Source organism: Punica granatum, chromosome 1 (genome assembly GCF_007655135.1).
Source record: "Punica granatum isolate Tunisia-2019 chromosome 1, ASM765513v2, whole genome shotgun sequence".
Taxonomy (NCBI): Eukaryota; Viridiplantae; Streptophyta; class Magnoliopsida; order Myrtales; family Lythraceae; genus Punica; species Punica granatum.
In genome coordinates this window covers 751,971-873,866 of record NC_045127.1, presented here as the reverse complement: position 1 = coordinate 873,866, position 121,896 = coordinate 751,971, and the positions used below count along the sequence as shown (strand labels likewise).

The 121,896-nt window shown below is 39.5% G+C and overlaps 24 protein-coding genes and 1 pseudogene across 42 annotated transcripts; 15 read left to right on the top strand and 10 right to left on the bottom strand.

Moving 5' to 3' along the window:
- Window positions 1–2,120: 2,120 nt before the first annotated feature.
- Window positions 2,121–6,418, top strand: LOC116193862 (boron transporter 4-like). Its single transcript, XM_031522609.1, has 14 exons — window positions 2,121–2,281; window positions 2,623–2,728; window positions 2,824–2,906; window positions 3,236–3,428; window positions 3,729–3,867; window positions 3,957–4,122; window positions 4,217–4,383; window positions 4,464–4,637; window positions 4,700–4,795; window positions 4,902–5,018; window positions 5,126–5,445; window positions 5,610–5,889; window positions 5,999–6,136; window positions 6,243–6,418. The coding sequence occupies exons 1-14, from the start codon at window positions 2,185–2,187 to the stop codon at window positions 6,276–6,278; spliced, it is 2,112 nt and encodes a 703-aa protein (XP_031378469.1). The 5' UTR covers window positions 2,121–2,184; the 3' UTR covers window positions 6,279–6,418.
- Window positions 6,419–18,060: 11,642 nt separating this feature from the next.
- Window positions 18,061–22,564, top strand: LOC116211129 (boron transporter 4-like). 2 transcript variants are annotated; one of them, XM_031545366.1, is made up of 14 exons: window positions 18,061–18,221; window positions 18,563–18,668; window positions 18,764–18,846; window positions 19,185–19,377; window positions 19,671–19,809; window positions 19,920–20,085; window positions 20,180–20,346; window positions 20,427–20,600; window positions 20,663–20,758; window positions 20,864–20,980; window positions 21,099–21,418; window positions 21,584–21,863; window positions 21,974–22,114; window positions 22,249–22,564. In XM_031545366.1, exons 1-14 carry the CDS (start codon window positions 18,125–18,127, stop codon window positions 22,282–22,284), a joined length of 2,115 nt encoding a protein of 704 aa, XP_031401226.1. In that variant the 5' UTR covers window positions 18,061–18,124; the 3' UTR covers window positions 22,285–22,564. The 2 variants fall into 2 exon arrangements, with proteins under 2 accessions (XP_031401226.1, XP_031401232.1); XM_031545372.1 differs by lacking the exons at window positions 18,061–18,221; window positions 18,563–18,668; window positions 18,764–18,846; window positions 19,185–19,377 and adding an exon at window positions 19,447–19,546.
- A 1,318-nt stretch (window positions 22,565–23,882) lies between these two features.
- LOC116211145 ((6-4)DNA photolyase) lies at window positions 23,883–27,714 on the top strand. Of its 3 annotated transcripts, none has more exons than XM_031545393.1 (15): window positions 23,883–24,265; window positions 24,524–24,595; window positions 24,712–24,792; window positions 24,884–25,063; window positions 25,144–25,215; window positions 25,309–25,395; window positions 25,493–25,591; window positions 25,683–25,766; window positions 25,917–26,003; window positions 26,109–26,180; window positions 26,271–26,384; window positions 26,551–26,638; window positions 26,734–26,829; window positions 26,931–27,073; window positions 27,578–27,714. In XM_031545393.1, exons 1-15 carry the CDS (start codon window positions 23,963–23,965, stop codon window positions 27,593–27,595), a joined length of 1,596 nt encoding a protein of 531 aa, XP_031401253.1. In that variant the 5' UTR covers window positions 23,883–23,962; the 3' UTR covers window positions 27,596–27,714. The 3 variants fall into 3 exon arrangements, with proteins under 3 accessions (XP_031401253.1, XP_031401245.1, XP_031401261.1); XM_031545385.1 differs by lacking the exon at window positions 27,578–27,714 and adding an exon at window positions 27,262–27,481; XM_031545401.1 differs by lacking the exon at window positions 27,578–27,714 and adding an exon at window positions 27,253–27,481.
- Window positions 27,706–30,320, top strand: LOC116211162 (cytochrome c oxidase subunit 5b-1, mitochondrial-like). The gene is made up of 6 exons (XM_031545413.1): window positions 27,706–28,044; window positions 28,500–28,582; window positions 28,733–28,783; window positions 29,011–29,077; window positions 29,223–29,302; window positions 29,949–30,320. Exons 1-6 carry the CDS (start codon window positions 27,870–27,872, stop codon window positions 30,009–30,011), a joined length of 519 nt encoding a protein of 172 aa, XP_031401273.1. The 5' UTR covers window positions 27,706–27,869; the 3' UTR covers window positions 30,012–30,320.
- A 3,475-nt stretch (window positions 30,321–33,795) lies between these two features.
- LOC116210168 (acyl-protein thioesterase 1-like) lies at window positions 33,796–38,074 on the top strand. 4 transcript variants are annotated; one of them, XM_031544172.1, is made up of 10 exons: window positions 33,796–33,993; window positions 34,561–34,678; window positions 35,043–35,157; window positions 36,198–36,234; window positions 36,358–36,427; window positions 36,525–36,629; window positions 36,730–36,880; window positions 36,984–37,066; window positions 37,462–37,555; window positions 37,651–38,074. In XM_031544172.1, the coding sequence occupies exons 2-10, from the start codon at window positions 34,642–34,644 to the stop codon at window positions 37,736–37,738; spliced, it is 780 nt and encodes a 259-aa protein (XP_031400032.1). In that variant the 5' UTR covers window positions 33,796–33,993; window positions 34,561–34,641; the 3' UTR covers window positions 37,739–38,074. The 4 variants fall into 4 exon arrangements, with proteins under 4 accessions (XP_031400032.1, XP_031399965.1, XP_031399888.1 ...); XM_031544105.1 differs by having other exon boundaries at window positions 33,800–33,993; window positions 34,577–34,666; XM_031544028.1 differs by having other exon boundaries at window positions 33,801–33,993; window positions 34,577–34,678.
- Window positions 38,075–38,648: 574 nt separating this feature from the next.
- LOC116209936 (periodic tryptophan protein 2) lies at window positions 38,649–42,314 on the top strand. The gene is made up of 6 exons (XM_031543731.1): window positions 38,649–39,869; window positions 40,243–40,587; window positions 40,725–41,096; window positions 41,215–41,559; window positions 41,657–41,884; window positions 41,968–42,314. The coding sequence occupies exons 1-6, from the start codon at window positions 38,673–38,675 to the stop codon at window positions 42,133–42,135; spliced, it is 2,655 nt and encodes an 884-aa protein (XP_031399591.1). The 5' UTR covers window positions 38,649–38,672; the 3' UTR covers window positions 42,136–42,314.
- A 3,507-nt stretch (window positions 42,315–45,821) lies between these two features.
- LOC116210019 lies at window positions 45,822–47,728 on the bottom strand. 2 transcript variants are annotated; one of them, XM_031543845.1, is made up of 2 exons: window positions 47,185–47,728; window positions 45,822–47,069 (listed from the first exon to the last, which is right to left on the bottom strand). In XM_031543845.1, exon 2 carries the CDS (start codon window positions 47,050–47,052, stop codon window positions 46,096–46,098), a length of 957 nt encoding a protein of 318 aa, XP_031399705.1. In that variant the 5' UTR covers window positions 47,053–47,069; window positions 47,185–47,728; the 3' UTR covers window positions 45,822–46,095. The 2 variants fall into 2 exon arrangements, with proteins under 2 accessions (XP_031399705.1, XP_031399777.1); XM_031543917.1 differs by having other exon boundaries at window positions 47,478–47,728.
- Window positions 47,729–48,851: 1,123 nt separating this feature from the next.
- Window positions 48,852–52,982, top strand: LOC116192947 (WD repeat-containing protein 43). Of its 3 annotated transcripts, none has more exons than XM_031521658.1 (11): window positions 48,852–49,066; window positions 49,257–49,361; window positions 49,454–49,566; window positions 49,741–49,895; window positions 49,982–50,070; window positions 50,166–50,541; window positions 51,044–51,118; window positions 51,446–51,687; window positions 51,777–51,859; window positions 52,084–52,195; window positions 52,451–52,982. In XM_031521658.1, exons 1-11 carry the CDS (start codon window positions 48,974–48,976, stop codon window positions 52,712–52,714), a joined length of 1,707 nt encoding a protein of 568 aa, XP_031377518.1. In that variant the 5' UTR covers window positions 48,852–48,973; the 3' UTR covers window positions 52,715–52,982. The 3 variants fall into 3 exon arrangements, with proteins under 3 accessions (XP_031377518.1, XP_031377519.1, XP_031377520.1); XM_031521659.1 differs by having other exon boundaries at window positions 48,886–49,066; window positions 49,238–49,361; XM_031521660.1 differs by lacking the exon at window positions 48,852–49,066 and having other exon boundaries at window positions 49,244–49,361; window positions 49,459–49,566; window positions 52,451–52,974.
- Window positions 52,983–54,147: 1,165 nt separating this feature from the next.
- Window positions 54,148–55,025, bottom strand: LOC116192096 (annotated as a pseudogene).
- A 329-nt stretch (window positions 55,026–55,354) lies between these two features.
- LOC116192095 lies at window positions 55,355–59,472 on the top strand. 2 transcript variants are annotated; one of them, XM_031520530.1, is made up of 10 exons: window positions 55,355–55,652; window positions 56,392–56,517; window positions 56,840–56,927; window positions 57,153–57,238; window positions 57,327–57,536; window positions 57,694–57,881; window positions 58,007–58,189; window positions 58,526–58,606; window positions 58,700–58,754; window positions 59,044–59,472. In XM_031520530.1, exons 1-10 carry the CDS (start codon window positions 55,542–55,544, stop codon window positions 59,242–59,244), a joined length of 1,329 nt encoding a protein of 442 aa, XP_031376390.1. In that variant the 5' UTR covers window positions 55,355–55,541; the 3' UTR covers window positions 59,245–59,472. The 2 variants fall into 2 exon arrangements, with proteins under 2 accessions (XP_031376390.1, XP_031376391.1); XM_031520531.1 differs by having other exon boundaries at window positions 55,361–55,652; window positions 58,031–58,189.
- Window positions 59,473–62,134: 2,662 nt separating this feature from the next.
- On the top strand, window positions 62,135–63,608 carry LOC116195033 (transcription initiation factor TFIID subunit 15). Its single transcript, XM_031523991.1, has 4 exons — window positions 62,135–62,288; window positions 62,432–62,813; window positions 63,004–63,139; window positions 63,254–63,608. Exons 2-3 carry the CDS (start codon window positions 62,437–62,439, stop codon window positions 63,089–63,091), a joined length of 465 nt encoding a protein of 154 aa, XP_031379851.1. The 5' UTR covers window positions 62,135–62,288; window positions 62,432–62,436; the 3' UTR covers window positions 63,092–63,139; window positions 63,254–63,608.
- A 1,532-nt stretch (window positions 63,609–65,140) lies between these two features.
- LOC116192739 (putative tRNA pseudouridine synthase) lies at window positions 65,141–68,235 on the top strand. 5 transcript variants are annotated; one of them, XM_031521371.1, is made up of 6 exons: window positions 65,141–65,437; window positions 65,672–65,784; window positions 65,867–66,015; window positions 66,372–66,612; window positions 66,827–67,282; window positions 67,401–68,235. In XM_031521371.1, the coding sequence occupies exons 1-6, from the start codon at window positions 65,368–65,370 to the stop codon at window positions 67,824–67,826; spliced, it is 1,455 nt and encodes a 484-aa protein (XP_031377231.1). In that variant the 5' UTR covers window positions 65,141–65,367; the 3' UTR covers window positions 67,827–68,235. The 5 variants fall into 5 exon arrangements, with proteins under 5 accessions (XP_031377231.1, XP_031377228.1, XP_031377230.1 ...); XM_031521368.1 differs by having other exon boundaries at window positions 65,141–65,496; XM_031521370.1 differs by having other exon boundaries at window positions 65,141–65,533.
- A 423-nt stretch (window positions 68,236–68,658) lies between these two features.
- Window positions 68,659–71,490, top strand: LOC116215649 (biotin carboxyl carrier protein of acetyl-CoA carboxylase-like). Its single transcript, XM_031551448.1, has 9 exons — window positions 68,659–68,881; window positions 69,594–69,788; window positions 69,940–70,025; window positions 70,209–70,268; window positions 70,413–70,643; window positions 70,761–70,823; window positions 70,931–70,999; window positions 71,075–71,120; window positions 71,209–71,490. The coding sequence occupies exons 1-9, from the start codon at window positions 68,863–68,865 to the stop codon at window positions 71,277–71,279; spliced, it is 840 nt and encodes a 279-aa protein (XP_031407308.1). The 5' UTR covers window positions 68,659–68,862; the 3' UTR covers window positions 71,280–71,490.
- Window positions 71,491–71,847: 357 nt separating this feature from the next.
- Window positions 71,848–74,211, bottom strand: LOC116215643. The gene is made up of 2 exons (XM_031551436.1): window positions 72,833–74,211; window positions 71,848–72,369 (listed from the first exon to the last, which is right to left on the bottom strand). Exons 1-2 carry the CDS (start codon window positions 73,562–73,564, stop codon window positions 72,088–72,090), a joined length of 1,014 nt encoding a protein of 337 aa, XP_031407296.1. The 5' UTR covers window positions 73,565–74,211; the 3' UTR covers window positions 71,848–72,087.
- A 2,553-nt stretch (window positions 74,212–76,764) lies between these two features.
- On the top strand, window positions 76,765–77,602 carry LOC116206237 (uncharacterized protein At1g15400-like). The gene has a single exon (XM_031539091.1). It carries the CDS (start codon window positions 76,886–76,888, stop codon window positions 77,189–77,191), a length of 306 nt encoding a protein of 101 aa, XP_031394951.1. The 5' UTR covers window positions 76,765–76,885; the 3' UTR covers window positions 77,192–77,602.
- A 4,525-nt stretch (window positions 77,603–82,127) lies between these two features.
- LOC116188489 (probable polygalacturonase At1g80170) lies at window positions 82,128–85,272 on the top strand. Of its 2 annotated transcripts, none has more exons than XM_031517891.1 (9): window positions 82,128–82,610; window positions 82,997–83,128; window positions 83,209–83,379; window positions 83,625–83,645; window positions 83,785–83,992; window positions 84,139–84,220; window positions 84,301–84,433; window positions 84,539–84,655; window positions 84,819–85,272. In XM_031517891.1, the coding sequence occupies exons 1-9, from the start codon at window positions 82,347–82,349 to the stop codon at window positions 85,110–85,112; spliced, it is 1,422 nt and encodes a 473-aa protein (XP_031373751.1). In that variant the 5' UTR covers window positions 82,128–82,346; the 3' UTR covers window positions 85,113–85,272. The 2 variants fall into 2 exon arrangements, with proteins under 2 accessions (XP_031373751.1, XP_031373759.1); XM_031517899.1 differs by having other exon boundaries at window positions 82,131–82,610; window positions 84,325–84,433.
- On the bottom strand, window positions 84,987–86,662 carry LOC116188503 (metallothiol transferase FosB-like). 3 transcript variants are annotated; one of them, XM_031517928.1, is made up of 5 exons: window positions 86,337–86,662; window positions 86,101–86,206; window positions 85,668–85,931; window positions 85,270–85,290; window positions 84,987–85,114 (listed from the first exon to the last, which is right to left on the bottom strand). In XM_031517928.1, the coding sequence occupies exons 1-3, from the start codon at window positions 86,489–86,491 to the stop codon at window positions 85,683–85,685; spliced, it is 510 nt and encodes a 169-aa protein (XP_031373788.1). In that variant the 5' UTR covers window positions 86,492–86,662; the 3' UTR covers window positions 84,987–85,114; window positions 85,270–85,290; window positions 85,668–85,682. The 3 variants fall into 3 exon arrangements, with proteins under 3 accessions (XP_031373788.1, XP_031373780.1, XP_031373772.1); XM_031517920.1 differs by lacking the exon at window positions 84,987–85,114 and having other exon boundaries at window positions 85,127–85,290; XM_031517912.1 differs by lacking the exons at window positions 84,987–85,114; window positions 85,270–85,290 and having other exon boundaries at window positions 85,412–85,931.
- A 4,733-nt stretch (window positions 86,663–91,395) lies between these two features.
- Window positions 91,396–93,297, top strand: LOC116188949 (pentatricopeptide repeat-containing protein At1g52640, mitochondrial). Its single transcript, XM_031518406.1, has one exon. It carries the CDS (start codon window positions 91,411–91,413, stop codon window positions 93,016–93,018), a length of 1,608 nt encoding a protein of 535 aa, XP_031374266.1. The 5' UTR covers window positions 91,396–91,410; the 3' UTR covers window positions 93,019–93,297.
- On the bottom strand, window positions 93,277–96,382 carry LOC116188939 (pentatricopeptide repeat-containing protein At1g52620). The gene has a single exon (XM_031518394.1). The coding sequence runs from the start codon at window positions 96,076–96,078 to the stop codon at window positions 93,634–93,636; it is 2,445 nt and encodes an 814-aa protein (XP_031374254.1). The 5' UTR covers window positions 96,079–96,382; the 3' UTR covers window positions 93,277–93,633.
- Window positions 96,383–100,896: 4,514 nt separating this feature from the next.
- Window positions 100,897–103,568, bottom strand: LOC116193302 (signal peptidase complex catalytic subunit SEC11C-like). 2 transcript variants are annotated; one of them, XM_031522121.1, is made up of 9 exons: window positions 103,192–103,568; window positions 102,665–102,785; window positions 102,367–102,438; window positions 102,099–102,134; window positions 101,847–101,892; window positions 101,652–101,745; window positions 101,485–101,542; window positions 101,310–101,380; window positions 100,897–101,231 (listed from the first exon to the last, which is right to left on the bottom strand). In XM_031522121.1, exons 2-9 carry the CDS (start codon window positions 102,773–102,775, stop codon window positions 101,219–101,221), a joined length of 501 nt encoding a protein of 166 aa, XP_031377981.1. In that variant the 5' UTR covers window positions 102,776–102,785; window positions 103,192–103,568; the 3' UTR covers window positions 100,897–101,218. The 2 variants fall into 2 exon arrangements, with proteins under 2 accessions (XP_031377981.1, XP_031377980.1); XM_031522120.1 differs by having other exon boundaries at window positions 102,665–102,777; window positions 103,192–103,565.
- Window positions 103,569–104,223: 655 nt separating this feature from the next.
- LOC116193301 (RHOMBOID-like protein 5) lies at window positions 104,224–106,059 on the bottom strand. The gene is made up of 5 exons (XM_031522119.1): window positions 105,590–106,059; window positions 105,335–105,498; window positions 105,054–105,223; window positions 104,672–104,934; window positions 104,224–104,564 (listed from the first exon to the last, which is right to left on the bottom strand). The coding sequence occupies exons 1-5, from the start codon at window positions 105,925–105,927 to the stop codon at window positions 104,504–104,506; spliced, it is 996 nt and encodes a 331-aa protein (XP_031377979.1). The 5' UTR covers window positions 105,928–106,059; the 3' UTR covers window positions 104,224–104,503.
- Window positions 106,060–106,442: 383 nt separating this feature from the next.
- On the bottom strand, window positions 106,443–108,560 carry LOC116204951 (embryo-specific protein ATS3B-like). The gene is made up of 3 exons (XM_031537706.1): window positions 108,260–108,560; window positions 107,871–107,978; window positions 106,443–107,005 (listed from the first exon to the last, which is right to left on the bottom strand). The coding sequence occupies exons 1-3, from the start codon at window positions 108,383–108,385 to the stop codon at window positions 106,703–106,705; spliced, it is 537 nt and encodes a 178-aa protein (XP_031393566.1). The 5' UTR covers window positions 108,386–108,560; the 3' UTR covers window positions 106,443–106,702.
- Window positions 108,561–109,505: 945 nt separating this feature from the next.
- Window positions 109,506–109,949, top strand: LOC116193018 (glycine, alanine and asparagine-rich protein-like). Its single transcript, XM_031521742.1, has one exon. The coding sequence runs from the start codon at window positions 109,506–109,508 to the stop codon at window positions 109,947–109,949; it is 444 nt and encodes a 147-aa protein (XP_031377602.1).
- Window positions 109,950–110,436: 487 nt separating this feature from the next.
- LOC116193248 (TSET complex member tstD) lies at window positions 110,437–113,071 on the bottom strand. The gene is made up of 5 exons (XM_031522059.1): window positions 112,825–113,071; window positions 112,220–112,333; window positions 111,581–111,660; window positions 111,331–111,455; window positions 110,437–110,866 (listed from the first exon to the last, which is right to left on the bottom strand). Exons 1-5 carry the CDS (start codon window positions 112,875–112,877, stop codon window positions 110,795–110,797), a joined length of 444 nt encoding a protein of 147 aa, XP_031377919.1. The 5' UTR covers window positions 112,878–113,071; the 3' UTR covers window positions 110,437–110,794.
- A 6,802-nt stretch (window positions 113,072–119,873) lies between these two features.
- LOC116198057 (ethylene-responsive transcription factor WIN1) lies at window positions 119,874–121,299 on the bottom strand. The gene is made up of 2 exons (XM_031528376.1): window positions 120,941–121,299; window positions 119,874–120,810 (listed from the first exon to the last, which is right to left on the bottom strand). Exons 1-2 carry the CDS (start codon window positions 121,018–121,020, stop codon window positions 120,273–120,275), a joined length of 618 nt encoding a protein of 205 aa, XP_031384236.1. The 5' UTR covers window positions 121,021–121,299; the 3' UTR covers window positions 119,874–120,272.
- Between the last annotated feature and the right edge of the window lie 597 nt (window positions 121,300–121,896).

Here is a 121,896-nt window from a genome sequence, read left to right as displayed (position 1 = left end):
AAGCTCATAAAAACTTAATTAAGCAAATTTTTCATTCAAATGATTGGGTCATTTTATCTAAAAGTATTCAAATTTAAGAAAATTAATTCGTGAAACATCAGTTATAATAAATAACATAATTATGAAGTTTTAAAATGTTTTGATAAGCTCTAAGAGTATCATTTTTTCATCAATTAAGACGAACGATTTGACCCAAAAATATTCAAATTTAAAATCAAATTCTTTCAAATTAATTGATAATTGCAATAATATGCATATATTTTACATGAATTCCATCCTTAAAGAACTTTTAATTTATATTTTTCGATCATGAATATGAATTTATCACATTAAAGTTTATACACTATAACATTTACATATTAACATGGACTATAAATCTATACCAATTATTATTTTTATATTTAAATTTTATAATATAATTTTTTTATAAAATTCATACAACTCATTGGGTATAATAAGCTTTTATATATATATATATATATATATGCGTGTTTTCCATCAATTACATGATGGCATCAATAAACTTTATGCTATACCGACCTATTTACTTTTTACATATAGATATCTAGAATCTTCTTCTGAGGTTGAAATATATTTGAAGTCAAATTAGTTGGCCAATAGATATATATATTGTTCCTGAGCACTCACATTAAGCCTTTTCCCCGTTAATTTCAATTTTTTTAAAAAAAACTTTACTTTCTTTCCTAAAAATAATAAATATTAAAATTTAAAATAAGAATTTTCAGAATTGTCTTGTTCATGGCCATTTTCAATTTCCGTTGACCTTTTCATTAGAAAAATATTATTTTTTAAGTTTTTTAAAAAACACAAAAATGAGAAAATTATATGAAGAAATAAATAAAAATAAAGATGCTTGAAGAAAATTATATCTTGTCCCCGCTGACCTCCGCCTGTTCCTTTTGTTACTGCGTATTTTTCATTTGTTTTGATTTTATCTTTTTAAAGAATTAATGGGAAACTAGTGAATGAATGAAAAACGAAAAACTTGACGGGAAATAAGCAATTGGCTTCAAATTAAATAATTTTTAAAATACGTACTTTAATTTCTAATAACTTTTGATTTGGCAATATTTAGGAAACAGATAGGAAAGTATCGATTTTTTTTAAAAAAAATTAACCCCCTTTTTGGAGGGAATAGTGTTAACCCCTTTGCATATGTTTTATATCTAGCCAGGTGGGTTTCAATCAGTTTGTACAATATATATCGTCAGGTGTCATAAACGTCAAGAAACTGTGATTTGGAAAAAAAAAATTTATGCTATTTATATGGCACGTAATCAATATAAGTAGTGCACCATAAACATAAAACACATCAAGATGCTTGCCAACTTGCATACAATTTTATATGTGAACCACAAAATATATTATATAAATAAATGGACCGATTCCTCGTACCTGGGCAAGGAAGAGGACAAAGAGGGGAAGTTTGGTTTAAGAAAGCTGCCTTTTCAACCCAAGAATCCGTTGAGGAATCTGTCGAGTCACTGGCGGAACACGTATTCTAATTTTCTTTTGGTTGAAAGAAATCTGCCACTCCGATCAATTCAGGTTCAGACTATATTGATACACTTGTGTATTTCTAATTGATTCATATTCGAGTAAGATTAACTCATTAACGGCTGCAATTCTCGAAACGTAAATTTTTCGATTCACTAACTATTATTTTAATTTTTTTATATACTATTTAATATTCTGAAATTCAATGATCTCGAATAATTCAGAATTGAATCGGAAAAGCTCTTGAGATAAAGCTCTCGTAAAATGGATTATTTTCATTCCTTTTTGGTCTATATTATATATTTTTATGAAGTTTAATAATTCTCAACTAATTCAGTTCGAACTGGGTCAACTATCGTGGGTAAAACTCTTCAAGTGCAAATTTTTTTTTCCATTCGTAAAATTTCAAACTGAATGTCGAGACATTAATTAAGAGGAATAAGTAATGCATACTTAAACCGACACCAGCTCATATTGATATCTTTTTCGGTAAGAGAACTAACGGGGCAAGAGCCCAATGTTGATTTCTTTTAATAATTGTGCAGGAAATTTAGTCTCGCTATGTGGGCCCCACTCTCACGCGAGAGAGTGAGATTGGACCAGACCAGCAAATCAACATTTCCGGAATGTCTGGTTCTGACGCGCCTGGTCCTATTTAAGTCCTCCATGAATGTCCCTGCCCTTCGTCTTCCTGAACAACTTGAACAACAGTGCATTTGCCTTGTTTCCCGCCCAACAGATTCTGAGGCCCAGAACTTTTCAGGTAACACTGCCATTCCCAATAGCTCCACGACACGAGTCGGGTTATATGTATTATATGGGTGTTTTTCGTTCTTACTACTGTAGCTTAATGTGATGATATAATCTGTTTATTCATGCCTTCTTCCGTATAGCTATTTATTGTTTAATTACGTTTCTTTCTCCTCCATACATAGTCTATTATATCCTGATCAAGCTTTGGAGTCATCTTGATCAATTGTCCGATATACACTGGCTACCGCGATATCACTTGGATATATAGCTTTTATTTTTCCTTCCTTTGCCATCGGTTCTAGCAAGGATATGCAGAAAATAATTCAATGTTGGATATTTTACTTGCATCAGAGATGGAGAGCATCAAATCTCCATTTCGAGGAATAGCGGTGGATTTCAGAGGTCGAGTGTCGTGCTACAAGGAAGATTGGATCTCGGGTCTTCATTCAGGAATTGGGTATCTATATATTGTTGAAATAATTATACTCCTTGAACTGCAAATATCGCTCCATATTTATCTTAAAGTTCCTGCTTGTTTAAATTTTTTGTCAGGATTTTGGCCCCAACAGCATATATTTTCTTTGCCTCTGCACTCCCAGTTATTGCCTTCGGTGAGCAGCTCAGTAGAGATACAGGTAACTCATCAACTCTCTGTGTTAGCATACTTAGGGAACCGTAACATAATCGAACATGGAAAATCAGTTGTTATTTCAACCTTACTAAGTTCGTGTTCGCAAAAACTTGATTTCGTATTTGATATATCTTAAGAGGAAATGAAACAAAGAACAGTGGACATGGAGATCAATCGTGTGCAGATGCCAGGAATCAGAAAGCTGGTTAGAGATCGATCGACTTTAAGATTATTTATGGAAACCAAGCATGCAGTTCTATCCTACTGCCGACAAATAAATGCAGCCTTCTAGTTTCATGAACTGTTGTAAAAGATGCTTTTTGCTGTTCACAGATGGAAGCTTGAGTGCTGTTGAAACATTGGCATCTACCGCCATATGTGGCATCATACACGCCATATTCGGTGGACAGCCACTTCTAATACTCGGAGTTGCAGAACCCACCATCATCATGTACACTTATCTTTACAACTTTGCCAAAGGAAGGGAGGACTTGGGGCAGGACCTATACATGGCTTGGGCAGGATGGTAATTTAGATTGAACACCAATCTCTCTTTGAAAATTAAATGGTTTGGTGATCAAGATTTTCCTGCTTATCGTCAGCTCTTTTTGCTTTTTTTTTTATTATAATGGAGGCCTGTGGACCTAGTACTATCGTCATATCATTTCTAGCTACTTTTCCAAGATATGGGAGAAGAAGATGTAAATGAAATAAAAATATTAAAAATTGTAACGGAGAATGTTTCACCGAAAATTAAGAAGTGACTACATGTATAGCCAAGTAGATTCAAGAATCTATTCAACTGATTTGGTAGTTATGATTGCAGGGTGTGCGTTTGGACTGCTCTGATGCTATTTTTGCTTGCAATATTCAATGCCTGTGACATAATCAACCGATTCACAAGAGTTGCGGGAGAGCTTTTCGGGATGTTGATCACTGTACTCTTTATTCAAGAGGCCATCAAGGTGCACTCCAATTCTGCCCAAGAAACGACTTATACTCAGGCTTAATTCTATATCTCTATCTTTGATCAAAATAATGTGTGCAATGGCAGGGAGTCGTGAGCGAGTTTAAGGTCCCTGAAGCCGAAGACCTGAACCTGGAGAAGTATCAGTTCCAGTGGCTTTACACAAATGGACTCTTAGGGATAATATTCACCTTTGGCCTTCTTTACACTGCCTTGAAGAGCAGGAAGGCGAGATCTTGGTTATATGGAACAGGTTCATAATCTCTCATCGAGTTGCATTTAAATCTAAAAAGGTAGATTGGGCGTACGGTAACAAGGTCTTTTCTTTGTTGTCTGGTTTTCTATAGGTAGCCTCAGAAGCTTCACTGCAGATTACGGGGTACCGCTAATGGTAATAGCTTGGACAGCGCTTTCCTTTAGCATGCCCAGTAAAGTTGCTTCTGGTGTTCCGCGGAGGCTGTATAGCCCGTTGCTGTGGGATTCTGCTTCATATCACCATTGGACTGTGATTAAAGTAACCAGATCTTCATGAAATGATCAATTTCTTCTCGGTTCTTCGACCGAAGAAGTTAAAATAGAAATTTTTTATTTTAGGATATGAGCAGGGTCCCACCAACATATATCTTGGCGGCCTTCATTCCTGCTTTGATGATCGCTGGGCTCTACTTCTTCGACCACAGCGTGGCGTCGCAGCTAGCACAACAGAAGGAGTTCAATCTGAAGAAGCCGACTGCTTATCACTATGATATCTTAATCCTTGGATTCATGGTATGTAAGAATCTTCGTAAATTAAATGGCTAGACCCAACCAGTAATATAAAACTGTATCAGACTTTGCTTTGCGGGTTGGTTGGGTTGCCCCCATCGAATGGTGTCCTCCCGCAGTCTCCCATGCACACTAAGAGCCTTGCAACTCTAAAGAGGCAGGTCAGTAACCTAGCTAACTACTGTAAATCCAATTTGTTAAAAAGTTGCATGAGACCATTCTCCAAGTCATCTTATTGTCCCGAAATGAGGATTTTTTCGGTTACAGTTTATTAGAAGGAAAATGGTAAAGAGCGTGAAGGAGAGTATTAAGCAGAAAGCTAGCAACTCGGAGATATATGACAAGATGCAAGATGTTTTCATAGAGATCGAAGACACTCCTGTTGTAAGTTCCATTCCATCACTCACCCTTGAAATCGCCTTTAACACTTTCTCAGAAATGGTTATATTTCTTAAGGTCATTCAGTTTAATGTTCATATGCCATACTACAGACTTCTCCTCTAGTTAAGGAGCTAGAAGATCTGAAGGAGGCAGTTACCAAATCCGAAAAGGACCAAGCAGAAAAAGTAACATCTGATCCCACGATTCACATAGATGACCACTTGCCTGTTCGAGTGAATGAGCAAAGAGTGAGCAATCTGCTGCAGTCGCTCCTGGTGGCAGCATCTGTATGTGCTATCCCAGTCATTAAGCTCATCCCAACATCAGTTCTCTGGGGATATTTTGCTTATATGGCAATCGACAGCCTCCCCGGAAACCAATTATGGGAACGTATGCTCTTTGTCTTCATCACTCCTGCACGTCGCTACAAGTAAGATTGCACTCTTCTTATTTAACCTTTAGTCACAGGAGAATATATAGTTGTTTGTGGCTATATTCATGGGCTAATCGGCCCTTTGAGTTGGTTCATACGTTAGTTTTGTGCGATCACTTTGAAAGTCGACTGGTTGCATGACAAGGTCTGGCAATTTATAGGGTGTTCGAGCGAGCGCATGCCTCGTTCATTGAATCAGTGCCTTTCAAGTACATAGCAGCATTCACACTACTCCAGTTCGTGTACTTGCTCCTGTGCTTCGGGATCACGTGGATTCCAATCGCAGGAATCCTATTCCCCCTCCCATTCTTCATCCTCATAGCCATAAGGCAGCATGGGCTGCCCAGGCTATTCTCTCCCTACCATCTTCAGGAATTGGACGCTGCCGAATATGAAGAGATAGCAAGGACCCCAGAACTCTCCCTCAGCCTATCTCATCGAGTATGCATGAACATTCTCACATTAATTCCCCTTCAGTCCCTTGATTCAAGAGTGCTTCTACGCTTTCATGGCTTGAAAGGTGAAAAATTATTGTGATCTAATGTATCAGGAGAATGAGGCGCCTGAATTGGGCGGTATGGAAGGCAGGATGCAAGTTTGTGATGCCGAGACTTTGGATGAGCTTACAACAAGCAGAGGAGAGCTGAAGGTTAGGACTTCGAGCTTCAGCGAGCACAGAAGTGACCACGTAAGATACAAAATTTATTCATGCTCCAAGACATTTTCTCTTCTAGTATGTATTAAGGCTAACCGTGTTCATTGTGTTTAAACTCCCTTTCTTTCCCGGTTTTTAGCAGGTGCGCCCTGAAGAAATCGTCCCCGAAGATTAATTTGGTTTCGATGTTCCCGTGGAACTAATGGAAAGATTATTATGGCAATAGTAAGGGAGGTCATATGTATGTTCTACAGAAGCCACACACATGATGGAGTGAACTTCGGGACATCTCGACATGGGGGGGGGGGGGGGGGGGGGGGGGGGTGAAGAGTAGGTCTCTTCTTCTTCTTTTTTTCTGTGAAAGCACGAGAAGTTGGTTTGTTTTAGGTACTTCGTTACATTTCGAACATAATGTTGAGTTTGTTGTTTGTACAGCTTTCTTTTTCAGTTAGTAAGGAGATGTAAGGGTTTAATAAAAAAAATAAAAACTAAATAAAGTACCACGGGAAGTTCTACTATAAGAATCAATTTAAAAAACCTCTTGAAATTCATACAATAACGCATGTCACTACAAGACGTTCCATTTCTTATTTTTAATATTATGTTAGTTCTCTCGGTAATTTTTTATAATTAAACAATGAAAGAAAGACCGAGTAATTCAATGTCTCGATTGTTCAATAATGTTGATCTTTGACTGTACCGCGCAAGCTCCCTAGTCGCCACAACAATCTGCCAGACCAGCTTGAATTATTAAGAGGTCCTACCAGATCATGCAAATGGACATGAGTTGATCGAAATCCACGGGGCTTTCTAATGATATAATCAAGCATCTCGTTGTTACATGAGAGCCATCTTCTCCTCTGTGCAGTAAAGTGAGGCTTCGATGGTATATATTTGCCTGAAAAGAAACTCCCTATTATTGTAAAATCAAAAGACACATAATACGTTTCACCCGGATCATCAAATTAAAAGTACAGGTTTAATTTACACTAGGATTTAAAAGTACAGGTTTAAAAATATCAGCTTGGAGTGGAGAATAAAAAGTACCCAAGAACATCTCTCTATATCATGTTCGAATTCCATAGTTGTCAGGCTTGTTATATGCAAATCTCTTTACATATATAAACAAATCGAGGCCCCAGCTATTCCTACTCAACCTCTTTCTAATAAACCCCTCGACAGGCATAGTGTGTCATCCTAGTTCACACAAATTATACCAGTTTAGACGCTTCCTAAATCTAAGCCAATTCAGTTCACTATGTATGAAGAAAGTTTCATAACCCACTGATGCCAATCTCCATAAAGCAGCTAGAAAAACCAATTTGGAGCTAAATTCGCCAAACTACTCATAATCACAGCGATGGAGTTAATCAATTGTGTTACTGTCCCGTTAATTAGAGTAGAATCAAGCTTAGGGGCTGTGAAACAGCTCGAGGGCTGCTGGTGGTTGCAGATAGCTCGATTGGCATGTGAGATCAGGGGGCTCTGTGATTGGCACTTGTGCATGGTGTCGGGGCTCATCGAATGGCAAGGGTCGCTGAGACGAGTCCCTCGTCATCACCGGTGGATCTCCACATGAATGGATTCGTCGGAGCCTCAATATGTTGCTTGGTGCTACTTACTTATCGTCGGAGAAGAAGATTTTTTTTAAGGAAGAACATTTTTTTTTTCTTTCCAAGTGAGGGATGGCGGCTTGGGTTCCAAATTGGAGGCCTAGGCTTTATCAACTCACTATGTTTTCTTTAACACAACTAAGCTCTACAAAACAAAAGGAAAAGAAAAGAAAGACTAAAAACAATGGTGAAATTAGTCCGACTCCTAAATTTAGAACGGTACAAAAATACCAAAATAAAAATAATGATTGAATACTCCCTTGAATCTATGTAGGTGTTTCTCTTGAATTGCACGATAGCACCACTCCCTTGTTTGTCACTTCAGCTCATTCCTTAATCTTCGAACCCTTTCTTTCAGTTCTTCATATAGTGCCTGCAATAAAAATCTACACAAATCATCCCAATTTTTAAATTGTTACTTTCTTGGTAACATAATTTTTTTTCAATTTAGGTAATTGAAAGAAAATTAGAAGTCCATCTTGATTTATCGTTCTTAGCAAACGTGGTGTAGGTTCTAACCACTTTTGAACTCCAAGAAAATTCATATCTTCAAATTATCCTCGTGAAGTGGTAAATCCTCGGGTGGATCTTCCAGATCGCTTGCACCGTCATGTGGCATGGCATTGGGTCCTTCTTGATCTTTTTCCTCAGTCGATGTGGCATCATCCTCGAGTTTTACAATGCTGACGCTTGTGGTCGTGTGTACCTCAAATTGTTGTTCACATTGCACTGTGGTTATAGTGACTTTGATAATTCCTTCCTTCGCTCCCTTTGTCTCTCAATTCCCCAGCATGTAGCTTAGGATTCCTCTAAAAAAGTTGACATTGATTGTAAGTAATACTTGAATCGTTCCTCTATACTTGGCTCTTCTTCTGGAAATGGGTGTCATTGTTGCAATTCATATCCGTATGAATTCGCCCACACTGCTTGTTGATCTTGCCACGTGAAGCTAGGTGGATTCCTCTAATCCGCGTAACCCTTAGCTATATGTCTCATCATCATGCTCACCATCGATGGCTCATCATCATTGGACCACATCTTATTATTGTACCTACAAAAATTCAAGAAAGGAAACTAGCTTATGCTCGAAAATATAATATAAAGCTTGTTCAACAATTAAGTTGTTTGGTATCAAAAGTAGTAGAAATTTTATAAAACAAATTCCCGGCAAGGTGAATAGGTATATTTTCTTAATTCTTAAGGTGAATAGGTATATTTTTATCCTACTCACAAATCAACTGTAAACCCAAATCAACCCCCGAAACGATCTATCAAAGCCGATCTTAGGCTAGTCTACTCCTAATCTATATCTAGAATTCTCCATTCAAGTTCATCTAAACTATTGAAATCAATACAATTGGTGATCGGGCAATTGTAAACATTAAGCACGGAGATAGACTAAATAGATTAGAATCATAAACTTATTAGATCAAAAGAAAATAATCAAATTAATTACATGCAAGTTCAATTGCAATCCTAGCTTATGGAATTAGCCCATAAGAATTAGAAAACACGCGGACGAATTTAACATAGACATTAAATTCAAAAGAGATTCACAAAAGTATTGAGAAAACTCCCCAAAACTCAAGTCGACTTCTTCTCTATGGTGTTTTCCTCTTCTTTGCCGTCCACACATTGAGGCTCACGGCCATTTGTGCTTTTATAGGAAAAAATATGAAAAACTTTATAAATCTAGTTTCCTATCTGTTAGAGTTTAAATTCCTAAAATCAAGCTCAAGAGATATCTACGTAATCTTCTCTTCCAAACTTGGTCTTTGAAATATTCCATCCTTCATACCCAATTTCCTCGAGTTCACACGCTTCCGGAAACTTCTCAAAATAACTTAGGTGCCAAGTCGAGACAATTTCCGTAGCTCTTGATGAATAATGGGGCCAAATCCCGGTCCATCTAAATAATCCTCATCCTCTCTTAAAAACGTCCATTCGTCGATCTGGAACTCTCGAGCACTCCTAGGTCCGCAAATATCTATCCAAAAATAGAACTCAATCAATCGCACAAAATTCATAGGACTAATCTAATTAATCACATAGAAGTGAGAGAAAATACTTGACAACCTAGAAAATAGAAATAAACTAAAAATTGACCAATAAACTACTAAACTCAACTTATTCAAGGACCTAGCATCGATTTATAGCCCAAAAGTACATAAATTAACTCGTATCTATCAAGTTATCAATTATCACAACGATAATCGATGAATTGGTTGCATTATGTTGTCTGGCAATTTATAGAGTGCTTGAGCAAGTGCATACCTCATTTGTTGAGTTGGGGCCTTTCAAGTACATAGAGGCGTTCACGCTATTCCAGTTTGTGTACTTGCTCCTCTGCTTCGGAATTACATGGATACCAATCCCGGGAATCTTACTCCCCCACCCCTCTCTTCCCATTCTTCATCCTCATAAGCGGAAGGCAGCATATACTGCCCAAGTTTTTCTCTCCCCGTCATCTTCAGGAATTGGAAGCTGCCAAGTACGAAGAGATAGCTTGGACCCCAAGACTCTCCCTCAGCCTATCTCGTCGAGTATGTGCACTCTTCAGTCCTTATGAATGCTTTATCTACACTTTGATGGCCTGAAGGGTGAAGAATTGATTGTGGTTTGATGTATCAGCTGAACAAGGCGCCGCACTTGGGAAGTATGGAAGGCAGGATGGAAGTTTGTGATGCCAAGACCTTGGATAAGCTTACTACAAGCAGAGGAGAGCTGAAGGTCAGGACCATGAGCTGCGGCGAGTACAGAAGTGGGCCAAGTAAGACGCAAAATTTTATGATGTTCCAAGACATTTTCCAGGTCCCTTTGCTGAGCGCTTAATGCGTTTAATTGAAGTTCATCATTCTAAATGAGGCTTTTTTTTCTGTTTTCCAGCCGGTGCACCGGCAAGAAATCGTCCCCGAAGATTGATGGGATTCCGTTCTCCCGGGGAACAAATGGAAAGATGATTATGGCATAGCAACAGCAGAGACACGGTATATGTTATACAGAAGTAGGCATAACTGAGTGGACAGACTTCAGAATTTGACTAGAGGTATGCGTGCTACGCACGGGGAATGACATAAAATATGTAATGTTCAAATGATGTTAAAATACCGACTTAGCAAATACCGACTCGTTATGACAGAAAGCATCTGCACTGGAAAAAGCAATCAATAGAAGAAAAATCATCTTAAGATCTCGAAGGATGATGATTAGAATATTTACCGCGCTCGAGAATTTAGAATTAGAACTCTATAATTTATCTGGGACAATATAATAAGCATTCTTAAAATTTTTGAATCGTGGATGATGTCGGTTAACATGGACGGACTCACATAATGGCTGAGTTTCTTTTGTTGTTCTTATTTGGCACGAGACATAAGGGCTGAGTTTATGTTGAGAGCGCCCGACGTTGTGTCAACCTGATGGGCCGTTCTCAAGTGAATAATGGGCTCACTGTCTGAAAGGGCTGGCCTAGTCTGCATCTTCCCCTTTCATAATCCACAAACACCGCATCCATCGTGGCCCATTATCTCAGCCACCCTCAGGTATTATATATAGGGAGGTACTTGAACTGACTCAAGCATATCGCAGGAAGAACGATGGGAACACCCGTAATCCTCTTTTATTGCAGGTGTCACCCGGAAGATCAGGCAGAGCGACCTGAGCCTAGGATCATGTGGGCCGCTCACGGTATCCATCGTCATCACTATTCAATGAAATATGATATAAAATATGTGAAACTGAAAACCCAATACATGTGATGCAGAGGATAGAAAACATAGAAGAACAACTGATTGGTCATGATAGGATTTCATAAACAATACTTTTAGAAAAGTGCGAAAATAAAATCGTATTGCAATTTCTAAACCAAACAATATGTTAAATCTTCATCAATGAATAAATTAAAATAATACATGACAATCTAAATGTGACTAATAGTTGCAAAATTACTATTGAACTTTTCAAACTTTAACAAAAAATTACTCTAAGTTTTAACCAAAAGTTACTCCAATTCTATTGAGGGTTTATTCGGATTTTGATTTTATAATTGAAAATGTTATTTTTTTTCTTAATAAAAAAAATTGGTCCAATGCTAAATTAAATGATTAAAACTAAAATGACAACAGAATATATGAAACCAACCCGTGCTATGTACAAGAGAGAGCAGTGCTATTAAATAACACTTGCTTTTATAATTAAGTATGTATAGCTTAAAGTAAAAAAATAAATCGTTATCTTGATATTTAGGAAACTTATGACTTTAAACGCACGAAAAGGAAAAATTGACCTAATAAAGAAATGGACTAAAATCAATCAATTTTCCTGCGAAAGGACTGGCCAAATGAAGAGCGAACGAGAGAGGAGTCCCGTGAGAGAGATAGTGAAAGTTTTTTTTTTTCCTACAATTATAAAGGAGATTCATGAGTCTAGTATAATAGAAAAATAACATTTTATCTAATAAAGGGCATAGGTAGTCTTACTTGAATATCGAACTTGTTGATCTTCGGTTATTCCTATAACTTATCAAAAAAATATCGAATTTGAAACTTCTTGATTGTCAGATGAATACATGCGTCACTCCTAAACATAGTCTAAATGTTTAATAAAAAAAATTTCTTCTTCAATTTGTTGTCGTAGTACAGAAGAAAATATACACTATAAAATAGAAAGGCCCGTCATTGAATATTACGTGGTCAAACAATATGATCAGCCTTTGGATCTCCACATACATAAGTCTTTATTCAAATCTTTGCTAACGTTAGGGATGACCACATATTGGATGTGATGGGCTTTACCAAACCATATGCAAACAATGAATGAATTTTAGTTCCCATGGTGGAAGGCCTTTTCTCTTTCTAATCTCTCTCTACCTTTCTCTGTCAAGCCAAACCCTCGCCTGACCTCACCGCTGGTGACGCATTCAACTCCGGCTGGGATCATCCGGTGACTCTTCGTCTTCCTCTTTCCTTGTAATTAGCTCTCCTTCTTCCATACTTTCAAAACCAATAATGTCCATTCCGATTAGGACCACACTCTCAACTGGACTAATTATGCCTCCTGCCAGTCCAAATCAATCTTTTTGTGGCTTTCCTTTTTGTTAATTGATTTTGGACGAGTCTTGGCTCCCCTAGAGATGCTCACTAGTTTGAACAGATCAAGACAGTCGCTAGTTTGAACCGATCGAGGAAGTTTAGCTGCTTGATTGCTTTAAATTCTTTGGTTTGATTGTTTTGGTTTCACTATCTTGGGATTTGTTTATTTAGGATTAAGTTAATTGATTTCTGTTTAGGAATGTGATATGTGTTAGGAGCCTACGCATGGATACTGACCCAAGGTATTCTCTTTGCTCTATATCCAAAAACGGAGATAGAAATTCACCCGTGGATTAATGGACTAGATTGAAGATTCCCCAGCCTGATTTTTACTAGGGTCCATAGTGAATTATTACAGAAAGGTAGCCAACCGAGATTATTGGTTTCAAGAGGCTTGCTACAACTATAGTGTCCTTATTCGATGTGATTTTACATTTATTTTTCATTGCAGTTTGCCCGGCGAGTCAACTATTGTATTTGATTCTTGTAATTTCTACTTGGGTATTTTTTGTTATATCCACTATTGTAGTAGACCGTTGTATGCGTTTGGATATCAATGAAGAATCTCATTAGAGCTCTCAGCCTAGAAGCAGCTGTTAGCTAGAGAAGCTCTGGCAGTCTGCCCGTGTCCCTAATTCCTCTAGGCCTGAAAAACGTTAGATTCTAATAAGAAAGAGAAGAAGTCAACCTCTCCCTCCCCGTAGGGCACCTTTGACTAGAGGAGTTGCTGAGCTCTGACTTCTTGAGTTCGGAATTTCCTATTTGTCAACGAAAAGGGACGGAGTAGTTGATATCACTCTTCCTACATTAATTCTTCTTTTTTTTCCCTTGAGAAATAAACAATTGGAGCGAATAATATATATATATACACACACATAGTTCTCCCCAAAATAAAAACCAATATATGGGTTTTCACCTTTTTGTCTCTTTCTTGATATATGGGATTATTGTAATGGGAACTTCATGATAATTATTAATTACCACTATATTAATTTTATTAATTTGACTTTTATGTGTGCGTGTCTCAATACTTCACGTAATGGACAAGAAGATATATACGTGCATGAACATGGCACTAAACATACGAGAACGAATTGGAGACTGAAAGAAAACCCCTCTACTCTATCGATCGCCTCAACACGAGAATAAGAGCAGAGACTAGCCAGGGAGGAGTACTGCAGATAGAAGATAGTCCACAATTTATCAGTATGAACAATGATATAACTTTTTCAAACCTCAAACCATACATTGTATTTCTTCCAGAATCTCTCTTCCTTCCTCTGGGACATGTTTACGTCCATTTGTTATTGTTAGTACTTAATTAGAAACCATCATCGACCTACCATACATGTTATAATTAAAAAGAATATATAATAACGGGTGCAGACAATATAGAAGACTCTCGAACATTGTCCACCCGAATGATATAAACGTGTGGCTAGTTAATTTTATCATATTATTAGTGATGTCTTGATTTGCTTAAATAAACAAAGAAGAAATCATAATGAATGTAGAAAAATCAGCAAGTGAGCATCATCAGACGACGAGAGAGATGAAAATTCTTTGAACCTACGTGTGATTGAGACACAAACTTCCGCGTCACAGTCAACGCGCATGCCATGTTCTTTTGACGTCCTGTCTGGCCAGGCCAAAACCAACATAGATAGAAATGCCGGCACTGGACATATGACATGGCCGTACATAGTCACTACGGTCCCCGCTGGCTACCAGCCAACCCCCACCAGAGGCTCGAGACTCTAAGCTAGCAAGTCATATTTATGTTACTTAGTGATATTATTTAATTTGGGCGGAGATTCGAATGATGCCGCGGATCGAAAAATTTCATCAATTTTTTATTTATTATAATACTTGGTGTAATAATTAATATAGATTATAACTAAAACTAATTATATATCGTGAATTGTGTAGCTGACCTAGATTTTTCAAAAGTTTATCCTAAGTAATATTTTGATACGTTAAAAGCTAATATTACTAAACTTAATTTGAATTTTCAATAATTGTAATTGGAATAAGCCTTATTAAGTGGGCAAATTTTGCTTGTAGTACAAGTTTGTAACTCATTAAAAGCGTATTGTTGTCACCACTAAGTCAATACCTAAGCGAAATAGCTTCAATCGACATGTTGGCATAATCTCGCTTGCGTTTCATTAAAAACATAAGGACATTTTTAACATCACAAATGAAAGAACATTACTTAAACTGCTAGTAAATTAAAATAAGTTTTTACCAATATAAATTGATTTTAAATGATTTAGCACTTGCGATGGGAAAAAATCTACAATCAAAAGAAAAATTATATTGATCTAGCGTAGATCATCAACCAACGTATATATTTTGAAAATTAATCAATAAATAAAATTCACATAATAATTAATTAATTAAGTTGATTTAGAAACAATATAAAACATACGTGGCATTCAATCGAAGGCAGAAGAGAGGGAAGAGAGAAATAGCGAGAGAAGAGAGAAGGAGAGCGACGAATAAAAAAAATATGAAAGTTAATTATATATGTATAATAGATTTATAATTCTAATTCAATGGTTGTTACTTGTTATTGAGTAAAAATATTTCATTTAATGTAATATCATCACGTGTCTTTCTCCATTATAATAATAATAGATAATAAAACATCAGTTAGATAGATGAGCTATAGCAGGTAGTCAAAAGTCAAAGAAATAGAAAACTATTTGTGGCTGGTGAAGAAGATAAGAATATCAACATTTGTTTTTTGGTTTAGCTATGTATATAATACACGTTTCGCCTATATACATGTCTCGGTAATTAAATGATGACATCATATATATTTTTCATTAATTTTTACTAAAATCCAAATACATATATATATATATAGTTGATAACACTCTAATAAATAAATAATAAATCGATTACTAATTCATATTGTTAATATACAATATAAAAATTAAATGATGATAGTTAATATTATAATTAATAATAAAATATGAACATAAAAAAATATTCAATGATGCATGAAAGAATATTTCAAATTTTCACGTCATATTATTAATGAATAAATATATCCATATTGAGAATATAAATTATCATTTATAATCATATAAACTCAAAATCAATTTAAAAATTTTAAGAATTATAACTAAGCTCATAAAAACTTAATTAAGCAAATTTTTCATTCAAATGATTGGGTCATTTTATCTAAAAGTATTCAAATTTAAGAAAATTAATTCGTGAAACATCAGTTATAATAAATAACATAATTATGAAGTTTTAAAATGTTTTGATAAGCTCTAAGAGTATCATTTTTTCATCAATTAAGACGAACGATTTGACCCAAAAATATTCAAATTTAAAATCAAATTCTTTCAAATTAATTGATAATTGCAATAATATGCATATATTTTACATGAATTCCATCCTTAAAGAACTTTTAATTTATATTTTTCGATCATGAATATGAATTTATCACATTAAAGTTTATACACTATAACATTTACATATTAACATGGACTATAAATCTATACCAATTATTATTTTTATATTTAAATTTTATAATATAATTTTTTTATAAAATTCATACAACTCATTGGGTATAATAAGCTTTTATATATATATATATATATATGCGTGTTTTCCATCAATTACATGATGGCATCAATAAACTTTATGCTATACCGACCTATTTACTTTTTACATATAGATATCTAGAATCTTCTTCTGAGGTTGAAATATATTTGAAGTCAAATTAGTTGGCCAATAGATATATATATTGTTCCTGAGCACTCACATTAAGCCTTTTCCCCGTTAATTTCAATTTTTTTAAAAAAAACTTTACTTTCTTTCCTAAAAATAATAAATATTAAAATTTAAAATAAGAATTTTCAGAATTGTCTTGTTCATGGCCATTTTCAATTTCCGTTGACCTTTTCATTAGAAAAATATTATTTTTTAAGTTTTTTAAAAAACACAAAAATGAGAAAATTATATGAAGAAATAAATAAAAATAAAGATGCTTGAAGAAAATTATATCTTGTCCCCGCTGACCTCCGCCTGTTCCTTTTGTTACTGCGTATTTTTCATTTGTTTTGATTTTATCTTTTTAAAGAAATTAATGGGAAACTAGTGAATGAATGAAAAACGAAAAACTTGACGGGAAATAAGCAATTGGCTTCAAATTAAATAATTTTTAAAATACGTACTTTAATTTCTAATAACTTTTGATTTGGCAATATTTAGGAAACAGATAGGAAAGTATCGATTTTTTTTAAAAAAAATTAACCCCCTTTTTGGAGGGAATAGTGTTAACCCCTTTGCATATGTTTTATATCTAGCCAGGTGGGTTTCAATCAGTTTGTACAATATATATCGTCAGGTGTCATAAACGTCAAGAAACTGTGATTTGGAAAAAAAAAATTTATGCTATTTATATGGCACGTAATCAATATAAGTAGTGCACCATAAACATAAAACACATCAAGATGCTTGCCAACTTGCATACAATTTTATATGTGAACCACAAAATATATTATATAAATAAATGGACCGATTCCTCGTACCTGGGCAAGGAAGAGGACAAAGAGGGGAAGTTTGGTTTAAGAAAGCTGCCTTTTCAACCCAAGAATCCGTTGAGGAATCTGTCGAGTCACTGGCGGAACACGTATTCTAATTTTCTTTTGGTTGAAAGAAATCTGCCACTCCGATCAATTCAGGTTCAGACTATATTGATACACTTGTGTATTTCTAATTGATTCATATTCGAGTAAGATTAACTCATTAACGGCTGCAATTCTCGAAACGTAAATTTTTCGATTCACTAACTATTATTTTAATTTTTTTATATACTATTTAATATTCTGAAATTCAATGATCTCGAATAATTCAGAATTGAATCGGAAAAGCTCTTGAGATAAAGCTCTCGTAAAATGGATTATTTTCATTCCTTTTTGGTCTATATTATATATTTTTATGAAGTTTAATAATTCTCAACTAATTCAGTTCGAACTGGGTCAACTATCGTGGGTAAAACTCTTCAAGTGCAAATTTTTTTTTCCATTCGTAAAATTTCAAACTGAATGTCGAGACATTAATTAAGAAGAATAAGTAATGCATACTTAAACCGACACCAGCTCATATTGATATCTTTTTCGGTAAGAGAACTAACGGGGCAAGAGCCCAATGTTGATTTCTTTTAATAATTGTGCAGGAAATTTAGTCTCGCTATGTGGGCCCCACTCTCACGCGAGAGAGTGAGATTGGACCAGACCAGCAAATCAACATTTCCGGAATGTCTGGTTCTGACGCGCCTGGTCCTATTTAAGTCCTCCATGAATGTCCCTGCCCTTCGTCTTCCTGAACAACTTGAACAACAGTGCATTTGCCTTGTTTCCCGCCCAACAGATTCTGAGGCCCAGAACTTTTCAGGTAACACTGCCATTCCCAATAGCTCCACGACACGAGTCGGGTTATATGTATTATATGGGTGTTTTTCGTTCTTACTACTGTAGCTTAATGTGATGATATAATCTGTTTATTCATGCCTTCTTCCGTATAGCTATTTATTGTTTAATTACGTTTCTTTCTCCTCCATACATAGTCTATTATATCCTGATCAAGCTTTGGAGTCATCTTGATCAATTGTCCGATATACACTGGCTACCGCGATATCACTTGGATATATAGCTTTTATTTTTCCTTCCTTTGCCATCGGTTCTAGCAAGGATATGCAGAAAATAATTCAATGTTGGATATTTTACTTGCATCAGAGATGGAGAGCATCAAATCTCCATTTCGAGGAATAGCGGTGGATTTCAGAGGTCGAGTGTCGTGCTACAAGGAAGATTGGATCTCGGGTCTTCATTCAGGAATTGGGTATCTATATATTGTTGAAATAATTATACTCCTTGAACTGCAAATATCGCTCCATATTTATCTTAAAGTTCCTGCTTGTTTAAATTTTTTGTCAGGATTTTGGCCCCAACAGCATATATTTTCTTTGCCTCTGCACTCCCAGTTATTGCCTTCGGTGAGCAGCTCAGTAGAGATACAGGTAACTCATCAACTCTCTGTGTTAGCATACTTAGGGAACCGTAACATAATCGAACATGGAAAATCAGTTGTTATTTCAACCTTATTATGTTAGTGTCACGAAAACTCGATCTCCTATTAAATATTACCTGAGAGGAAACGAAACAGAGAATACTGTACATGGAGATCGCTTGTGTGCGGATGCCGGAAACCAGTTTCAGGAATCAGAAAGCTGGTTAAAGATCGATCGACTTTAAGATTATTTATGGAAACCGAGCATGCGGTTGTATCCTACTGCCGACAAATAAATGCAGCCTTTTTGAGTCATGAACCGTAAAAGATGCTTTTTGTTGTTCACAGATGGAAGCTTGAGTGCTGTTGAAACATTGGCATCTACCGCCATATGTGGCATCATACACTCCATATTCGGTGGACAGCCACTTCTAATACTCGGAGTTGCGGAGCCCACCATCATCATGTACACTTATCTTTACAACTTTGCCAAAGGAAGGGAGGACTTGGGGCAGGACCTATACTTGGCTTGGGCAGGATGGTAATTTAGATCGAACACCAATCTCTTTGAAAGTTAAATGGTTTGGTGATCAAGGTTTTCTACTTATCGTTAGCTTCTTCTTTTTTTCTGATTACAATGGAAGTCCGTGAGCTTAGTACTATCGTCAGATCATTTGTAGCTACTTTTCCAAGATATGGGAGAAGCATATGTAAATGATACAAAAATATTAAATCTGTAACAGAGAATGTTTTTCTGAAAATTAAGAAGGGGCTATGTATATAGCCAAGTGGGTTCAAGAATCTATTCAACTGATTCGGTGGTTGTGATTGCAGGGTGTGCGTTTGGACTGCTCTGATGCTATTTTTGCTTGCAATATTCAACGCCTGCGACATAATAAACCGATTCACAAGAGTTGCGGGAGAGCTTTTCGGGATGTTGATCGCTGTACTCTTTATTCAAGAGGCCATCAAGGTGCACTCAAATTCTGCCCATGAAATGACTTTACAATTAGCTTTTAGAGCATATACTCAGGCTTAATTCTATATCTCTATTTTTGATCAAAATAATGTGTGCACTGGCAGGGAGTCGTGAGCGAGTTTAAAGTCCCTGAAGCCGAAGACCCGAGCCTGGAGAAGTATCAGTTCCAGTGGCTTTACACAAATGGACTCTTAGGGATAATATTCACCTTTGGCCTTCTTTACACCGCCTTGAAGAGCAGGAAGGCGAGATCTTGGTTATATGGAACAGGTTCATAATCTCTCATCGAGTTGCATTTAAATCTAAAAAGGTAGATTGGGCGTACGGTAACAAGGTCTTTTCTTTGTTGTCTGGTTTTCTATAGGTAGCCTCAGAAGCTTCACTGCAGATTACGGGGTACCGCTAATGGTAATAGCTTGGACAGCGCTTTCCTTTAGCATGCCCAGTAAAGTTGCTTCTGGTGTTCCGCGGAGGCTGTATAGCCCGTTGCTGTGGGATTCTGCTTCATATCACCATTGGACTGTGATTAAAGTAACCAGATCTTCATGAAATGATCAATTTCTTCTCGGTTCTTCGACCGAAGAAGTTAAAATAGAAATTTTTTATTTTAGGATATGAGCAGGGTCCCACCAACATATATCTTGGCGGCCTTCATTCCTGCTTTGATGATCGCTGGGCTCTACTTCTTCGACCACAGCGTGGCGTCGCAGCTAGCACAACAGAAGGAGTTCAATCTGAAGAAGCCGACTGCTTATCACTATGATATCTTAATCCTTGGATTCATGGTATGTAAGAATCTTCGTAAATTAAATGGCTAGACCCAACCAGTAATATAAAACTGTATCAGACTTTGCTTTGCGGGTTGGTTGGGTTGCCCCCATCGAATGGTGTCCTCCCGCAGTCTCCCATGCACACTAAGAGCCTTGCAACTCTAAAGAGACAGGTCAGTAACCTAGCTAACTACTGGAAATCCAATTTGTTAAAAGTTGCATGAGACCATTCTTCAAGTCATCTTATTGTCCCGAAATGAGGATTTTTTCGGTTACAGTTTATTAGAAGTAAAATGGTAAAGAGCGTGAAGGAGAGTATTAAGCAGAAAGCTAGCAACTCGGAGATATATGACAAGATGCAAGATGTTTTCATAGAGATTGAGGACACTCCTGTTGTAAGTTCCATTCCATCACTCACCCCGGAAATCGCCTTTAACACTTTCTTGTGTTCATTCAGAAAAAGATTATAGTTCTTAAGGTCATATAGTTTAATGTTCATATGCCATACTACAGACTTCTCCTGTAGTTAAGGAGCTAGAAGATTTGAAGGAGGCAGTTACCAAATCCGAAAAGGACCAAGCAGAAAAAGTAGCATCTGATCCCACGATTCACATAGATGCCCACTTGCCCGTTCGAGTGAATGAGCAAAGAGTGAGCAATCTGCTGCAGTCACTCCTGGTGGCGGCATCTGTATGTGCTATCCCAGTCATTAAGCTCATCCCAACATCAGTTCTCTGGGGATATTTTGCTTATATGGCAATCGACAGCCTCCCCGGAAACCAATTATGGGAACGTATGCTCTTTGTCTTCATCACTCCTGCACGTCGCTACAAGTAAGATTGCACTCTTCTTATATAACCTTTAGTCACAGGGGAATATATAGTTGTTTGTGGCTATATTCATGGGCTAATCGGCCCTTTTGAGTTAGTTCATACGATAGTTTTGTGTGATCACTGTGAAAGTCGATTGGTTGCATGACAAGGTGTGGCAATTTATAGGGTGTTTGAGCGAGCGCATGCCTCGTTTGTTGAATCGGTGCCTTTCAAGTACATAGCAGCATTCACACTGTTCCAGTTCGTGTACTTGCTCCTGTGCTTCGGAATCACGTGGATTCCAATCGCGGGAATCCTATTCCCCCTCCCATTCTTCATCCTCATAGCCATAAGGCAGCATGTGCTCCCCAAGCTATTCTCTCCCTACCATCTTCAGGAATTGGACGCTGCCGAATACGAAGAGATAGCAAGGAACCCAGAACTCTCCCTCAGCCTATCTCGTCGAGTAAGCACGGACGTTCTCGCGTTATTTCTTCTTCAGTCCCTTTGATTAGAGAATGCTTCTATGCATTCATGGCCCGCAAGGTGAAAAATTATTGTGATTTAATGTATCAGGAGAAAGAGGCACCTGAATCGGGCGGCGGCATGGAAGGCAGGATCCAAGTTTGTGATGCCGAGACTTTGGATGAGCTTACGACCAGCAGAGGAGAGCTGAAGGTTAGGACTTCGAGCTTCGGCGATCACAGAAGTGACCAAGTAAGATACAAAATTTATTAATTTTACAAGACATTTTCTCCTCTAGTATGTAGTAAGCCAAAGCGTGCTCATTGTGTTCAAACTTTAATCAAAGTTTATCACTCTAAATGAGGCCTTTCTTTCCCGTCTTTTAGCAGGTGCGCCCGGAAGAAATCATCCCCGAAGATTGATTTGGTTTCGAGTTTCCCGTGGAACTAATGGAAAGATGATTATGCCAATAGTCAGGTAGACCATATATATGTTTTACAGAAGCCACACACGTGATTGGGTGGACTTCAGAACATCTCGAGAAAAATAAAGGAGTAGGTCTCTTTTTTTTTTTTCTCGGTGAAAGCACGGGTTCCTTCGGCCCTCACAGCAGACTAATAATCTCTACTGGTCTCGATCAGTGGGTTTGTTTTAGATACTTTGTTAGATTTCGAACATAATGTTGAGCTTTACCTTTGGTAACGTTTTCTTTTTTTGGTTATTAAGAAGAGGTATGGATTTAATAACAAAAAAAATTAAATAAAGTGCCACGGGAAATTCTATTATGAAAATTAAATTCAAAATCACGTTGATTTACGGAAAGTAACTTATGTCACTGTACGATGCTGTCTTCCTCCTCTATGCAGTATATGTGAGGCTTCGATGATATATATATATGCCTTAAAGAAAACTCTACTCTCTATTATTATAAAATCAAAAGACACCTTATCTTTCGCACAGATTATCAAATTAAAAATAATATTATAATTTCCATGTTCATAATAGCTTTTTCTTTTTTTCCACTCGCTCCCTTACGTCTCTTATTTTTTCTCAATCCTCTCTCTATCACCAGTTTATTCACTGTACCCTTCTCACTCTTTACTAAATTGGCCGAGTTTATACTTTTTTTTTCCCTCCTGTAATTATTTGCTATTGTTAATATGTAATTTGTCAAAATTAATCTGTTCTTTTGTTGAATAATTGTTGTGCTCTTCCGCTAAAAGGTTCCTTGACAATCTTAAAAACAGTCGATAGTCAATCTCATTTCCAATAATTTTCAGACCAAAAGTTATGATGCAATATTAAGAACTCACTCCCACCCACCCCTCTTTAATCATTAACTTGTGATCCAAACAAGATATAAAGATTATTTTAGAATAATATGGAGTCCCCTCGTACTTATTTGATTATTGTTTCGCCATACATTTATTACATGAGGATGGTGATTTCCGCGGGCTACAAATAAGGGCCAGAAGCTGATTTACTTGAACATGATGCCGAGCCGTTGTGGCATAATACGTGGTCTCCTTCCCAACCAGTCACATATTGTTTACCATACTGTTGTCCACGTTGCCTCAAAAGGGGGGGGACAAAAACAAAATCAGTACGGTTCAGTTTCGAGCTGCCCCTAAAATTTGCCATATATCTTTATTTGCCCCTTCCTCTATTCAGTTGTCTCACCTCTTTCCCCTGATTCGTTTATGGCGCAGAGATAGACGGGAAAGAAATGCATGTACCCTATCTTGATATAACACAAAGCACCAATACCCAAGGAAAAAAAAACACTATACCGGATAAATCTTTTTATAGATCACGAAGAAGAATAATTTAGAAATATATTCATCATGAAAATCAGAAATTTATGGCTCGTTTGTTTTGTGAGTATAAAGTTAATATTGCGCGGACAGGACAAAATCGAAGCATGAGCAAGACTTCGAGGGCCAATTTGCAATTACACGAAATGCCGAACATGGCAACGAGGCATCAAAATATAAGGCGCGAACCGTTTCCACGTAATCCATTTGAAACTTCTTTCTCGCTCTCTCACATTTCCCCCTTCTCTCTGTGTCATGCGACTCGCGATTCCTCCGAGCCCCATTAATGGCGACTGGGTCGGGTTCTCTAATGTGGTTCCGCAAGGGCCTTCGGATCCACGACAACCCAGCCCTTGAGCGAGCTTCGGGGGCCTCGAGCTTTCTCTACCCGGTCTTCGTCATCGACCCTCGCTACATGGCCCCGGATCGGAGGGCGTTCTCACCCGGATCCTCCCTGGCGGGCCTGAACCGGATCCGGTTCCTGCTCGAGAGCCTGTCGGACCTGGACTCCAGCCTCAGGAAGCTCGGCTCGAGGCTGCTCGTGTTGAAAGGGGACCCCGGCGAGGTCCTGGTTCGTTGCCTGAAAGAGGTAATCAACGCATGCAGTTATCCAGTTATGATTTTCCCCCTTGCTGGTTCATCGATCTTTGTTGAAAGTTGCACCTACGACTAAGTTGATCAATTGGCTTCATTTGTATGAAATTTAGAGCTGTGACGATGTCAATGTGAGTACATGACAATGTCCTGCAGTGGGGAATGCATGCTATTGGTGTAATTTCTTCTTTGTTCGGTGTTCGGATGTGTCTTTGTCAATTGTCTCATAATTAGATGCCAAATATTGCTGCAGTGGAACATCAACAAGCTCTGTTTTGAGTATGACACTGAACCATACTACCAGTCTCTGGATGAGAAATTAAAGGTGAAAGTTTCCTTCACATATCTTTTCCAGTAAGGATTTAGTGCAAAACTGGACCCCTGTCGAGTTCCTTCCATTGATAGATAACCTCAGGTTAATTGTATTCCTTTTCCCGGCAGAGCTTCGCATCTTCAGCTGGAATTGAAACATTCTCCCCAGTGAGCCACACCCTGTTCAACCCTGCGGATATTATCGAGAAAGTGCGTTGAGATTTTGTTCTTTTGGACATTATCAAGTTTTCTGATATTATTTCATTACTAGTAAATACTGATTCGTGGATTAATGAAAAAGAACGGGGGAAGGCCGCCTTTGAGTTACCAGTCATTTGTGAAGCTTGCTGGGAAGCCCTTATGGGAATCTTCTACACTTAACCTCTCAATCTCTTCCCTTCCTCCAATTGGAGATGTTGGGTCCATGGAGATTTCTGAAGTTCCAACCATAATCGAACTCGGTTACAGCGACTCTGAACTGGTTTGACGCTATAACTGCACCTCCAAATTCGCTATTCTTAATGAGTGATTACTTTTCCTTATCAGCAGAATGTGTTGCAGGTCGATGAGACTCCTTTTCGAGGAGGTGAATCTGAAGCTTTGAAGAGATTGAAGGAGTTTCTTCCTAATAAGGTGTTGCAATTTGGAGATCAGTATCTGAATATTTAAGCAGTTCTGATTTTCCTAGTTTAAATAACAATAGCTCTTGCTTCCATTCTATTTTAGGCTTGGGTTGCAAACTTTGAGAAACCAAAGGGTGACCCATCTGCATTTGATAAACCAGACACAACCGTTCTCTCCCCTTACTTAAAAGTGAGTGGGAAATTTTATTTTAAGTATTTCTCGGTGTTCTACAAGAAAACCATTCTTTGTTTAGTATTCATGCATTTTGACCTCATTTTTCTGGCAGTTTGGCTGTCTCTCATCTGGGTACTTCTATCAATGCCTTAATGATGTTTACAGAGACGTCAAAAAGCACACTCAACCTCCAGTTTCACTTCTTGGACAGGTCAGTATATGGATGGCTATGTCTTACCTTGTTATATACGTTCTCTTTCTACACTTTAAATGTCTGAACATCTCTGGTTTGGATTATGAAGTTGCTGTGGAGAGATTTCTTCTATACTGTCGCTTTTGGCACTCCCAACTTTGATAGGATGAAAGGAAACCGAATTTGTAAGCAGGTGAGTTCGGATGGATTCCTTCTGCAAATTGCGAGCCGCAGCCTCCTTCTTTTGGCCTCCTCCTTTTGTATTTCTGTTTTATTGTACTTTTTTCTTTTCTCGTTATTCTGATCTGACTTGAAATTTGAACGTGGTTTTTCGGCAGTATAGATTCCTTGGGATGAAAGGGATGAATTGCTCGCTGCTTGGAGGGAAGCTAGAACAGGCTACCCTTGGATAGATGCTATCATGGTCCAGGTTCATTTTCTGACATATTATAACATCCCTGATTCTCAACTTCATGTTTCCTGGAACAATATGCAAAAATTTCTATCTCATGGGCGATAGCATGGGCTGACGTAGCTTAAGAAGTGGGGTTGGATGCACCATCTAGCACGGCACTGCGTAGCCTGTTTCTTGACTCGTGGAGATCTGGTAAGCAAATTCAAGTTGGAAGAACATTCTTAATAATGCTTTTCCTTTCTGTCCCTGGTTGATGAGAATGAGGATCATCTCTGCTGCTAGTTTGTTCACTGGGAAAAGGGAAGAGATGTCTTTGAGAGACTCCTCATTGATTCAGACTGGGCAATTAACAACGGGAACTGGCTTTGGCTTTCATGCTCTTCGTTCTTTTACCAGGTTTGGCTCTTACCCATTGATCAAGAATCACAGGAATCGCCTTTGGAAGGGCATGATTTCTCACTTTCTTTTCTTTTATTCGTTCGTCCTTGTTATGTTCAAGGTCCCACACCCACCCCCAATCCCTTCCGGATTTTTAACAGCTTGCTAATCTCTTGCTGACCAGTATAACCGGATATACTCTCCTATCTCTTTTGGGAAGAAATATGATCCAAATGGCAACTATATAAGGCATTTTCTCCCCGTGCTAAAGGGTATGTGTTGAGCCCACCATGTTTATTGCATTTCCTTCATTGGTATTCTCTGGCTTCCCCCTTCTGATATAGGTGGCTAAATTCACAATGACTAGATATGCCAAAGGAGTATATATACGAGCCCTGGACTGCCCCTCTGAGTGTTCAAACGAAGGCCAAGTGTATAATCGGGAGAGATTATCCAAAAACAGGTCTGTCTCTTATCCTTTTAAGATTAAGATTTCATCAGGCCTAAAGAATTAGAAAGTTGTTGCCCTGTCACGTTTGTGCCTTAACTCATTGCTTGCTTCAGTGGTTGGTCATGACTCTGCTAGCAAGGAGTGCAGGAGGAAGATGGGTGAAGCATATGCACTGAACCAGAGACTTAATGGCTCCGTCAGCGAGCAAGACCTGAAGAACCTGAGAAGGAAACTCGAAGAAGACCGAACCGAAGAGGTGAACCCTCGAACCATGAAGCAAAAGCGCATTTAGTAATTACAACTTTTTTTTTTTCCAAACGAGTGCGTATATTAGGAAGTGATGTTGCTATGTAGCTTTAGGTCTATCTTTTCTTTTTCTTTTTTCCTATGTTTGTTGTATACTGCGCTTAAAGAGCTTCCTGGTGTTGTATTAAGAAAATATAGGATGAAGAACTTGATGGATTTCTTGTCAAAAGCGTCGTCGACACGCATCGCATTCTTCGAAGTGGTGCCTGCTCTTCCATTTCAGCACATCGAGATAGCTTATTTTGACACTAATCACCCTTGTCATAATGTGATTGGGGGGGATAAGATGTTATTGAGAATGATTATGCGAAATGATTGTGACATTAATAATGCGGAAGATGTTCACCTATCTCACCTGCATGCTTTTGCCATTTCAACGGGCTTGAAGTTGAAACATTGTATTTCATTATAATCCTATTTGCATTTTTAACCATGGCCCCCTGACAAGATACAGCCCAAACTCAAAGAATGAGCAAACAGTTCCGCACGTGTGCATTGTGCGACGAACTCTCACGTGCGAAGAGTTCATTCATCCTGGCACGCGGCCCGCACAGTCCTGAGGTGAGCTGAAGTAGCAGCGACTGCGAGCCGCCATCGAGTTCCCTCCCTTTTACCATTTCCCGTAACATCAAATTCCAGATAGATAGCGGAGGAGGAGGAGGAGAAGCCTCCACTGCTTTGATCGATAACAGCTTCTTCAGAGGTTGACCTGAGATCACAGTCCTCAGTCCCAAGAGGCCACCACCATGTGGAGGAGGCTCGCATCATCACACCTCAAAACCCTAGCCGCCGGCGCCGCATCATCCGCCTCCCGCCGATCCGCCCCATCCATCTCTCGGCTCGTCGCTGATGGGTCTATCGCCTCTCCTTCCCCTGCTGTCGCTTCTCTGTTGGTTCATCGCAGCTTCAGCTCCGACTCAGGTTCCTCTCTACTCTTCTCTCCTTTGTTTGTGCTCAGAGATGCTCCTGTAATGTCACGACTTTGATGGAACTGCGGTATCGAATGTGATAGCCAATTCCTGTTTCATTTCCTACGTACTTGGTTAAGGCTCGAGTAGAGAGATCTAACGCATATTTTTGCGAAAACTGTCTTTATCATCTCACGCTCCCGTTCTTCAAATGCTGCTTTTCTCCTCAACTATCACCATTTCAGTAGCGATTTTACTGTGTTTGTGTGGAACTTTGAATGCATTGAGGCGTTTGTACATTCTCGTTTATCGGCTAAGCCGAATAACAACTTATTGTTTTCTGTTAATCATTGATAATCTTAGCTTTTAATGCCAGAGAGGGAGATATGGATTTTGGGTATGGTTTTGGTTTTCATCTCTACTTGATGATGAGTGTAATTGATGTGGATTTATATGGTCGTGGGACAGGAACTGCAGTGAAAAAGAAGGTTGAAGATGTGATGCCGATTGCAACTGGCCATGAGCGAGAGGAGCTAGAAGCTGAGCTCGAGGTTGGTTATTCTCTACTCTCATTTTTCTGTTTTATTTGAATGATGACTTTCTACTCATTTATTTTCCCTTTTCTTTATCTCTAAAACAAGGTAGTTATGGTAGTTGGACATGGACTTGACTTCCATAAAATGTGTTTTGCCTAATTTCAGGGAAGGAAGCTTCTTGATATAGACAATCCTGTCGGTCCATTTGGTACAAAGGTCAGTACGTGCAATGTTTTCCTCTGCACTATTTGAGTTCTTAGTGTCGATAGATCTTATTCTATCGAGAATTGGACATGGTAACATTATAATTTGCTTAAATGGATACGAGTTAAGATTTGGTTGGATGAGATAACTGAATAGGTTTACGTGCTTTATGGTATCTGGATTTGCTTAGCACTATGATTGATCTTTCATTGAGGTCCTTACCAGTTGCTTTTCTGTAGGAAGCTCCTGCAGTTGTCAAGTCTTATTATGACAAGAGAATAGTGGGTTGTCCTGGTGGTGAAGGCGGTAGGTGACTATCCAAATTAAGTTTTAGTGCATGCATTTTTTTGAGCAAACGATGATGCGTGAACGTCATGCTAATGAATTTTTGCTCATTTTTATCTTTGGAAAGATTAGCTAATATTTCTTGTTCCTCTTTGCTTCCTTGAAGAGGATGAGCATGATGTCGTCTGGTTTTGGTTGGAGAAGGGCAAGCCTCATGAATGTCCAGTTTGTTCACAATATTTTGTTGTAAGTGGGGGTTTAAAAGTTTATCTTTTCCATTTATTTCATCTTCATATTATTATTTTGAGTAGTGCATATCATTGTTTTAAGGTGTAAAATTTTTGTCTAGGTGCTTAATCCTGATAAAATTTAAATTTAGTGGATGTAAGGAATTTATGACCAATAAACTCTTTGGACCTACGGACTGGTATTCTTAGTGAAAAGTCCCTGGCATAAACATAGGAATCCCTTCTTATTGAGAGAAAATGATGGGTATGCATAACTTGCATCATTATTAGACAAGATGACGGATCCCTGTATGAGTAAAATTTTTCAAATATGACTGCTCTGTAAAGTAGTAGGCGATCGGGATGCTATAGATTCCATTCACACTTTTATTCATCAGGAACTGTCTCAAGTTACTATACGACTGTTGCAAGTCTTCTGGATGGATCCTATGTAAAGGCATGGTGTATGTACAGGGTTTAAACAATTTTATTCAGCTCTATGCACCATCAACTTTATACTTTGGATGTGACTCAGAGCCTATTCTCCCGATTTTCCAGTCCCTGATTATACTTTAATGATTCGAAGCTGTACGTGCAAAAGTAACTGGATGCTTTCAGTTTCGCCATTTCAGAAATGTTCTCATGTCGTTATTTGTGATTTACAGCTTGAAGTTGTGGGTCCTGGAGGACCGCCTGATGGGCACGGGGACGATGAGGATCATCACTGATCCTGCTTTCAGATTTTCCTTCTGGAATAAAGAAAAACTGGGAGATGGTGAGACAAGAGATTTTCTGTATACTCTGCCGCGTAAGAATTGTGAATCTCTTTTCTTCTGTTTGTTCCACATGTGTCTTCAGTTCCCATGGCTGTGTCTTGGCAACATTCTAGTCAGTATCTTTTCTCGTGGTATTCAAGCTGTGAAGCCGTAATTTTCGAGCTGCGAATCTTGTTAGGTTCCCCTCCTGAATCACCGAATAATTGGAGGCTACCTATGTGATTCTTTACCAAAAGTTTTAACTTTTCTGTTGCCAATTTCCTGAGGTATCACTGCACCAATTTGCTTTTTGGGCTTTCCATATTATGTTTGGTGTATATGCTTTGCTCGTCGGAGTTTTGATGTCTGTTGCTTCACCAAATGCTTAGAGCTAAGCTAGGTAGGTTGAACAGAACTGAGAATTCTCTGGCAAGAAACCTAGTGGAGAGTGGGTCTTTACTTTGGAATAAATGCATGGAATCTGATAGAACAAGAACAATCTGGCTCGTTCTTTTTTTTTTTTTTTTTTTTTCTCTCCCTTGAGGAAACCATTTCCTGAAGGGTCAAATTGGGTTTATAATTTAGATATTAGGATGACACTGGGGAGGTGTTCTTTTATAGAAGCTAAGTTACATGTGGCTACAGAAAACAGTTTCAAAATTGCTGCGTTTTATGTATGAAAGCAGCTTTAGGCTTGGTTTGGGAGTGTTGCTATTAAAATGAAAGTGCTGAAGCATAATTGTTGAAAAATAAGTGCCGATTTTAGAATAAACGAAAGTGTTTAGAGGTAATAATTTGAAACAGCTAAAATTAAAATTAATGCTTAAAATAAAAATTAATCAGAAATAGTTTTCATGAGCATCTATCAACATGCTGAAGAAAATCACGTTTCCAACTGCAAAAATAAATGAAATCATGATTTTAAAAGAATTCATCAAACACTGTTTATGTTTAAAATTTAATAAAATAAACGCTTATCTAACCAGCATCTTACTCTCAAACGAAGCTTTAAGGTCCAGCCCTCTCTCTCTCCCCTATCTGAAAACAACCGTACTTTACTCCTTTCGCATGTTTTGCATCAAAGATATGATTCCTTGTCTTCTTTTCCTCATTTTCTTGGAAAGAAAGAATGAAAACTACATTTTGCGTGATTGAAATTTCGTGTGATTAGTATAACGTGTGATGTACTCTCACTTTCGCCGGAGGCTATAATCATCTGTTGTGCTACAGTGCGATTTTGCTAGTGGGTGTGGGTCTTAGTGTAAAGCGAGGCCTTTTTTGCCTGAAAGAAACGCCCATCGTTTAAGTCCTTTTCTGATAGAGAGAGGTGGGCTTGGGATCTATGGAACAATATATTATTCTCGGCATTATATATATTATCCGATGTTTCTGATGCATTCTGGTTCGTCTAATTGTAATGCTTCATGGGAGGTTTTTTTTTTTTTTTAAATATATCGGGTTCGGGTTATCGGTAAAAATAGACACGTTAGTTGCCCGGGATGGGTTGGGGGGATCTTTATCCACGCGGGAACCAAAATGGGGGCAGGGAAATGTGATCAAATTGGGCGATAGAAACGTGAAGAGAATCGAGACGGAATTGATTCCCCCCCATGACGATTGTGCTTTTTTTTTTTTTTTATCATGAGAGAGAACCAGGCCCGCTGCCATACTTGGAAAACCATGCCTTCTGCACATGGCTTCTGTGCGTCTCGATCTCATGTGAATCTCACTAGACTTTCGAGATTGCTTTGAATTCTCAAGTTGATGCTTGTGCAACATGTGATTTGAGGAAAGGACTGATAAAGACCGTGAGCCATGAGGGGGGGGGGGGGGGGGGGGGGGGGGGGGCTAGGCAGTAAAAAGATTTGATTGCCTAAATTTGATGCTTTTGCACCACGTGATTAAGGAAGGACTGAATGAGGGGCTAGGCAGCGGAAAAACACGACGAATTGGTCGATGTAATTTTCACTCACATGGTAGATCCCTAATGTTCAAATTGAGAATTTGATATAATTTGGCAGAGGTCTTATCAGACTTTTTGGGCTCGGTTATTTGTGCTCTCTGGCCAACACCCAATAATGAGGGATTCACAATATTTATTTTGTCACTACATCATATTCTCAACATCGGAGATTCCTCCATGCAATAACCCAACCTTTATTGGTGAAGGTGTCAACTTAATTGCAAAAAATTATTCACATTCTCGGAGCAATAAAACCAAAAAATTTTCCCTACCCCTACATGCACGGTTGACTTCTTAATCCCACCCCATCATGTCATTTATTGACATTCTCTAGCAAACAAAGACAGCGACATGCGAAAAAAATCCCATATTCTCCAGTTTAAAAGCTCCCACCTCTTGCATCCACAAATCTAAATCGTGGGGATGACAAAGCAATTGTCGACGCTAGCACGATCTTATTATCGGCATTGCACTACAGTAGCTAGATGTGACTAACTGCTTTAATTTCGACTGATGATCGATTTGCATTGTCAATAACGACGGTCGTGATTGATGTGGCTTATAATTCTCAGTTTTTGATCTGCTCTTAATATGGCATGTAGCAACAAAGCGTATTTCAGGAAATACTAACCTAATTACTCACACCACGAACTAAATGGAACATAAATTCTTCTTTCTAATAGAAATAGCTAGTGGCAACAGCATATGTCGTATGAAATGTTAAATAAGGCCAAAGTTTCAGTATTTAAAAAATGCGAGCTTTCTTAATTGGCATTCGATGCCCCTCTACCTGTGGGGTAAAGATGGGTTGACTAACAGAAAAGTGTGACCTTGACTTTCCCCAAGAAAGCAGGGATAAATTCCCTATTTATTACATTGACTAATATTGCAATATGATATTAGAGGGCAGAACTAAAACTAGAAGAGGTTTAGTTTAGCCAATGAAGATGATGATGCTTCCATTAACCTTCCACCATCACATCCGTATCATCAGGTGCAACACAACAGTACCATGTTTTTACGAAGTCGGCTCGACCAAGCTATGGATTTGAGCAAGTTTAGATATATATATATATATATATATGATCGATGTTCATATTTAGAATTTTTGTAGGTGTGAACACGCTGAGGGGGCAAATATAAAAGGCTTTACTGAGGACCGACCGAAAGAAAGTAACCAGTATATCGTGGGAGGCCCATAGGGGATGAATGTAATGTGCTTTGGACTATTAATGTGATTTTATAAAGAGAGATTTGGACTCGAACCAAAATATATATATATATATATATTTTTTTTTTAAAAGAGAGATTTGGACAAATTTTGATCCTGTTTTGATTTCACAGTTAAAATCATAAAAATTTTAACTTTAACTTTCACTCAACACATTACACAATTATTTATCCTTTTTTCACGATCAAAATTAAAATTATTTTAACTCTTTAACCAAACGCACCACCACCTCTTTATATTTTTTCTTGAAATTCCCACAAGTAATAATAAATAACTAAAACAAGTGAAGTACTACATTACTGTTTTTGTCTTGATTATTATTATTTTTTTGGGCGAAAGAATGCAAAAGAGTTGAGGGAACAAAAAAAACAAGGGAAGAAATCATAGAAAAATAACAAAAAAAGAGTTAAAAAAGTTCAAATGCTTTTCCTTCCTCCGTCTCATCAAGCGCCGAGGAGAAATAAAATATTCAGGTTGGTAACTCAAAGACGATGTTTTTACTGTAATAAAAATATATAATACAACAAAAGTGAAAAAAAAAAAAAAAAACAAAAACAAAAAGGAATGGAATTATCGAACATGCGAAGAACACAAAACCTCGGGCAAGATTCAAGAAATTGTTGGGTCTCGGAAAAGTTGTAAATATTTGGTTTTCGGTTGTTTCGTTGTTTCTTCTCTGGCCAGTCCACTCCAGTAGGGTTCTGTTCTGGAAGCTGGTAGCTTTTGCTTCGGAGGCTTGAGCTTCAGCTTCTCGCTAATGGGTATCTTTCAATCAACCCTCCCAAAAAATTCATAAACTAATGATTAGGTAAAACAGATATTTTTTTTTTTGCCCCTTTTGCGAATTTGGGTTTATTCCCTTTTTCTCATTTGGAGTAATATTCTTGAGTTCTTCGTTGTTGTTGGGATTTTCTTTTCTTTTCTTTTCTCTTTTGATTTTCGGTTATAATTATATTTCCTCAGAAGCATAGATTCCCTGTCTTGTCTTGCAAATCTAAGAAGCTGGCTCGCTTAAGGTGTGGGGGGTGGCCTTTGATTCTCTCTTCCTCAAAAGATATCCTTCTTTTTTCATTTTTCCCCCCTCTTTTTGTCTTTTATTTTTTGCTTTCGATGGATGCTTTTTTTTCCCCCCCTTTTAATCGTCTAGGCTGTTTGAGCTGCAATGTGTAGCTGAGCTGTTGCAGATACTATGTGACACATTCTGCAAAGTGATGCATATTTAGATAATTTCCTTTTTTCTTTTTTCTTTTTTCTTTCCCTATTCCATTTCCACATTTCCCCGTTTGGGTATAAATAAAGAGCTCCATGCTTTGGTTTGTTCATTGCAGTCTCTTATTTCATCAGACATTGTCTCAAGAGTGCTTTTTGCTGCGCTTTCTCAAAGTTCCACTAAACCCCCGGACACAAGGATGAGCTATCATCATCAGCAGCATGGTACCAGCTCTGGTTTGTTTTCTCTTACTCAAGCAAAGCATTCATTCATTCTACTGCTTCTGCTTCCCACTTCATGGTTTCGATGTTTGCTCGAAGAAGTCCCCTCGCGTCTGCTCTACTTCCTTTCCTCTTTTGTCCCTTCTTTTATTCGATCTGCATTTGCTATTCTGGTGATCCTCTTTGCTCTCACAAGTCCCATGATTGAAGGAAATGTGGGAAAGAAGAAGCGCAGAAGCTTCCACATTAGTTAGCAGTGGCTACTGAGACGAGAAAGATTCGGGATTTTCAATTTCTTCTTATCATCAAGATTTATGTTCTTTGTAGTTGAAGTTGGGGGCTACTATAAGTGGGACTTATGCTCTTTCACCAATTTCAGGTAGCAGAACTGCCACTAGGAACTTCGAGTTTGGCAGGACACACGTGGTGAGGCCAAAAGGAAAACATCAGGCCACCATTGTTTGGCTTCACGGCCTTGGTGACAATGGTTCAAGGTACCTTTTCCCTTTTCCTTTTGCTAAGGCCGTTTTTCGTTCAATTGTTTTGGTTCGAGATACAACCAAAAGGCGAAGAAATATTACTGTTGCTATATATGACCCAGTCTCTCTGAGAAACTATGTAAAAGGAACATTTGCATCTGTCATTCCTTGTCAAAAAATGTTCGATTTAGAGATTTGTTGAGCGTGTTTCTTAACCTAGTTTATTGGCACCTGTGATCTGCCCCTGGTCGATACTTTGCTGCCTTTTCTGTTTGTTCATCGATTTGTCATTAGCTATTCTAGGATTACTCGCTCTCGGTTACAAAAGTAAATATCTACTTTTTGTTATTTTGATCTTGGAAACTGTATTGGTATGGTGAACTTTTTGTTCACATAGAGAAAGAAAGAGAGATGATGCCGAAGAATGTCAAAATATTTTTGGCATGTTCTGCAACTTTGTATGCTAATGTGGTCCATATGATGTGAGGTTCACGATTTCGAGCCTCTTTAATTTACCGACTAGAATTTTATTTCAAAAGGGAAAAAGGCAGAAACCTCTTTGAAAAAGAATTTATTTGTTCCCTCTGTCTTGTCTTATTTGAAGCTATAAGCCTAATTTCCAAGAACAGCATATGCCATGCTGATGAATGAGGGACCACTAGTTCACTTGGTTCTCTCCTGAGATAGCAATTAAACCAAAACTGCAATCTAAAGGATACAGATGAACAATCTCTGGGAAGTTCGTTTTTAAAAATGAAGAGACCAAGAGATTGCTCGAATTCTAACTTTTAGGTAGGTGTACGCTGCAGAAGATTACTTCCCACAGCTGTGTAATTTCTTAACACTGGAAGTCTTGTGAAGGTCGAATATATTCCTTTTTTTAGTTTTGCTTTAGAGAGAGTCTCACTTCTCAGAGAATCATTCTCAACATCGTAGTCTGCATGTTTCTTTTTCTCTCTGTTCTTCATTTTCCTTCCTTCTGTAGCATATATTTATAATTTATAAAAATAAGACTGACGTGCTTCATTATATTTTTGCACCATTTTTGTTGGCAGTGCATCTCAGCTCTTGGAATCCCTTTCTCTTCCAAATGTAAGCACGCATATGGAAATTCTATATCTTCATGTTTGATCATAAACATAAATTTGTTTTGTCCATCTTTGTTTGTTCTCTGTACTGCACTTTATATGTTTTGTTGCAAATTTGTGGATGCAGATCAAGTGGATATGCCCTACTGCTCCCACTCGTCCTGTGGCATTACTTGGTGGATTCCGGTGCTCTGCATGTAAAGACTGTTCATTCTTCCCATTCCCTGTTTCTGTACTGTCATCAAGGTCAGTGTTTTGATCATATATCGTGTCTCATGCTACATATTGTTCCAGGGTTCGATGTTGGAGAAATTTCGGAAGAAGGGACTGATGATTGGGAAGGCTTAGATGCTTCAGCAGCCCATGTTGCAAACCTCTTATCAACTGAACCAGCTGATGGTATTGTAGAAACCCAAATATATGCCTAGAATAAATATTCTTGATCTGGCCTCCTTAGTGTGTATTTTCATTCACTGAATACAGTCTGATGATTTTACAGTTAAACTTGGGATTGGAGGCTTCAGCATGGGTGCTGCGACAGCTATCTACTCTGCAACTTGTTTTGCTCTCGGTAAATATGCAAATGGAAATCCTTACACAGTAAACCTGAGGGCAGTGGTTGGTCTAAGTGGTTGGCTCCCCGGTGCAAGGTGATCTCTACAGAGCATTTGTTTTCGCCGTAGCTACTCTACTGTCCTTTTGCCTTCTGTACACAAATTGTATTGAACTTAATATATACAGAAACATGTACAGGGTTTTGCGGAACAAGATTGAGAGATCAAACGAAGCTATACGGCGCGCTGCTTCTTTGCCCATTTTGCTTTGTCATGGAAACAGTGAGTATTAAATTCCCCGCACTTGCCTTGTTAAGATTTTTATGCTCGCATGTATATAGTATTAAGATTCCCTTCAAGCATGCTCCATATTTTTATTTGCCTTAGATAAAATGGTGTCCTGCTTTCTATTAATTTAATGACCTTAAACTAATCTGCTTATGAGAAGAGCGATTTGAGCTTATGCATGAGCTTGGTTATGTGAAAAAAGCATCTGCAGCTGTGCTTCCCTTTAGCTTTACCAAGAACAGCTTCCTGTCAGACTTACCGAGATATAAGCTGTTCGGTTCCTCTTTCTTGTTACAGACAAATGCGAGAAGGAGAAATCTTGAGATGCCTTATAATTAAATTGAGAGGGCTCATTAGATCTCTGTTTTCTGTGTCGATTACCATTACAGGTGATGATGTGGTCCCCTACAACTATGGTGAGAAGTCATCCCGCTACTTAGTTTTGGCTGGGTTTCGAACTGTCGCATTCAAATCCTATGAAGGGTATGGAATGGATTTGCCATTATATTATCCAAGAGCTATGATTATAATGCATGACTCGTATCTGAGAATTGTTTCATGAAATATTGGACTTGCAGGCTTGGCCATTTTACGGTTCCGAGAGAGATGAATGAAGTGTGCAGTTGGATCTCTGCAAGGCTTGGGCTTGACGGGTCACGATCATAGTTTTGCAGGTCGAGGTCTTTTTGGAGTTCTAACTAAAAGCTAGAGAAACCTGGAGAGTGGAATAACGGGAAGTCATGGAATCAATAAAACCGAGTTCGAAGTATATGTGAAAGTATGATGTGAAAGGGGGTGGTGAGGTTATATTGGTATAGCTATTGTTGTTGACTGTCTTAGAAAATTAAATGGTGTTATCTGCCTCTTATTATCTCTTTTTGTTATGTAGTTAAGTATTGGGTTGGATGGGTTAGCGAAATTTTTATTTTTCTGTAGCATTTTGGGTATTCTTTATGGAATAAATAAAAGAATCTCGTACTGGCGGTTTTGGGTTTCTCTTTATGCTGAGATTGTCTTATCATTTGGTACTTTGTCGTGAAGAATAGCGACGTTTAAGGGCAGGTGGGGGCCTCATCACCAGCCACCACCCCGACCGAGGATGCAGGAGTGTGTAGAGATTGCCGGCGATCTTAACCTAGGGTGGTACCTCGTACAAATAACAAGATATTTATTAAATATCCTATAAGCTCAGTTAAATATCCAACGAGTCTAAACTCAAGTTCCTAATCAAAGAGGTTGTAACTCATGGACTGATACCGAACGATATAAAGAAATAGAGATTCTTAGATTGCAATTCGGTCCAGTTACGGTTAAAGTCTGTAATATTTTAATGACGTAGTAAATGAAAAAAATGGCAAAAAAAAAAAAAGGAAGCATAGTTAAGGATGAAAATGACAATATAAAAAGTTTTATAATTAGAATGACAAAAAGGTGAAAAGTTAAAGACCGGAAGTGTCTATTTTCGAAGCCCAATAAATTGGCCCAGCTCAAAGCTCAAGCCCAATTCAGAAACCCTTCCCTTTTTCTTTTTCTTTTTCTTTTTTGTTTTTTTGGAAACCCTTCTTAAACCCAAACGAGTCTCTCACTTTACTGCGGCATTATGAACTTCCGGTTCCAAAACCTCCTCGGAGCGCCCTACCGGGGCGGCAACGCCATCATCGTCAACAACACCCAGATCGTTTCGCCTGTGGGCAACCGGATCACTGTCACGGATCTCCTCAAGTCGCAAACCGTCACCCTCCCTGTCCAAGCGTCGTCGAACATCCGCCGAGTAGCCGCCTCCCCAGACGGCGTATTCCTCCTCGCCATCGACGACAACAACCGCTGCCTCTTCATCAACCTCCCCCGCCGAGCCGTGCTCCACCGCATCACCTTCAAGGGTCCCGTACACGCTGCTGAGTTCTCTCCCGACGGAAAGTTCATTGCTGTCGGAACCGGTAAATTGGTCCAAATCTGGCGGTCTCCTGGTTTTAGGAAGGAGTTTTTCCCCTTCGAACTGATTAGGACGTTTGCCGATTGTAACGATAATGTTACGTCGATAGAATGGAGCCCCGATTCGAATTATATAATCGTCGGAGCTAAAGATTTGGCTGCCAGGTTGTTCTATGTGAAGAAATTGAAAGGTGTTCACTTCAAGCCGTTTCTGTTTTTAGGTCACAGAGATTCAGTTGTTGGTTGTTTTTTCGGCGTGGATAAGAAGACAAATAGGATAGATAGGGTCTATACGATTACACGTGACTGTTACATATTGAGCTGGGGATACAACGAAGGTAATAAGGAAGGAGAATTATCCAATCCGCCTTCACCCTGTACTCCTGAGAGGGACGATGAGGGCTTGGTTTCGGATGGTAATGCAAGGAAAAGAAAAGATTTTGCTGGGAAAGATGGTAATCTGGGCGTAGATGGGGAATATGTGAGCAAAGGGAAGTGGGAATTACTAAGGAAGGATGGGTTTAATCAAGCTCCAGCAAAGTTGACCGCGTGCGATTATCATCGGGGAGTTGAGCTCATGGTTGTTGGGTTCTCAAATGGAGTGTTTGGGTTGTATCAGATGCCTGATTTCGTATGCATTCACTTGCTGTCAATTTCAAAGGAGAAGATCACAACTGCGGGGTTTAATGGGCTGGGGAATTGGTTGAGTTTTGGGTGTGCGAGGCTTGGGCAATTACTTGTGTGGGAGTGGAGGTCCGAGAGCTATATACTGAAGCAGCAGGGGCATTACTTTGATGTGAACTGCCTCGCATATTCACCTGATTCACAGCTCTTGGCTACTGGAGCGGACGACAACAAAGTAAAGGTAAGTAATGCCTCCAAGTATCCCACGCAACAAATTTTTATTTTTGTTTGTCGAAGAATATTTTCACTCCTTAATATGCGGTTTCTGCTCCATCTGCATCTTAGAGTTCGTCTCTATCTGTTAATTTCAATATGTGGGGGTTAAATTGATTGTTGGTATTATGAGATTGATTGATGCCCAAATGTCGCCCAATAATGCACTTTAAAGCTAAAGTTGTCTTATGAAGCTAAAATCTCGGCTACCGGGTGCTCTTAGACTTGCCAGAGATGATTTAAAAGGAGAATATTAAGCTTCTTAGATAAAACTCATTCAGAGGATTACATTGTACATTCAGCTTAATATTAGAATATTAAAACTGATTCACGTGTTATAGGTGTGGACGTTATCTTCTGGCTTCTGCTTTGTGACGTTCTCTGAGCACACAAATGCTGTCACAGCTCTTCATTTCATGGCTAACAACAACTGCCTTCTGAGTGCATCTCTCGATGGGACTGTTCGTGCCTGGGATTTGTTCCGTTATCGAAATTTCAGGACATTTACCACCCCTTCTGCTAGGCAGTTTGTTTCTCTGGCTGCAGATCAGAGTGGTGAAGTGATCTGTGCAGGAACCCTGGATTCATTTGAGGTGTTTGTGTGGTCCATGAAGACTGGCCGTTTATTGGACATCCTTAGTGGTCATGAAGGTCCAGTTCATGGGTTAATGTTTTCTCCAACGAATGTGAGTGCATACTGCATCTATTGTTGACTCTACCTTTAAGGAATCCTTTGTTATTCAGTTCCTCTTTAAATGATAGTCTAGAATTGCGTTGTTGTATCACATGGGGTGTGAAGTTCGTTCTCCTTGTACCTTTTTAGGCAATCTTAGCTTCATCTTCATGGGACAAGACTGTCAAGCTGTGGGATGTTTTCGATGGGAAAGGAGCTGTCGAGACTTTTCCTCACACTCATGATGTTCTTACTGTTGTTTATCGTCCCGATGGAAAGCAATTGGCTTCAAGTACCTTAGATGGGCAGATCCATTTCTGGGACCCGATTGATGGGTTGTTGATGTACACCATTGAGGGCCGTAGGGACATTGCTGGGGGCCGTCTAATGACTGATCGCAGATCAGCTGCTAACTCGAGTTCTGGAAAATGCTTTACAACTTTGTGTTATTCTGCCGATGGCAGTTACATTCTTGCTGGGGGAAGCAGCAAATATATTTGCTTGTATGACGTTGCTGATCAGGTAAGCTTTTTCAAGCAATTATTGGATGCTACGGCATTCTTGGATTCAGTTTCAGCTTGTAGTATTCCATCATTTAACTTACCGCTTCTGTTTGACGGATTTGATTTGTAATAAACAGGTACTGCTGCGTCGTTTCCAGATAACCCACAATCTCTCTTTAGATGGAGTTCTCGATTTCCTCAACTCGAAGAAGATGACAGAGGCTGGGCCTATGGATCTGATCGATGATGATAACAGCGACACAGAGGAAGGTGTCGATAAGCAGACACGTGGGAACATGGGCTATGGTTTACCTGGATCCATGCCGAACGGAGGTCGGCCCATCGTTCGAACAAAATGCCTGAGAATCGCCCCCACTGGAAGAAGCTTCGCAGCTGCAACCACCGAGGGTGTTCTAGTTTATTCAACTGATGATTCTTTCATCTTTGATCCCACTGATCTCGATATAGATGTTACACCAGAGGTACTTGATTCTCAAACCTTTCGCATTCAAATCTGTTCTTCTGGAGGAGCTTATTCTTTTCCGAATCTGGCTGAATCTCAGTCTTTGCTTGTTACAGACAGTTGATGTGGCAATTAATGAGGGTCAACTGAAGAGAGCTCTAATCCTCAGTCTGCGGTTGAATGAGGACTCTTATATTAAGAAATGCATATTTGCTGTTCCTCCTGCGGACATACCGGGTGTTGCATCAGCAATTCCTTTCAGATACTTGCAGAGATTAATAGAGGCTTTCGCTGATCTTGTAGAGAGTTGTCCGCATCTCGAGTTCATGCTTCAGTGGTGTCAGGTATTCCCTTCCCTTGGATCTAATCTACGTGACCTTTTTCACTCTATTAGATCTTCTTATTAAATACGGTCATGACGTGACAGGAAATGTGCAAAAGCCACGGTCACTCAATTCAGCAGAACTCAAAAACCCTTCTCCCTGCTTTGAAATCCTGGCAGAAGGCCATTACGAGAATGCACCAAGATCTAGCAGAGACATGTTCTTCCAATGAATATACACTTCGGTATTTGTGTTCTTCCATCACTAAGTAACGATGTAGAACCACCAAAGAAAGCACTCTTTCTCCCCGTTCAAAGGAAGAGGATGCAAACCTGCGACGCTTGTTGTAATGTCACACAGAGAGAGAAATTGATCATTGTCTTAAAGATTTCATTTCAATTCTAATTTCATGTTAAATTATAAAATTAAAAAAATAAAAGGAAATTAAATACTTGTTTATATGAATGTGACAACCGTAAATCTCTAGAAATTTATGGATCCTAAAGACCCTTACATAATGCAGAGGAGTAGTGTCCGTGGGTTTAATATGAAGATGCTTGATTTTGTCTTGAGCAGAGATAAATTACGACATGGGAACATAGAGCACGCAATCTATGATCACCATGCCAATTAGGACCAGAATATGCGGGCTTTGTATGTTGCATGGACTTGCATCTTAATATTTTACAGTTCATTGCTTGAAAAGCGTTCAAAAATAAAGCCCAAGATTCAACTTAATTATTAAGAGGATCCATAATAATTTCAGATTGAAGTTGATTAATACAAGTCAACCGTATGAGCAAGAGAAAATAGAAACTTGCCATCAAACCTAGTTTTTCAGTTCTACTATTTCCAAATTTATCCCTCCTCTCCTTTCTCCAACTCTGAGATTGAGTTAAAGAAAGAGTTTAATCAGATGTTTCCACACATAAAACTGCAATTTTTAAGACAAGGCAAACCAAATACAATAAATTCAATTAGTCCTGTTTTTCCAAAAAGCCACATATATACATATATATATATATATATACACACACATATACATATATTTACTCCTCTGACTCTCTCCGTGTGTCTCCCTCTGCTCTGGTGCGTGGGATTTACACTCTTCACCTGATCAGCTAAGCTCAAAATGACGAAGAAGCCAAACAAACACAGGCCTTCCTTCTTCAAGGTTTTGCTCCGTGATTTCACCAACAAGCTCCTATGCTCTTCTCTCTCCTTCTCTCTCTGATCCTTGGTGGGTACATGTAAGGAATTGCTGTTTGACGTTTCCAAGCTTACCAACTTGGCTGTAAGTAATGTTTGTTCACAGAAAGTGCCACCTGCTTCTGTCAAGAACTTCACTGAGAGGAATGAACACGGATGTTACTTCACACGAGGGTGGGATCGAATCGTCAGAGATGTGAAGTTGGAAGCGGCGGATTTCTTGCTTTTCAAGCTCACGAGCAAGGAGACGCTCTAACTTGCTGCCTATGGCCCGAATTGCTGCAAGAAGAAGACATGTTGCTCTGCCTCTACTTCTCCACCGGTTCCGAGAGATCAGCGGGGTGAGTTGTTGTGGATATTTCGAGATCTAGAGAATAGTAGCTAAATAAAGAGAACAAATTTGATGCAAAAATAATTTTGATATTATGAGATTTCAAGTACAACAAGTACGATACACCAAAATAAAAATATATAATTTAACGAAAAGTACACCAAAAAAAAAAAGATCAAGACGTTTTTCGGAAATTTTCTTGAGGATAGCTAATTCCCTGCAAAATCGCAGTGCGACTTCAAAGGAATTTCCCAATCCTGGGATACAATGCCCATGAGGAGAAATCGTGGCTGCAAACATGATACTCCTTCACTAGAACCCAACCCATATAAAAAAATATATATAGAAAATATATTGAATCGCATAATAGACTTTCTCACACACTAAAAGTACACAAATCACTCTCCCTTTTATATAATGTCCAATAGTAAAGCACAATTAATTGGCCATTTACCATGCCAAGCAACTGCTAAATTTAAAGCATCAAATTAAGGAGTCAAAAAATCAAATTGACTAAGTCAAGCAACGAAAACATTTGACCAATCAATTACTTACACATTAATTGATATTATCATTATTATGTTGCTATGTTGTCTGATCGTGAATTGCAAAATCCTATTATTTGCTGATAATTCCTCTCCTCCTTATTTTAAGGAGGGAGCTTTGATATATATAATTAATCAATTCATTCATGGCAAGATGCAAATTGCCTGGCGGTGAAAATCGAGGGCGATGATGAAGAAGATACGATTGAAATAGTTGATAATGATCAGAAAGTTTGGATGGGGAAAGGAAAAGCAAAAGGGAAGGCGGCTGCTAATAATCGTCCTTCAAAGTCCAAGAAGCGCCATCTTTTGTCAAGTCCCCGGCCTGTTATGAGATGCGTTTCATCGTAAGTTCCTCTCTTCAATTCTAGTTATTTTTCCTATTTCTGTTGGGAAAGATTGATCTGCTAGGAAAGTCACGACACGATACTTTCATCGTAAGTTCCTCTCTTCAGTACTAATTATTTCCTCATTTCTGTTGGAAAAGATTGATCTACCAGTAAAGTCACAATATAATACTTTGGAGCAACGAGTTGAAAAGTGATAATGCTGCATCGGTGCATATATATGATTGATTTTCATATGCTTTGATGTCATAATAATAATGTATATGAACACTAGTAACTTTGCAGATGTTTTGCATTTTATCATGCAGAACCTACCAGCAGCATTTGTTAGAGAGGCAAGGCTATGGATTTTGATATTATGAGAGCAGCATTTCCTACTGGGTTTATAAGCGATTGAGCCCATCTCCAACCCAAAAACTCGAGCTGATAGGTTGTGGTACACAATCTCTTATAAACTTGTGAAATTCTTTTTATATTTTTAATGTGAGACTTACCTCTCAACACCCGCCCTCACGTGGCAACGTGTGGCTTTGACACTTCACCTACACGTGCCACGTGGACTTGAACACCCGCCCTCAAGAACTGACTACGAGTCGGGACTGGACTTCTGTGCTCGGGACTTAACCACGAGGTGGACTTTTTCTTACATCTCGGGCAAAAGGTGGGGGGATAATTGATAATAAGGCCACACTTGGGCCGGACTAAGATAAGGCGTACTTTGCCTACCTCGAAACTAGACTTAGCGTGATGTGAGCCCACACGTGTGCACGAAAGCGTAACCCGCTCTGATATCATGTAAAATTCACACTTGGGCCTACACGGATTGGAGCCCATTTGCAACTCAAAAGTTTAAGTTTTTAAGTTGCAGATGGGCTCTAGTCCGTGTAGGCCCAAGTGAGAATTTTACAACAAGAATAGGACAATGATCAGAGGTCCACAGGGGAGGGAGTGGCCCGTCAAGGTACTTGGTGGGCGGGAGAATCACCGGACCGATTTATCAGCTGGGCGGTCGAAATTTACCCGGGCAATGGGCTGGCCATCGGAGACACCTTCGCTTTGAGTATCTTGGAGGAGAAGGTAACGTTATGGGTTATTAAGGTGTTGAGCAGGGCCTTCTGAGGAGATGGGAGACTTTGATATTCCTGCCATAAGCCTTTTCAGACTGGAGGATGATATATTTATCTTTTTGCGTGTCAATATATCTTAGTTTATTGTTGCAGTCGCAGACTACATGTTGTATGTATATAGATGAGATTTGGAGCCCATCCCGGCTTGGCCCATTTATATATCGGGGTCGTCTCGGCCCGTATTAATCCTTGAATCAGCCCATGGGCCAACAATTGATTCGTATATATCTATCAATCGCTGCTCCCACTCTTTCATGACATGAATGAATTCAATGATCCATACAATTACAAGAGCATCCAATCCAAACCATACCAAAATCAGGCCACACTTCATGCCTCGACTTGTAAAAAAACCAAGACCCTCCATTCACCCCAAAAAAAAAAAAAACCATTCGCATATAAAAAAGAATCACAAATTTTTGTTAAAAAGAAGAAGAACAGAAATGTTGACCTTTTCGGAACACGGAACATTAATCAAAAGAATTATATTGTCTAGTCGGTCGTTTTCAAAAGGTACGGACCAGATAATAGGAATTAGGAAAAAGGAATTGGACTATTGACCTTATAATACTTGCCACCAACCACCAACAATTCATATATAACGAAGCTGCAGTGTGTCCAGTTGAGCAGACCTTTGACACTGTACCCCACAGTTGCCGTCTGCCATTAAGTATCAGTGATCCCCGATCCGAGACCGACAATGAGGACAGATGCAGTTTCTTGATGAGCGGCGGCGGTTAGGCATTGAAGCTGAGCTGCTCTCCTCGGCATTATGTCTAACAGAGGCTGTACTTGCAATTGTTGAACTCCTCAGGTCACCCCGAACCTCTACTTCAGTCGTCGTGCCTACAGATCCTTGCACATCCATCTGGAGAGGAGAATCACGAGCCATTCTGCTGTACGTCCTGGCTAATAACTGTCTCAGAAGCCCCGACTGCCCGAGGGGACTGGACTCGCTCAAGGCTGGAAAGTCTGCTCGTATCACTCCCTGTTCATGTTCATCAACAGCTTCTCCTCCTTCCAGTGGTTCGAGAAAGCCTAGCAAATCCGACCACTCCCTCTCCTGCTCCAATGTCTTCCACGTTTGCTGGCTCGATGGATCCACCTCCCTGGGCCTTACGGAAGGGTGCTCGGACCTGACATGTTTCCTTAACTCGGCATAGGTTCCTGAGAACTCGCATGCCTTGGAGGAGCAGCTCCTCGGTTTCAAGTTCATGTACTTCCGGGCGGGCTCTATCACTTCCCACCCCTGGATATGCCCTCTGCAAAACGGGCACTTGACCGCGAACCCTTTACATGACTTATGGCTGTCGGTTCCTCCCGAGGTTCCAGGGGCCTGTCGATGCACAGGTACGGAGATAGACGGGAATGCAACCCCATAGAACTGTCGGAGGCAATCCGAGTGGCGGGCGCCAGTGTTACAGATGTAAGGGCGGCAGCCCTTCTCCTGGGACGGACACCGCAAGAGCACCGCGTTGTGAGGGTGTTCCATACATATTGGGCAGACCGCTTCTTCCCATTCTCTCACATTCATCTCACTCAGCATGGGCTGCCCATCGGATCGGGGAGGCCGAGAATACGGAGTCGGAGGGGAATCCATCGAGGAGTGAGCTCTTCTTCTCTTCGGCATTCCCGAAACGCTTCACGCTGCCCCAACATGACAGTAATAATATGATTTAATAAAACAGGACAGTATAAACGTAAGTTAAAAACACCTTCTTGCTCGTTTCAAGCAGGCAGAGGCGACAAGAGGGCTTTTTACCTGCAGAAAATCGGAAATCCTCGTCCGATCACAGCCCAGAAAACCACCAAAAATCTCAAAATCGATTCTTTCTGCTACCAGTGGCAGTGACACATCAAACCGAACGCAGAAACACTCACCCACGCCCAAAAAAAAAGGAACGGAATTGAACACATAAAGGCAGGCGCTTCTTTCGATCACAAATTGATTGATCACGATCAAATCTTGAGACGGAGTTGATCGCTAAGGCGATGAAAGTTCGCATGAATAGGGATCGGCTTGGGCGCGATTAGCTGGGAATTCGAATCGCTTACCGGAGCGGGTTGGAGTTGCTAGGGAGTTCCGTACATGCTCGAGGGAGGAAGTGTGGAGCGTGCTCCGTCTTTAATACTGTAGAGGTGGCGGGATACTCTGCATATCGTGTTGCCTAAAATGCCCCTCTCAGGTTCACAAGATTGCCTTCTGCCTGCCAGCCTGCTTGCAAGTACCGAAGCGTGAAGGGTAGGGGAAAAGAAAGGGTGGAAAGCTTTCCTAGTTTGGGATGGGAATATATTTGGCAGGTGATTTTCAAACCGACAAGGATTAGATTTATTAGGATACATGAATAAAAATTCAGAACCAGAGTGGAACTTCACTCGCTATCGATCTGGCCAAACTTGCGAATACCGGCTCTTAGGGTGAGATCGGCTAGGTTTTAAGAATAATTTCATGCCGTAATTATTTATAATATTTTACTTTTTTGATATAAATTTGTGTATGTTTATTAAGGCTGTGTCTCAACTTAAAAGCTTACTTGTCTTCCACATATGGAGTCTTTCTTAAAAGATGCCGTTCACTCTCTTTTTTTTTTTTATCACAAAAAGGTCATTCTGATGTGTTAATAATCATTGATAACAATGAATATACAAATTAAAAAAAATAATCTAATGACATATCATGCACCGAAGAATGTAAGCCTTATAAGGTAGTTATCATATCGTAATTCTCTTATTAAAAGAGAACGAAGAATTAATTTCTCAAGGGAAAAAAAAAACACTAGGAGAATTTCTTTATCTCTTAGGCAAGTCGAGTTATAAATATGTAATTTCATTCGTTTGGGCCAGTTTTCAAATCAAAGCCCAAATGCAGCGGAGATAAGCTGCAGGATGCCCCACCATCAAGACCGCCCTAGGCCCATTGATAAGCCCAAGATCAAGAAAAACGGGTCGTTTGGCCCCTCAAGTTTCTTCTACACCAAAACTGGTCCATATTGTTTATTGTATCGGAAAGATTTCTCAGCCATCCGTAGCTCGAAAATCCCTTCCTATGTAACCCAAGTTTCTGTACATGCAAATAAATTATGGAAGTGAGGGAAGGAATGAGAAAAATCTTTTCCAATTCCTCACAAATATATATATATATATATATATATTTGTATTACTAAGATTATTTGGAGATGTATGAATATTAATAGGATATGAGCCTGGAAATTCGTAAGATCAGGTAATGATGGGATCATGTTTTTTCCTTTTTAATTCTTTTGGCTAGGCTACTTGAATATAGATATCGACTGCTCTTGTAGTATATAGTGTGGTACTGATAATTTCGACAAATTTGAGAAAATACGAAACTAGATGGACCCGAATTGAGATAAACAAAAAGTGCAGGGAGTAATAATATAAAGAATAAAAGAACTAGGCAAATCACCTGTTCTGTTAAACCCGGAGAAAAACCCTTCCGCCATCTCCGTCCCTCGCAGCTCCTCTTCTCCGACGGCTGCAAGTGCAACTCTCTCTCTCTCGCTCTCTCGCTCTCAGCTGGGAGCTCAGAAATGGCGAAGGAGAAGTCTAAGCATCTCGTCACCTCTTTCTCTCCCAATGGTGATTACTTTGCCATCCTCTCTCCTGCCGGCGCTTCCGTTAAGGTGCTCTTCCTCTTCCAGCTCACACAAAAATAAGCGTATAGACACCCGTCCACGAGTCTCGGTTATGTTCTTGTTATTGCAGTCAGCATCGAGGCTAATTATCCTGTGATGATTTCAGTGAGAGAGGTTGTTTGGGGCAGCTTTTCGAGCTCCTCAAGCTGATAATGAAAGCTTGTTGCTCCTCATGCAGATATGGAGTACAAAAGATCAAACTTTCTTAACTGAGTGGGAGCCATCGGATGGCGATGACGACATCAGCTATACATGTTTAGCTTTGACTGTCAAAATGAAGAAGGTAGTGTCACAGAGTTGTTGATTTCATCTTTTCAATTGCTCAACCGATCCATTATAGCACCCAGTTCTTAATTCTCCTGTTTGTATCTCTAGCGTAGGAAACAAAGTACTTGCATGTTAGCTGTCGGCACAAGTGACGGGAAAGTATTTGTTGTTGATGCATTAACCAGGCAGACAAAGTGGACGTCAAATGAAAGCCATTTGAGGTGAGATATTTTACATCGAGGAAATTCCAATAACAAGTGTGCGACCTTCATGTTTCCTTAGGTCTATTTGTTTCCTGAAATTAACTGTGGCGATCATATTAACAGCTGGAGACCCTCCAAGTCCCTATGCTTATAAGATTTATCTGTCTCTGATACGTCATGTTATTTATGCAGTGGACTTGCTGGTCTTTCTTTTGTTGGAGGTGAAAATAGTCTATATGCTGTTGGCACTGATGGGAAGGTGGTTCTGATGAATTCAGAAAATGGTGAAGTAATTCGCAATTTCAAAGCTGCAGAGAGGCCCATCTCTTCTGTTGCCTTTTCTCGTGGTAAGATGTCAAATTAGTTCTGGTACTGGTTCTTGGCCAGTCGAGTTGTCGGGTTATATATATGATAACGCTTGAATATGGTGCAGACTGGAAAGTTTTAGCTTTAAATGATGGTGAGGTGAGGTTAGTAAGCTTGGAAAGCGAACAGGAGCTTCTGAAGTTCTCAGATGATATGGTGAGTTAGAAAGATATATTTCATGTTTCAACTGTCCATTCATGTATTAATTTATTAATTGGTAATGCTTCTAATTCTGTCTTTTATATCTGCAGGGTCGTTTATATGATGTATCCGTATCTGATGATGCCAAGAGCATTGTCACTTCTGGACGAAAGAACAAATATCTTCAGGTCTGGCGATGTGATGCAAGTTGCACTCTTGGAAAACCAACAAAGATAAAAGTAAAGGCTAACGCAGCTGAAACCACAGTAGAAAATAGGGAGACTGCTGAAAAGAATCTCAGTTCTATCATTGCTGCTAAATTTCACCTAGAAGTAGACGAATCAATGGCGGTTCTTATTGCTCACGGGTCAGACGATTCCCCACAATTTAATCTCGTAAATGTTAGTAATATTGGAGACAATATTACTGTGACTGCTGCTGATGGGGCAAGAGATAATCAAGAAGTAGAAGTTCCTGTAGATGAAGGTAGTTCACTGATCCTCTTTCAATCGATTTTGCTCTTTTTTTTAGCCCCTTCTTTTTCATGCTTGCATATTAACTCTGTATCCTCAAATAAGATACAGAATAGATGTAGCCACTTCATTTGTTTCCACTAGTAAATCGTATGCATAGTCCTCATGTCCCTACAGTACACCTGCTTTAGAGCTGGAGAGAGGACAAGGCTTGCTTATTTTCTCAGAAGAATTTGCCCTTGAGTTTGGTGTTGCGTTTGAAAAAACTTTTGTCTTCTGGTTGCTGTTGTTACTTTTCCTAAAGCACCTTATGCTACGGGAAGATAAAGATAATTCTGCTGTTTGAGTGGAAGTTGAAGCTGATTTGTCTTGTTGAATAAAAAAGTATCTCGCCAACTCTTTTATTTGCATCGATCAAATGTTATAGTGATCTTAATATGTATATATGTATATTTACATGTATATGTATTTATGTATGTATGTACATTGATGGTTTTGACAATTTGTCCTTGCAGCACCAACTCAAGATGTGAAGTCAAAGAAGAAACGGGCTGCTTCTGATCCAGATATTTCAACTGAAAATGCAGTAGGTAATAGCAAGAGTCATGGGCTGCTTAATGAATCATTGTGACGCTATATATTGAAATTGTATTGGCTCTAGTAAATAACATTGGCACAAAGGTTGTGATTGCTGTGATCCCTGTCCAAAGTTTAGCTTCCTCAGATGTCAGTAGCCCACCTTTATTTTATGGGGGGAAAAAGCCAGCTTCTTCTGAACTGCAGCAGGCAAAAGATTATGCAAGCCCAAACACTAGTTGCTGTGTGGATGATGGGGAGAAAAAACAGTATATAATATATGTTGGTAGTGTCGTTTTATGTCCCTCCCGATACTTAGATTATACCATTCTGAATGACAGGTCAGAAAGAATCTTTTGATGGGGGCCTCGTTGAGGATGATTTAAATGAACCAACAATGGGAGAGAAACTTGAGAAATTGAATCTACTCAATGATAGAGAAAAATTGCACAATGAGAAACAAGGGCCATCCCCTCTTGCACAGCCTCCGAGTGCCGACTCTGTTAATGTTCTGCTTAGGCAAGCATTGCGTGCTGATGATCGTGCTCTACTGTTGGAATGCTTATACACACAAGACGAAAAGGTTTTTCTTTCTACGTTGCTGGCACTTATGAATATCACTAATTTTGTTACGTGAATTTCTGGCTGATACATGCATGTTCTTTTTGGCAGGTTATAGCGAATTCAATCTCTCTTTTGGGTCCATCTGATGTTCGCAAGCTTTTACAGTACCTTATATCAGTAGTTCAGTCAAGGTAAGTCATTCCTTTTTTTTCCGTTAAATCATCTCTCGTGCAAGTAAAGCTCATATTATAGGGTATCCTTTGGAGAAATTTTCTCTGTATAAGCTTATAGTGTTCACTCTGCTGAATTTTTCCCTTATTGAATTATCACTCCCAGAACTGTGTGACTTCGTATTCCCTTGAAATCGATGTGAACATCTCATCTAGTGGCTTTTCTCCCACTCTGCCTTTTGTAGGGGGGCTGTGGTGGCGTGTGCTCTTCCATGGCTTAGGAGACTTCTGCTTCAGCACGCCAGTGGGATAATCTCTCAGGAATCTTCATTCACTTCATTGAATTCGTTATATCAGGTTCTACACCACCTAACCCGGAATAAATTTTGAAATTGGCTTGGAATAAAGTGCTAGTGGTTTCTTAATGTCATGTAAACTGTGGATCATTTACATGTGCAATTTAGTTGGGTTTATGTTTCTGTAAGTACCCATACCTGCGCTGCCTTGTTATAGTACATTTTACTTGTCTCAAATTTGGGGGGTGCTACTTCCTGCTGGGGTGGATTAATGTTTCCAATCTTGGTTCATGCCATGTTATTGTCAATGGTGCAGCTTATAGAATCTAGACTCTCAACATTCCAGTCTGCTCTTCGTTTATCAAGTTGCCTCGACCTCCTTTACGCGGGAGTCGTTGACATGGGAGAGGATGAAGAAATGGTACAGCCGGTGATTTATGAGGACAAGGACGATAGCGAAGACGAGAAATCATCGGAAGGGGACGCAATGGATACTGATCGAAGCAGCGAAGAAGAGGAGCCGACTGGAGTGCTATCAGATGGATTTGGTGATGCTGAGATCGATGAAATGAGTGATTAAGCGGTAGTCTCGGGAGCCCCCAGTAGAATGTTCAATTTTGTCAATGTTGCGGTTTGCTCATTGTACTTCTACCGGATAAAATATTAATATGTTCACCAGTTTCTGGAGGGCCATAGACCTAGGGGCCCCATGGATTGAAGGAAGAACGAATATTTCAAAAATTGAATCAACTCACTCCTGCTACTGATGTAAGTTTACATAATATTAGTCATTGTATGAACAAAGGTAAAGTCAATTCATTGATCTTAAAATTGAAGTTATCACTTTATTTGGATGCTCGTCCAGCTGAAGGAAAGGAAATTTCTGGTCTATTAAAATCCCTAGTCACTGTTCTTATGCTTTGAGAAGAATGTTGAAGCTTAGGCAGTGTGCTTATCCTTCAGTCAAGCATGAGATTGGCAGTGGTCAAGGAACATGGTTTTTGGTTCGATAATCAGCATCCCTTTAGCCCTCTTGATGAGTATATGCAAGGAAGAGGATTATGGGCTTACTACTCAGGCAAGGATTGCCAGAGGTTATAGATGGGGGAGGATGGAAGTGGAAGAGTAAAAGGAATGCAGTTGCATTCAAAAGGCAAACTTACTGTTGCTTGCACTTGGAACTCCATTCGCAGGAAGATGGTTGAAGTAGACTTAGTAGAGTGTTATGAGTAGTTACTTTGGGCTACACCACTCATCCCAGGACACTGTTTTGTCTCTTGGCTTGCTGTAAGGAAAATAGACTGTCTACTTTGGATAGAATTTCGAAGTGGAAGAGGGACATTGGTATATGTCATGTGTTCCGTGCGAAGCAGCTGATGAGAGCAGAGATCACATATTTTTTGTGCTCATCTGCGTCTGCAGCCTCGCAACATGCTAGTATCACTCTATATTACTTACACCGAAAATTCTCTTAACAACGTAATCATTTTTTTTCTTTAATTAATAATAAATTCTCTCACATACTTTACTTTTTATTCTCTCACGTACTTTTTCTTATCTATTAAAAAAGTTAATAACAAGTTAAATTTTTAATGATTTGTCTAAATATCCTTTTAAGTTAAACTCTTATTTATATCTATTGAATAGTTTTGAATATCATGTAAATTAACTTTAATAGTTTGTCTAAATATCCTTTCAATTTAAACTCTTATTTATATCTATTGAATAATTTTGAATATCACATAAATTATAATTTCTCTTATTTATATCTATTGAATAGTTTTGACAGTGATAATTTTGAATTATGAAGATTTTTATATTGAGTTTTTATAATTTCTATCACTGTGTATGATTTTGAATCACGAGGATTTTTAAGTCGACTTTTTAAGAGTATATGACAACACTCTATAATTTATGATGCTTGATTTTATTTAAGTGGCTGGACTTCTTGGAGGAGGAGAGTTGAGGAGAAGTAGGAGAGAAAAGTGAGAGAGGTGGGGTTTGTAATAGAAAAATATAAATTGATGATTTTATTCATATTTAGATGGTTCACAATTTTATTTTGGAATGAGCAAACACAACCCATCTTCAGCCCATCGGACTTCTTAAAACATACGCATACCCTCCCTCCTATTAACAGGAACCCGCCCATTTATAATCAAATGCAACAACAACAACAACAACAAAAAAACATGAACAACAATATCCAGAAAAGTTCTACGCTGAACTTTCTTCTTCCCAACCCGAGGCCTCGAATTTAAACTTAGGTCCTATTCCTATAAATGGGATCATCCTCGTCCTCATCGGCCATTCCGAACGTGTGCTTGACAGCCTCTTCGGCTCCATGGGCCATGTGAGAGGCCTTCTCCTTGGCCGCCTCGGCGGTCTCATAAGCCTTTTACTTCGCTGCTCCGGCCTTTTCGGAGATGTAGCTCCCGGACTGCTTGGTCGACTCCTTGGTCTTCTCCTTCGTGGCATGGGCCGTCTCCTGTGTCTTGTCCTTGCCAGCCTGAGCTGTCTCATAGGTCTTGTCCTTGGCAGCTTCCGTTTTGTCCGTCATCGTGCCCACCATTTGGTTTTTTCCCTCCTATATAAACAAAAAAAAAAATTTGAATACACGTTCCCAAAAAGATCTAATAAGCATGTTCGTCTTAGAAACATTTTCAATTAAGGATGTTTTTTTGGCAAAATCATAATTGAGGAAGGGGTTTGGAGAAACAACATTTACACCTCAAGGCGGCCGTGGGCCTCGCCGGCCTTGTAACTCTGATCGTGGGACGCCATCTTTTGTCCTACCGGCTGTGGTTTGATTTTGCAGACTTCCTCAGATGAAACTGAAAACTTGCTGTCTCCGGTGCAACTCCGTGTTGGTAGACTGTAGAGCATCGCTGACTGGATAATATATAGAAACACGAGGACTCCCCGGGGGTGACACGTTTACGAACGCTCGACACGTGTAAAGTTACGTGTCGAGCAGCTGGACGAGAAGCTCCTGTCGGGGATGGCATGAGCGTAAAATAATTTAAAACTGGACTGATGGGCCTGAGCCCAGCTTCTTACTTTCACGGGCCCAGCGTTCTCTTGTAGAGTACATATGGATGGGCCCGCCCTTACTTTAACCCATCACAAGGTCGAGGCGGAAATGTTCCCATGACCCGCGCCCGTGAACAAGCGAACGGCTGGATCATCGGGAGCACGAGACATAGAACTTACATCCGCCCGCAGGGGAATAAGATTCGGGCAAGTCCGGGCGGCCGGAGACTTCCTTCCTTCCTGCCTTTCTGCCATCGGGCTGGTGAGACGGAAATTTTCCACTCTGTCTCTCTCTGAAATCTGACGCCATTTCCGTTTCTGTGAAATAGTACGAGAGAAGATAGGGAGGCGGAGGAGGAGGTCGAAGCTCGAAGATGTCTCTGACGAGTGTCAAAATGTCAGAGGAAGTGTGGTTAACTTGCCTCACTCACGCATTGTCCACCGAGACCGAAGAGATCATGGGCCTCCTTCTCGGAGATATCGAGGTCGCTCCCTTAAGATTCAGAGATTGATTCTGCTCTTTTCTTTCTCCTCGATTGTTCTTTTTTTTTTTTCGATCATCAGGTACTGTGATTGATTTGCGAGGGTTTAGGACCGGAAAAATGTCTGTGGCCTTTCGTTAAGTTTCTGCTCAAATGGGGTTTTTAAGCTTATCAATGATGCTAAACTGGACCTAGATTGGATGGTGAAGCTTGTGCATTTGAGGTTCACCTGTATCAGTGTATCTCAGCTGCACTTAATCCCGTTAGACCGTCTTCTGCCCGGGAGGGTACTGAAGTGATCTTTTTGTCTGGTTGAAGAAAACTGAAGCCAGAATTTTGTCGATTTCTTGATTATTGACGGGGTGCCCTGTAACCAATAGCCATGGAATGGCAAAAGTGACTTCTAAGCTCAGAGCAATTGTAATAGCAACGATAAGTTCAGTATAAATATTAAAGGTTCTAGGATTACCTTAACAGTTTCCTAAAGGTTAAGTTTGGGAGATTATTCTCTGTTTGTCCGTTGAGTTCATCGCAGGCTTATCCTATCTGAGCTCCACGTTGTAATAGTTGAAGCATGTAAGTGTGGACACATTCAGTGGGAACTTTTTTGCGAGCTAGTTGAGTGAACTCTGAGTCTAGTGATGATGGCGAAGTAGTTTCACTGCTATATATTTCATTTTCATAGTAAGTTTTAGAGTTTCTGGCCTTAATTCTGGATAGAACTTCTTTCTTTTTGTTGCAGAGTTCCAAAAATGGAAATCTTACTGCCTTAATTTGGGGTGCATCACCTCAAACTCGATCCGATCGGCAGAAAGACCGAGTCGAAACAAACCCTGAACAGTTGGCTGCTGCATCAGCTCAGGCAGAGATATCCTTTGTCACTCAATATGAAAAAAATGTTGCCCAACTCTAGGCCCCCTTTATTTTTCAAGATAAAACTCAATCACTCTCATCTCTTTTCTTTCAATGCTAAATGATCTCCTCACTTGTGATTCTGCTTTTGTTCAATATCAGGATATAATGTTTTTATTAATTTGGGCTATGATTTATAGCTTTCTGCAGATATGGTTGTTATTTTAGCTAAAACAGGGTCGGCGTGTTTTGTAGTATCGGGACAGCAGAGGGTGTTTATCTCTTATTCTTTGAAACCCTTTCGTTCGTCTCTTTTTGTGAAGTTAACCACAAATCACAGAATGACAATATCAACTGGAAGAATGACACGGGTAATTGGGTGGTACCATTCGCACCCCCATATCACAGTTCTCCCTTCCCATGTTGGTGAGGATGCACTTCTGTTATAGAATACAATTATACCAGCACATGAGATCAATCAATGGATTCCTCTACATCTTTGCTGTGGAGTTATAGAACTCTCATCATTATGATTCTTTTCTAGCACTCTTGAGCTTTTAAGAAAAATATTATCTCATGCTTTGCTGATTTATTTTCTTAATTTAACATGGCCAATGTTTGAGGAGTATTCTTGCCTTCTTCCTTCTGCAGATGTGCGAACTCAGGCAATGTATCAGCTTCTAGATTCTGGATTTATTGGGTTGATATTTTCCTGCTTCAGTGAAGATAGTAACAAGGTCTTTGTCCCCTTTAACGCAGATTTTTCTGGTCATGTTGAATTTTTACTAAAACTTATTATTGTGTTTGTTTTGGATGATCTTGCAGGTTGGGAGGATACAAATAATTGCATTTCAATCCTCAGATGGGAAGCAAGCTCGGATGTCAGTCAAACCTATACCGCTATCTCCTGTTAATAGGAATTCAGTCATAGACCTTGAATCATCTTTGAGTTCTTCAGAGAACACATCAATAAGATCTGGTTCCACTAGAGGTGAGAACCTGGAGGAAGACACGGGTGATTCAAGAGCTTCTAAGGTACAAAATACAAATTGTCTCAAGAAGTTATCATCCATAATCTAAAATTTCTAGGTGCCTGTTTGCAATGCCAATTTCATAGTGCAAAGAAGTCTCATTGGTATCCTTGTTAATGATTGAAGCTATTTAATGAGGGAAGCTATGATTGATTGGCCAGGGCCGAGGAAGGTCTACAGATTTGGGTGGTTTCTTTGCTAATGCCGATGCCACTTATCTGGGAAGGGAGATAATCGGAGGAAAGTTCCACAATGAGAATTCAGGCAGCACTTCTTTCATTGATATAGATCCGATGGATATGTCTGAAGGCATGCAAGAAGCTATGCATCGATCAAACTTGGACATGAGGTGTGTGTGTGTGTATACATGAGAATTACCCTTTTCGTTTTGCCCCTTATGTTTTCCTGCAGAGATTTACTCTTTCCCACTATTATTTGCTTCAATTTTATCTTGTTTCTTGAACTCAACTCCAGAGCTCGTCTCTTGGTTGTTGACAGCGGAGCAGATTATGTCAGGAAAGAAGTACCTCTATATGTGTTGCCCAGTTCATCTCTTCTGAAGCTAGATTCTCCTTTAAGTTCATTTACGGACTTGCAACGAGTAATATACGAAGAGGAAAAGGCTGCATATTTTGAAGCTATGGGTCAAAATATTAGGTGAGTAAAAACAATGCATTTCAGAGTTTTCTCGTTTTCCTAAAGAAATAAAACAGAAAAATAGAAAAACTTTCATTTGGTTGCAGCTTTTTTCTTTTCTTTCTTTTTTTTTTTTTTGGAGACATGCACTCGAACTCCTCTTTGTTTAATTTTATGGAGAGCAAATACAAGTTGCCATTCTTTCATTGGAAAACACATCTTCCATAATGCAATTTGACTCGCACTTCTTTACTGTCTTTTTTCCTGAATTTCAAGAGAGGGAAATTGAGAAACTGGACAGTTTTTCTGAGCTAGGAACAAGTACTTGTGCGCTGTTATATGCTTTCCTTTTCGCAGGAATGGGAAAGCACACCCGCTTACTTTTATTCATCATACCTCTACATATCAGGCCTCTATGTGCAAACTCATTGAACATTGGTGAGAAGCAACTGCCCTTCTCTGTCATAATCATGTCTAGGTCAATTTTATTACTTCTACTCAGTTGGTTTGTATTGGGTATATTTTCTGCAGTTTAAGCCCTGCCATTAGTGCACTTCATGACTGCGTGAGAGATAATGAAATTCGGGTATGAGATTCTACTAAACTTTTGCACTCATGCAAAGTGTGTGAGTTCCTTTTCTTAATTCAGTCAGTCTGTGTTTTCATCATCTGTTATCAACTCTTAGCCGATTGTGTTTCCGTCATTTATCTGTCTGGCGATAATTTAAAAAAAAAAGTAGTCCAGTTGCTGTATTTATAATTGTTCCGGTACAGACCAAAATCTTGAACATTTCTAGAAGCTTATCACATCTCCTTTCCTTTTCAACTGTTCACTTGCGCTCAAATTTGTGATGCGACCTCAAATTCTGGAGCAGGCGGCAAAGCTCACGGAAGAGAGAAAGAATCTTGAGATGGAGGTCCTTCACCGTTCAGATCCCATTTTGAGTTCTACCACATCTCACAATGTACGAGGAGCAGGGTCGTCGGGTTTTAGGAGCATGTATGGATCATCCGAAGTTAGCGGGGCAGTGAGGAATGTCGGGAGCCCGTGTGGTCAGGCCAAAAGAGGGTCCTAGGTAGTGGATAATTTTCCATGGTCCCTTTCCTTTCTTGGGGATGATATCTTGCTGTAACTGTTTTTGGCTGCTAAATTTGGTTTGTGCTAGCTCTTTGAGTTGTTGGTCGGTTGGTTTCCTTTTTTTCTCCAACAGAAACTACATCGATGTTGGGGAGAAGTGTAAATTAGGGGGTTATCACCTTATCATCATCATTGCTATATGAAATGCTCGACAGCTTTGAATCAATTCTTTGAATCCTTTATTGAGAAAAAGGGCGTGATGTAGTAGCATACGCTCTCACATAGCAACCAACGTGAACTATCTTTAATAATTACTGGGATTAGAATTTCTATTTTCTTATATTAGATTCATGAGTTTTTTTGTTATTAAAAAAAACTTTAAATCGTTTATTATTTTATGGCAAAAAAAAAAAATCATTTATTATTTTGGTTTTCAATGTAATTGATGCACCTGACTGTGTTTGACTAGCCTGATTTCCTCATTTCCTCCGGTGCAACTTTAAGCCTTTTATCAGTTGGGAACTTACAACTAGCCGACTATTCAAGAGGAATATGGCAGTCAAACTTGCCTAGGCATATCAATCTTGCATTGAGTGCGACCTTCTTGCTATGAACGGTGAGATGAGACCGCTGGATTTTGTGGGGTCGTGGTGTCTTCAACCAAAGGCCCCACACGATTCTCGCATGATCCAGTGACACTCATCGCTTAATTTACACATATATATGTGTGTAATGTATGACGGGATTCAGGGACAAAATGGTGGGTGAAGGAAAAAGCGAAAAAAAAAAAATTGTGGTCAAAACTCGATGCATGAACACATCACTTTTATTTCTTGCATGGGAATTGAAAGCAAAGCATGAAAGCAAAGTAGCTGATGTATATACTTGATGATATAGCATAAGGCAGCAGCCCACTTATCTTTGCTGCTGCTGACTGGCTGCTGTTGGTGTTGCTGCTGCTGCTGCTTGGCTTCCCTATCTTTACAGTTCGCCCCCCTTCTTTCCTTTCTTTCCTTCCCCTCCCCTTTAACGTCCTCCAAGAGAATGGAGGACAGGGAGCAAAAGCAAAGTTTTTGTGAGCTTAGATAGAGAGAGAGAGAGAGAGAGAGAGAAACTAAGAATACATACATATATATATATATATATATATAATGTATATTTATTATCTGTAATGAGGTGCGAGGGGGGAGAGAGAGAGAGAAAAAGAAGAGTGAGTTGAGAGGAAAAAGAAGAAAAAGGGGTTTGGTCAAAATATAAACCTCGAAAAATTCCATCCTGTGCTGTGCTGTGTTGTGCTGTGTGCTGCTTCTCATCTCCTCTCTCTCTCTCTCTCTCTCTCTCTCTCTTCCTGCTCTGCTCTGCTCTGTTCTGTTCTCTCTCTGCTAATGTCCTGTCCTCTCTCTCTCTCTCTCTCTTTCTCTGCTCTGTATCTTTATTGAAACTCTTGCCCATTTGCCCTCTCTTTTGTGTTTTTGCACTTCTTTATACATTAATTGTCTATTTCTGTGCATATAGATATTCTCCTTTCCTCCATGAAAAATCAATTGCTGCCCCTGTCCCTTAGGTAAAAGAAGAAACGTGTACATATACATATACATACATGTGTTATGCAGCTTAGAGCTATGCTTTTCTTTAATTACGACGCCATGATGAGACTCTATAAAACTGCACTTCTTGCATGACTTCATGATTCGATTACATATAATATGGTCGTCGGGACTCTCGAGAGTTAGGCTAGAATAATATAGCTAGCTATAATATGGATTCACAATATTGATTAGCTAGCTGGGGGCCGGGGTGGGTGGACCCAAGAACAGTTTGTAATGTTTGGAATATTCAATACAAGCTGGGGAAGACAGAGAAATTCTGTTACCATTGCTGGACTGCTCTTTATAGGGGGGTGGGGGTCAGTCTCTCTTTGGGAATTTTGGCCTAAGCAATGGATCTCCTTGAGGACCCCATTAATTTCAATGGTCAAATGCCCCATGCATGCTCCCCTTCTCCTATATAATATTCCTTCATCATTTTTCTAATTTCGACCACCTCAAGAACGTCAAATATAAAATAGTATTAAAAAGTTTACATAAACAACCAAAATCTTGAATACCGACGGACGTACGTGGATGCTAATATGTACAGTACATGATGAGTTGATATGTGTATGTATATATACGAATTAAATATATTACGACACGTTAAAGATCACTGATATCTATATATATATATATATATCTAAAGAATAGTACATGGAAATCGACTTTACACACACAATTAAGAGAGAGGAATACACGCAATACAACAGAAGACAACTTGGGCAATTGATTGGACTAGAAGAAGAAGAAGAAGAAGAAGAAGAAGAGTTAAAGCAGTAGAGATCTTGTGTGTATAAGTGCACTAAATGACATACACGGGTAAATGCGAATATCGCACTTTAAAATATTAATGCAAACTACTTCGTTCTGCTCTGCTCATCACAATCGACGACGTCCCTCCCCCTCCAGCTCCAGTACACTCCTCTGTAATGTAACCTTCATGAAAGCGACTGTCGTCTTCTTTCTTTCTTTCTTTCTTTCTTTTTTCTATTAATATTTGCGGAATCGGATATATTTATCGAATTTCAAGACCAAATAAATCTCTTTCCCTTCTTTCTTTGGAATCGTACTCCTTTGAATCGTCAACTTTATCTCTCTCTCTCTCTCTCTCTCTCTCCCCCCCTCTCTCTGCGACTCTCTGTGTCTATATCTCACTCATCAATTCCTTTTTCTTTATTGCTTGATTATTATTTTTTGCACTTATCAATAAGGCCGGTTGCTTAGTGAAGAGAGCTAACAATGGAGAAGAAAAAGCAAATTAAAGTTGATGCAATGGGCTGCTTTTTTTCCCACTCCATGAATGTATTTAAGCACCCCAACTTCATCACAACTCCCTTCAGGTCATTCTCATCAGCTCCTTCTTCTTCTTCTATAATATCATATACACTCGATCGGTTATCCATCGTCGACGACTACTTAGTTCGTTTTCTTCTTCTCACAGTTCATTGAGGTCAGGAAGAAACGAGATACATACATTATCGACTTTCATTCCTATATAGTCGTCTAAGCAGCTAGCATTATATATATTCTTCTTTTTCCGGTTCGATATTTACGTTTTTTTTTTTTTTCCGTCTTAATCTTCATATCATGCAGAGAAAATGAATAGGCCAGGAGACTGGAACTGCAGGTCGTGCCACCACCTCAACTTCCAGAGGCGTGAGACATGCCAGCGCTGCGGCGACTCAAGGTCTAGTGCTGGAGACTGCTATGGGAGTATCGGCGGGAGGGGGAATGGCTCCTCCTTCAGTTTCTCCACTGGTTCTGACGTCCGCCCGGGGGACTGGTACTGCAATGCCGGGAACTGTGGGACTCACAACTTTGCCAGCCGCTCCAGCTGCTTCAAGTGTGGCGCATTAAAGGACGACTCCGCTGGCGGAGGGTTCGACGGCGAACTGTCCCGCTCTAGAGGCTTCGGCTTCAGCAGTGGAGGAGGCAGCCGCTCGGGCTGGAAGTCTGGGGATTGGATCTGTAGCAGGTTTTAATTAATTTGATTCTTTCTTTCTAACAAATGAACGAAGTAAGCATTTTCACCCAAAAAAAAAAAAAAGATAGAACACAGTAACCAATGTTTTCGAAAGTTCTTCTCTGACTAATATATAGGAAATAATTAATGATCGATGAGCAATATTAATGATTTGGGGTTATTAATAGTAAACGTTATGCAGGCTGGGGTGCAACGAGCACAACTTCGCGAGCAGAATGGAATGCTTCAGGTGCAATGCTCCAAGGGACACCACCACCCGACCTTATTGATCTGTGCTGTGCAACATGCGATTGATCTTGCGAGCTTCTTAATTTTGGGTAGGTGTATATACACATCAATCCATATATATGAGATAATGTTTTATATTTGTAATTAGGGACCTCACAAGCGTCGATCAATTGATAAGCTTTTTCTGTTGGATTGTGACACAGATTATGCTGGACCACGACGATGACGACCACGGATATATGTTATGATCTATGAAGATGAGAGATAGGATGAAAACCTACCCCAGCACTTTATTGGCTACTATGTTTTTTTTTTTTTAATGGGAATTTCTAGTAAGTTCTTTTGTTGGCATTTGGTGGGAAACCCAAATTGTCACAATAGGGGGCAAAACTTTGAGATTTGTTCTAGCTAGCTATAGGTTTCCCCATAAGCTTAAATTATCATTATTACTATTATTATTAAACAGTAATGTATTGATTTTCCTCTCCTCCCCTTCAGCAGCCAATATTTGTTTCTTAGTTAAGTTGTTGAGTAGAGATATATCGAGGTGTTGGTCTTTGTTTGCTTTGGTTTTCCTTAATTAATTTAATTAATGGAAATGATAGTGTTCTCTTCTCTTCTTTATTTAATTATTATGTCATCAGTATGTTCAAGCTCGTTCAATTTATCCTCCACTCTCTGACTCCCCACGATGATCTTTTTATTATACAGATAGGATCCTATATGTACATATTTAAAAAGGTCTCTCAAGGCAATCAATTAAAAGAACAGATTAAAGAAGCCAGATACACAAAGGCTAGCTTATATATCCTATTGCTAATGCTGCATCATAAAAAGTTTTTTGCACCCATATATATGCTTAACGTATATCATTGATTATTTAGATAACTATAAAAACTGGCCGGAAATCTTCATAATGAAGTATTATTGTTTACGGGTGAAAACCACACGTAGTTTTCATTTTCAACAATCACCAAGAAATATTAATAACAATATGAGTATTTGGGTCGGCTTGAGACATGATATCTCATGATCGGTAGGTTTTTTAGCAGATATCTCGAACCCACCCTAGCTTTGCTAGGGAGAAACGGACAAAAATCGATCCTAATAATAGACTTAAGAATTCATGAGCTTATGATTAATTCTCATAATAATTAATTAAATAAAATGTCAAAAATAAATAGATTCGATGGACAAAAATGCACTGATTTTAATGAAATGAGTAGATGCATGGGAAGTGAGTTCCTGTCCCATGAAAATTACAAACTCCAAGAAAATGAAAAGCAGTCAGCAGTCAGTCAGTCGATATATTCTCATAGGATTCCCCTCATTGACCAGATCTCCCTCTTTTGTTATTAGCTTTAAAAAGCCACGTTCACTATTGGGTACTATAAAAGCAACTATTTCCGACATGCATCCATATGACTCAATCCAAAACGCATTCCATTTAACCTAAAAATTTTAATTAATTAATATATAAATTGTAATGATAAAGATATATATAAATAAGTAAAGCTTTAAGCTAAATAAATTAAGACATTCCTTTTGGTATCCTTTTTAAGGCAGCTTTAATTGTGTCTCACTTTAAGATATTCTTTCTTTTTTGTCAGTAAGTATATTCCACATCTAGTCAAAATATAAGTGCCATCCATGCATATATATTCGAATTTTATCCATTCAAGACGTGAAATTAATTTCAGATAACTAGACCACTGTCGATATTCAGACAATATTATATATATATATATATATGTACTCACGTACGGACACGAAATGCTTGGACAGTGGGGTATATTTGAAAGGACATTATTCGGGTGGCTAATCCTAATCGAAGTTTTCAAGCACCTAATAGCTAAAGCAAGGCAACTATGCCCTTGGCATTACCAGTCGTGTGATTTTTGATCTAATTAGACAGAAATCAGTGAATCTACAACACAATGTGTCGTTTCCCCCATGGTTTCCATGTTGGTTCGTCAGATCTCTTAACTGCGGGCCTAGTTTGGGCCCATAATTAGGCCCAAAACCAAAAATTGGGCCGCATGGCCTACTAAGTTCGGGAGAGGGCTTTCTGCATTGTCAGAAAACCGGTTTTTCAGGTGAAAAGGAGCTTATCTCTCTCTCCCCCTCCTCTCTCGCTCTCTCATGAATTTCATCGAAAACATGGCGGTCTACTCTCAGAAGCTCCTTTTCTCGCCCTTCTTGTTCAGACCTGCCAAACCTAAACCTTCCCTCCTCTCGATCATCGACCCGATCTCGCCCGCTAGGAGTTTCTTCTGCTCCTCTGCTCAAATTCTTTCTCCAGCTCCTCCATCGAGCTATGAGGAACCGAATCCGGGCTCAACCAAGTGGCAGCCTTTTCGGAAGAAGAAGGTCGTCATGCGGGTCGGGTACGTCGGGTCCGACTACAGAGGCCTCCAAATGCAGCGGGATGAGCACTCACTGTCCAGTGAGTTCCTCTCTGCTACGGAGTTATGAATGTCTTGGTAGTGTAGTGTTCGCCAGCCATTTCTCTGTTCTCGTGGGTTTGAGAAACATTTCGTTTTCTTTTGTTTTGTTGTTGGAGATAGTTTGAGCTGCTCAGCTATGTAGAACACGCTTAGCTATTTGAACTTTGAATTCAGCTATTGAAGAAGAGTTGGAAAATGCCATATATAATGCCGGAGGAATACTTGAAAGTAACTTCGGAAATCTGAACAAGATCGCATGGGGACGGAGTAGTCGCACTGATAAAGGAGTCAGTTTGTCTTGAAAACCTCTCTCTCTTTTTTTCTCTTTCGTCAATGTACATTGTCGTTTAATCTGGTCAAAATTTTCAGGTTCATTCTCTTGCTACTACAATAACATTGAAGATGGAGATTCCGGAGTTTGCATGGAGGGAAGACCCTTATGGCATTCACCTGGCCGATCATATCAACTCTCATCTTCCTAACAACATCAAAGTGTTTAGCATCCTACCCTCGAAAAGGTGAAGAAATCAATCTTATTCACTTTATCTTGTTGGGTGTCTGTGAGACAGACCAGAGAGTCTCTACGAGTGCACATAGAAGCTTAAGTATTCTTCATGCAGCATGTAGTGGTAATGCCTGAAAAGCAAAACGAGAATCGGACTCTGTTGAATGAGAGGGCACTCAGTATAGCATCTTATATATGGAACATGCGAGGAAGTGTTCTTCCATCAAATTTGGGGGCCAAAAACTAATAAGTGTTTCGACGTGCAGAATGAACTCTTCGTGAAATAAGTGGGAATAATGTTCCGTGATTCATGATCTGTAGTTTCGTTTCAATCTATTGAATAAGTGATCTGTGTATTTTCTCCTGTAGTTGGAGTTGCCAAGTGTACAAGCATATTGCTGGTATCTGTGTGCCATTTCCTCTATTTTATCCCGTCCTAATAGTTACATGCATTGGACCTATTAGGAGTTTTGATCCAAGACGGGAGTGTAGCATCAGGAAGTATTCTTACCTTCTTCCTGCTGAAATTATTGGGATCAAAGATATGCATAGCACGGTGGAAGTTGATCATCACATATCAGACTTCAATAACATACTGAACACTTTTGAGGTGTAGTCTTTTTGCCTCTCTTTTGCTTCTATTCTGTTCTTTATCATTCTCCATTCCAAATCTACCTTGAGTCTGCAGACATTTACAGGGAATTAATTTGTTCTTTCCTTGAAAATGGGACCTGATTTGTTGCTTTATGGACATCGTTCATATATTTGTTGATAGTAATGCCTCGAGCTAATTGCGAAAGCTTCTCAATGCATAACTTTTGCAGGGGGACCATCCTTTCCATAACTATACAGTACGCTCCAAGTACAGGAGAAAGTTCTCCATGCAAAAATCTAGGAAAGATCGTCGTTCAACCATAAAAGCAAAACCTGCTAATACAGCATCAATCTCTGAACTGGAAGAAATTGATGAAGATCAAAATTCTTCTTTGTACAATGATTCGGCTGAAATAGACCAGGAGGGAATCGGTGAAAATTCCATGGTGGGTGGCCTTGATGAGAATATTATTGACACTTGCCATGATTATGGAAATAGTCAAAAGGATCTCAGTTCTGATATGACTGTTCGTGCAAGATGGTTATATGAACCCGACGAGAAAGACCGAGTCAGTTCCTCCCACTTCAGAAAGATCTTACGATGCTCCAGTGGGAAACCTCAGAAACTACTGGGGTTAGAATATGTGGAGATCTCTGTGTGGGGAGAGTCCTTCATGTTACATCAAGTAAGTGTTTTGGAAAATAACATCTTAGATTGCTTCCTCGTTTCCCAAAGTTCATTGAATTGATCAACTTTGATACTCAATTATGCATGTATTATGACAAGGAGACTTTGTTTGCCAGATCCGCAAAATGGTTGGGACTGCTATAGCCGTAAAGCGTGACATATTCCCAAAGGATATTCTTGCACTCTCATTGGCTAAACATTCACGAATTGTACTGCCACTCGCCCCATCAGAGGTTTTGATTCTCAGGGGGAATAATTACCAACTTAGCAAGCAGCCTGGTGAAGTGACGAGGCCAGAAATGCTTGCACAGGCTGAATCAGAAGTGATTCTCAGTAATGTGGAGAAGTTCTATCAGTCCACTGTGTTGCCTCAGATTGCTCGATTCTTGGCCCCTTCGAGGCCTCCATGGAGGGAATGGACTGAGAAATTGGAGCTCTCGAGAATTCCTGAATCGCAGCTTGATGAAGTCAGAGATGGTTTGAGGACATGGCAGGAAAAGCTTGCGAGTCGGAAAGGAGCTGAGCTGGTATCTAACCAATAGGGAACAGGCAGTGATTCGCAGCAAATTGTGTATAGTTCATCCCCTTTACACATCAACAGCTTCGTGGTGATCGGGTTGCGTCATTTTCAATTGCCCGATAAGTATTATGCAAATCGAAGCTCTCACATTTTTCTCGGGATTAATTCTTACTCAAATGGATTGTATGTAGTTATTCATTGGCTAGGTATCATAGTTAAATGAATTTCTCCTGTAGCACTGCACAAATCGAGTTAGCCTACTGGCCACATTTTCGCGTCGGCTTAGAAAGGCTTTGCAGCAAGATACGAGGTTAAGTGGTTGCTTTATTCTGCGATGTAATATCGACTTTCCTTTCCCCCTCAAATATTATGGTTCTGTGTTAGCTTGGATGGGAAATAGTTTCAAGTATATATCAAGCATTTGTACTCTACACCAAGGTACCGAACACGAGTTGGTCATACATACCTCGTTTTCTTGTCTTTCGGCTACAAAGCATTCGATTTCCTTTTCTTCACCTATGAATTCGATAGCAATGTTTTATGTGGACGCAGATGATGTTGTCATTGTTATTAACTTCACTCATAAGACAAAGACAAAAAAAAGTTCGACCTTTCGAAGAAGCAGAATGTCGTTAGTAAATTACTGAACCCCGCGAGTTCTCCAAACATTTACGTTTAGCTGGAACTGGGGGGGAAGATAAATCTATTCGTTGTTTATTTATTTATAGTGATAAAAAGAAATTCAAATTATTAGAAAAAATAAAAAATGAAAAAAAGAACAAAGAATAATGCTGGGCCCAACCAATTCACTCCGGGCTGGGAGACACGGCAGTGGCTGTGCTCAGTATCAATCTGCAACCTGTACGGTCGGTCTGAACTCAAGCACCCCCCCACCCATACCCATAACGAGTTGACAAAAGAAATTTTTTCTTTTTTCTCATTTTTATAGAATTTCAGATGCTATTTTTAATTATTGGGTCGCTGATTTTTTGCTGCTCCGAAGCTCTGCCGCCAGAAAACCCGAGTCCCAGCTTTGCGTGCAATTGCCAGTCAATCAAATGCTGTCAATGGCTTCGTGTAAGCTCTCTCTCTCTCTCTCTCTCTCTCTCTCTCTCTCTCTAAAAGCAGCAATCTTTCACTTAGCGTTTGGGTATCAGTAAATGTGAGCTTTGCTTGGAATTTCTTGCCAAGCTTCAATTGAATATGTGGTTCGTGGTGATTGCATACATATCTGTTTTGTGCCTGAACTTCTTCTTTGATTTCGACCTGTTTCGTGTGCCCTGCCATTTATGCAAAGCCCCTGAGAGGCGCCATTGATTTGGGGGGGGGGGGGGGGGGGGGGAAGGGGATAATTTCGAGATTGGACGTAGCTAATACTTGTGCATGTGCTAAGCCGTGAACAGAACTGGGATTTTGAAAATCATTCTGGTAGATGAAATTTGGTGAGATTATGTGAAGTATTTACCAAGTTCGTGAAAATTCAGCATAAGCATGAGTTTGAAAAGATACCTGTATTAAAAATTTAGTAAGAATTTTGGAGTGTTATGTCAAAATTTTGCTGAATTGGCAGACGAGCCCCGTCTCTGTAACTGCTGTAATCTGCTAAAATGATATTTCAAGAAATTTGAAATGCCAATTTGAATCTCATCTGAAGCTATTTATTGTAATCTTGATTGACAATTGGGTTCTTTGTTTTGTGGTAAAATCTTTGGGGGACAGTTCCCATGTGAAGCGAGTTATATTTAATGCTTGAATCTAAAGCTATAGTTTGTTGTTCATATATTTTCAGGTGGCTTAGGAGCGTCAAACATCAAGATATCGAGCTTCAACTTTCGTGGAGTAAGAATTAGATATACAAGTAAATGGGATAGTAGAAGAACTCTGATAGTTCCGAATGCCCCAAAGTATGCAGGTTTAGTGGCATTCCGGCAATCAGATAAACTACGCACTGTCTGCTGTGCTACTTCTAATTCTGAAACCCTAGGTAAGTAACAAGTTTCTGATTATTCTCAGATCATCAGATGATTCCTGAAAATGTCTAGATGTACATTATCAGGTCCATTGGATATAATCTTTCTTTTTCTTCCTTGTAAATGAATACTGTAACTTACTTTATGAGGCTCTCTTGGATGCAGCGACAGCTGACGAAATTGTTCTGGATGGTTCGTTAGAGGGTGAGAATTCCAGTTCAACCAGTCAGCTCGTGCCAAATCGTGCCGAGGTTAACTAATATTCCTTAGATTGCTTCTGTCAACAGAATATCGTTATCCAAGAGATGAAAAAACTTGCTATATCTCTGTGGTTATTGCTCTAACCTCTCTTAAGTTGACAAGAGTGATTTTCCGCCCCACTCAACCTTCGAACGACTATTATATATAAATACAGGTGGATTCTCCTTTTGCAGGTGGAATCTCTGGTCGCTGATATTTGTGATACAGCATCAATTGCAGAATTTGAGTTGAAGGTGATATCCAGTATTCGATTTTTTTTACCTCTTCATACGAGTGAAAATATTTTGACTGAACAAGAATTTAGATATTGTTACTTTTTCTCTTTCTTCATGATAGAAAGACATGCTGTTTGACTATATATTACTGCATTTCTTTAGCTCGATGGGTTTCGGTTGTATGTATTGAGAGAAGTGAACAGAGAACAAACAGTTACTCCTCCTCCACCTCCACCAGTCTATGCCGAATCGACTCCTAGCAACACCAACACAAATGATTCAATTTCAAGCTCTTCATTAGCTATATCCAAACTTCAACTCTCTCCAGATGGAAGCTCAACATTGCTTGACAAAGCCGCTGACGAAGGCCTAGTGATTCTTCAATCTCCGAGGGTGAGGACCGGCTTGTCTTTTATGAGAAAATGCTTTCACAATTTGCATTTTCTTGCAAGACATTTTCTTTGATTAAGAACATAATAGCCTTCTCTATCTGACATTCACATGAACCAGGTGGGGTTTTTCCGAAGGTCCCGCACCATAAAGGGTAAACGGGCGCCTCCTGCATGTAAAGAGGTGTGGGATGTACTATATAAAAATTTTCTTCTTGATAAACTTAAGGTCGAGTGGCCTTGATTTTTTCCATTTAGCTTCTGCTGATACAAGTCTTCATCTTTTAACAGAAGCAAATCGCGAAGGAAGGACAAGTGCTCTGCTACATTGAACAGCTCGGTGGTGAAATCCCAATCGAGGTCTGTTCCCCCTTTACCTGTCACATCTTTGAAACTTCATTAATATGCGCTTATTATCCGGTTGTTCTTTGGCAGTCTGATGTGTCTGGAGAAATTGTCAAGATTCTACGAGAGGATGGTGGTAAGTTTCACATATGCGCATTCTTTGTCCTGCTGTATACCGTCTTTCAGGTTCTCATGATTTGTTGCAATTGAATCAAACTTGACAGATCCAGTTGGATATGGTGATGCCCTCATTTCGATCCTCCCTTCGTTCCCGGGAATAAAGAAGCTGCAATAAGAAGCATTTCCTCTTTATATAGCTTAGAACCGATGATTTTGGCTAGATTTTTTTTTTGGGGGCTGATGTGAATCCATTCCTGACCGAGGAATTGAATTTTGTTTGAAGATATTGATTGTGTGTTTAGTTTTAGAGTTGAGTCGAGCTGAATTTTGATTTTAATTGGTTTGTAATGATTGTATTGTTGAATTATGAGAAAAACCGTGAAAAAGTAATGAATAGTCGATAGAATTTAGTATTAAAAATTGAATTGAATGGTTAAAAAATTTTAATAAAATGAAAAAAAAATAATAATTGTATTGTTGAATTAAAGATAAGTGGAATTGAGGTAAAAAAAATTTCTAAATCCAAATACACAATGAACATTCCGACCTGTTTGTTGGCATCAGTTTGATAGCTTTGATGTGATCATCCTTAGAGCTTCTGGGCCCGGCCCTATAATAAGCATTGGCCGTAGGGTATCTAATCAGGCCCAGATCAATAGCTCACTTTTTTTTTTTTTGATAATATCACGAGATATAAATAATTAATTGAAATAAAGATACCTTATCTCATTTCTCTCATCACATACTGTGGCAGAAGTAGCTAGCATTTGTTTGATTCCAATATTTCGCAGATTGCAGTAAGAAAGAGGAAAAACAATCTGCTTACAGTTACAGGTGAATATCATATGTTCTGTGATGAGCAATTTCCAATAATTGGCACGATCAAATCACTAACTAATGATATGTTCGTCCATTTGGCAATACCAATCGACAAACAAAATCTATAATAATGCTTCTTCCAAACATACATTTCTCTGCCATTTTCAAGAACTTTTCTCGGCAGATTTTGCCCACTCGATAGTTGATCTCACCAAGGAATCCATAGGATCAAAGCACTTCTTGAGAAGAGGGTCGTCTGGGGGCAGTAGGTCTCTCATATCATCGGATGCGAGGATCACTGTGTTTACAGCTCTGACGAGAAGGACCTGAAGGGCGATCCTGAGAAGGTTCTGAGCCCCCTCCATGTCTTTTCTGATTGATGCTTCAATTGCTGGAATCACTGTGTGTTCCATGGTCGCCTTGTCAGGCAGGACAACCTCGAATCCCTGTTAACGGAACACACAAGGTGGGGAAGGGGAAAAAAAGGAAACAGAGTGAACTGTCGAATATGAACACAAACCTACACCCTTGCGTAACACTTTTTAAACTTCTAGATAAGCTGTCTAATGGTCATTCACATTTAGCGGATTCACTTACAGGAAATAATACAGGTCATTTTTCCTAATGGTAACCACATTGGGAAACAAATGCCGATAGAGCTATACTATGCATGATCTTGACAATCAAGCGTGGCATCAGATTAGCCATGAAAAGAAGTCGGGCAACTCTACTAGACCATAATAGCATCATCACAAACACGAGTTCTTGACTTCAATTCATTTTCTTTTCCTTTGACAGTTTCACATTGAGATCAAAGTTGAAAACATATATCTATATATATACATATACATATATGTATATGTATGCAAGTCAGGGGAAGATAGCGGTAGCAGAGAGGAAGTAATTTACCTCATTCTGCAGTTTCTCCTGGTAAAATCCAGCAGACAGAATAGCATCTGTTGCAAGCAAACCGATCCTCAGAGGACTCCCAGCCTCAAGGGGCTTCATCTTTGTGTCCTTAAGCTCCTTCGCAACACAATCAGCCATGTGAAGAAAAGGAACTGAACTTCCCTCGCTTACTTCATTATGCCAAGAATGCGAAATATGACATGGCATTACGATACACCGAGCCCCCGATTTTTCAAGAAATGCCTGTTTACTTGTAAGGGTCTCCACAACCAGTTTAGGATCGGAGTTGGGTCTTTCAGGTCTACTAGTACTGATCAAAGGAAAGGATCTGATCTCATGCAATAAGAGCTCCTTGCTCAACACGGGATCGGAGCAAAGTACAAAGGGCAGGCTACATTCTCCATCTTTCGAGCTCCTCTGTGTTAGTTTCTGCACGAAGCTCAGTGTCGAATCAACAGATGCTCCTCCAATTATGCCGATAGTGTTTGATTGACTGAGCAAGGAATTACCAGTGGCATCACAGCTCTTCGACGCTGAGCCGGGGCCGGACCTCTTCTTAGCTTCGGGAAGATTATCACTCTCATCAGTATGTAATATAACCGAAGATGGTGGAATCGCTTGAACGGGATTAAGCCTTGCCCTATTAGAGACTACCCTATGAGGATTATCTGCGAAAATTAATTTACAAGGAGGGTAGTTCAGCATGGAGAAAGCCAGGCCTCCATCAAACATCCCTAGGCCGCTCAATTGGGACAGGCTTATGAACCCTAATAGCTTCTCGACCCGCACAGACCCTCGGAATTCAAGCGAGCTTCTTACAAGATAATGTACAAAAGATTACTTGGCATTGTATCTGTAAGTAACTTCGCCTTCCACGATCGAGGCCACCAATCGAAACTAGCTAATCTTTCTGCAAAACTTGCTCCAACGAAGCCAAAAATCAAAATGGGCATCTAATAGTCCCGAACTTGAAGGAGCAAGAACTGACCTTTCAAGGTTCAAACTTTTCTCGCTATCTGAATCTTTCTGATTGGCAGCTCAAGATTCAACCTTTTCTTGATTGTGAGCTTCGGGTGGTCCACTGTGAACCCTTTACACTCTAGAAAAGAGCCACAACCCAGCAGCCCCTTAAACCCGAAGACCCAAACTCACTCACTCACTCACTCACTCACTCAACAGACAAACAACGAAATAAACGAGACATCAGAATGGAATGAAACTCCCCCCTATCCTATGGTTAGATGAGGGAGGGGAGGGGAGGGGAGGGGAGGGGCAGGTAGCTGAGAGAAGCAGGAAAGGATGTAATTTGCCAAGTCTCAACTCAAGGGATCTCATGGGAACCAATCAAACCCGAGGGGGACCCGACAGCAAGTGGGAAGGGAAGGAGGGGAATCTTTGCACTAAGTCCTTCGACAGGCATTTGCACATTCCATTCTATGAATCCACCGGATATGCCCGTTCCCATACGACACATGACCACCAAAGGGCCTTTCAATTCAAGCATGTTTAAATCAATTTTTAAAGGGCTGGTCTTTCTTTGTGCAACTTTTAACCCGTTTGAAATTGTAATCAATTCTTATAAAAAAAAATTATTCGACTTTTCAATTTGATAGTAAATGAACCACAATATTTGGATTATTCATGAATCAATTAAATAATATTGTTTGAGATGCATCTTAGAATAGAGCATTCTATTTATAAAAGAATTTGATATCTATAAGATAAAACTCGTAACGACCAATTGAACTAAATTCTGGCCAAATTTTGTTGATTAGGACCCGATTTCAAATTCAACCGAATCTTGCAATTTTGATCAAATTCCTATATTATTTGTAATCCAAACAACATAATTCAATTGACTCTTCTCAAATGGATTGAAGTTTGGAATGAAAAGGGATTACAAATGTGAGAATAAGTTTCGTAGTCGATTCATTTTGTACCCAAAGTCTCGACTCTGGACTTGATGGTCGTTTGTTGGGGTTTGTTTTCCTTTTTGGGTAAGTGTTTCGGAGTGTCACAAACGAAACGAAAGTTCGGGGTTGCAAATTGGAAATATCAGGGTGCAGAGGTAAACAACCTTTTGGACGGTGAAAGTGGATTCAACTTTAAATTTCTGGCTAGGTGAAAAGAAAAAATCAAGCTAAAAGTAAAAAAATCTATTAATTCTTCCCTTGGTAAATTTTGGGCTCAACGACACGATAATGGGCTGGAAGAAACTGTAGCCCAAGGTCGGCCCAATTAGTCGTTTTTATTCATGGAGAGCTCAAAAGGTTTGAATCTTCATCATAATTATAAGATAAAGACTATCTAACCGGGCATGCATCATGGGCGGTTGCTTTTGCTGATAGCATACAAGATTATAGTTAGTTATAGTTAGAATAATACACACGCACAACCCGCGGTATGAATCTTTGAGGCCCACAGAGTTGAACTAATGATATTTGGGTAATTTTGGTTGATGGATGAATATATATATATATATATATATATATATATATGCATGTTTGATGGAATAACCGATGATGATTTTTAACCGGGGCAGATCTCCTTTCAGTGATGATGGGCTGACCTAAAGTAGCTGTTCATTTTGTTTTTGACTAACAAAAAGAACCATTGATTAGTGGCCATGCTCTTTTTCTTACCTCTTTTTTCACTTTTCTTTTTTAATTTTGTTTTGCTCAAATGTTTTCATCTCCAGCATTTTATTACTTTTGTTATGGCCGTAAAACCTTAACAAAATGCCAAATAAAATATTCGCCACGCGGAGTTGATCAACTGCCGAAACCACTTGGAAAACACCAGAAACGGTTAGGCACAATTATTAATAAATAAATTGTAAATTCATATTACACAAACTTAAAAATAAACAAATGAATGAATAAACAATTAAATGGATTCAAAAATAAATAAATTACAACAAAGGCTGCTCCGCGTCCAATGGCTAGCTATGGGGGGGCCATATCCCTGTCGTCAGAGACGCGGTTCACTAATTAAGTTCCACTTGTTCATTTCCCATTTAAAATAAACCTAATAATTCCAAATAATGTGCTTGTGGATAATATATCTATGGAAGGGAATCCTAACTATTTTATTTATTTATTGCGTCATTGTCATGGCGTAACTATCTTCGAATTTTGTTCACCAGAAAGTACACATGCCCGACCGGGTTAACTATACGTTTAACTAATTCTGAGATATACAAACTTCTGAACCTCTTCAAAGTACGTAAAAGGCTTGATAATTGAAAAACATGTTATTACGACCGAACTTAAAGTTGGACTAGAATTAAAGAGCAAAGAAACATCCAACTGTGAGCTGAGCACAGCCTGAATTTCAATTAGTCCTATGGTGTACAAAGTGGAAAAAGTCCACTACGTATCTCCCCAAGACCAATAATTTGTCATACATATTATCACGTGTGGAGCATATATGAATGTCGTCGGATAAATCAAAATTACTATCCTACATTATTATTATGTGGCCAGAAGAATGCATCTTAGATTTGGATCCATATTATCTTACAGCCCCCATAAAATAAAAATATTCATTCTATGAAAATATTAATCTCACATGAAAAAAATGAATCAAAATCCATTAATTTATAATGAGACTTGTATATCAATACTTATCAACTTGAGTTTTTAAGTGGATATGGATCCGAATTCGTATCAATTCAATGAAAATTCAATACTATTAATGCAATATACGGAATTATATTCAATTAAAAAAACATATATTTTTGGGTGAAGCTTATGAATTATATATATTATATGAAAGATTAATGAATGAATTGAATTGAAAATTAACAAAAACTTTGACTAAGCTGCATTTGCTGACTTTTTCTACTTTGGTCCATTACCGACCTTCACCTTCTTCATCTATCACTTTTATCCCCCTCCCCTCTCCTCTCTCTCTCTCTCTCTCTCTCTCTCTGTATATATACAAACAAAAAGTCTTCCGTCTTCGTTCCTCATCAGAAATTTCCAGGGAGAGAGAGAGAGAGAGAGAGAGAGAGAGAGCGAGAGAGGAAAAGAAGGAGGGAGAGAGAGAGAGATGGAAGGGTTGCAGAGATCCGAGGTGTCGTTTAGGAGGCAGGGATCGTCAGGGCTTGTTTGGGACGACAGGTTCTTGTCAGGTGAGCTGAACAGAATTAACCAAACAGAGCACAAGGATGATGGTGATGATGCTAAGGTCAAGCCGATCAACACCTCCACCGGCTACAGGGCTGGGAAGGTCGCAGCAGCGGAGGAGCCGCCATCTCCTAGGATGTCCGCTTGTGGGTTCTGCGGAGCTTTCAGGAAGCCGTCTTCCGCCGCTCATAAAAGCCGTAAAACAGGGCAAGGAAGGCGTGCTAGATAGATGCGCGGCGGCCAGGTGAAATCTCTCGCTCGACTACTGTTGAAAATTGTTGGTCTTAGCTACATGTTGGTTTCATAGGATGTGATGGCTGGGGTATCGACTCGAGCTAGAACACCATCCACGAGAGTCACCGGAGACGGAACATAAGGGATTAGATGAGTGCTCTTTCATGGCATGGCTTATGAGGTTAGATTAGGTTAGCCACCACGTTCTTTTAGTGCTTTCAAATGTTTAATTATTAAATATAGTACGTACACATATATATGTGTGTGTTTTTCTTTGCTCCCTCGTGTTTTTAGATATTATTAGAGATCGTAATTTTGAGGAGTGGATGAATTTATGTGATACCATGTGGATATATAATATTGTACAAAGTCAACGTTTCAATTCTATCTTCATTTTATCAGTCTATTTGATCTTCTCGACGGATAGTCGTCCGTAATTTTTTTTTTGATATATCTATATATATATACGTATCTGTATATATATTACGGTCAGTCACCGTATATATGTTGAAATTTGAATTGTTCAAGGCAAAATACTCGATAAGGAATTGTAATGAGTATACGCATGTTATGGTTTGTCAATCAAATTGGGCATGTAGTATTCCTACTCATTTTGAAAAACACTACATATTCTATCCAATAATCATTGGCAGATCGGATAAAGCATGTGAGATTATTGTTATTGAGAATCAAATAGTCGAGTTTGAAAGGGAACATTTTTATAAAAAGAAAAAAAAATCATGCAATTATCTTTTCTTTTATTTAATTTATAAAGATGATTTATAAGTCTAATATGTGAATAAAAAATAAAACAAAATAAATAGATATATAAATTCTATTGGTGAGAGTCAAACTCAAAATCGCTTAATTTTAAATCGAGGTATGTGCTATTGCACTAAAATTCCTCCCTCTCATTCAATTATTTTTGTCTATTGCTACCTACCAACTTAATTTGCATGCAGCCGATATATATATATATATATATATATATTATCTCATTGATATGGTCCCTTTTTTTCTTTCCCGTCTAGTTGCAATTAGTAAGACCAACTCCCACTAATGCAAGTTAGGGATGTAGTGTTTAATTTTGAAGGTCACTATCCGGTGACATGTACAATAATTAAATCATGCCTGGGCCCGAACCAAAGAAAGATTGAGAGAGAGAAATAATGTTGAAGGAGCCGAATTTGACAACCTATGTCGTAATTGTCAAATATTTATTTGATACTTGAAAATCTGGATTATTTGAGATTGAACGTTTATGTATACCATATTGGAACATTTTCAGCAAAACAAATAATCAATCACAAATATTAGAAGTAAGTAGGATCAATACGGAGATATTAATGCTCTGTTTGATTTTACAATCATATTTTTAAAATTTTAACTTTAACTTTAACTATATTCACTATATAATAAAAAATATATATTTTATTTTTTTTAATTTTTTTAACCATTCAATTCAATTTTTAATAATAAATTCTATCAACTATCTATTATTTTTTTCACAATTTAATAATACAATCATTACTTTTTCTCAATATTCATTATTTTTTTACATTTTTTCTCATAATTCAATAACACAATCATTACAACTCAATTAAAATTAAATTTTAATTTTACTTAACTCTAAAATCAAACACGCCACAAGCATGGAAGTATATTCAGTCTTGAGTGGGACCGTCCGAAATTTCAAATGAATACCAGTAGATTGCAATTTGACTTTAACCGACTGTGTTATATTTGCAGTCTACTGTGTTTATTCGATCTCTTTCCGAGCGATCTGGTCTGAAACCGGATAACTTTCCATCACGGTTTCTCGGTCGGTTCCGACAACTGTATGGCAGTTGTGCTACCTACAGAAGAAAGTCATCAGTGATGGAATCCTCTGTCCCCTCTCTCTCTCTCTCTCTAAGATAATTTTTTTATTATATCTGAAAAAAAACAAAAAAAAAATCGACGTTTTTTCGTCTTAAATAAAATTTTGAGTTCGAGTCTTATGCATAAAAAAAATTCATGTTGGAAGAATTGTACCTTTTAGTAGACCGATTCGGCTCGACTAGATTAGTTGGGGCCCATGGACTGCCGAATATTAGAATTCACATCGAAAAAGAATGATATTTAGTTAATTCAAACAATTCGGTATTTGTTCGTCTTAAACAAAGTCTCATGTTCGAGTTTTGTGAATGAAAAAAATTTATGTTGTGAGAGTTTTATATCTTTAGTGGGTCGATCCTGCTGGATTTAGATTAGTCGTAGTTCATTGGGTTTTCGAATACTTGAGTACAAACAAAATAAAGGGTGTGTAGTGATGCAAGTCTCGCATGATAAAAATATTTCAAGTTCGATATTTGAAGGGATTATTTCTACTCATTTATTAATTATTAAAATTTTAATTTTATTATATTATGAGCCTCTCCAATAAAAGAGATGATTTTACTGTTTATTTTATGAATAGCAGCCAACTTAGACCATCCGGTTGATGTGACAACATTAATCATATGCCGTTGTGGCAAACCGCATTTGACTGGTAGCTTTCTATAATTCTTTCCTTCTATCTTACATTACTTGTCAAATGCTATCCGTTTAATAATAAAGCTGGCTAGACAAACTTTGATGATGGACAAAGTTATGGATGTGTATTCCATACGGCCCGGGCACTGCTCCTCAGAAACCTTTCATTTGACACGACAACAAACTAATTTTATAGCATATTAATAAATTTTAATTTCATATAGCTAGCTCAAACATCAATACGTACGCCAGTAAGGGCATCTTTCGCAGGCACGAGTACAAGCCAATGCGATGCATTGGTCAAATATTCCGAGATTACAATAGCAATGCGTGCAACGACTTCAAATCATTTGGTTTTGGACGATCACATGAAAATTCCATAAGTTCCTTCTTAAGTCAAATTTGACCATGATCTCGCGTACATTTGCATGCGAGTATTTCTATAGCTCATCTTCTGTACTTTTAAGAAAAAATAAGTCCCTGATAACATTGGGCATTTCACTTATCAATATATCTTTTATTTGTGCTAATTATTATTAAAGTAGTTTGTAGCAGATATAACAACCTCCTTTCAATTGGTGAGGTTTTAATATGTTGACGCCAATCATTTTTTTTTAATTATATTTTATATGTTCCACCTTTACAAATTTTTTTTTCCTATTTTTCATATATCCATCCTTTTTTACATTAAATTTATATATATATATATATATGCAAATTACACACAAAAAATCTAAATTTTGTAAAACGTCTCAGTTTTGTCCTAAATTTTGTTTTGTAACAAAACAAATCATAAGTTTTCTAAATTGTCTAAAAAATGATATCCGTTATAAATTACATCAATTTTGCATGCGTGAACTGTTAACTTCATAAATAAATTAATAAACAAATAAGATAGGTTAAATAAAAAAAATTTCAAATTAAAAAAAGTCTCAATTTCATCATAAATTTAGTATGTAATGAAAAAATCATATGATTATCAAATGATGTGTAAACTTTGTGAGTCCCATGAAGTTCACGTAGGTAAATAGACGACAAACTTAACAGAATGGTAATGAGATGTCAAATCTAAGACAATTCTTAAAACATGTGATTTTTTTTATTACAAAATAAAATTTAGGACAAAAGTGAGACGTTTTACAAAATTTAAATTTTTTTACGTAATTTGTCATATATATATATATATATATAACTTTTTAAAGATATTGATTGATAAAAGGAGTTTCAAAGAAAATTTTTCTTTCTATAAGAGAATATCCTAATGGACCCAGTGTTTAATATGATAATTTTCAAGCCCCACATAAGAACCTGCCCTTGGGAGGGAAAATTATAGCCGGAAGCATAGGTTAATGTTAATTGGTAAAGTTTTATTGATCCCCATAAGAACCTGCACTTTTCTATATTATCGAGCAAGAGGACGAAAATTACTTTTGTCTCTTATTCTTATTCGTGTATAATAGTTCTAAAATAAAATAAAAATAAAATAAAAAAATTAGCAGTTGATCCGTACATAAAAAATCTAGCAATTGCATTGCACCAACTCAATTCACTTCACTTATATATAGAGGACTGAAAGTGAACAAATGGAAAAGGTTGAGAACAATATTCAGCTCAAAAAATGGTTTACAATGAATTTAGGAAAATTGCAAAAATTGAAAAACTAAAGGTGATTTTTACCCTATTGCCTTATTATAAAATATTTTTTGGTAGAATTATTATAAAATCTTAATGAATAATCAATGCACATAAAAAATACTATGGCATCATTATTTTGCAAAAAAGTGTAAATAATATTTCATCAGACAAACAATTTTTACAATTTAAAAATCAAAATTATTATGTAATTTTTTTAAAAAAATTATATTACTAGTTAATTCTTCGAATATATAAGTCATTGAATAATCAAGTCAATAAATCTAATTTTTGAATATTTCAGGTTTGATACTCATTATGAAATTATCCATACCCTTTATTAATTATTTAAAATTTTTATATCATTATATTAGATCAATGCATCTCTTTTATAATAATTAAAAAAAAGTATTTACTAACTTATCATGACCTCTCCAGTGTCCCCCCATTCTTCCCATTTCCCCACCAAAGGTGTCTAGTGTAATCGAATACAATATTAAAGGCAACTTCATTACGAAATTTTTGACAAAATAGCTGTTTCTTTCACACGTACACTTAGATAGCAGGGTCACTTGAAGGATTGCATGCCAAAATCCAATTCATTTTTTTTTTAATTTTTTGATTGAGAGGCAATAAGTTTAGTATAATAATAAAGTGTAAATAATCTAATAGTTAATAAATTAAAGGGTATAAATGAATTTAGAACGAGTACCGAATATGAAAGGAATGGTCGCTGACAACTGTTCTTGGCAGTAAACTCGGCTCTCAGATGAGATGAGCCCATCTATTTTTAGCATATCCTCCCTAAAACTCCATTTTAAAAATGTTATATTTTCCTTCATTCCTCGGAGGACAAGATTCCTTCATGTTCTTTATTGTTGTCGGTGACAATTTGAGAATTCTTCCCAATTAGCTCAGAAACCCAACCAACTATGGCGTTTGCACCAGATCTCTTCTGCTGATACACTGTGCAGTGACAGAATCCCTCCCGGTCAAATGCTTCAATGCCCGCCTTCCTTCCTTCCTCTCTCTTTCGCCGACATAACATGAGAAGCCACAGATCTTCTCATCCTCACTCTGCGACCCACTTCATTCTCTACACTCTCGTTCTCTTCTCTTCATCCTCGGGGACCGTCCTAGCACGGAAAGTCGACCCTTTGATTCAGCTCCCTCGTACCCTCCCGTCCCGGAACAGACACGTGTCCAAAAGGGTTCTTCTCGTCGACGATCATGGAGCCAGGGGGGATGGTTTCTCCGATGACACCGACGTAAAGCTCTAACAACCCTTTCTTGCTCTATCAGATACTAATCTCTCGACGGAAATGTGGAATAGTTATTCCAATCAGCTCATGTTTCCTTGATTTGTGAGTTAATTCTTCCGGAGAAGCGAGTTCTTGTGGCAATGTCGGTGTTTTCTGGAACAATGATTCAATTGTCAAATGAAATTTATCCCCTTTTATTTACTCTGCCAGATCAGCTGTGATCAGCTCAACTTTATTATGAGTTATGGCAGTTATTTTGGAGCATTATTTCCATCTTCAATGCTGCCCATTTGGAGTTGCCATGTATTCACTCTTTCCAGTTTGAGCTTCAGTGACGGATTAACAATACCTTTTGAGAAAATATGCTTCAAGTAGCAATGTCACGCTTTCAGGCTTTTAAGAAGGTGTGGAAGAAGGCTTGTTCTTTAAGAGCGCCATCTCGGATCAAGATCCCCGATGGGAAGACTTATCTGGTCGGTCCCATTGATCTGTCAGGACCCTGTAGATCAAAGGTCACTTTGCAGGTACTTTGGGATATCAAGACCATTGTTTAACCTGCAGCAAAGTTCCTGCCTCTACATTTAATGATGAGCGCTTCTGACAGATTTCTGGTAGCATTGTCGCTCCCGAAGATCCCCAACTTTGGGATGGGTTAAATCCCCATAAGTGGCTCTACTTCCATGGGGTAAACCACCTCACTTTAGAAGGCAGAGGCAGAATTAATGGAATGGGACGTAAATGGTGGGCGCAGTCTTGCAAGACAAACTCAACAAATGTGAGGCCTCTTCTTTCTTCTAAGCTTATGGAGAAAGAATGTTTAGGATTGCAGTCTGAAATATTTTATATTATGTCTTTTTTCTCTGAACTAAACTGCAACATCAGCCATTGAGAATGCGTTTTCCAACATGAGGATGGAAAAATGTTGTCTTTACTTATCAGATGCAACTCAAATCTATTACTGTAGCTTTCTCTTTGGTGATTCACTGTCTAATGCGCCATTTGTTAATATTCCTATTGCAGCCATGTCAGCCTGCTCCAACGGTTAGTGCTGTTTCATTCCCAAACTAAGCAGTCAGTTCCTTGAAAAATCGCCTTATGTCTGCTTCTTTAATATGCGATTTAAAATTTGCATGATCCTTGGGGGTCTTATCTTAGAATGGTCGAACTATTTCTCCCTCAGGCTATCACTTTCCACAGATGCAAGAATTTGAGGATTCAGTACCTGACAGTGATTGATAGTCCAAAAATGCATATTGCATTCACAAATTGTCTCCAAGTTAAAGCGTCCAATCTTACAGTTATAGCTCCACGAGCGAGCCCTAATACTGATGGAGTGCACATCAGTGCTTCCCGCGCAATTGAGGTCGAAAATACCATGATCAGAACAGGTTGCCTTTTTATTTTTCTCTGGTTATAAGTAATGCAAATTTGTAGTTGCAGTAGGTTCTTTCCCCCTTCCCCTAGCCATAAGTTGTTTGATCACATAGAAGCCTAATACTGGTTCCTGATAAATGTAATGTTGCCCCTATATCAGGAGATGATTGCATATCTATCGTCAGCAACTCTTCGGGGGTCACAATAAAAAATATCATATGCGGTCCTGGACATGGTATCAGGTGAAGCCCACTATCTCTCTACCTTCTCCTGTTAATCTGAGCTTAAAAAATTTTAAATCATCTGGTAATAAAAAATTCAGTAAATTGTGTTCTCGCTCTGCTAGTATTGGGAGCTTGGGGAAGTGGAACTCGTTGTCAGAGATCCGCAATGTGATTGTAGATGGAGCAATCCTGTCCAATACCGACAATGGGGTCAGGATCAAAACATGGCAGGCGAGTGTTTTTCTTGTTTTCTTTGTTTGTTGTTTGGATCTTCTGATCGTTCTCAACATGTGAAATCGGCCAATCATACTTTTGCAATTTCCATTGTCATAATAGGGAGGCAGCGGCTTTGCCTCTGATATCGTCTTCCAGAACGTGTGGATGGAGAATGTATCAAATCCCATAATCATCGACCAATACTATTGTGATTCATTTCTTCCTTGTCGAAACCAGGTACACGTACTATGATTTTATTCCATTCGTTTTGTTCTCTCTTAAGTTCTGGAGGTGACATTTTGTATGCTGTCTTGGTGCCGTATTGTCTTACGGATGAGTTTAGTTTCAAAAGATTTTCTAGCTTTCCATTTTCATATCCTGAAATGGTTTCTTGACGCAGACCGAGTCCGTGAAAGTGAAAAATATAGTGTTTATGCACATAAAGGGGACATCTGCTACCGAGGCAGCCATAACATTTGCTTGCAGCGATGAGTCCCCATGCGAAGGCTTATACTTGGAAGATATAGAGCTCGTGTCACATGCTGGCGGGCTAACAAGAGCTCTCTGTTGGCAAGCTTATGGTGATACTCTAGGCGTGGTTTATCCTCCTGTTCCTTGCTTCTCAGACGCTAATGATAATAGCTTCATGGAGCAGAAAGGAGATTCCAGGATTTCTGCTCCTTCGTTTCGTTAAGACTGGAGAAAGTGGATCAGAAACTCGAATATAAGACTCTGTTTATGTATTTAGTCAAAGATGTACATCCATCTTCTCTAAAGAGTTAAGAGCAAATTTTGGGACGTCTCTGTTTCTTCATATTCTTTCTTCTGTGGAATAAGCTCTGAAAACTTACCCAGATTCTTGGTTTTCACATCTGAAAAACAGAGCAAATGAGGAAAAACACATTGGTCATCAGGAGAAAAAAAGAAAAAAATCATCGGTGGACGTCGAGATAACCGATAATAATAATACGAGAAGAAGAAAAAGAACATGGAACTTAGAAAAGATGATAATAATAATAATAACATCGATGCTTGCTAATATAGATGTAGCTCGGACATCATAAATAATCGCTCCTCTTACATAAGACCGACACCAAACCCGATTAACCTAGTCCTTAGTTCTGGTCCGTGTTTTATTTAGAAGTAGTTAAAGAGGTACAGAGCTTCCATTCATTTTCTGGCTGTGAAAGAATGCTAAACATGACAAGAAATGAATGAAAATGCCTGATCTTGGGACCACTGGACTCACTCTTCCCGTTCCGCATCACTGCTGGACGACCTGCTTGATCTGGGGCGAGAGCATCTGCAGGTTGACCAACGAGCATGACCGGACGAACTCGCCCGCAAGCGGGACCACAGGGAGGCTATCACAGTTGCAGATCTCGATCATAAACCCGTCCGGATCATGGAAGAAGAGCTGATCAACCTCGATCCCACCTTCCACCACCTTCGCCCGCACATGCTTGATCTCCATCTCCCTCAGCTTCTTCTCTACCGCTCCCATGCTCTCGCACTGCGCATATGCCAATAAGAGAGAAACGATCGTTAAGTAAATTCAGCGAGAGAGAACTGTATCCATCAGAATACATGCAAATATGCTGAGAAATAAAAAAAGAAACCGGGGGGGGGGGGGGGGGGGGGGGGGGGGGGGGGGGGGGGTTGTGGGGGATGATTTTATGTACTTGGAAAGAGATATGGTTGTCCTTGGGATTGATTTCATTTTTCTTCTGCATGTTCTCTGGGTTCTCTGATTGCAGCAAATGAATTCCAACTCCATAGCCAAACAGCCTACATGAACCATCAAATTGAAACACAAGAACACAACACATCAATCACAGAGAGAGAGAGAGAGAGAGAGAGAGAGTGCAACACATTAAGAGCAAAGATTGAGTTTCAAGATTGCGGATTGACTGATTACCATGCCCCGTCAAAATTGAAGGAACCGGGCCTCCGTATCGGGACAAACCCAAGAACGCTCTGGTAGAAATCAATGGACTCCTCCACTGATCTACACACAAGAGAAATGTGATTCAGAGACTTGAGGTGCAGGGGGTTCTGCAAACTTCCCTTCATTTTTTTTTCCCGTGTATAGAACCCCCAACAAAAAGAAAATAGCAGATAATCAAGGAAGAAGAAGAAGAATGAATGAATGAATCAAACAGTCTAGGGGTTGTCTTGGATAAGTACGAGGAAGTAGTCCAAGGAAGACGGACGAGGTTGTTTCGTGATTATGTGGAGAGATGAGTGAGATCCTGCGGGGCTTTTTATAGAGGCCCGTGAGTGAGGAAATCTTGCTCTCTTCGGCTAGGGATTCGTATCAAGGCCACGTCATCTATTTTTATTGACGACAGCTACTGTAATCCGTGCGAAATGAGTACTACATTACGCGCTCTCATGTATAAGGAAATATGAATTCATCATGGATTTTCTCGACTGTATTTACTAAACCATGATATTATTATAATTAATTAAAATATATCATAATCCGTTGTGAATCATATTCTTAAATGATGATCCTTAATTATCAATGGCTTAGGTCATCTTTTACTAGGCGATCTTGTAGGGACTATTTTACCCCGCTTTTATAACTCTGCTCTACTCTAATTTTGGACATCGAACCAGTTTCCTACCGAAAATAAAAATATATATGTTAGAATAACATTCCGTTGTTTAGGTAGTAGTGACTTTCCAATGTTAGGTACTTATACAATTATGGTGCAGCACCAACGCGTCGCATCGTTCACAGAGCATGTGAAGATTAATGCGGGATGATCGTATTTGGCAAGTCACAATTTTGGGGCGTTAAGAACAACCAATGATTAATTTCTTACTGGACTTGTTAATGCAGCAGCAGACATGGCGGCCATGACACGTAGATTCCACATCAGCCAACTGTACCCAGATTAGCACTGCCTGCAAAGTCAATCCAATATCGGCGTCCGGTTCGTCTGAAAGCTGGAGTTTTATTTAATTTGTATTCTGAATAATCCCTGACATTTAATAATTTTATTATATATTAGGAAAAAAAAGAAAGAAGAGTGCAAAATGACAACAAGATATTGTTTAATCACCGCATAACACGTTATTTATAAAGCTATTTAATTTCGTACGATACTGTATCTTCGAAATATTTTCTATTGATTCCATTTGCTGAGCTTAATGTGGATGGGGGCGTTGCATGCTGAATAATTTCTTGTAACGGAAGGACCTGTCTAGAGATTGCGTGTAATTGACTTCAATTTTGCACCGAGATTGATTTTATGTTTATCCCAAAAACAACAGGATAACTATGTACGTACTGTTCGGTAAATAACTATGACCCTTAAGAAAAGAAAAGAAATGGAAGCCCAAAAAGCATTAAAAGGGACGTCACGAGATCGAAGAGACACCTCTGGAGAGTTCGATCGGCTTCGATGGGGGTAAGTGTAAGTTAGTGAGGCATGAGATGTGATTACGTGTTAAAATATGATGCCCCTTCTTCTCTTGGAACGATCGGTCCCCATGCATATTATGTATATCAATTCCCCTCCGTCTTATAATAAGATATCATATCTTTTATATGTATGGGCCAAATCAGAACCCTCGTGATCCTGGAAATCTCTTCTTTTCAATGCATATGCATCATTTGGCTCCGGGGAAAAAAAAAAAAAAAAGAAGGTGTGTACGATTTTCGTAGATATTGATGTTCTGGTCGGGTGCAATACAAGAAAGTTGGAGTCAGGAAGATTTCACTAGGAAGAGATTGTTCCATCAAATTAAGATAAGAAGAGAGTTCTTCAGAAAATTATCAACATCACGATTCTGAGGATTGAAAAAAGGAATACCAATTTTTTTATCAATTAGGAAATCGATTGGAGAAGTTCTTCTTGTATGCAAACTCAAAAAGTAGTATCTACATAATATTTAACGGATGAATTAAACTTGAAGTGATTCGATGTTTATTTTTTTTAAATAAGGTTTTTGAGTTCGAGTCTTGTAAATAAAAAAAATTTATAATAGGATAACATCATCCCACAGTATGCCATTCGGTTCGAATTAGATAAGTTAGGACCCTTGAGTTTTTGAATATCAAAGTGCACATTGCAAAAAAATAAGAAGTAAAACTTGCTGTATCATCACGTACCAAGAACTAAAGTATTCTATACGAAGGGATTTTTCAAGAAAAGGTGAGGGAAAAGATAAAGAGAGAAAACAATCTTCGTTTAAATTCCTCTATTCATATCGATCAATAATTATATTGTTCCACGTTCTTAACCTTATTAGATACGGTGTGATTTATATATTTATCACTCAATATCCACTCTCACGCGTAGCCTGGATTAGTTTTGAATGCTATTAGCCTGAAATTAATTAAATGGGAGGCAAATGTGTGCGGGGTGTATCAAACTTATACTCTAATACCATGTGAAATTTTAAGATGACATAGCCGTCTAATTTAAAAGTTAACTTTATTTGATACGGTGTGAAATATATGTTTATTACCCGATAGAAATGAATCTTTTTTTAGACTCCAAAACCGGGTTAGGAATCGAGCACTTCCGGACTAAGATAACCAGAGAAATGAGAAAACCACGTAAGGAACTTATATTGTACTTCATTATGGCCTTTGTCATAATTTGTTTGTGCTGTTTGATAACGAGTGTTGAATGAATTCTTAATTAGTTCCAATCTTTGAATTTGACGGGGGGGCGCAACATCGTTTAAATAGTGAAGCTCGAAGATGAGGGTTTATTGGTTTCGTTTCAACGTCCCTTCAGGAAGATCACATTATTATAGTATATATGTTTGCTTTCCATTTCGCTTCCATCATCAGCTGAGTTCCCACATAATAAAATATATAGTGGTGGATGCCAGTGTATATTTTCCGGTGATGATGTTATGCAACGCAACGCATGCATGCTCGCTTTGTCTTTGTCGTATCTTTTAAGTTACAAAAAAAAGTTACGTACCTAGTATAATAAAGTAAAAATCTTAGATAATTAATAGAAAAGAGATACGAATAGTTTTACTAAATATCGAACATTTTAGTACATGAAATCTTTTGATTACTATGTGAGAGCATGTGTTATTATTTTATATTTATTTTTTAATGGTCTCTATCATATCTTGTCTCGACTATTTTAACTAGTAGAAGGAAATCAGTTGATAGAATATTTACCGAAAGAAAAAAAATTACCAAAAAAAAGAAAATCAGTCGATGGATTCGACCTTGCAAGACTAAAAACATCTGTCATGTCGATCATCTTTTGTTTGTCGGAGCTAGCAACCGCATACTGGCCGTCCGTACAAGCGTACAGCTTGTGCTAGCAATGCCACTCAAGGTGGGGAATAAGTTTTAAAAGCCATTTAGATTTAGATAAATTCCTAAGAAAACAGAATTAATTACACTGACTGACATTATATATATATATATGTGTGTGTATGTATATCAATGGAGTGGTGTTTAGTTAATTCAAAGTCGGAAAGGTTTGCAAGTTGCAAATTAGAGCTGGGAGTACTACTCTTCTCTCTTCTATCTCTCTTCCGTTTACAGCTTCAACCAACCAGCTGAGCTGATGTATGAAAGTTTTCATTTTCATTACTTTATTTCGCTTTCAATCTAATGTGGAATTTTTCATTTAAAAATATTAAAGCCCTAACCACGACAATGGTCAAATATATGTTATTTACAAACATGAAATAAAATAAAAATTGAAGTAGAACTCTGTTTGCATTTGGCCTCTTGTTTGTTTCCTACCTTCATATACTCTCCGCCTTACCTAATTTGGGGGAGGCACTTACTGGCCCAAGCTCTTCCTTGACTCACTATCATCTATCTATCTATCAAGTCTCATGTCATTTCTTATCTCTTCTTCCTTTTCTATAATATATATATATATATATATATATATTATTATATTATTTTATTCCTGCTAAGCGAGTAATTAGTAGTCTTTATTAATTATTTCAAAACATGTGCCGAACGGCCATTACAAAGCTTGATGGTTACATTGACACAGCCCATCTCCAACTCGCGCGACAAAACAACCAAATCAAAACACAACCAGCCTAATGCTAAAGCGAAAGGCCAGAATACATCAAGAGGCACAACTGAAGAAGATCCCATTGAGATGGCATCTGCTATTGTTGTTCTCACTTCTAGCTTCATCGTGACTCCAAGCAGCCTATATAGACTTATATGTGGCTGCTTTTATTATTGAAGCCAAATTCTTCTCCACACTATGGGGAAATATCCCGATGTATATGTGAATTTGTGTCATTTCATAATTTTATTTATTAGTTCCTGCTATCTAGCTTTCTGATATATACTTCAAGAGCATATATACATATCTATGCATGATTCTTTATATGCAGACGTGGTATCCTCAGCAATTGGTTTTCAGAAGAAGCTGCAGAACATATATATTTCTACTTTTATGGATTATTATTTTGACGATGATGACAAGAACGACACCATAAAATGATTGTCTTCATAAAACAAAAAAATGATTATAGTAATGTAGATTTTATTTATTTGAAGTGATGGAAATAATGATACGATTTGTTGCCGGCGAGATTCCGAAGATTTTAGGTTCAAATCTCAAGTCCAAGCTTAATATCTTCACTTTGGGCCTAAACTTTGGCTTTGGTAAATGGGCCATTTGCTATCACTAATGGTCCATATCGAATTATCACCGTCTCAGTTGGAATGCCTCCTAACTGTTCTATTAGAACTAACCCTAGTAAAAAAAAGAAGCTAAACTTCGCCTTGCATTACAAATTTACGAGAAACCCAGACATGTAATACCAAAATGCACTTGATGTTACAGATTTGTGTAAATATGTAATACCAAAATTTACTGAACTTTGGGTACTTTTGTCTCACTTTTGGGCTCAGAGCTTCGACCAAATTGAATGGTTTCTTGTCTGGGCCCAAACTCAAATGGCTTCCATGTCCATTATTATTTATTAGACATAATAAAGCGCGCGATAAAAGCAATTTGCATGTTCCAATGGCAATTCGATCGTTGTCTTCTCCAGCTTCTTCGCGCACCCGCTGCAGAACAATCCAATCTCTCAACTCTCTCCTCCACTGTCTTGTCAGACTCCGGCCCCTCGCTTCCCGACCGGACCCTCTCCCCCCGCCACCGGAGCCATCCACGGACCTCGTCAACGAAGTCTCCCGCGTCCTCAGCGACCACCGGAGCCCCCACCATGACCTCGAGACCTCCCTCGGTCCCTTCTCCCCGCACATCTCCACCTCCTTGGTCGAGCAAGTCCTCAAACGCTCCAAGAACCTTGCTTTCCCCGCCCACAGGTTCTTCCTCTGGGCCAAGACTGTCCCCGGATTTCAACACAACGCCATCAGTTACAGGATCTTGATCAACTTACTGGGCAGCAGCAAGAACTTCTCCCTGCTATGGGACTTTGTCAGGGAGATGAAAGATTCCCACTCGGATGAGCTGAACCCGGAAATCTTTTGGCTCATCTTCATGGCCTACAGCAGAGCGAATTTGCCCGATGATGCTATCAGGGCTTTCTGTCGGATGCGCGAGTTCGGTTTTCAGCCTAGTCAGGATGATTTCGATAAGCTGTTGTACGTGCTGTGTAAGAGGAAGCATGTAAAACATGCCCAGGAGTTCTTTGACAGGGCTAAGGTCGAGCTTGATTTCAAGGCAACCGCAAAGAGTTACAGCATTTTGATGAGGGGTTGGGGTGATACTGGGGAACTAGGAGAGGCTCGGAAGGTGTTCGACGAAATGTCCCGCACAGGTTGTGAATTAGATGTGCAGGCCTGTAACAGCCTGATAGATGCTTTATGTAAAGGGGGGAATGTGGACGAGGCTTATAAGTTTTTTCAGGAGATGGGATCTAAGGGAATCAATCCCGATGCTTGCACTTACTCGATGTTCATATGGGCATATTGCGAGTCGGAGGATATACACTCGGTATTTAGGGTTCTTGAGAGGATGAAGAGGTACAATCTCGTCCCTAACGTGTACACTTACAACCGCATAATAAAGAAACTCTGCAAGAAGGACAAGATCAGAGAAGCTTACGAGTTGCTCGATGAGATGATAGAAAATGGAGCCGACCCCGACTCATGGAGCTACAATGCCATCCTAGCTTACCATTGCGAGCATAGCGAGGTCAATGGGGCTCTTAGGTTACTATCAAGGATGAAGAAAGAGAATTGCTCGCCCAATCAGCACAGCTACAACATGGTGCTTAAAATGTTAATTAGGATCGGGAGATTTGACCGGGCTGAAGAGGTCTGGAACAATATGGGGAAGTCGGGATTTTATCCCTCGGTCTCCACCTACGCAGTGATGGTCCACGGGTTGTGCCAGAAGAGGGGAAAGCTCGAGGAAGCTTGTAGGTACTTTGAGATGATGATTGATGAAGGGATCCCACCATACTCTTCCACAGTCGAGATGCTGAGAAACAGGCTCTTAGGCCATGGTTTGTTGGACAATATTGAGATTTTGGCGGGAAAGATGGAGAGGAGCACTTCATGTTCGGTGCAAGAGTTTGCTAGGATAATGAGAGGTAATAAGCTGAGTGTGGGGGAAAGAAGGCAATACAGTGATTCTGGAGGAAGCGATTTCGATAGTGATTAGTATGTGCTTCTTCGAGGTATTGTTTGCTCTCCCTTCTCAAGGAGGATACTCCATTCTTTTGGTGAGCTTTGCTTCTCCGGCAGGGCACAAAGATCTCATTCAGTTTCTTCTCCACATAGAGGCAGACACAAATTTGGGGACAGGCATGGCCAAGAAAACATTGACGAAGCTAATACACAGTTGGATCTCTCTGTTTGTTCTTTTTTGTGTTTTAACAAGGAGCATTGTAACTGTTTGTACTTTGTACTACAAAATCAATATAATTATTTAAAATATATATATCAATAGCACATGTTACTATACAAGATTGCAATGCAAAGCTTCTAGTACCAAAACTGCTTCTTCCTGAACCCATGATCTGATCTTAATGAGCTTCCATTGAATGTCTCCATTTTCTTTCTCGTCACCGAGCTAAAAAGCAAATGATGCAGGGTCCAAATGAAGCCCTGTCTGTTCAAGAGCTAATGCATTTTACAAGAATTTGGTGAAGTTTAACTATTGATGTACATGCCTTCATACTTCAGTATTGCAAAGGTTAGACAAAACAACCAACAAGAAAATTGCATCTTCTGTGGTTATATACATCCTCAAAGCAGCTGCAGAATTGCTTCTTGTCTATCTCATACCAACGATTTTCTGATTGGGAAGCTCATAATTCTCAACCAAGTTTTGTAAGACTAAAGTAGCCTCTGAAGTTTGTCCTTGGTGGAGCAAGCCGTCTAAAATCAATGAGTACTTCAAAGCTATTTGCAGCTTCCCTTGATTTAGATTGCAAGGAAGAATACTCTTCCAATCCTTCCCTCTTTGATCCAAGCAAATCCCATTTAGCAAAGCAGTGAATGTGACTGGATCGGGATTGTAACCCTTCTTTGACATCTTATCTTGCAACTGGAGAGCATCTCTGACCATTCTGTGTCGACCAAGGCAGGCAAGAATAGAATTGTAAGCAGCTGACGTCCTTGCCCACCCATCTCTCACCATTTCCCTGAACAATTTGAGGAACAGAGACTTCTCCTTCTGAGATTCATTGCTTAACTCACAGTTGGAAAATCCGTTGATTAAGTAGTTGTATGTTACATCATTTGGACTGCATTTCTTTCTTAGCATTTCTTCAAAAATTACAGCCGATTTTGCTAATTTCCCCTCCTTGCAGAAACCTCGAATCAGAACACTGTAGGTAACCACATTGGGTTCTGCACCAAAAGATTCCATTTCTCTAAATAGACTTTCAGCTCTATCGGAGTTTCCTGCACGGCAGAGACTGTCAATAAGAGAGGTAAAAACGACCACATTTGGCTTCAAATTTTGTTTGACCATCTCTTGGAACATCCTAAGCGCATTATTCCCATCATTCTGCTTCCCAAACCCATCAATAATTGTAGAATATGTGAACTTGTCTGGAGCAAGATTTTCCTTAACCATCTGATCAAAACAGGAAATTGCGTCCTTCATCATGCCAAACTTGCAATAACCCTTGATCATGGCATTGTACCCGACCACACCAGGGCCCTCAGATTTGATGATCAAGGACTCAAAAAGGTCCTTTGCTTCATCAAATTTTCCATTTCTTATGGACCCATCGATCAAAGAGGCATAAATGTATTGGTCGGGGGCAATATTGTGGCTGAGCATCTCTGCAAGAAGATCCATTGCACTAGAGAAGCTCATCTTCTTGCAAAGTCCACTCATCAGAGCATTATAAACCTGTGCATCAGGAAACAACCCCCTTTCAATCATCTTACTCTTAACCTTTAGAGCACCATCTACCTCTCCGCTAGCAACAAGTCCATGAATTAGGGCTCCATAACTGACCAAATCGGGACTCTGTCCTCGGTCCACCATCTCGACAAGCAAATCTTGAACCCGGTCATATTGCCCTTTCCTGCACAAAGCGTGTATTATTGGCGTATAGGTTAATTTATTTGGGACTAATCCCCTGTCCACTGCCTCCTCCAGAAGCCCTTCAGCTTCCTCAATCTTCCCATTCCTACAGGAAGCAGCAATCAAAGTATTGTATGTCACTATATCAGGCTCACATCCTCGTTCTACCATCCTTTCAATTGTCTCTGCTGGTTTAACCTCAAAACCATGCTTAAGCCGAGCATCAATGAGATTGTTATGGATATTTACATTTATGTGGAAACCCCTCGAACTCATCTCGGCAATAAGCCTATCAACCATATCAAACTTCCCAGCTTTGCAAAACCCACTGATCACAGAACCGTAAGTCTCAATAGTTGGCAAAAACCCCTTGAGTTTCAACTCCTTAGAGAGCTCGTTTGCCTTCTTAAGATTGTCTCTTTTTACATAACCATCGATCAATGTGTTGTAAAAGACAATGTTCGGTATGCAACCTTTTCCCCATCGATCCTCAATCATCTTCCTACCTTCCTCAACCTTCCCTTCTTTACACAACCCCCTCACTACTATACTCACACTATAATTATCTACACAACACTCACTATTTTCCTCACCATCTCTTTTGAGCATTTCCTCAAATACCTTCAGAGCAAGGTCGAGTTTCCCATTGTTAACCAGCGCATTGAGCAGAGAATTGCATGCCCGCACATCCGGCAGACAACAATGCACCTTTTGCACAAAATAATACAACTCAACTGCTTCACTGGTTGATCCCGAATCTGCATACGAGCAAATCACAAAGCTCAAGGAATCGCGGCTGGGCAAAATCTGTTCCTTCCTCATCGTATCTAAGACCGACTCAATAGCAAGGAACTCTCTTGACTTGGCGAGGAGCTTGAGGAGAGAGGAATAAGCGTGCTCGTTGAGAGAGCCGTGGTAAGGCCTGTGATCGGAGACCCAGTGGTAGAATTTCAAGCCCAACTCCGGGTGGGACATTCTATCAAACACGTGGTGGGCAATGTCGGAAGCTATGATCTCCGCCTCGGAGAAACCGGCTTCGAGGGATTCTTCCCATTGGGTGTCTTGGGTTCTGAGGATTTCGATGATCTTGTTGATGAATCGCCTGAGGTGGGGTTTGATGGGAGAGATGGGTTTTGGATTGTGGCGAGGTTTGATGAGGGAAAGAAGGGTTCTGGACATTGAAAAGATGGGAAGGGAAGTTGAATGGTGATCTCCGCAGAGTGTCGGTTGAGATCATTTGAGTGTGGTAGAGTATCGGATTGGAATTTCGACCATTTGGGGGTGAGAGAGTTCGAAGTAATGGGGGCGAGGATCTCACTTTCCCAGGAAACAAATGGCGGCATTTGAAATATTTTTCGAATTTACATGATGAGTGCCTGGTCTTCGACATATTTATATTTGAAAGGCCTGAAATTCTTGATTCTAACAAGCAAGATCCTGGGCAGCGTGCTTCTCTCTCTACGCTCTTAGAGAGAGAAAAAAAACCTCTCTAACAACCAAGATCCTGTGATGTTGGAGAATGGAACACGATTAGAAATAGGTGTTGAGTACCCCTGGAGAACATTATCAAAGCAGTCTCAGCAGAGTGGGGTAACAAGAAAATGGGTGGTTAAAAAAAATGAAGAGAAGAGCCGAGAGGAGAGAATTGAGGAAAATGCAGTTCCTAATTCTCAAATTGGGGAGATTACAGGAGGAACAAAGGAAGAGTGTTGAATTTTCCAGTCTCAAAGCAAAGCAACTTACTAAGAGCCCCTCATTTGAGAATTCCTCTGAGGTGGCTACTGTAAAGAAGGGATGGGAAGTTAAATCTGTTGATGGGAAGCAAGGTTGCTCAGGTACTCTATAGGAAACCACTGTAGCAACATCAAGTGTGGATGTTCTCCCCTTTGGATGAAGCTGCAGGGAAAGCCTTTTCAAAGAGCACAACCCCAAAGGTGATATCACCTAGGGAGCCCAGAACTGCAGCACATGGAGTAAATGTTCTCTTACAGAATATTAAGCATCAAAAGGGCGGTAGGAGAGTAGGGACCAAAGTTCCAATGGAAGTGGCACGTAATGCTAAAGGTTAATGAGTCCTCTCATCACCTTCGGCATGATTAATATTCTTACTTGGAATGTTTGAGCCTTTAATAAGCCTCTAAAGCACAGGGAGGTGAGAGGGCTGGTGACTAAATACAAAGTGAATATTGTCTGTGGACAAGGGTTCAGGAGGAAAAGATGCAGGATATTGTTGAAAATAAATTTGCTTGGTGGACATATTATCAGAATTACTCTCATTCAACTCTTGGGAGAATCTGGTTTCTTCATGACAGCACTATTAATATTTCGATTTTGGAAACACATGGACAGTATATACACTGTCTGACTAAGCAAGGTGATGATATGAAGGAATTTTATGCCACATTTGTCTATGCAGCTAATTTTTCTGATGAAAGATTAGAGTTGTGGAGTTCTTTGAGAAGTTTTCAGAATCTGGTGAGGAGTAAGGCTTGGATTGTTGCAGGGGATTTCAATGTGGTAAAGGAAGCTAATGAATCGAGTAGAGAGGATTCCACTCTTCTCGGGGTCACTGATTTTCAGAATGTTTTAGCGGTAACAGGTTTGAGTGATCATAGCTGGATTGGTAACTATTATACCTGGTCTAATAAGAGAATCCAGGATTTCTTAGCCCGAAAGCGTGACAGGGTCTTAATTAATGAAAACTGGACAGATTTCTTTTCGGAATCAACTGTGGAATTCCTCAATCCTTTGATCTCTGATCATTGCCCTAGTGTTGTTAGGGTGGTTGCAGATGTTACACAAGGAAGGAAGTCATTCAAAATTTTCAATTACTGGACTGAGCATGAGGAATATCAAGCTAAAGCGAAGACTTCTTGGTCACAGAATGTCATTGGGAACCCAATGTACAGGCTCCGTAATAAGTTGAAAATTTTAAAGGGGATTCTAAAGGATTTCAATAGGTTGCATTATTCTGATATTAGCGGAAGAGTAGCTGAAGCTCAGGAGGGTCTTGAAGAGGTGCAGGCGCAGGTAATGGGTGGTAATATTGATCCCACTTTGATTGTTGAAGTGCAGGAAAAAAAGTAGAATCTATTTCCATTTGAAACTTGCGGAAGAAGCCTTTTATAAGCAAAAAGCTAGAGTGAAGTGACTGTCCTTGGGAGATCAAAATACTTCTTATTTTCATTCTATGGTGAAAAAGAGTAAAGCAAAAAACACCATTAAGGTTCTAATTTCTGATGAAGGGAAGAGGTTAGAGGATCATAATGCTTTTGCTTCCGAAGCAGTTAAGTTCTCCAAAAATCTGTTAGGAAAGGCTGATAATCTTGTTGTTGGAGACATCCACAGATTACAACAACTCCTCAAGTACAGGGTGCCTGAAGAGAAAAGAAGATATCTTATTAGTCCCTGACTGCTAAAGAAGTCAAGAATGCCCGCTGGGGTATGGATGGGGACAAAGCCCTGGGTCCAGATGGATTTACAGTGCATTCTTACACATCACCATGGGATATTGTGGGGAAGGATTTCCACTAGAGCTGTTCTAAGTTTCTTTGACAGTTCAAGAATGATGAAAGGAGTCAATAGTAATTGTGTCTCCCTAATTCCAAAGGTACCTAATCCAACTCGAATGAGTGAGTTCAGGCCAATCTCATGTTGCAATGTCACTTACAAGTGTATTACAAAGATTTTGTCTGATAGAATTAAGTGTTTCCTCCCGGATTTTATTTCACCTGTACAAAGTGCTTTTGTCAAGGAAGGGACATAGAGGATAATATCCAGCTTGCTCATGAATTGGTTAAGGATTATAAAGGAAGGATGTGAGTCCTCATTGTGCTATAAATGCTGATATCATGAAGGCGTTTGACTCTGTAACTTGGAATTTCATCATTACTGTGCTGGAAGTGATTGGAGTGCCCGAACAATTTCTTGCTTGGATAAGGGTTTGTATTACTGGTGCACACTATTCAATCTATGTTAAATGTAGTCTAGAGGGTTACTTCAAGGGAGAGAAAGGGGTATGACAAGGAGATCCTTTGTCTCCCTACTTGTTTGTAGTTGCTATTGAGGCCTTAACTCAACTTCTGAATGAAGGTGTTGCAAGTAAGAGACTTGCCTATCACCCTTTCTGCTCTAGAGTGAATGTTACTCATTTGGGGTTTGCTGATGACCTCTTTATATTTGTTAAAGGAGAGCTGCAATTATTAGAGCTTTGTTGGATTTTTTCATGAATTTTATTTTCTTCCTGGTCTGAAATTAAATCCTAGCAAAATTGAGATGTATACTGCTGGGGTTGATCATGAAGTGAGGATAATGGTGGAGATTAGGGGCTTTAAGAGAGGTTTTCTTCCTGTGAAGTATCTAGGAGTTCCACTTGTACCTGGTAGGCTTTCAGATAAGGAATGTAAGCCTCTTCTGGAGAAGATTACTCAGAGAATAAACACATGGACAGCTAAGAAGCTATCATATTCAGAGAGGTTACAGTTGATTCAATCTGTGTTGCACTCAATGATAATTTTCTGGTGCAGAGCGTTTCTGTTACCTAGGAAAGTTTTGAAGGTTGTTGAGGGAAAATGCAAAGCTTTTCTCTGGAAAGGAAAGGATGCTACCGCAAAAGGATCAAAAGTTGCTTGGGAGACAGTTTGCCTACCTAAGAAGGAAGGGGGACTTGGACTAAAGCAGATTTATGCATGGAATCGAGCTTGTATAATGAGGTTCATTTGGCTTCTTATTAGTGGAGAAGGATCTCTATGGATTGCCTGGACGAGAGCTTACATAATTAGAGAAAGGAATTTTTGGTCACTTAAAATACCAAATTCCTGTTCTTATGCTCTCAAGAAGATATTGAAACTCAGAAGAAGTGCTCATTCTCTAATCAAACACCAGATTGGAGATGGGAAAAGGACCTGGTTCTGGTTCGATAATTGGCATCCCTAAAGTCCATCGTATGAGATTTTTCAGCAAAGGGATGTTTGGAGTGCTGGTCTCACAAAAGGTTCTAGAGTTTCTGCTATTATAGAGGAGGACAGGTGGATTTGGAGGAGAAGAAGATCTCCTGAGTTGGTTGCAATTCAGGAAGGGTTCCAACACATTAGACCCTGCAGCAGTTTGGAACATAAGATCACTTGGTTAGCTCATCCTAAAGGGAACTTCACAGTAGCTTGCACCTGGGAGCATATACGAGACAAAGGACCTCCAGTGGACTGGTATAAGCTTCTTTGGTCTGCGCCAATCATTCCAAGACACAATTTTATATCTTTGCTTGCTATAGGAAACAGACTTAATACTATGGACAGAATTGTAAGATAGAAAAGTGATGTGAATCCTGTCTGAGTTCTTTGTGGTTCAGCAGATGAGACTAGAGATCATATTTCCTTTGCATGTTCTTTCTCTGCTGAGGTTTGGAGGTGTATCCTGCAAATGAATGGACAGGGAAGGCATGACAGCACGTGGACTGAGGAACTCAACAGAGCTGAGATCTTTACAAGCAGTTTTTGGTAGACTTTCTTGGCATGCTCACATTTATCATACACAGAGGGTTAGAAGTGATAGTATTTTTAAGGAAATGGCTCCCAAAAAAGAGAGGGTTGTGCCAGGTATCAAGCAAACTGTGTTTTAAATGTAGGATTTTGGGGCTGAAGAACATTCAAAGAAGGATTTGCGCTGTTCAGTGCAAGAAACTGATGGATGCTTGGGAGATTGAGCTCTGAATTCTTAATATGTTTTTGTATCTTGTTATTGGTTTTCATTTGTAACATTCGAAGGACCACCGTGCCTTTGTTATTGGGCCTGCGAGCCAATTTTATCTGTGGCCTAATCTGTAATTCAATCTAGCTTTTGAGGTGCAATAAAGAGCAAACGCGTACGGATCGGGAAAAAAAAAATAAAGCAGCAAGATCCATAACTTTTGGCGCTTCCATCATCAACACAATGATGCTGAGTTATGCTGTTATATTCATCATCTTCTTCTGGCCTTTGTTTCTTTATAAATTTGATTGATTCACCGATAATACCTTTTCAAGCTTAAAAGTTCATTCATGGAAAGAATCAAAATCAAGTAGCTCACAAGTAGTTTGGCTTTGCCGAATTTAGTGCTCACTCTCCTCAAACTCACTCACACTTTAAAACTGACTTATGACTACTAATTTATGCCCATGAAGAGTTTGAGATCATAAGAAGAATGAACACGACCCCGCTAAGTTTCCATATATACGTACATTACCCATATCCTGATATCAACTTCAATTCTGTATATTGTTCGGGCAAGAACAGAGCTCATCGACCAATCCACTCCTAACCTTGGTATCAAACTTCTGCTTTTCTATTCATTGGTTCTGCAAGATTATGGAAACAGAAATGAGGATGATGAACTGAAGAAACACATCCTGGTTTGAGAGGATTATTAGACCAACCTTGAGTTTTGTTTTGCTCCTCGGTCCTTGGAGGTTATGAGAACCAAACTCAGTGCACCAATCAAAACATACTACAGGGATGAAACAAGAAATTTGGAGAACATGTCCAGGAGAAGGGAATTGTTCAATGAAGAGAGTACGATCAAACCCGAATTTAGATGTGCATAATGTTTACCTTAACAATAGGATTTTCTGTCAGTACAATAGTTACCCAGCCCTCATAAGGTAAAAACCTGCAAAAGGCCAAAAGATTCAGCATCTACAAAGAATCCTAATTGTAACCGTTAGTTCTGTTCACAAAGAACCAATATTAGGCAACAAGCTCTGGCATCGAAACTTTACCCAATAGCCCTGCCCATTATATGCTGTCTCTGCAGCCACAGCTGCCCACTCCCATAGATTCCCCCAAGCCTATCGTCCTTTTTATTGATATCGCCTTGAAAAAAGATAGAGATGAGGTCGTAGATTTGGATCAGAAGCAAAAATCACAGCTCAAAAATTTGATGTTTCCAGAAGAATTCAAATTAATGGCATTACCCTTCGTCAAAACATAAATTTCCTTGTTATTTTGCTGTTCATGTACCTAAAATGACAACCATTGCCATGAGTACTTCAAAGACAAATCCGTGTATTAAAGAGATCATTAACAATCAAATGTCTCGCATAATTTCTCACTAATTTTGTCATATAGATCCCTGATCTAGAACTTTAATAGGCACCGTGCACTGGTCCATTTTGTGGATGAGATGAGAATGTATAAATAGGTTATAATAAAATTGGATATTCTACCTGTATTACGCGATGAACAACCGGAATGGTCTTTCCCTGCGGAACATAACAAGTAAAAATCAACCGGCATCAACTGTTGACAGCTATTATATAGCAAAATCATTATTGTCAACAGATTTTTCTTTGGTCAGTGTTATCAATAGATGAAGAGAAGTTATATCAATGGGCAAGCAAGATGTTTAGGGTTACGCAAACTCAATACTGGCATAAGACAACAGATTATCCAGAGCTAAAGTGTGAGGAAGAAGCACAGACGAAATACACCTACCTTAATGTTAAAAACAACAATATCTCCAGCTCTAATGGGGTCCTCATTCATGTGCAGGAACAATATGTCCCCCTGTGTCAGATTCAAAGGGTCTTCTTCTATTTAAAAAATGTAAGACACGATATAACAACGAAAAGGAACCAGAATTGCAACTTATTTGGCAGTGTCGAGTGTCAAGCCAAAGAAGGAAAAGCAATTCGAGCAAACTCTTTAACATATTGTTAATTAGGGAATAGTAAACTTAAACAAGTGCAGCATATTAAAATTGTTCCATAGATTGGAGCAAATATCAACCTACCCTCTTAAAGCCAGGTTCCATGCTCCCACTTACAACGACAATAACAGGAGATTCACAGCCAGTTATGCATATCAATGCCTTCCATATTATTAATGCAGAGGATATAGTCATGCCTGCATATCTTAACCCAAAGCACTGCTTAGGAAATTAATCCAATACAGATAAAAAGATCATAGCAAAGGCATTTATATATATATATATATATATGTATATGTATGTATATGTCCCGACAGCCATCTGATCATGTCAAAAACAATGAGAAGGGGCAATCATTTCATCGAGCAGGCCACGGGATAGAACACGACCAAAATGTCACATGGAACAAGAATCAAGATTAACGACATAAATCCCCTGGAACATGGGAACAATATGTGGGACCACAGTCTAAGAGCTAAATTTATGCCACTTACGAGCTACCCGAACGTTTATACCGAAACTCCAAGCCAGCAGCTTTCATGGATATCAGCAATGTTACTTTCAGAACAAGAAAACAGCCCAGGCCACCACAGCATACGAGGACAACTCACCGAGAGTGATGATCTGAGTGAGGAGAGGACGAGCTCGAAGGGACCCTGCAGGCTGCATCGCATCTTTGATAAAACCCATATTGCGATTTTTCCTTTCTCTTACGATTTCACGACTGCAGTGAGAGGAGAGGATTGGATTTCCTTTCTTTCTTCCTCGCAAAGAAACGATCTTTATGTTCCAAAATAGACTTTTTGGTCAATCCCTGCCTGGTCAAACGTTGAAACGTCCTTGGCCCCCGCCATCAGCCATCTTAACATCTTCAGTTGATTTCAGTTCGCCTCGAGGATGTTTGTTCTTTTACTCGATATACTCCATATTGTTTTTGATAATTTCAGAGACACCCCTGCATTTTGGAGTCTGTCGTAATGGAGCCCGAGAGGTGACTAGCGTGCCATAATGATGGGCTGGAATAGGAACTATATATCAACTGACCATCATCCCGCAGAGAATTAATGGGATTTTGAGCCAGAACTTTGGAGGATTGAAAATAAGGCTAGAAACAAGTAAATTTTCCGAGATTCAGAATTTCCGACTTTAATGTTACCGACTTACATCAGTGACCATTGCATTTAACTCCATCCGGGATCTTGAACCTGTAAGCACTTGAGTCGAGTCCGTCGAGAGGTTCCAAACTAGTAGGGGCTACGTCAGACCTACAATCAATGGATTCTCAGCTACTTCCGTAATTCGAGTATAAATTTTTCTTTTTTTCATTTTCAGTGTGATCCCCACGAGACATTTTCGGAGCTAGAGCCTGCTCTGGTCCAATGATTTTGACATGAATACAACCTTCTGGTGCTATGATTAAACAACGAGTGAATATATAAATAATAGGATTCTCAACTCAATCTCATTTCCTGTGTCTGTCTGAAGCTAAACTAATTAAGGAGCTCGACTCGATGATTCCATTGTTCAGCCTCCATTTGGATCGACAGAGACCTTTCAATTGGTGGTTTGTTGTTTCCATTCCTGCAGATATATTGTGCTCCCTGACGTCTCACTTTTGCTTTTCTTACATTGCAAAGACAAGAAGAAATAATAGACTCGTGCTATCTAGCAGCACATCATATTCTTCAATATCCATAATGCACCGCACAGATAATCCATAGTTTGTATATTATTATGAGTAGTATATTATTGTTTGATATGCATATGTGCTTCTGCTTAGAGGATCCTTAATTTGACAGGAGACGATGGTCGTTTTTCATTCGTGGCTTCGAAAATGGGGAGAAATTACAATTTTCCGATAAAAATACCTGCTACTTCTCTTTAAGTAAGAAGCTATCAAACAGAGAGCATCCGGTTCAGTCTCTAGAAGGTTATCTTCTTGATCGCCTGACCATTGAGCACCTTTGCAAATCCCGTGGAAAATCTGCAGCAGTTCACACAAATCCAGTTGAATCCGATAAAAAGACTGATAAAATTTTTCATCCTTGTAAACAGAAAAGAAGAAGAAGATTATTTCATGGTCTAACGTACCCGGCGACTATTAACAGTAAGGCCGTGACCCATAAAATGTACTGATAAGCCCTGTGCTTGGATTTTTTCCGCTTTATGTCATATCCAGCAGGAATATATCTCCGGCTCACGTATCCATACTGGGGACGGATTAGAAGGACGAATCCAAGAAGAAACCCGGCAACAAACCCTCCAATGTGAGCCGAGTTGTCTACATGAGGTATCAGTAATCCGATAGCCATGTTCAAGACAACCACAATCACCAGAGTAATGAGCGCCGTACACTGAAAATGTACCACGTTAAAATCATGTTAATCAATTTTTTAGCTTTTTGCCATTACTTTTTCATCAATTGCAGCAAATCCTAAATCAGCCATTCTGAATAGTTAGTCAAAAAGTTCACCTTGTTAGCATAAATAGTCCAATTCGTGATGAGCTCGGAAAGCATTGCTCCCAGCAGGCCAAACAGAGCTCCAGATGCCCCAACAGATATGCTCGAGCCGTTACTGGTTGAGAGAGTAGACAATAAGCTTCCCCCGATACCAGCAAGCACATACAAAACTCCAATCTTCACTGCAAAAGTTAATCCGGACAATCATAGCCGATTAGGATGTTGCTAACAATGAGCCAAGGAGGGTAGGATCATAAACCTTCCCACACGAGAAAGAGAATTTCAGCTCTTACAGAAGCCAAATTCTTGCTCTAGACTGATTGCTACGACGATCAGGCTCAACATGTTAGCGGCTAAGTGCAGGGCTCCTGCATGGAGCCATATGCAGGAGACAAGCCGCCATGATTCGCCATTGTCCACCACCAGTTTCCTCTCCAGGCCGCCTAACTGCTCCAGCCTGCCAAAAGAAGTCTCTTATCACAAATAATACAATAGATGTATAGGGGGGGACGGTCGGGCTTAATTAGTAATTACTCTCTCCCGCTTACGTGGAGATTGAAGGGCCGAGCATTGGGTTAGACTTGAAGGGCTCGAAGGAGAAGCGACCGAGGGGGTTGAAGAGAGTGCAGCGGCTCCCTTCTCTGGCGGGGCAGTCATTGACATACATGGTATAGACGAAGATGGCGATGTCGGCCATGAATATTAGGGGGATCAGCCATGGGAACCACTGATCTGGGCCGGCTGGTGGCGGTGGAAGAGGAGGGGATGAAGCATATTGGTTTTTGTGGTGGCGGTGGTGGCGGGGAGAGAAGGAGGAGCATTGCGGCCCCTTCTCAATGTCAAGGTCCAGCGATTGCGGAGGAGAAGCTTTACTCTTCTTCCCCATTTGTTGGACAGGGAGGGAAGAGTATCGCCCTGGAGACCCAACCCTCCCCTTTGGATGGCAATAGAGAAAAGGAGAGGGAGAGAGAGAGAAAGAGAGAGACAGGGAGAGACAGAGAGGAAGAAGAGAAAAAGGTTGGATGGTGAAGAATGAGTCTTTTTTAAGGGTGGGGTACTTGTTGGTTAAGTTCGGTAATTTTCCCGCTAATAGAATTATGGACACTTTATATAAATCAATACTCATCAGTCCCACTTATTTCTTCTTTAGTCCTTTTTTTTTTTCCCCTCATAGTATGCACTTACCCAATTGATTTATCAACATTTTTTTGATAAAAGGGTGCCTGATCTCAAGGTACTTCATGCTCTTGATAATTGCCAGATCGGAAGCGGTCTAATTGAACAGTGCATGATACTAACTAATTTCACATGCTGGGCTGCAAGAACAGAAATTTTGAGATGTATAGTTCAATAGAGGAGAATACTCAATCTAGAATAGTACATTACCATGTACTCAAAACGGCATCGAATTTCACGTCTTTTTTTATTTTATCATTTAATATCCCGGCGAGGAGCTAAACAACCAAAAAGATGGTTTCATTTTCACCGAAAAAGAGAGAACAAGGTTCGACATTGGAAATAGAGAACACTCTCCCATAATTATTCAAGGTTTGAGATATTCGAACCGGATAAACAACAGTACATAGTCTCATTTCTCCCCAAGAGAAGAACAAGAACACAAGAAAAGTGAAACATTATCAGCCAAGGCAAGTTCTTATCATCTAGGCTGCTGCTGCTGATGATGATGAAGATGATGAGGACGAGGGCGTTGATGCTAAGTAGGTCCCACAGTGGTTGAAACCGAACCACACACCATTGGGGACGAAGGTGTTGTAATAGAAGGTGACGCTCTTCGTGTAGTAACCGGATATAGTGACCATCTCAGGCTTCCACCCATCATATCCGCTCCGGTAGAGGTACACATAGCAGACTTGGTATGTACATGGCCCAGATATCTGGAAGGTATCGGTTGAGCACCTCTCAAACGTCTTTGTACGTGGGTCGTCTATCCTTGGTGCATAGACCTACATACACTCAAATAACATCTACTTTTAGATGCAAACAAAGCATTGAACCGATAAAGACAAGATTTTAGGTACTGCACAATCAAGGTAGCTCATAATCACAACCCATCATCCTCCACCGGGGCACAGATAATTCTACATCTTGCTGCATGAAGATCAACCGCAGCAAGCAACTCATTAATGGTCTGCAGATATTTTTGAATTTTCTGGCATTCCTTTCTCTCATTGACACAAAATCGTCACTTGGGTTTTGGTTTGTGCGGACTATAGAAACCTTTTTAAGGCAAGAGAGAACTATGGGATTGATGTGTCCTGCAGTCTTTCTGGAACACTGTTTCAACCTTCCAATAAATTGGAAAAGATAAGGCCTTTCAATTTCATATTAAAAAAAAGAAAATAAAATAAAAGAAAAGAGAGAACAAAATTCACTTAATGGAAAAACTCAATGCACGCACGCTCCATTGGTTGCAGAAAACTTGAAATTACGAGTACATGGGACATATAAAGCGGGAAAAATTCACCATGGAAAGAACAGTGAGCTCTCCACATTTGAAAAACAGACATGGATATAACCACTTTATACGTAATGGTTTTTCGATGCATAAATTCTATAAAGAACATCTTTTCTCTGGATATAACTTATCCGGCAATGGACAATATCACTTTGACAGCAAAACGATTGTTTTTGCTTTCACTAATGGATCATCCTTCTATCGTGCTGTGCTGCAGTTTCCATCGAACTAGTAACCACTTCTACTCTATTCTATGCACCCCCATCTCCTAAATTAATTCCAATGCATTTACCTGATTTCCATACGCATCACGGAAAGCAAGGCTGATCCTAAATTGATTCTGATGCAATTACCTGATTTCCATACGCATCACCGAAAGCAAGGCTGATCTGATCCCGCGTGTAGGAAGTTGAAGAGCAGCTCGTCTTTATCCTTACTGTATAAGTGCAGCTTCCGGCATTCTGCAAAGAGAAGATCAGCTCTCCATTAGTATGACTCTCCTATATCTTTCTCAATCATTCTGCCGCAGAATGATAACCCGAAATCGACTCAATTTGATCTATAGACTGCAGAATTTTTCTCTATAATGTGTTTCTCATATGGTTCTGCATAAATATGGTTCTTTTTCTTGATACTCCGACTGAAGGAAACAATTTTGACTTAATCCCTTCTTCATTTTCAAAATCAAGTCTTTTAGAAGAAATTCCAACTCGCGTCTGTCCATCTCTCTGCATGTGCATACCTGAGTGGAGTTGAGCTTGAAAGATCTGCTGACATGGGGACCTGAAACTGCAGGACTGATGAGTCTTGATTGAGAGGAGACGCAGAGAGCAGCAAGGCAGAACAGCAAAACCAGAGCTTTGACCATCTCCGATGACACCTTTAAGCTTTAAGAATCTGATCTTGGAAATTGCTTTGCTAGAACACCTTTTTATAATCGAATAAGGTACCTGTCAGCGCTTCAGAATAGACTTTGAAGCCGCCTCCATTTTCAAATGGAAGAAATTAAGGGCGTGTTTGGGAGATTAGGTTGGGATTGGCACGTCATTAATTGAGAAGCATCCAAGAAACATCAATGTTCATTTTCATTCTCGTGTGGTCGGACACGTGTCATCGTCTCCATCTTCCATACACCCTCGTACTGTTCCAACGACAACTGCAGCAAGTCTGACAAGGCAGCCACATGCGCAAGATTCTCCGTTTCTTGTCATGTCCATCTCAAATCCGACGGGCTCCGCTTCTTTGATTTCTCCGGTGATACTTATTTTTACGTTCTCTGCACCAATTCGGGTCTGCTGGGAAGGTTATCTGGGTTGAATTCATTTTTCAGGAATCCATGCTTGTTTATATGTACAATAAAAAAAACAGACATAAAAAGTTCATATAAATATGTGTAACACAGCGATGGTATTCCGCTTCTTTTTTATAAGAAACACGTCCTAACGAATTTCAAGAAGCGACAGCTTTTCCACAGCAACTTGAACGAAAGTATATTAATTGAAGAGTAAATTAACAATTTATTAAATCCGATCTCAAAAATTTTTTTACATCAAATTGGTCCATAACATATTAAATGTACATCAATTGATCAATTCCGTCTGTCAGCCATCTAATAGTGGACGGAAACATTTGATGTGGCATTCTCGTTTTAAAAATAAAAATATTAAATAATATAACAATAATCTAAAATAATATAATAAAAATGAAAATAAAAAAATATATTGCTCATCCTCTTTCATGAAGAATATGAATAGTATTATGGTGGAGCCGTCCTGAGCCAACCATTCGGAGATCCATGCGTGAGTTTGCACTGGACTAGTCGGCCTAGCTTGTGGGGTCACGAGCCCCCGGCTCAACAAACCGAGGCTCGGGAGGCATGGTTCGTAGAAGTCTCGAGCTCATGGCGATCTTGATTTAGTAGATCGTTTTTTTTTTTAGGGCCCAAGAGGCTCGCTCTCAGCTCACGAGCACTGGGTGATCTTCGGACGATGTTGCCGAGTCCATTGCGAGGATCGTCAAGCCCATTGCAAGGATCGTCGAAGACTTCTGAGCAATTTAGGGTTTTGGCCGACCCTAACGGTGGCCAAATCTCCCATTTTTCAGCGATATTTGGTTATGGAAATGCTAGATTTAGCCTCGCCGTGTTGAGACTGTCCGAGAGAGGTCGATATGAGGAGGTGGTAATAGTGGAGGCTGTGGCGGTTTCACATGGCTCTGGATTAAGTTATGGTTCAAGAAGTGGATATGGATATGGTAGCGACAGTGGTGGTAGCGGAGGCAGTGGAGGAGGGTCAGGCCACGGTGGCTCTGGCTCGAGATATGGATCCAGAAGTGGATATGGAAATGGTAGTGGTGGACGAAGGGGAGAAGGTGGCGGAAGTGGAGGCTCAGGGCACAAGAAAGCGGTTTTGGCTACGGCTCTAGTTACATAAGCGGTAGTGGCTATGGGAGCGGTGGTGGCAGAGGTGCAGGTTCGGGCTATGGTAGAAGGTCAAAATATGATTCGGAATATGGTGATCAGAATATGGCTCAGGCTACGATTCGGGCTACAAATCGGGATATGATTCCAAATTTATATATATATATATATATATATATGGAACCCACTCAACCAATCATCGCGTGTGGCACTATTATGTATATGTCAACAATTCCCTCTAAAGTTAATAGAGATATTGACAGAATGGATCAATTGATGTCTGGATCCAATTTGATGTAAAAAAAATTTTGAGATCGGATTTGATGTAATATCAATCTCTCAGGCAAATTGTTAGTTTACTCTTAATTAAATTATGAGGGCATTTTGAAAGTTCTAGTAAGGCCAACTCAAGCTTTGGCTGTACCCAACACCTACCAAAATTTGCATAAACTCCGTTAATACTCAAATTACTCTCTCTCAGTACTCGAACTAATCAAGGATAAAGAAACAGAAACTCAGAAATAGGAACATATTTCCCGCATTTGTCTTAAGTACATGAAAGCCGGAAACTGCAACACACAGAGAGATACCACTGATCCTATCACAAGCCAAAAAACATCTTACAACCCAGTGCTCTTTAAGTATTGGAGGGCTGCATCTGAAGATACAAGATCTTCGGTTTATATGAGGATATAGATCAAAGTACAAGAATGGCAAAATTCGGAGGATACAAATGCATCATGACCTGTGTAGAGAACTGGATAGAAAGCCATGTCCGAAAACCATATTCATTCTGAAAGGATAAACCAGGGGCACTCACTACAGGGAGCAGGCAACAGAGATACAGATATTTCCAATTCAGAACTCAGTCGGAGGTTTTAGTCGAATCAATCTCTTGATTCTATCCTTCTCAGTGTTCTCCAGCAATCCCTGCAGAAATCAATAGATAGTTGCATATCGATATTAGCATCTATGAAATAACTTTCTTATCACAATGCAAAACTTAAGTGGGGAGGTGTATATATCAACTTTTGTTTGGGGCAGCAAAGAACTGCCCACATCAGCTCATTAGTTTTTCCTATTGATTTCACTTTAATGGTTATAAGAAACTTTCATTATTTACTCTAATTTTCAAATTTCCACATTTTCTCTTCTTATTTTAAGTTAATGGTTCTAAGAAACTGCCATTATTTACTCTAATTTTCTATTTCCACATTTGTTTTTTCTTGTTTTAAAGCATTCTGTTATAGGGCACACTATGCTCAAGGCCATATCTAAGCAAGCTCTTCCCTAGTAAAGATGGATCTGAAAACTCTGGGAAGTTCTTCACAGACAGACAGACTAGACTCATCATAGATTTTATCAATACTGAGACTGCTTCCAGATCCACTCACTGTCCACACAATTTCGTCCAAGCACAAGCATATCCTCCCATATTTATCCAGGAAAAGCCGCTCTGTTGGAGGCTTGCCGCATACATCCTTAACGGCCGATGTTATTACAAAGATCACTTCTGACACTGTATAGAAAGTGGCAAAACTCAATCAAACTACGAGATGAAAATTGGCATAAATATGTTCAGAAACTTCTTATAGTCCATTCATGAGATTGTAAAACATAAAATCAAGATTATGGTATACTCACAGGCAAGTTCATCATACTCATCCTTGCCCACAACAAAGATGCTGACATCCCCAAGCACCGTGTAAACAATATAAACTGACCTGAGAAGGCACAAAAAATTGAAAGATGAGCTACACGAGATGCATCCTGTATCACATCCCATTGAGAACACAACAGTGGACACGCCAAAAACACCTGGAGCTGCGCCGTCCATTATTTTTCACTTCACAAATACGAAGAATCATGAGGTATTCCTAGCAATGCTACGATGCTTTGTAGCCAACAAATATATTGCTTACAAGGCAACCACTAAAACAAATCGCACGTAATCCTATAGCTCATGCTATTATCAACACACGCGCACGCGAAAGAAGTGATCGGTTATGGTACATGGATGAAGTTATATGAGGGGAGGATCCAATAATTTCCAAAACTAGAACAAAAGGCAGCATATTCATGAAACCGGACAGATTTATGAGAATGTGGCACCAATATAGATCAAGCATTCAGGGAGACCTCATGCACTAATTGTAAAGGAAGACTGTCATATGGACAAGTTTCGTGGACAAATAATAATTACCGATGCCTGGAGAGTAAGCAGGTCATCTACCAAAGTATGTTGAAATGGAAAAATCAAAACCCAGGAGAAGCAACACATACTTGTGGCAAGCTACAAGAAGCTCCTCATTCTTGACTCCTTTAAGGTTATCTGCACCCAGCTTAACCAGGAAGGAGCGCCAATGCAGTCGTTCCTCAGCAGGAACCCCATTAAAACTGAAATATAAATTGTCAGCAGCCTGACTGTATATTCAATTTTTTGCGAAAATCAACTTAAAGAAAGTATAACGCCAAGAAGCATAGTGCGTTTCTGCATGAGAGGTAAAGAAAAGGTTAACTTGTCCACAATTGCGACCTCATTTGTTGTTACCAATCAAATTTGCAGCAAATTGGCAGGACTGGACTCAAATTTAAGCTAATAGCTGCCTACAATTTCCACATTCTAAAGATTTTTCAACAACTGAGAATAATTCCTCGGCTGAAACAAAGCCAGTCTAGCTCATACAAGAAGAAATCACTAACAAAATGAACTTCAAACCCAGGCAGATCTCAGAACAACCGAAACCCCAGGCTGATCGATTCTCCAGTCAAGAGATCTCCACAAAAGGTACTGAGAGAGCTGATTTAACGAAATTAAGCAAGAAAACTGAGATGTATAATGCCGAGGCAAAAACTGTTTAATTGACAAGTGATCAGCAATTGCTCACCGTTCGACGAGGATGTTCCCCACGGAATTTGCGAATAGAACTGCGAGGATCATCTGCGTTGCCTCTCTTCTCCCTCCCTCCGTGTTCTCTGTTCCCTGGGGATCTCTCTGCGAAGAATTGCTCAGCTAAAATCAAGATTTGATTTGATTGAACCTTTGTTTCTCCCTCTCCCTGTCTCTCTTCCTTTCAGTCGCCGATGACTTCTCCGATCATTTCCACTGCCCGGTCCGAATCCGACCATAAAATAAGAAAATTTCAATTTGGCCTCGTTTATTTCTCTATATCTCAATTCGCTCCAAAAGGTCTTATGGCCTTGCGCCCGAGATGTCCGATCATGGGCCCAGAAGATGGGCTTAAGGCTTTGAGTCGGATAGGCCCATTATGACGGTGGGAAGCTTTTGTTTCGGACAGTCTCGAGTTTCTACTTTCTGGTTTTAGAGCTAATATTTTAAATAAATCCGCCAAAAAAAAATAGCTTTCGGGTTCTCTCGAGTCTCTATTTTTCTACATCCAATATTCTTAATAAATCCGTCAAACATAAGTTTAAATAAAATTATATATCCAAATGGTTCTACGGAAGAAAAACTTTTTGAATTAAGAAGAACAAAAGTATGGAAAGTATATAATGTGCATAATGTCACTTTTTTTTTTCGGTTATAATAAGAGGCTCATGGCCTAGTACAAGAAAATGAAAATGAAATCTAAATAAAGGGGTAAGGATAATCCCACTGGTGATAATCGAATCTAAAACCTCTAAGTTATCAAGTGAGGATGTTAGTCACTGCACTACATCCCATTTCTCGTGTATAATGTCACTTTAATTCCTCTTGGATGTACAAATATGTAAAAAAAAAAAAAAAACACATGCTGTTGCCAAATGTTGGTAGGGATTAAGTGGAAACTTTCCAGTTGTTTGGACCAGAAAAGATGGGGGTAGAGTATAGAATAGAAGCCAAAAAAAAAACAATAAGTCCCACCCAAAATGTTTGGAGTTTTGGCTTTCATTGGATTGCTGAACTATGCAAGTTACTGACACTGCACACACAGGGGGGCCCTCTGGTGGGCATCTCCTTTAATTCCCATATGAAAGAGACCCTTTTTTATAGCTGGCTTTATTCACCTAATTTACACGGCCGTTATTAATTGTCCGATTTCTGTTATATACGCGTGTGTACATGTGAGAAGATAATTAAATTCTACCAACCGCAGCAATTCATAACATACATATAACTATATATATATATATATATAATATGTATATATATCACGTATCAAAAATGTATAGTCTTTTCTTTTCTGAGAAGATAATTTAAATCTATACAATATCTCAGTAATAGCCGGCCGATGAGACAGATTGGATTCTCCCTCAAAATGGGAGGAAGCTAGACACAGTAAATTTGAAACTGGCGTGGTCATATTATATTTACTGTGTTTAGCTTGACAGGAGTAGAAGAGTCTTCAAGAAGGAGGTGATGCCGGTCTCTTCTATTGTCAAGAAAATTTTGTGTCGTGTTAAGAGAGATTGCAGGTTTTTCCCAATCTCAAATACTAGTTAGGAAGGTCTACTTTTTGTAAGAGGATTGGCATGTGTGCCATGATCAGAATGCTTAATCTTGTGCAGATGAAAAAAAGTAGGTTTTTTCTTCTTGTATAGATGAACGTATGACATGCGTGCCATTGAGAGTGAGCATGTTGTTTGTTAATAGATGAGTGTTTGCCTGTACGTATGATTGATTGAAATGAATTAAGAATCAACACTTATAATATTAATAATAATAGACGGCCGGGATATTTGTGTGCATATTCCTTACCATTCCCATCATCTATAGAACCAAACACTAGTAAATAAGATATGTAAAGACTACTAACAAAAGTGTTGGTTGAGTGGTAAACAGTTCACCCCCGTAAGGAGGATAACACAAGTTCGAATTCCGAAAAGTACACTTGTTGGGAGAGAAAATAACCTTTAATACTCGATCTCTCCACTGGATTGGTCAGATCCCATTGGGTTCTGGATAACAGGATATACAAAATATATATATATATATATATGTAAAGACTGATTACAACAATGTAAACCACTCGTTACTATTTATCACGTATATTAATAATAAAGGCAATATATCATATGAGCAAATTCTTTTCTATTTAATTGGTGATGTGCTTTCAGTAAAACTCTAGTAACCCTAAAAAGAAAAAAGACAAGTATTTTTAGGATCGGGTGTGTATTATAAATATTTTATTTTGAGGTATAAATTTGAAATGTTACAATATTTTGCACTTATTCAGCAAATATATATATATATTGCACTTTCGATCGATCCGAAGGAGATTTTTAGAAAGGAGAGTGACTCATGGGACACGTGAAATCCTTTGGTAAATATGTATCCACCACATGGAGCTTTTTCTTCTTAACATACACGTGAAATTAAATAGGAAGAGAAAAAGGACAAACAAGGAAGCCTACCGAGATCTTCACAGAATACATGCATACATAAATTATACATATACGTATGTACATGCATATGTATATGTGTGTGTGTGTGTATTGTAATTTTCTTTAAACATCCCAGGCGTGTGTGTGTACTGTGTATATAGAGGTCAATGTATAGATTTGTTAATGAAAATTATATTTCTCAGGACAGCAAGCCGTTCACGCACTCTTAATTATATTAGTTATATGTCCTGGAACGTCCCATTGATTCCTACTTGATCTCCAATCATAGTCAGATGGTTCTGCGTCAGAAACAACTATTCCTTTATGTACTTTTTTTTTTTTTTCGGTGATAGTGGAGGGTGAAAGTCCTTACAAAAAGAAACTATGCTATACAAAAACAGGGTAAGGAAGTCCCTGCAAGATCGCCCTCAAGGAGAGCGTGAAGACCAATTGGGGGAGCAACTAAGAAATGTGAACCCAATGAGAAGGAAACCGCCCATCGAGCCATCCAATCAGCGCATGTGTTGCCCTCGCGGTACGTATGACTAACTTCTACATGCCAGTCACGGTGAAGAATGTCGCTAATGCTGCTCACTAGCGGTTCGAGACATTGATTGTGGGTAGAACCATCTGATAGCAGTCGCTGAACCACTTGGGAGTCGAGTTCCAAGACTACGTGCCGATAGCCACGGTCCCAAGCCAACTGTAGTCCCACCAGAGCACCCCAGAGTTCAGCTGTCGTCGAGGTTGCAAAGCCGACATTGTGTAAAAATCCACAAATTCAGTGCCCGTCATCATTCCGTAGTAGACCTCCAGTCCCTACAATTCCCGCATTACCTCGCGATGCACCGTCCGTATTGACCTTAACCCACCCTGGGGGAGGCCGCCTCCATTGAATCCACCTCCACTCCCTCCTCGGCTGAGAGGTGTTGGACCGCAGATCCCTTGTGTGTTCGAAGTTGTGCGCCATTGCACGAATAGCTCGAACTTCATCCCTCGGTCGAACGAAGTCCTGTTCGAAGAGGCCTTTGTTACGCCATCCCCATAACAACTAGCATGCCACACCAAACAGAGTTGACCACTTCTCGTCACAACTCCCCAGATTCAACATCAACCAAGGCTTAAGGGGTTCTGAGAAAAACCGATCACGAATATTCCTTGGGACTAGTCTGTACCATGCTGAGCGTGTACCTGGACAGTCCCTTAGCACATGTAGGATTGTTTCTGCAATAGAAGAGCAGAGTCGCACAGCCCTGAGACTGCTAGATGTCGTGATACTCACAGGCTATTTGTCAGTAGTTTCTCATGAGCCACAAGCCACAAAAATATTCGGATCCTTTGGGGGCCACGCCATTGCCATACCAGTCGCCAAATAGGCTCTTCCATACTCCACAATGGTTCTGCAAGCAAGGAATAAGCTGTTTTCACCGAGAATATGCCCGAGGGTTCAAGTGCCCAAGAGATGTAGTCGTCTCCCAGCTCAGGAACCGGCGGTTGTTGCGCCGCCACCCTCAGGAGCGTGGAATGATCGATCATGTGCTCAAACTTGCTCCAATCCCATCCACCCGTATTCGTAGATACGTACTCACAGACTCGCGAGCCCGCAGCAACAGCATCGATGGTGGTGGTTGCTGCATGCAGTAGAGGCTCAGCCCCTCGAATCCAACGATCCTCCCAAAACAGCACTCCTTCACCGTTCCTTACGCTCCATACCGCCCCTCCTGCTACCAGGTTCCATGCCTTAGCAATGCCCCTCCACTGCCATGAGTCCGTCGGTTTATAGGATAGTGTCAATGAAGAATCCGACCTATCACCATACTTGCCCTGGAGGACTTGCACCCACAAAGCCGACCTTCTGGTCAAGAATCCCCAACCCCTCTTAGCGAGAATTGCCGTGTTAAAGAGGGGCATGTCCCGCAACCCCAGTCCACCGCACTTGGTCGGCTGGACAATAGTCGCCCACTTCACCAAATGGAGTTTCCGTTGGTTCGTTGAATGTCCCCAGACAAAGTCACGACATAGCCGTTGAATCTCTTTGCTTACCAAAACTGGGAGTTGCACCGTGTGCATAGCGTACGATGGCATTGCTTGGATAACGGACTTGGCAAGGGTAATCCTCCCGGCCATCGAGAGTGACTTCAAGGCCCACCCATTCAACCATGCTTGCACTCGGTGGATAATCTGGCTAAAGTGCTCTTTGGACACTCTCCCATGTACTAGCTGAACCCCAAGGTAGCTTCCCAATGTATTTGTGGCAGCAAAGGAACTAACTCAACAGATGGCCTCTCGGTCTTCCATTACAACATTCCTAGAGAAAAATATGGAGGTCTTGGTTGTACTAACTTTCTCTCCAGATGCATGACAAAAACATTCTAGCACATCGCATACCAACCGCATCTGATCAACCGACGCAATAGCGAATAGAAGGAGATCGTCAGCAAACATTAGGTGGGAGATGGACGCCCCCCTCCTGCCCACCTTTATAGGTTGCTATCGACCATCATCCACAGTATCTTGAATCAAATGCGCCAACCGCTCAATGCACAGAACAAAGAAATACGGTGAGCGAACAACCTTGGCGAATACCTCGACTAGTCGAAAATTCAGCTGTGGTCTCGCCATTCCAAAGAATGCGCATGCGAACCGAGGAGATACAATTCATTATGGTGTGGCGGAGTCGGTCCGGGATGCCGATTGCCTCAAGTGTCTCGTCGATGAACCCCCATTTCAACCGATCATATGCTTTCTCAAGGTCCACTTTAATGGCCATGAACTTTTTGTTGCCCTTCATGCGGTGCATACAATGCACGAGCTCCTGCGCTACCACTATGTTATCATGAATATCACGTCCGGGAACAAAACTTACTTGGTTGGGTGAAATAAGTTCAGCCATGTACCCTTGTAGCTGGTTTGCTATTACCTTTGTCACCAATTTGTACGAGACATTACATAGGCTTATAGGACGAAAATGGTGAATAGACTCTGGATTCTCGAGCCTGGGAATTAGAACAAGCAGTGTCTCATTTACCAATGCAACATCTTCACCTTCATCTAAGATCTTTCTGATAAACTCAAAAATGGAAGGCCAAACCGTCTCCCAATTAGACTGGTAAAATATAGCATGAAATCCATCCAGTCCCGGGGCTTTGTACGACCCCATAGAGAATAAGGCCGCACGCACTTCTGCAACTGAGGTTGGTCGGGACAATGACTGTATGTCTGCTACTAAGTCCGGCCTAAACCGAGTGGGGAGGCGTGGGCAGGCTACGTCTCGGTCGTCGGTGAACAGCGTACGGAGGTTCTTTTATGTACTTTGGTCGGGCTGTCTATTTTCAGACAAAAATTTCCGATTCGATATGAACTATGAAGTCACAAGAACGCTGAGACTTAATCAAAAGTATCTATCATGAGGGATAATAATTAATGCTTCGAATCTTCGAAGCTTTTCTTTCTAAAGTTTGTGAACTGACAACAACAAGAATATGAGAAGACCACTTTTAAGGATCCGAAATGTTTTTGTTCGTGGCAGGTACTCTTTCCCCAGAAAGAAACGTTAAATTGGAAAATGAGCGAATTTTCCCCTCCTAGAACTTTTTTTTTTTTTTACCAATTGCCATGTCAAATATACCAGGCTTTAACAGTCACTTACCCAAAGAATAAGACAAGATGATTCTATGTTTCATCTACCATGGAGTCAAAGAAAGTGTCGCGTGGAATTTCAAATGTTCTTACAAGTGCGCACCCGAGCCATCTATAGAAATTGATACGGTGTATATGCATAGTGAACTCAACTTGATATCTTGATGAAGAGTGTACATCACCAATCATACATATATATGTGTGTTTGTATATATATCTAGAGCATTTCTTAGCCCGTCATTGTCTCCTTAAGCTGATCCTAGCTATTCGATTCTTGAGGTGCCATCAATAATAAGTGAATTGATTTGATATGTGTCTTTAATGTCGAGCTGACATGCTTGTACCAACACCATTGGCATTTGACGATCCATTTAATTGTCGTGATAGGGAGATCGTATATATACGATACATGACTTCGCTTTTTATTTATTACGATATGATCTTTAATGTTGACCCAAGTCAATAAATCGAACACGTGTTGTATATAAATTTGTGGCCCTTGCCTTAGCTTGACAGTTTGGTACTAAATTCGAATGTCAAATTTGATCCAATTATCATTGCTCAAGAGGCCATGCATTCAACATCGATCAGCTGTTTAGTTAAGCCCATGATACATTGATCATCAACCAATCCGATCCAATTAGCACCTTTGTTTTTCCCCTCGAGGAAACAAGTACGACCCCTATGCGATCCTTAATTAGTGTGATCATATAGATAAATAAGCCAAACAAATTATTGAGAAAGGGAATATAGTACAATGATACACGTTTCGCCTAACAATAATCAAGTGGTTCCATGTTCAACTATCGTTGTGAGACTATATGAACTCCTTTATTAGTTAAGTTTTCTATTTTCTGACACTAGACCATAAGCCTTCCTTGTCGGATGAACAAAATAATATATTACGACCCAAAAAATTTATAAAACCAAATAGAAAGATCGGAAGGGCAATAATTAATGCATATTTTTTGGGTGAAAAGAACACATTCTTCAAATGGGGAGTAATAGTAATACATGGTATACATTCTTGATGATTCGTCTAATTTGCATGACACAAACTATTTCTGTACGTAGAACTATATATATTTCGTGTGTATATATCTATATATACACCCGATGATCATCACCATGCATGGAGAAAATTACGAATGCTAGGGCTCACACTAACGTCACTAAAACCTCCGTGGGAAGTCCGAGAAACTAGACGTGGAAGGAACTTTGACAGGGACTTGATCAACCCCCAGCACACCATAAAGAAGAAACTTACCGCAACCCAATTTACATCCATCGAGTAGTTCATTTAATTCGCGAATGACTTTGTGCCGATTTGGTATGTATCGATCAGCATTTAACAAAACCCGACAATACACAGTTAATTACGGTTCAGGAGTTCCTCAATCATCTGAAGTGCAATTCTCTCCTCTTCCTTCAGCCCGACATCGCCATCATCATCATCATCACCGGATGTTTCTCTATGATCCCACATTTCCTGAGCTTCTGGACCTGAACCTGGACCAGTGGTTGATGTGTCGTCGGTCCCATTCTTATCACCATTCCCAAGCTCAACAGTCATTATCCAGTTTGAGTCAGATGAGCCTTGGCTAGCCCCAGCCCGCTTCTGCCACACCCCTATGTGGGAGCTCTCAGTGTCTAGCCTCAGGCACGTGAGGGAAGGGGATGCGATCTTGCAGCTCTTCCGGAGCTTCGCGCTCAGAATGGCACTCAAAGGGCTTGTTGCCAGTGGGGTGGTCAAGCCTGAGGAGGATTCCCCGAGGGACCGGGAGCCTGAACATGGGGCCACCGGGAAATTAGTCTTCGCGTTCCGTCCACTCAAGAGGACAGCTGCCTCGTCATAGGCCCGGGCAGCCTCCTCCGGGGTCTCAAAAGTCCCCAACCATACCCTCCGCTTCCTGCAACACACGATGACAAAGGGTGCTCGGAAATGTAAACGAAAATGAAGGGGAAACATTAATGTTCATTGTCTTCGGTCGCTTTTATTGCTGAGGGAGCTAGCTAGGGGAAGGAGTAAAGAGAAAATACAGTAAAGGGTGGCGAATCTCAGCAACCCAAGAGCCCCAAGAACGTTGCCGGACACCTCTGAACTTCTTCGATTGTACCATATTGTTTGCTGAAGTCTCTGTTTCTGAAACACTTTTGTCAGAGAGAGCAGACAACGCAGAGATAGAATCTCCGAGTTTGTGGAAATACTAGCTAGCTATACACTGCAAGTGTGCGTAACAGTGGACTTGTACATGTAATATTATATAGAGGCATACATCGACAATCCGACGGCTAGAGTTGTATCCGTAAATCACGCCAATTTTGATCTTTCTTGGAAATCATTGGTTAAAATATTTTATAAAAAAATGAAATAAAAGCTCTGTATGGTACTGTACAACAATTGTCAGATGACGGTGGAGATGGATGCCTATTGTCGGCTATGTGAATTCACTTCTCCTCTAGAGAAGATGACCGGGTCCAAATTATTATATATGACTAGAGAAGAAAAAAAAATAGAAAGGAACGCTACCATTAACTATGAGATAGCATTCTCATGTTCTTATGTCTGAACCACAATACTTACGATTAAAAAAAATAGAAAGGAACGCTACCATTAACTATGAGATAGCATTCTCATGTTCTTATGTCTGAACCACAATACTTATGATTAAAAAAAAGAAGAAATTAATCAACGTGTACTGATTTAAATGGTTCGACTTTTAGCCCGTTTAAACAATGTTTCGGGTTCAAGTCATTGTGAATGTAAAAAATTCACGTTGGGAGGGTTTTACCCCTTAACGGACTGATCTGGCTCGACTGTATTAGTCGAGATCTAACGGGCTGATCTGGCTCGACTGTATTATGATTGTATGTACGAACATAATTAACTAATTCTTTTTGACATCTTGTAGCAGTTATCATGTCTTACATTAGGAAATCACCATAAACATATTGATTACAAACTTCATTTGAATATGTACATGACTGTATGTACG

Coding starts and splice junctions, on each gene's coding strand:
- LOC116193862 (XM_031522609.1), top strand. CDS start 2,185: ATGAATGTCCCTGCCCTTCGTCTTCCTGAACAACTTGAACAACAGTGC. Junction 3,429..3,728: donor TACATGGCTTGGGCAGGATG/GTAATTTAGATT, acceptor TTATGATTGCAG/GGTGTGCGTTTGGACTGCTC. Junction 5,019..5,125: donor AGATCGAAGACACTCCTGTT/GTAAGTTCCATT, acceptor GCCATACTACAG/ACTTCTCCTCTAGTTAAGGA.
- LOC116211129 (XM_031545366.1), top strand. CDS start 18,125: ATGAATGTCCCTGCCCTTCGTCTTCCTGAACAACTTGAACAACAGTGC. Junction 20,601..20,662: donor TCTTAATCCTTGGATTCATG/GTATGTAAGAAT, acceptor AAACTGTATCAG/ACTTTGCTTTGCGGGTTGGT. Junction 22,115..22,248: donor GCGATCACAGAAGTGACCAA/GTAAGATACAAA, acceptor CCCGTCTTTTAG/CAGGTGCGCCCGGAAGAAAT.
- LOC116211145 (XM_031545385.1), top strand. CDS start 23,963: ATGGCGACTGGGTCGGGTTCTCTAATGTGGTTCCGCAAGGGCCTTCGG. Junction 26,181..26,270: donor TCTTGACTCGTGGAGATCTG/GTAAGCAAATTC, acceptor CTCTGCTGCTAG/TTTGTTCACTGGGAAAAGGG. Junction 26,830..26,930: donor GAGAGATTATCCAAAAACAG/GTCTGTCTCTTA, acceptor TGCTTGCTTCAG/TGGTTGGTCATGACTCTGCT.
- LOC116211162 (XM_031545413.1), top strand. CDS start 27,870: ATGTGGAGGAGGCTCGCATCATCACACCTCAAAACCCTAGCCGCCGGC. Junction 28,784..29,010: donor TCGGTCCATTTGGTACAAAG/GTCAGTACGTGC, acceptor GCTTTTCTGTAG/GAAGCTCCTGCAGTTGTCAA. Junction 29,303..29,948: donor TTTGTTCACAATATTTTGTT/GTAAGTGGGGGT, acceptor TGTGATTTACAG/CTTGAAGTTGTGGGTCCTGG.
- LOC116210168 (XM_031544028.1), top strand. Junction 36,630..36,729: donor ATCAACTGAACCAGCTGATG/GTATTGTAGAAA, acceptor ATGATTTTACAG/TTAAACTTGGGATTGGAGGC. Junction 37,067..37,461: donor TTTGCTTTGTCATGGAAACA/GTGAGTATTAAA, acceptor TTACCATTACAG/GTGATGATGTGGTCCCCTAC.
- LOC116209936 (XM_031543731.1), top strand. CDS start 38,673: ATGAACTTCCGGTTCCAAAACCTCCTCGGAGCGCCCTACCGGGGCGGC. Junction 41,097..41,214: donor TGTATGACGTTGCTGATCAG/GTAAGCTTTTTC, acceptor TGTAATAAACAG/GTACTGCTGCGTCGTTTCCA. Junction 41,885..41,967: donor TCATGCTTCAGTGGTGTCAG/GTATTCCCTTCC, acceptor ATGACGTGACAG/GAAATGTGCAAAAGCCACGG.
- LOC116210019 (XM_031543845.1), bottom strand. CDS start 47,052: ATGCCGAAGAGAAGAAGAGCTCACTCCTCGATGGATTCCCCTCCGACT.
- LOC116192947 (XM_031521658.1), top strand. CDS start 48,974: ATGGCGAAGGAGAAGTCTAAGCATCTCGTCACCTCTTTCTCTCCCAAT. Junction 50,542..51,043: donor AGAAGTTCCTGTAGATGAAG/GTAGTTCACTGA, acceptor TTGTCCTTGCAG/CACCAACTCAAGATGTGAAG. Junction 51,119..51,445: donor TTCAACTGAAAATGCAGTAG/GTAATAGCAAGA, acceptor TCTGAATGACAG/GTCAGAAAGAATCTTTTGAT.
- LOC116192095 (XM_031520530.1), top strand. CDS start 55,542: ATGTCTCTGACGAGTGTCAAAATGTCAGAGGAAGTGTGGTTAACTTGC. Junction 57,882..58,006: donor CGATCAAACTTGGACATGAG/GTGTGTGTGTGT, acceptor ACTCAACTCCAG/AGCTCGTCTCTTGGTTGTTG. Junction 58,190..58,525: donor GCTATGGGTCAAAATATTAG/GTGAGTAAAAAC, acceptor TCCTTTTCGCAG/GAATGGGAAAGCACACCCGC.
- LOC116195033 (XM_031523991.1), top strand. CDS start 62,437: ATGAATAGGCCAGGAGACTGGAACTGCAGGTCGTGCCACCACCTCAAC. Junction 62,814..63,003: donor GGGGATTGGATCTGTAGCAG/GTTTTAATTAAT, acceptor AACGTTATGCAG/GCTGGGGTGCAACGAGCACA.
- LOC116192739 (XM_031521368.1), top strand. CDS start 65,193: ATGAATTTCATCGAAAACATGGCGGTCTACTCTCAGAAGCTCCTTTTC. Junction 65,497..65,671: donor GGATGAGCACTCACTGTCCA/GTGAGTTCCTCT, acceptor CTTTGAATTCAG/CTATTGAAGAAGAGTTGGAA. Junction 65,785..65,866: donor GTAGTCGCACTGATAAAGGA/GTCAGTTTGTCT, acceptor CAAAATTTTCAG/GTTCATTCTCTTGCTACTAC.
- LOC116215649 (XM_031551448.1), top strand. Junction 69,789..69,939: donor TTCTAATTCTGAAACCCTAG/GTAAGTAACAAG, acceptor TCTTGGATGCAG/CGACAGCTGACGAAATTGTT. Junction 70,824..70,930: donor CGCCTCCTGCATGTAAAGAG/GTGTGGGATGTA, acceptor ATCTTTTAACAG/AAGCAAATCGCGAAGGAAGG.
- LOC116215643 (XM_031551436.1), bottom strand. CDS start 73,564: ATGTTTGATGGAGGCCTGGCTTTCTCCATGCTGAACTACCCTCCTTGT. Junction 72,370..72,832: donor AGGAGAAACTGCAGAATGAG/GTAAATTACTTC, acceptor TTCCGTTAACAG/GGATTCGAGGTTGTCCTGCC.
- LOC116206237 (XM_031539091.1), top strand. CDS start 76,886: ATGGAAGGGTTGCAGAGATCCGAGGTGTCGTTTAGGAGGCAGGGATCG.
- LOC116188489 (XM_031517891.1), top strand. CDS start 82,347: ATGCCCGCCTTCCTTCCTTCCTCTCTCTTTCGCCGACATAACATGAGA. Junction 84,434..84,538: donor TCAGGATCAAAACATGGCAG/GCGAGTGTTTTT, acceptor TTGTCATAATAG/GGAGGCAGCGGCTTTGCCTC. Junction 84,656..84,818: donor TTCTTCCTTGTCGAAACCAG/GTACACGTACTA, acceptor TTCTTGACGCAG/ACCGAGTCCGTGAAAGTGAA.
- LOC116188503 (XM_031517928.1), bottom strand. CDS start 86,491: ATGAAGGGAAGTTTGCAGAACCCCCTGCACCTCAAGTCTCTGAATCAC. Junction 86,207..86,336: donor TTCAATTTTGACGGGGCATG/GTAATCAGTCAA, acceptor TGGTTCATGTAG/GCTGTTTGGCTATGGAGTTG. Junction 85,932..86,100: donor ACAACCATATCTCTTTCCAA/GTACATAAAATC, acceptor GCATATGCGCAG/TGCGAGAGCATGGGAGCGGT.
- LOC116188949 (XM_031518406.1), top strand. CDS start 91,411: ATGGCAATTCGATCGTTGTCTTCTCCAGCTTCTTCGCGCACCCGCTGC.
- LOC116188939 (XM_031518394.1), bottom strand. CDS start 96,078: ATGTCCAGAACCCTTCTTTCCCTCATCAAACCTCGCCACAATCCAAAA.
- LOC116193302 (XM_031522120.1), bottom strand. CDS start 103,270: ATGGGTTTTATCAAAGATGCGATGCAGCCTGCAGGGTCCCTTCGAGCT. Junction 102,439..102,664: donor TGGAACCTGGCTTTAAGAGG/GTAGGTTGATAT, acceptor AATCTGACACAG/GGGGACATATTGTTCCTGCA. Junction 101,381..101,484: donor CAGAAAATCCTATTGTTAAG/GTAAACATTATG, acceptor TCATCCCTGTAG/TATGTTTTGATTGGTGCACT.
- LOC116193301 (XM_031522119.1), bottom strand. CDS start 105,927: ATGGGGAAGAAGAGTAAAGCTTCTCCTCCGCAATCGCTGGACCTTGAC. Junction 105,499..105,589: donor CTCGGCCCTTCAATCTCCAC/GTAAGCGGGAGA, acceptor TTCTTTTGGCAG/GCTGGAGCAGTTAGGCGGCC. Junction 104,565..104,671: donor TTACTGTTAATAGTCGCCGG/GTACGTTAGACC, acceptor GAACTGCTGCAG/ATTTTCCACGGGATTTGCAA.
- LOC116204951 (XM_031537706.1), bottom strand. CDS start 108,385: ATGGTCAAAGCTCTGGTTTTGCTGTTCTGCCTTGCTGCTCTCTGCGTC. Junction 107,979..108,259: donor TCAAGCTCAACTCCACTCAG/GTATGCACATGC, acceptor TTCTCTTTGCAG/AATGCCGGAAGCTGCACTTA. Junction 107,006..107,870: donor GTGATGCGTATGGAAATCAG/GTAATTGCATCA, acceptor GAGTGTATGTAG/GTCTATGCACCAAGGATAGA.
- LOC116193018 (XM_031521742.1), top strand. CDS start 109,506: ATGTTGCCGAGTCCATTGCGAGGATCGTCAAGCCCATTGCAAGGATCG.
- LOC116193248 (XM_031522059.1), bottom strand. CDS start 112,877: ATGATCCTCGCAGTTCTATTCGCAAATTCCGTGGGGAACATCCTCGTC. Junction 112,334..112,824: donor GGGAACATCCTCGTCGAACG/GTGAGCAATTGC, acceptor TTTATATTTCAG/TTTTAATGGGGTTCCTGCTG. Junction 111,661..112,219: donor CTTCTTGTAGCTTGCCACAA/GTATGTGTTGCT, acceptor GTGCCTTCTCAG/GTCAGTTTATATTGTTTACA.
- LOC116198057 (XM_031528376.1), bottom strand. CDS start 121,020: ATGGTACAATCGAAGAAGTTCAGAGGTGTCCGGCAACGTTCTTGGGGC. Junction 120,811..120,940: donor GAGATTCGCCACCCTTTACT/GTATTTTCTCTT, acceptor CGTGTGTTGCAG/GAAGCGGAGGGTATGGTTGG.